This window comes from Salmo salar, chromosome ssa11 (assembly GCF_905237065.1).
Source record: "Salmo salar chromosome ssa11, Ssal_v3.1, whole genome shotgun sequence".
Classification (NCBI taxonomy): domain Eukaryota; kingdom Metazoa; phylum Chordata; class Actinopteri; order Salmoniformes; family Salmonidae; genus Salmo; species Salmo salar.
In genome coordinates, this window is record NC_059452.1 from 64,808,745 (window position 1) to 64,952,923 (window position 144,179).

At 42.8% G+C, this 144,179-nt stretch overlaps 5 protein-coding genes across 11 annotated transcripts in view; all 5 read right to left on the minus strand.

Annotated features, from left to right (window-relative positions):
* Positions 1–13,660: 13,660 nt before the first annotated feature.
* Positions 13,661–17,790, minus strand: LOC106562915 (interleukin-1 beta). The gene is made up of 7 exons (XM_014128008.2): positions 17,346–17,790; positions 17,196–17,231; positions 16,506–16,557; positions 16,039–16,261; positions 15,613–15,780; positions 15,328–15,467; positions 13,661–15,186 (listed from the first exon to the last, which is right to left on the minus strand). Exons 2-7 carry the CDS (start codon positions 17,225–17,227, stop codon positions 14,974–14,976), a joined length of 828 nt encoding a protein of 275 aa, XP_013983483.1. The 5' UTR covers positions 17,228–17,231; positions 17,346–17,790; the 3' UTR covers positions 13,661–14,973.
* Positions 17,791–51,315: 33,525 nt separating this feature from the next.
* LOC106562916 (metal transporter CNNM3) lies at positions 51,316–70,802 on the minus strand. Its single transcript, XM_014128009.2, has 12 exons — positions 70,063–70,802; positions 69,542–69,736; positions 68,775–68,914; positions 68,299–68,475; positions 67,677–67,834; positions 67,344–67,487; positions 66,897–67,055; positions 65,806–65,975; positions 65,546–65,642; positions 57,446–57,576; positions 57,229–57,358; positions 51,316–52,051 (listed from the first exon to the last, which is right to left on the minus strand). The coding sequence occupies exons 1-12, from the start codon at positions 70,774–70,776 to the stop codon at positions 52,002–52,004; spliced, it is 2,265 nt and encodes a 754-aa protein (XP_013983484.1). The 5' UTR covers positions 70,777–70,802; the 3' UTR covers positions 51,316–52,001.
* Positions 70,803–71,838: 1,036 nt separating this feature from the next.
* Positions 71,839–101,109, minus strand: LOC106562917 (metal transporter CNNM4). Of its 5 annotated transcripts, XM_045689846.1 has the most exons (9): positions 99,548–101,105; positions 94,766–94,909; positions 91,434–91,571; positions 90,952–91,121; positions 84,438–84,534; positions 80,715–80,804; positions 77,171–77,346; positions 76,841–76,931; positions 76,457–76,575 (listed from the first exon to the last, which is right to left on the minus strand). In XM_045689846.1, exons 1-8 carry the CDS (start codon positions 100,956–100,958, stop codon positions 76,890–76,892), a joined length of 2,268 nt encoding a protein of 755 aa, XP_045545802.1. In that variant the 5' UTR covers positions 100,959–101,105; the 3' UTR covers positions 76,457–76,575; positions 76,841–76,889. The 5 variants fall into 5 exon arrangements, with proteins under 5 accessions (XP_013983489.2, XP_045545801.1, XP_013983490.1 ...); XM_014128014.2 differs by lacking the exon at positions 76,841–76,931 and having other exon boundaries at positions 71,839–76,575; positions 99,548–101,109; XM_014128015.2 differs by having other exon boundaries at positions 76,440–76,931.
* Positions 101,110–106,938: 5,829 nt separating this feature from the next.
* Positions 106,939–108,423, minus strand: LOC106563008 (SEC14-like protein 3). Its single transcript, XM_014128181.2, has 2 exons — positions 107,663–108,423; positions 106,939–107,488 (listed from the first exon to the last, which is right to left on the minus strand). The coding sequence occupies exons 1-2, from the start codon at positions 107,871–107,873 to the stop codon at positions 107,358–107,360; spliced, it is 342 nt and encodes a 113-aa protein (XP_013983656.1). The 5' UTR covers positions 107,874–108,423; the 3' UTR covers positions 106,939–107,357.
* Positions 108,424–125,682: 17,259 nt separating this feature from the next.
* The window catches only part of LOC106562918 (zinc finger FYVE domain-containing protein 16), a 58,069-nt gene continuing 39,572 nt past the window's right edge, over positions 125,683–144,179 (minus strand). For 2 of the 3 annotated variants that reach the window (XM_014128019.2, XM_014128021.2), the window contains exons 5-16: positions 141,040–141,216; positions 140,258–140,397; positions 138,219–138,573; positions 137,779–137,934; positions 134,242–134,466; positions 132,857–132,939; positions 132,222–132,326; positions 128,797–128,947; positions 128,014–128,257; positions 127,799–127,904; positions 127,418–127,594; positions 125,683–127,122 (exon numbers count right to left, since the gene is read on the minus strand). In XM_014128019.2, the coding sequence (XP_013983494.2) occupies positions 126,964–127,122; positions 127,418–127,594; positions 127,799–127,904; positions 128,014–128,257; positions 128,797–128,947; positions 132,222–132,326; positions 132,857–132,939; positions 134,242–134,466; positions 137,779–137,934; positions 138,219–138,573; positions 140,258–140,397; positions 141,040–141,216 (2,078 nt within the window). In that variant the 3' untranslated portion in view covers positions 125,683–126,963. The remainder of the gene's footprint in view (positions 127,123–127,417; positions 127,595–127,798; positions 127,905–128,013; positions 128,258–128,796; positions 128,948–132,221; positions 132,327–132,856; positions 132,940–134,241; positions 134,467–137,778; positions 137,935–138,218; positions 138,574–140,257; positions 140,398–141,039; positions 141,217–144,179) is intronic. The other variant, XM_014128020.2, reaches the window with a different exon arrangement.

A 144,179-nucleotide genomic window follows, 5' to 3' on the forward strand; every position in this document is an offset into this window, starting at 1 on the left:
GAAAGCCCTTGGTTCTCTATGGTGTAGTGGGTCAGGGCGTGACTAGGGGGTGATCTTGTATGTTTATTTCTATGTTGGTGCTAATATGGTTCCCAATTAGAGGCAGCTGTTTATCGTTGCCTCTGATTGGGGATCATATTTAGGTAGTTATTTCCCCACCTGTGTTTTGTGGGATATTGATTGATTGTTGGTGTGTTTGGGCACTACGTCCTCATGGTCTTTGTAAGTTTTGTTATTTTGTTTTGTTAGTTTCACTTAAATCAATATGTGGAACTATACTCATGCTGCGCCTTGGTCCGCTCATTTCCAAGAACGTGACAACAGTTACATTCAGACGAGTCCAGTAACACTTGTGGGGGTCATAGAGAAAAACTGAGAACACCATCTTGCTTTAGAGAATCTCCCCTTTCCGCAGTGGGGTCACATTATCATTCAAACTGTTTGTAGCCCAAACGGTTCAGATGCTATATATCAACTATAGTCAACCCAAAATTCATGACAATCACTGGATTAGGTTGCACATCAAAATATCTTGAATCATGCATTCATTCCTACTTGGAGGTTAAATGAAACAACTTATTTCTTGAATACCTCAGCAGTCTATTTATTATACTGGGAATTAGGCTATTTTACAAAATGATTACTCATGCTTTGGATCTGACCAAATGATTGGATGGTGCCACCAATAGTTAGTGGCACCAGTGACACCTAGAGCTATGGCATCATGAAATTTGTCAGCAGGTGATTGTCATGCAAATAACTGCCGGTCTTATGGTAATTAAGAATTCATTAACATAAACATGTTTAGCTTCTCCTGACTTCCACCAATAGCCTACAAGCCACTCATGCAGACCTTTAGAACATCCACATTTTAAACATTCTAATAAATCAATTTAATACAGCCTACAAATCCAGTATAGCCTACTAATATATATGTGGCATTATTTTTCATTTAGAACGGCCCACAAAATAAAACGTAATCTGTAGCCTGCACTCAAATACCGAATGGAAGTTATGTGTGGTACGTCAATAAGGCTAGGGGAAGCTTTCCCTAAAGTAAATTTAATTAAATTGCCAAAATTATATAGCCAAATTAGCCTACTCCTGTCTATATAGAAATACCTAAAATCATTCAAAATAGTCTACTAAAGCATAATTTGGCCATAGAGGGTCATTAGCTTTTAAACACTTTTAAACACTTTTTTATATACATTGCCTACAGTGGAAGGAAATGCAAAACGTGCAATTTGGGCAGATTAATGTTGAGTTGCAACTGTCTATGAAAAGTAAATATGCCAAACCAGGCATATCACAATATTTCAAAATACAATAGCAGGAAAACATAGCTTTGAACGCAAATGGTTATTGCTGTAAAGAAAAGACAATGAAAAGACTAAACTGGATTTTTGTTATAAAAATTCTCAACTAAATTGAGTGCTCAACAGCATCTGCAATATCTCCATGCAATATCCCAGGTGAGTAAGCACTGCGCACATTCACTATTTATCATTGTTGGGTGAGTGCTACTAAAAAGTTTGTTATAATAGACAATCATTTCCTCGTCCAGTTTAGATGGAAGTCATATTCTATTTGTGTCTCCCCTTCTCATTATATGGAGAACATAGTTTTATTGATCTGTTTGTCAATGTCAGCAGAGTAGGCTACCCTGTAATTTGTCATATAAAAAAATATTCTGCCAATGTCTCCAGTCATATAAAGTGTAGTAGAATTGCATGAAATATGCTTATAAAAGGCCACATTTTTCCCAAGCAAAGAAAGAAGAAGCATATCTGATATAGTCTATAGCCTTTAAGCAGTGGTGGTTCTAGCTTGTATGGCTCCCTGGGCGAACCCCCTCTTGAGTTATATTATTGGCCTAAACTATGACTATCCTATCTACTCATCACATTACAAATAATAGGCTGTCTTACAAAAGTCTGCAAATGCGATGATGCATGGAACAATTCATTATAAAGGTGAAAATTAGCTTTCCCAAACTTGAATCTCATGCGCCGCCTAGGTATGCCAGGTAGGCTACTAAATATAGCAGCACGGGAAAGCTGGGATCCTCTTTTAAATAATGGCCAGTCAAAACTGTTTTCATATGCGATTGCGCAATAACTGGGCTTATAAGAACACGTGTTTCACTAGACTCTGTTGTCTATGTGCTCTCCAACCGTGTTCCAGGGGTGCTAGGCCTATATACCACTTTTTGAGTTATTTGGACACTTTAGTTGTGATACAAACCTTATCAAAACATATAAGCTTATGGGTTAGGCTACATGATGTTTGAGACTATAATTTGAAAAAGTCACACTACACATGCTGGGCATCATTCAAAAGTGATAATACATAATTCACAGGTGATAATATTGTCACCGATCAGACTATTCTACAATTTTATCTTGTCTTTACATACTGTATACTAAGTAGTATATGTATAAAATGCATTTTTATTTAGAATGGGCCATTATCATGCTCCTGTTGGAACAGGGGCAGGGGAAAAAATATGTAATCCATAGGCAATTAAATAGCGAATGGAGAACACTTTTCCTGTGGTTCATTTTCATGGCAGGTAGGCTACTCTGGTTGTAAAGTGAAGCAATGTGCTAAAGATTAGGAAAGTTGAGAAATAAATATAGTTGGCCTAGCCTGTAGAAAGCTGATGGGATCCTATTTTTAATAGAGGCCGTAAAAACTTTGTTGTATAGCCTATAGAAATGTTGCGCAACATGAGCTCTCATTGAGTGTTTAATTTGATTTTCGATTGCATTTGCATTGATGTCAGCATGATTAAATCAAATCAAATCAAATTGTATTGGTTACATACACGTGTTTAGCATATATTATTGCGGGTGTTGCGAAATGCTTGTGGTTCTAATTCCGACAGTGGAGCAATATCTAATAAGTAATATCTTACTTTCGCAACAAATACCCAATACAATCAAATCTAAGTAAGGAATGGAATTAAGAATATTATTGCGGGTATGGAGGAGCAATGTCAGAGTGGCATAGACTAAGATACAGTAGAATAGTATAGAATACAGTATATACATATGAGATGAGTAATGCAGGATATGTAAACATTATTAAAGTGACATTATTAAAGTGACTAGTGTTCCATTTATTAAAGTGACCAATGATTTCAAGTTTGTGTATATAGGCAGCAGCCTCTTTGTTCTAGTGATGGCTATTTAACAGTCCGATGGCTTTGAGATAGAAGCTGTTTTTCAGTTGTTCGGTCCCAGCTTTGATGCACATGTGCTGACCTCGCCTTCTGGATAATAGCGGTGTGAACAGGCAGTAGCTCGAGTGTTGTTGTCCTTGATGATCTTTTTGGCTTTCCTGTGACATCTGGTGCTGTAAGTATCCTGGGGGGCAGGTAGTTTGCTTTGCGATTGTGGGCAGTGCAGTTGTCATACCAGGAAGTGAAACAGCCCGACAGGATGCTCTCAATTGTGCATCTGTAAAAGTTTGTGAGGGTTTTAGGTGACAAGCCAAATTTATTTAGCCTCCTGAGGTTGAAGAGGCGCTGTTGCACCTTCTTCACCACGTAGTCTGTGTGGGTGGACATTTCAGTTTGTCAGTGATGGGTATGCCAAGGAACTTAAAACTTTTCACCTTCTCTACTGCTGTCCCATCTCCTTTGTTTTGTTGACGTTGAGTGAGAGGTTATTTTCCTGGCACCACACTCCCAGAGCCCTCACCTCCCTGTAGGCTCTCATCGTTGTTGGTAATCAAGCCTACTACTGTTGTGTTGTCTGAAAACTACATGATTGAGTTGGAGGCGTGCATGGCCACACAGTCATGGGTGAACAGGGAGTACAGGAGGGGGCGATTGCATCGTCTGTGGACCTATTGGGGCGGTAAGCAAATTGAATTGGGTCTAGGGTGACAGGTAAGATGAAGGTGATATGATCCTTGACTAGTCTCTCAAAGCACTTCATGATGACAGATGTGAGTGCTATGGGGCAATAGTCATTTAGTTCAGTTACCTTTGCATTCTTGGGTACATGAACAATGGAAGCCATCTTGAAGCAAGTGGGGACAGCAGACTGGGATAGGGAGAGATTGAATATGTCCGTAAACACACCAGCCAGCTGGTCTTGCATGCTCTGAGGACATCTAGGGATGCCGTCTGGGCCGGCAGCCTTGTGAGGGTTAACACGTTTAAATGTCTTACGTCGGCCACGGAGAAGGAGAGCCCATACTCCTTGGCCGCGTCGGTGGCACTGTGTTATCCTCAAAGCGGGCAAAGAAAGGTTTTTCTTTTGTAGTCTGTGATTGTCTGTAGACCCTACCACATACGTCTTGTGTCTGAGCCGTTGAATTGTGACTCCACTTTGTCTCTATACTGATGTTTTGCCTGTTTGATTGCCTTGCGGCGCCATCTTGATTAGATGAACAATAGAGCGGTACCATTAGTGACAGGCAGCTAGCAGGTTTTGTAGGCTACTAATGACCATCAGCAGCATCAGAACGCCGTTTTGGAGAAGCTAAATGGTCCCGTGGAATTTGATCATGACTCGTGACCGCTGGTGTAGCGGTAATACAGTCGCATAAGTGACACCAGGGGAAAATGTTAGTCTGGAGCAGTGGTGACCCGTCATTCAGGGAGACTTGTTTTGAGCCCCACCAGATTTGCATGTTATTTGGCATTAATATGTGTCACATATCAGTTTGCAAACAATGTAAAAAACAAACAAATCATTGCGTTAATAAAGCCGTATTTTTTGTTTTCTTGAGTAAGCTCCAAAATGCAGGTGTTTCAGCATAGCTCAGTGCTTTATGTGGTGGTGGCAAAATCTACTGGGAAAGCTCGAAAATTCAAGCCCCTTGAGTTCTGCCATAGAGTTACATTAGAAGTGCCCATTAAAGAAGGCTCAAGTTAATTGGCCACAGATAAAATGACTTCAAATCAAGTTATATCTACCATAGTTTTGATTGGAATGATCATGTCAACACCATACTATCAAAATCTTAGCTAGCAGTCATCATCATGAATCAAGTCAACAATCTACTGGCAAATCCTTTTCAATCTTTGTCATATGAAGAGAAATGATGAAGAAAAATTATAGATTAAACATTACACAACAAGTTATTTATTTATTTATCCCACAGTTCTGACTTGGTGTACAGAGAGAACACTGTAAGAACGGCCCATGTTCTAAATTCTGTCGCTGTACATTTCAAGTGCTGAACAAAATATTGACTACGTCTGTCCTAGCTCGCTCATCAATGTCTTAATCAAAATTACGGATTGTATCTTATCCGCTCGTTGTCCCCTTATACCATATTTTGTACATCTCAATTGTCAGTGGAAACCACATTTGTTTAAGGAAGTCAGCCATATCAGCTATGTTTTTTTAAAAGGCAGCAAATGAGGCTGAATGAACTGCTTCGCTGCCAGATAAGGCTCAAATGATAGCCAGGTGTAGCAGTGGTAAGGTGTTTGGGCTGCTGTCACAGTTATAGCGCAATTAATGTATTGTTTAGTGTTGTGTTATGTAGTGGCTTTGCTGGCATGCATCTACATTTAAATTATTTTTTTGCCCCACCAAGATTTCCATGCTAAAATTGCCACTGGTTTGGCGCCCTGTAATATAAACTAACACTTATAGTAGGTGTTGATTCAGGGGAACACATATGACAGGCACTCATTTGTAATATAGCCTAAGTTGTTAGCTTGGCTTTTATAAAGTGTAAGGCTTAAGTAGACAGGCAGACAAACAATAATAAGCACAATGTGACAGCAGAGAAGATACTGAGACAGATAGACAGCACAACAGAGAGGCAAACTAAATGTCTAGGGCAGAGTGCCACAGTTATAGTGATGAGTTGCATCTGCAGCGATGTTTTTACATATTGTATTCATTTAAACATGAGCTGGTTAAAAAACAGGAGGAGGACCATGTCTCGCCAGAAATGTACTGTACGTGTAATGTTAATAATGTCTGTGAAGTGATAAAAACAGCCGCCCATGAAGGGTCTGTGTGTGTGTGTGTGTGTGTGTGTGTGTGTGTGTGTGTGTGTGTGTGTGTGTGTGTGTGTGTGTGTGTGTGTGTGTGTGTGTGTGTGTGTGTGTGTGTGTGTGTGTGTGTGTGTGTTTTTGGTTTTACTAGAAGTCCTCACAAGGATAGTAAAAAGAGGAAAATTCCGACAAGTGGGGACATTTCTCCGGTCACCACAAGTAAAAAAGGCTAGTTTAGGTTTAGAGGTTAGTTTAGGGTTACGGTTAAAATTAGGGTTAGGGATAGGGATTATAGGTTAGGTTTACAGTTAAGGGTTAGGGGTTAGGGAAAATAGGATTTTGAATGGGAATCAATTGATTAGTCCCCACAAAGATTGTTAAACAAATGCATGTGTGTGTGTGTGTGTGTGTGTGTGTGTCAGCAACAGAATATAGCAGTCTATTTGCAACAAAAGAGAGACAGATGCACAAACAAACAGAGAGAGGGGGAGCGCAATACAACATATGCTGAAGCTACAGTGGCTTGCGAAAGTATTCACCCCCCTTGCCATTTTTCCTGTTTTGTTGCCTTACAACCTGGAATTAAACTAGATTTTTTGGGGGGTTTGTATCATTTGATTTAAGCAACATGACTACAACTTTGAAGATGAAAAATATTTTTTATTGTGAAACAAACAACAAATAAGACAAAAAAAGCATGCATAACTATTCAACCCCACCTTTTGTAGCAATTACAGCTGCAAGTCTCTTGGGGTATGTCTCTATAAGCTTGGCACATCTATCCACTGGGATTTTTGCCCATTCTTCAAGGCAAAACTTCTCCAGCTCCTTCAAGTTGGATGGGTTCCGCTGGTGTACAGCAATATTTAAGTCATACCACAGATTCTCAATTGGATTGAGGTCTGGGCTTTGACTAGGCCATTCCAAGACATTTAAATGTTTCCTCTTAAATCACTTGAGTGTTGCTTTAGCAGTATACTAAGGGTCATTGTCCTGCTGGAAGGTGAACCTCCGTCCAAGTCTCAAATCTCTGGAAGACTGAAACAGGTTTCCCAAAAGAATTTCCCTTTATTTAGCGCCATCCTTCAATTCTGACCAGTTTCCCAGTCCCTGCCGATGAAAAACATCCCCACAGCATGATGCTGCCAACACTATGATTCACTGTGGGGATGGTGTTCTCGGGGTGATGAGAGGTGTTGGGTTTGCGCCAGACATAGCATTTTCCTTGATGGCCAAAAAGCTCATTTTTGTCTCATCTGACCAGAGTGGCGTCAGAGTCTGACGCCACATTCTTCCATATGTTTGGGGAGTCTCCCACATGCCTTTTGGCGGACACCAAACGTGTTTGCTTATTTATTTCTTTAAGCAATGGCTTTTTTCAGGCCACTCTTCCATAAAGCCCAGCTCTGTGGAGTGTACAGCTTAAAGTGGTCCTATGGACAGATATTCCAATCTCCGCTGTGGAGCAGCTCCTTTGCAGCTCCTTCAGGGTTATCTTTGGTCTCTTTCTTGCTTCTCTGATTAATGCCCTCCTCGCCTGGTCCGTGAGTTTTGGTGGGCGGCCCTCTCTTGACAGGTTTGTTGTGGTGCCATATTCTTTCCATTTTTTAAGAATGGATTTAATGGTGCTCATGGGGATGTTCAAAGTTTCTGATATTTTTTTATAACCCAACCCTGATCTGTACTTCTCCACAACTTTGTCCCTGACCTGTTTGGAGAGCTCTTTGGTCTTCATGGTGCCGCTTGCTTGGTGGAGCCCCTTGCTTAGTGGTGTTGCAGACTCTGACGCCTTTCAGAACAGGTGTATATATATACTGAGATCATGTGACAGATCATGTGACACTTAGATTGCACACTAACTTTTAACTAATTATGTGACTTCTGAAGGTAATTGGTTGCACCAGATCTTATTTAAGGGCTTCATAGCAAAGGGGGTGAATACATATGCACACACCACTTTTCAGTTTTTTATTTTTTAGAATTTTTTTAAACAAGTTTTTTTTTTCATTTCACTTCACAGATTTGGACTATTTTGTGTATGTCCATTACATGAAATCCAAATAAAAATCTATTTAAATTACAGGTTGTAATGCAACAAAATAGGAAAAACGGCAAGAGGGATGAATACTTTTGCAAGGCATTGCGCTTGTCCATTTACCAACTGTACCGATTATACTGTACTTGATCATTCTACTACTGCTATGGGCAACCAGCTCTGCTTCTCTAGCGGCCCAGAGAGGAAACCCTCTGAGCATGCGCACAAACAGGGGGGCTTGAGAGGGGGGGAATGAGGGAGCGAGGGAGAGAGAGCGAGAGAAGGAAAGAGTTGCATGACAAATGAGAGCAAGAGAGAGGGTATATGTGAGAGAGGGAGAAGGTGGGAGTGAGGGAGTACCATGATGGACAGAGGGAGAGAGAGGGAGGGAGGGAGTAGCATGAGGAAGGGAGGGAGTAGCATGACGGTGGGATCCTGTGCTTGCAAGAGGAAGTGGTGATCCTGCTGTGATGCCGGGCTGCTGGCCTATATTTAGCTTGTTTTGCCATGTAACCGGAATCTGCATGGCAGAGGCATACACGCTCACGCATGAACACACAGACGCGCATGCACGCACGCACGCATCCACGCACGCACCCAAACACACACACATAGTCTTCACATAGTCTTGTACAGCTAACTTTGTGGGGACACACAATTCAGTCCCATTCAAAATCCTATTTTCCCTAACCCTAACCATAATCTTAACCCTAACCCTAACCTTAACCCTAACCTTGGACCAAAAACCTAACCTTAACCCTAACCCTAGCTCCAACCCTAACCCTTAACGTAATTCTAACCCTAACACTTATTCTAACCTTAACCCTAAACCCCCTAGAAATAGCATTTGACCTTGTGGGTACTCACAAAATACCCCCAGTTGGTCAAATTTGTGTTTGTTTTTTCACACACACACACACACACACACACACACACACACACACACACACACACACACACACACACACACACACACACACACACACACACACACACACACACACACACACACACACACACGCGCGCACGCACACACACAGAGAGAGCGAGATAGAGATTCATACACACACACACACAGAGAGAGAGATTCATACATACCCACACAAACACGACTTTGTGTGTGTCTGTGTGTATTCGTGCTAACATATTCACCCATACATCACCAGATGAGAGTATCATCAGATGAGAAGCCGTGTCCAGTGTCATGTTCAGTGTCTAATGGTAACACTGCATCTCTCTCTCTCTCTCTGTGTTCTGTCTAATTGTAACACAGCATCTCTCTCTCTCTCTCTCTCTCTCTCTCTCTCTCTGTTTTCAGTGTCTAATGGTAACTCAGCATCTCTCTCTCTCTCTCTCTCTCACTCTCTGTGTTCAGTATCTAATGGTAACACAGCATCTCTCTCTCTCTCTCTCTCTGTGTGTGTGTGTTCAGTGTCTAATTGTCTAATGGTAACACAGCATCTCACTCCCTCTCTGTCTCTCTCTTTCTCTCTCTCTCTCTCTCTCTCTCTCTCTCTCTCTCTCTCTCTCTCTCTGTGTTCAGTGTCTAATTGTAACACAGCATCTTTCTCTCTCACTGTGTGTTCAGTGTCTAATGGTAACACAGCATCTCTCTCTCTCTCTCTCTCTCTCTCTGTGTGTTCAGTGTCTAATAGTAACAAAGCATCGCTCTCGCTCTCTCTCTCTCTCTCTCTCTCTCTCTCTCTCTCTCTGTGTGTGTTCAGTGTCTAGTGCAGGGATAGGCAACGCTGGTCCTGGAATGCGCAGGTACTTCATGTTTTTGATTTAACTGACATGGAAGACCAGGTGTGTTGAATTTAGGCAATCACCAAAATGATAAATTAACTATGTTTCTCAGTGTGCTGCTGTAACAAGCCTCTTTCAAGGGGGGTGTGTGTGTGGAATCAGGAGCAGGAGAGCAGAAGGGTTCCAGGGAAACAAATGTATTTTAATACAGGCGGTCCCAAAGGCCCAGCACAAACACACAAGGTAACCGCACAAAATGAATCATCCATCCACAGGGATAGGAACACAGTTCACACAGAGGAGAAACCTCAACTCCGAAATCTAGAGAACACAAATGTCCACAGTAAAAACACATACCGCACAAAACGAAACAAAATCCCGTGGTGCAGGCACGCACCCCTTACCGTACTAATTAGTAACAATCCCGCACACAGCCTAACCTGCAGCGGGGAAAATTAAACCCACCGAATCAGACACAACAAGACACAGGTGTGACAAACGAGACGGTGCTAAACGAAAAAGGTAAATGGGATCGGTGGCAGCTAGTAGGCCGGCGACGACGACCGCCGAGCCTTGCCCGAACAGGGAGAGGAGCCACCTTTGGTGGAAGTCGTGACAGCTGCCTAGTTGGGACAAAATCCTGCAGTACCTGCGGCACTCCAGGAACAGGGTCACCTACCCCTGGTCTAGTGGTAACACAGCAGATTTTTGGGGTATGCAGACCTGAGAGCATAAAAAGTCCCAGTCTACATTCTAGCATTCCCTCTCTGCCCCTGATATGAATCTGTCCTATTTTTACTTCCTAGAGCCAAAACCGCACACCGCCTCACAACCTGCCTCTCTCTACTATTCCACATACATTATGTACAGCTACAACACAGCACCCAACATCGCCACACATTGCGGGAACCAATCGCATGGCCTACAGAGATATCCCCATGCAAACTAGCGTACCAACGACCAAATAATACATATTTTTGTTGTGGCCCTGGCCAAGCACAACAGATTCTATTTGTCAACTAATCATCAAGCCTTTGACAAGTTGAATGATGTGTTTTTGCAAAGGGATGGTCATTGTGCCTTCATACAGTGAGTATCTGTCCCTAATACATATTGTCAATCACTCCCTTGTGCCGGTGTGTACAGTCGTGGCCAAAAGTTTTGAGAATGACATAAATATTAATTTCCACAAAGTTTGCTGCTTCAGTGTCTTTAGATATTTTTGTCAGATGTTACTATGGAACACTGAAGTATAATTATAAGCATTTCATAAGTGTCAAAGGCTTTCATTGACAATTACATGAAGTTGATGCAAAGAGTCAATATTTGTAGTGTTGACCCTTCTTTTTCAAGACCTCTACAATCCGCCCTGGCATGCTGTCAATTAACTGCTGGGCCACATCTTGACTGATGGCAGCCCATTCTTGCATAATCAATGCTTGGAGTTTGTCAGAATTTGTGGGGTAAGTGGGGTAAGTTGAGCCAAAGGGGTAAGTTGAGCCACACTTGTTTCTAGGAAACCATATACAAAACAAATAATTTGACCAAATATTTAGGAAGAGGTCATCAATTCGTGGAGTATGTGAAGGAAGAAACCACATCGGAAAAAGTGTTAAGCAATGTAGGTCCAGAAAACTGATTTTCAGCAAGTCAAATGAATGTGTTAGAGGTTTCCCGATGCTTTTATCTAAACCAAAGTAGATCATTTAAAGATTGTTCTATACATCAGTTGGAGTCTTTTAGCTTCAATATGAGGTCCTAAACCTAGCATGAAAGTGCATCCTTGTAGTCAAAATATTTGCCAATGGCCATGGGGTAAGTTGATCCAATGGTTGAGCCAATGACAAGTTGAGCAAATTGAAGTGCTTTCTTCCCAGGTGTACTGCAAGGCTTATCGCAGGGCCTGGCATATGTTAAAAGCGTTTAAGTACAAAGTGTTTGTTAAGTGTTAAAAGATGCTTAAAGTGATTAAAAAGACAAAATAGCGATTGTGTTTAATTGTATTTGGGAAATAAAGAAAGATGTCGTTTTGAAAAGGTAGTGGTCAATTTTCATTCGGTACATACATTTGTAGGCCACTTAACTTACCCTGTCCCGTGGCTCAACTTATCCAATATACTACTTTTTTTGGACAAGCTATGTTTTAAAAACTGTAATATTTCCAAAATCTCTGATTATTTCCAGGGATACACAAGATCCTGAAATATAGTGTATTTGGAAAGTATTCAGATCCCTTGACTTTCTCCACATTTTGTTACATTACAGCCTTATTCTAAAATAGATTCAATTGTATTTTTCCCTCATCAATTTACACACAATACATCATAATGACAAAGCAAAAACAGGTTTATAGACATGTTTGCAAATGTATAAAAAAAATATAACATTTACATAAGCATTCAGACGCTTTACTCAGTACTTTGTTGAAGCACCTTTGGCAGCGATTACAGCCTCACGTCTTCTTGGGTATGACACTACAAGCTTAGCACACTTGTACTTGGGGAGTTTCTCCCATCTCCGTCTGCAGATCCTCTCAAGCTCTGTCAGGTTGGATGGGGAGCGTCGCTGCACATCTATCTTCAGGTCTCTCCAGAGATGTTAGATGGGGTTCAAGTCGAGGCTCTGGCTGGACAACTCAAGGACATTCAGAGACTTGTCCCAAAGCCACTGCTGCATTGTCTTGGCTTTGTGCTTAGGGTCATTGTCCTGTTGGAAGGTGAACCTTCGCCCCCAGTCTGAGGTCCTGAGCGCTCTGGAAAAGGTTTTCATCAAGGATCTCTCTGTACTTTGCTCTGTTCATCTTTCCCTCGATCCTGACTAGTCTCGCAGTCCCTGCCGCTGAAAAACATCCCCACAGCATGATGCTGCCACCACCATGCTTCACAGTAATGATGGTGCCAGGCTTCCTCCAGATGTGAAGCTTGGCATTCAGGTCAAAGAGTTCAATCTTGGTTTCATCAGACCAGAGAATCTTGTTTCTCAGGGTCTGAAACTCCTTTAGGTGCCTTTAGACAAACTCCAAGCAGACTGTCATGTGCCTTTTACTGAGGAGTGGCTTCCGTCTGGCCACTCTACCATAAAGGCCTAATTGGTGGACTGCTGCAGAGATGGTTATCATTCTGGAAGGTTCTCTCATCTCCACAGAGGAATTCTGGAGCTCTGCCAGAGTAACCAGTGGGTTCTTGTTCACCTCCCTGACCAAGGCCCTTCTCCCCCAATTGCTCAGTCTGGCCGGGCGGCAAGATCTAGTAAAGAGTCTTGGTGGTTCCAAACTTCATCCATTTATGTTGGAGACCACTGTGTTCTTGGGGACCTTCAATGCTGCAGACATTTTTTGATACCCTTCCCCAGATCTGTGCCTCAACACAAGCCTGACTCAGCGCTCTACGGACAATTCCTTCGACCTCACGGCTTGGGTTTTTCTCTGACATGCACTGTCAACTCTGGGACCTTATATAGACAGGTGTGTGGCTTTCCAAATCATGTCCAATCAATTGAATTTACCACAGGTGGACTCCAATCAAGTTGTAGGAACATCTCAAGGATGATCAATAGAAACAGGATGCACCTGAGCTCAATTTCGAGTCTCATAGCAAAGGGTCTGAATACTTATGTAATTTATTTGTTTTCGCTTTGTCATTATGGGGTATTGTGTGTAGATTGATGAGGGAAAAAAGAATTGAACCAATTTTAGAATAAGGCAGTAACATAACAAAATGTGGACAAAGTCAAGGGGTCTGAATACTTTCCAAATGCACTGTATGTAGATATCTTTATCAGAAAGAATACTATATTTCCCTTGATGGAGTGATGCTGAATGCAACAAAAATTCTCACTTTACCCCACTCTCCACTACCTTAGGTAGGTGTTGTGAGTTTCAGGTTGACCGTCCATCCTCAACTTCCAAATGCATTGAATAGATTCACTTTATTTCCAACATACAGTAAAATACATCATATTGAAATGTTAAAACATATACAGCACCAGTCGAAAGTTTGGACCCACCTACTAATTCCAGGGTTTTTCTTTATTTCTACAATGTAGAATAATAGTGAAGACATCAAAACTATGAAATAACACATGGAATCATGTAGTAACCAAAAAAAAGTGTTAAACAAATCAAATCCAAACTTTTGAATGGTACTGTACATTTTGAAGAATTGAAAAACAACAATATTTGCGCTAAAAGACAAAGAACATTGTGTGTTACATATTAGTTGATGTTAGCTGTTTATGTTCAATGTTAGCTTATGAGATAAAAACTAAGTTAATCGTAAAATTAGAAAAGTGATGATTGACTGGCATTCCTATAGAAAAAACTAAATAGCACTAAAAAGGCACAATTTCAATGTCGATAAATGCTTCAAATAAAAATGACATCTGCAATGTTAGACAATGAAAAGTAATGATTCACATCGTAATAGGAAATACAAAAATAAAATATCCTCTTCACTGATTTGAAGCAGATCATTCAGTACAAACAGAGACATTTTCAAAAATGACTTGTATCCAAGACAGTACAAAAAGTTGAAAAAATAAATTAACAATTCTAGTCTTTTCTACTCTAGTGTAATGTATGCATTTTATACTTAGCACTGTAGCCATAAGATAAAGAATTCAATATGAATTGACTTTTTTTTTTATGTAACACTTTGAACATTTACATCTGTGGCTATAACATTGCGAAGCTAGACCAATGTCTTCTTGATCCTGTGTAATGTATGCATGCTACAGAGCAATCAGTTCTAACTGGGCCTTCCCTGAAAGAGTAAAATAAAAACTCCACCAAATAATGATATTTTGGTATTTGTTTCATTAGTCTATTGTTGATATAGTCCCCAAAACAGTTTCATGTCAGCAATAAAGTGTATAACTTTCAAAATACTGAAATACTGCCGGTATCAACAATGGACTAATGAACAAAAAACACCAAAAGATAGCTTCTGAGGTAAAACACAATACTGCAGAAGAGAGAATAAACACAGCACCATCTGCTGGTCAAGCACCCTCACTACAACCACACCACTTTCAATAAACATTGGTGGTGGTTTAAGGAAGTAGTTAGTTACCACACAATGTAACGCTGTTTGAGTTTGAGAAAAGCAGAGCTCTATCAATTCAACATTCAACTCCTCTACAATATCAGTCGGTCTATCTTCTCAGATTCACCCTACACTCTCTCTCTGGTTGTACATACACTATGGGGACAGATTGTGTGTGTTTAGTTTTTGACCATGAAGTTGATGAGCTTTCTGGCATCCTGTTTCTGACACATCTCTATGGGCTGGCTTGGCTCCGGTGAGGTGCTGATGAACCAGCCGGGGTACATGGCCGACTCGAAGGTGGTCAGGGAGAAGCCAGTGGTATTCTTGTAGAAGAGGAAGCGAACTGTTTTTTCATGAGCCCTGATGGTTGTTAACTGGTCCTCACAGCACTGAGAGAAAGAGAAAGAGAGAAAGAGAGAAGGAAAGGATTAGGATGATGCGGTGAGGTAAGTGTGTGTGGGTTTGAGTGATAAATGTGAGTAAGTACCTGCATGTGACTGAGTAAGTGGGTGAGTAAGTGAGAGACTGACCTCCAACTGTACGACAGGAGTTGCGCTGTCTGTCTGCTTGGAGCAGGAGAGTTTCCATTTGTCTATCCCTAAGACAACTGGCAGGGCCTGATTGGTGGTGGTGGTGCTGGCATTACTATACTTGGAGAGGTTGAACCTCGCTGAGAATGAGAGAGAAAGAGTTAAAGGGCATCTTCACTATTTTTGTCATTTTTAACACTCATCTATGATGTTGCCGATTTTGGTAAAGGCTGCTAAAAACAAAGCTTACAGAATGCTTGCGATGTAGTTTGGCAGTTAGCCTACCTCTCCGGTTGTTGCCTCCCTGGATTGTGACGGCCTTCAGCTCCATGGTTCTGTGGCAGTACACCAGGCTCTTCTGGTGATGGTCACACAGGCTATACTGCTCGGGGCTGCCAATCTGCTCAAAGGTCCCCGCTCCCATTGGCTCCTGCATCGGGACCATCACACACTCTACACAGAGGAGGGAGGGGGCAGTGGAGGGGGAAAACAGAAGGGGGGGGAGAAAGGGTGGAGACACAGGACAAGGACCGTCAATCAATTGAATTGTTTAGGGAACTGGGCCTAAAATAACTGAAAAGCAGTACAGTATAATCAAAGAGTATAGAGTCCAGGGTTAGGGGTAAATTTCATTCATATTATGAGGAAAATGTGGAAAATGAATTTCAGTTTAGTTCCAGAATTGATGAAACGGCACGGCAGTCTAGGCACCTTCCACCAGGTTATCCATGATGATGCTGCAAAACTGCTCGTCGGTGCACTCCATGTCCATGGAAGTGTGTGTGGAGTCGGACTTCTGGAAGGGGTTTTTCATCCTATGCAGCGCAATCACCAGGTGAGCCACCTGTCTCATGCCTCCCCGATGCTGTAGGATAACCTCCAAGTCGAGGCTCAGGCCCGCGTGCAGCCCACAGCGCTCCATCTCTGGTCCACTCTACACACACGTAATCAGAATGAGAGTTCATGTAGAAGAAAAAAAAATCACAACGATTTTTTTCTGTTGAACATGCCACCACTTAAGGCAATTTAATATCAAAGAGTACCTTTTTTGGTCCTCTTTATGTAAAAACACACTCACCCTACATTTGTGATGCTCTGTCTAAAGTCTACAACTGGTGTATCCTAATCCTTGTGGCGCTTGCCATTCTTTTTTATGCAAGGTTAACAAAATGTCTTACCTTCGCATCAGGCAGGTGGTATTTGGTTTCAAACTCCATACTTGAACATGAGCTGCAGAGAAAAAAAACGAAAGATGTTAGCCTAAAACGCCATCTTCCTATTCAAGCTCAGATAAACAAGCTATTTTTGTATAGGAGGTGGGTCTACCATTTCTAAAAACGTACAAAAATAACTAGACAAACTAGGTTTGTGAAAACTGCATATACACCAGCAAATTGGAAATTGGCAATCTGCCGTTCAAGCAATAACAAAGCTGAGGGATGGGGCTGGAGAAATGTAACCACCCTCAAATTCATAGACAGAGCTATGGATGCATGGACTGACATGATATCAAAATTATATATTGAACCATACAGTGTTTGTTTACAATTACATTGTTTACAAACAAAGGCGTAAAACAAGCTATATTTTGGGTTCTGAAGAGGTTAGACAGTTGAACGAATCTCGCGAGGCAGTTATATTCTGCAAGAATCAATGGCTGTATATCATTCATTTAAAAGTCCAAAACATGTAGCACTCTCAAATTTCCCTTTTTAGGTAATGATTTATTTGTGTCATCTTCAATTAGGATATTTTACTGTAGGCTATATATATTTACCGGAAGGGTAATAAATAAATTCAAACAAAAAACACAGTGTAAGAACGGGGATTGATACAGTATTCCTCAGAAATCAATTTAGACAACCTACCTCGGGAGAGCGTCTGCTAAATCGAAGTCCATGATTCTGAGAGAAAATGAGAACAAAAATTATTTGAGATGACCATAAAATACTTTAAATGAATTGTATATTTCAAAAACGTATTTTAAAAAGTTAAGTACGTTTTTCTAAATAGCTCACCTTTAGAGAGAGTTTATATGCTGGAAGAGTTGTCTGTCGGACTTGAAGTGAGAAACTGGTGTACAACGTGCCAAGACACGCTTTAAATCGGCCGTTTACGAGAGCATCATAACGACCGCAAGCGACTGCCGAATGACTGATCTACAAATCACCTTGCATGATAAATAATGACTCGTTCTACTTTGTAGATCAGTCAGTCATTCAACATTTCACCCATGATACATTGCGGGTTCGATCCTCTTGAACACGGCCATAGACTACCCGCGTCTAGAACAGGAGAAACTCCCGCATTTCCGCTGAACGTGGTCGAAAAAGTAAACGCACTTTCAGAGTTTCATCCAAGGGGCCAGGGTTCCGGTCTCGAAGCACGATTTCGACTTGTCGTACAGTCTTACTTCCGTACTGCAGTTTAACTGACGATCTGCCCAGAAAGACAAATTCCACAGATTGCCACATAAAGATATCAGATTTGAAATCTCCTAAAAAAACACTTTAGTCATTACCTTTGTGCACAAAACATCCATTGAATTGTACAAATAATTGTCACTTACCACGTTTCCATCTACAGTTTTTATGTGAGTAAAATCATACTCTATAAAAATAAATAAATGCAGTCAGATCTTTTCGTGTGAGTAAAATTAATTATGCGAGAAATGCCTTTATGCTCAAATATTGATATAATAACCATCATATCTAAGTAATCTTGGAGTCCCGCGATGGTATGGTGTGTGGTCCTCCCACTATGACTTAGGAAACCATGCAGTTCATTAGGCTAGAGATTGACATTTACATTTTAGTCATTTAGTAAATGCTCTTATCCAGAGCAATTATGGTTAAGTGCCTTGGTTAAGGGCACATCAACATATTTTTCACCTCGTCAGCTAGGAGATTTGAACCAGTGACCTTTTGGTTACTGGCCCCATGCTTTTAACCGCTAGGCTACCTAGGCCAGTTATGAACAAGTTCTCATTTACAACGGTGACCTGGCCAAGACAAAGCAAAGCAGTGCGACAAAAACAACAACACAGAGTTACACATGAACAAACATACAGTCATTTACATTTTAGTCATTTAGCAAATGCTCTTATCCAGAGCAATTATGGTTAAGTGCCTTGGTAACACAATAGAAAAATCTATGTACAGTAGAAGTTGGAAATTTACATATTTGTACATTTGTTTTTCAACCACCACAAATTTCTTGTTAACAAACTATAGTTTTGGCAAGTCGGTTAGGACATCTACTTTGTGCATGACACAAGTCATTTTCCCAACAATTGTTTACAGACAGATATCTTCACTTATAATTCACTGTGTTACAATTCCAGTGGTCAAAGGTTTACATACACTAAGTTGACTGTGCCTTTAAACAGCTTGGAAAATTCCAGAAAATTATGTCATGGCTTTAGAAGCTTCTGATAGGCTAATTGACATAATTTGAGTCTATCGGAGGTGTACCTGTGGATGTATTTCAAGGCCTACCTTCAAACTCAGTGCCTCTTTGCTTGACATCATGGGAAAATCAAAAGAAATCAGCCAAGACCTCAGAAAAAAAAATTGTTGACCTCCACAAGTCTGGTTAGTCCTTGGGAGCAATTTCCAAATGCCTGGAGGTATCACGTTCATCTGTACAAACAATAGTACGCAAGTATAAACACCATGGGACCACGCAGCTGTCACACCGCTCAAGAAGGAGGCGCATTCTGTCTCCTAGAGATGAATGTACTTTGGTGCGAAAAGTGCATATCAATCCCAGAACAGCAAAGGACCTTGTGAAGATGCTGGAGGAAACCGGTATAAAAGTATCTATATCCACAGTAAAACGAGTCCTATATCGACATAACCTGAAAGGCCACTCAGCAAGGAAGAAGCCACTTCTCCAAAACCGCCATAAAAAAAGCCAGACTACGGTTTGCAACTGCACGTGGGGACAAAGATCGTACATCTCAAGACATCAGTCAGGAAGTTAAAGCTTGGTCGCAAAATGGGTCTTCCAAATGGACAGTGACCCCAAGCATATTTCCAAAGTTTTGGTGAAATGGCTTAAGGACAACAAAGTCAAGGTATTGAAGTGGCCATCACAAAGCCCTGACCTCAATCCTATAGAAAATGTGTAGGCAGAACTGAAAAAGCATGTGCGAGCAAGGAGGCCTACAAACCTGACTCAGTTACACCAGCTCTGTCAGGAGGAATGGGCCATAATTCACCAAACTTATTGTGGGAAGCTTGTGGATGGCTACCCGACACGTTTGACCCAAGTTAAACAATTTGAAGGCAATGCTACCAAATACTAATTGAGTGTTTGTCAACTTCTGACACACTCGGGATGTGATGAAAGAAATAAAAACGGACATAAATTACTCTCTACTATTATTCTGACATTTCACGTTATTAAAATAAAGTGGTGATCCTAACTGACCTAAGACAGGACATTCTTACAATAATTAAATGTCAGCAATTGTGAAAAAATGAGTTTAAATGTATTTGGCTAAGGTGTATGTAAACTTCCGACTTCAACTGTACAGTGTGTGCAAATGTAGAAGAGTAGGGAGGTAGGCAATAAATAGGCCATAGAGGTGAAATAATATGGGGATGAGGTAGTTGAGTGGGCTATTTACAGATTGGCTGTGTACAGGTACAGTGATCGGTAAGCTGCTCTGACAGCTGATGCTGAAAATTAGAGAGGGAGATATAAGACTTCAGTGATTTTTGCAATTCGTTCCAGTCATTGGCAGCAGAGAACTGGAAGGAATGTCGGCCAAAGGAAGTGTTGGCTTTGGGGATGACCAGTGAAATATACCTGCTGGAGCGTGCTACGGGTGTGTGTTGCTATGGTGACCAGTGAGCTCAGATAAGGCGGGGCTTACCTAGCAAAGACTTATAGATGACCTGGAGCCACTGGGTTTGGCGATGAATATGTAGTGAGGGCCAGCCAACGAGAGCATACAGGTCGCAGTGGTGGGTAGTATATGGGGCTTTGGTGACAAAATGGATGGCACTGTGATAGACTACATCCAGTTTGCTGAGTAGAGTGTTGGAGGCTATTTTGTAAATGACATCGCCGAAGTCAAGGATGGGTAGGAGAGTCAGTTTTACGAGGGTATGTTTGGCAGCATGAGTGAAGGAGGCTTTGTTGCGAAATAGGAAGCCGATTCTAGATTTAATTTTAGATTGGAGATGCTTGATGTGAGTCTGGAAGGAGAGTTTACAGTCTAACCAGACACCTAGGTATATGTAGTTGTCCACATATTCTAGGTCAGAACAGTCCAAAGTAGTGATGCTAGTCGTGTGGGCGGGTGAGGGCAGCAATCGGTTGAAGAGCATGCACTTCGTTTTACTAGCATTTAAAAGCAGTTGGAGGCCATGGAAGGACCGTTGTATGGCGTTGAAGCTCATTTGGAGGTCAGCACAGTGTCCAAAGAAGGGCCAGATGTATACAGAATGCTGTCGTCTGCGTAGAGGTGGATCAGAGAATCAATCACCAGCAGCAAGAGCAACATCATTGATATATACAGAGAAGAGTCGGACCGAGAATTGAACCCTGTGGCACCCCCATAGAGACTGCCAGAGGTCCGGACAACAGGCCCTCCAATTTGACACACTGAACTCTATCTGAGAAGTCGTTGGTGAACCAGGCGAGACAGTCATTTGAGAAGCCAAGGCTATTGAGTCTGCCGATAAGAATGCAGTGATTGACAGAGTCGAATGCCTTGGCCAGGTCGATGAAGATGGCGGTTATGATATCGTTTGGGACCTTGAGCGTCGCTGAGGTGCACCCATGACCTGCTCGGAAACCAGATTGCTTACTGATGAAGGTACGGTGGGATTCGAAATGGTCGGTGATCTGTTTGTTAACTTGTCTTTAGAAAATGTTTGAAAAGGCAGGGCAGGATGGATATAGGTCTATAACAGTTTGGGTCTAGAGTGTCTCCCCCTTTGAAGAGGGGGATGACCGTGGCAGCTTTCCAATTTTTGGAGATCTCAGATGATACGAAAGAGAGGTGTAATAGGCTAGTAATAGGGGTTGCAACAATGTTGGCAGATAATTTTAGAAAGAGAGGGTCCAGATTGTCTAGCCCAGCTGATTTGTAGGGATCCAGATTTTGTAGCTCTTTCAGAACATCAGCTATCTGGATTTGGGTGAAGGAGATGCGGGGGCGGCTTGAGAAAGTTTCTGCAGAGCTGTTGGCTGGGGTAGGGGTAGCCAGGTGGAAAGCATGGCCAGCCGTAGAAAAATGCTTATTGAAATTCTCGATTATCATAGATTTATCGGTAGTGACAGTGTTTCCTGGCCTCAGTGCAGTGGGCAGCTGGTTGGAGGTGCTCTCATTCTCCATGGACTTTACAGCGTCCCAAAACCTTTTGGAATTAATGCTACAGGAAACACATTTCTGTTTGAAAAAGCTAGCCTTAGCTGGCTTAACTGACTGAGTATATTGGTTCCTGACTTCCCCGAAAAGTTGCATATCGTGGCGGCTATTCAATGCTAATGCAGACCGCCACAGGATGTTTTTGTGCTGGTCAAGGGCAGTCAAGTCTGGGGTGAATCAAGGGCTATATCTGTTCTTAGTTCTACATTTTTTTACGGGGCATGCGCAACATGAGCTGATGGGCTCACATGAAGTGTTTGATTAGATTTTGTTTGACTTCCGGTTTCCGGTCACAACTTGCAGACTTGTTTACGTGCCTCTGTGCGTTTTGTTGCCGATCTTACTTTGCTACCTGACTACTTCACGGTTTTTACTTTTTGATTACCATATATTTTTTGTTTTTCCCTCACTCAACTTTTTCATCCCAGAGGTTTTATCTGGACATGGTTCGTCAGGACTTCAAACAGCCGAAGCTAAGTAACATTAACATGATGCCTTCTAATTGCAGTCGTTGTACTCATAATATACAGGAGAACGATCGCCTTACGGCGAGGATAGCTGTGCTGCAAGCCCAGCTTCAGACGCAATCATTAGGCAAGGGCAATTTCAGTGTAGGAAAGGATGAAACAGCGTCTGTGCCACCAGTAAGTACAGATAGTAACGTTAGTATAAACCCCCTCGCACGGTCCCCGCAGCCGGACAACTTTCTCATGGCTTCTGGAGGGAAACGCTGTAGGAATGCTCAACCGGTGTCGCTTATTCAGCCGACAGAAACTTTCAACCGGTTCTCCCCATTAAGCGAGTCGGAGTCGGAGGCCGAGACTTCTCTGGTCTCTGCTCCTCCCGTTATGGGGTCTGAGACACCGAAGCCTCCCACCATTAGCTCTGACAAATTGAAAACCCTAGTCATTGGTGACTCCATTACCCGCAGTATTAGACTTAAAACGAATCATCCAGCGATCATACACTGTTTACCAGGGGGCAGGGCTACCGACGTTAAGGCTAATCTAAAGATGGTGCTGGCTAAAGCTAAAACTGGCGAGTGTAGAGAGCATAGAGATATTGTTATCCACGTCGGCACCAATGATGTTAGGATGAAACAGTCAGAGGTCACCAAGCGCAACATAGCTTCAGCGTGTAAATCAGCTAGAAAGATGTGTCGGCATCGAGTAATTGTCTCTGGCCCCCTCCCAGTTAGGGGGAGTGATGAGCTCTACAGCAGAGTCTCACAACTCAATCGCTGGTTGAAAACTGTTTTCTGCCCCTCCCAAAAGATAGAATGTGTAGATAATTGGCCCTCTTTCTGGGACTCACCCACAAACAGGACCAAGCCTGGCCTGTTGAGGAGTGACGGACTCCATCCTAGCTGGAGGGGTGCTCTCATCTTATCTATGAACATAGACAGGGATCTAACTCCTCTAGTTCCACAATGAAATAAGGTGCAGGCCAGGCAGCAGGCTGTTGGCCAGCCTGCCAGCTAAGTGGAGTCTGCCACTAGCACAGTCAGTGTAGTCAGCTCAGCTATCTCCATTGAGACCGTGTCTGTGCCTCAACCTAGGTTGGGCAAAATTAAAGATGGCGGTGTTCGCCTTAGCAATCTCACTTGTATAAAGACCTCCTCCATCCCTGCCATTATTGACAGAGATTGTGATACCTCACATCTCAAAATAGGGCTACTTAATGTTAGATCCCTCACTTCAAAGGCAGTTATAGTCAATGAACTAATCACTGATCATAATCTTGATGTGATTGGCCTGACTGAAACATGGCTTAAGCCTGATGAATTTACTGTGTTAAATGATTCCTCACCCCCTGGTTACACTAGTGACCATATCCCCCGCGCATCCCGCAAAGGCGGAGGTGTTGCTAACATTTACGATAGCAAATTTCAATTTACAAAAAAACAAACAACAACGACATTTTCGTCTTTTGAGCTTCTAGTCATGAAATCTATGCAGCCTACTCAATCACTTTTTATAGCTACTGTTTACAGGCCTCCTGGGCCATATGCAGCGTTCCTCACTGAGTTCCCTGAATTCCTATCGGACCTTGTAGTCATCGCAGATAATATTCAAATTTTTGGTGACTTTAATATTCACATGGAAAAGTCCACAGACCCACTCCAAAAGGCTTTCGGAGCCATCATCGACTCATGGGTTTTGTCCAACATGTCTCTGGACCTACTCACTGCCACATCATACTCTGGACCTAGTTTTGTCCCATGGAATAAATGTTGTGGATCTTAATGTTTTTCCTCATAATCCTGACTATCGGACCACCTTTTCCGCAACAAATACTGCTCACGAAAGTCGTGCTATAAATTCTCAGACAACCCAAAGATTCCTTGATGCCCTTCCAGACTCCCTCTGCCTGCCCAAGGACGTCAGAGGACAACAATCAGTTAACCACCTAACTGAGGAACTCAATTTAACCTTGCGCAATACCCTAGATGCAGTTGCACCCCTAAAAACTAAAAACATTTGTCATAAGAAACTAGTTCCCTGGTATACAGAAAATACACGAGCTCTGAAGCAAGCTTCCAGAAAATTGGAATGGAAATGGCGCCACACCAAACTGGAAGTCTTCCGACTAGCTTGGAAAGACAGTACCGTGCAGTATCGAAGAGCCCTCACTGCTGCTCGATCATCCTATTTTTCCAACTTAATTGAGGAAAATAAGAACAATCCGAAATTTCTTTTTGATACTGTCGCAAAGCTAACTAAAAAGCAGCATTCCCCAAGAGAGGATGGCTTTCACTTCAGCAGTAATGAATTCATTAACGTCTTTGAGGAACAGATCATGATCATTAGAAAGCAAATTACAGACTCCTCTTTAAATCTGCGTATTCCTCCAAAGCTCCGTTGTCCTGAGTCTACACAATTCTGCCAGGGCCTAGGATCAAGGGAGACACTAAAGTGTTTTAGTACTATATCTCTTGACACAATGATGAAAATAATCATGGCCTCTAAACCTTCAAGCTGCATACTGGACCCTATTCCAACTAAACTACTGAAAGAGCTGCTTTCTGTGCTTGGCCCTCCTATCTTGAACATAATAAACGTCTCTCTATCCACCGGATGTGTACCAAACTCACTAAAAGTGGCAGTAACAAAGCCTCTCTTGAAAAGCCAAATCTTGACCCAGAAATTCTAAAAAACTATCGGCCTATATCGAATCGTCCATTCCTCTCAAAACTTTTAGAAAAAGCTGTTGCGCAGCAACTCACTGACTTCCTATAGACAAACAATCTATACGAAATGCTTCAGTCTGGTCTTAGACCCTATCATAGCACTGAGACTGCACTTGTGAAGGTGGTAAATTACCTTTTAATGACGTCAGACCGAGGCTCTGCATCTGTCCTCGTGCTCCTAGATCTTAGTGCTGCTTTTGATACCATCGATCACCACATACTTTTGGAGAGATTGGAAACCCAAATTGGTCTACATGGACAAGTTCTGGCCTGGTTTAGATCTTATCTGTCGGAAAGATATCAGTTTGTCTCTGTGAAGGGTTTGTCCTCTGACAAATCAACTGTAAATTTCGGTGTTCCTCAAGGTTTCGTTTTAGAACCACTATTGTTTTCACTATATATTTTACCTCTTGGGGATGTCATTCGAAAACATAATGTTAAATTTCACTGCTATGCGGATGACACACAGCTGTACATTTCAATGAAACATGGTGAAGCCCCAAAAATAGCCCTCGCTAGAAGCTTGTGTCTCAGACATAAGGAAGTGGATGGCTGCAAACGTTCTACTTTTAAACTCGGACAAAACAGAGATGCTTGTTCTAGGTCCCAAGAAACAAAGAGATCTTCTGTTGAATCTGACAATTAATCTGGATGGTTGTACAGTCGTCTCAAATGAAACTGCGAAGGACCTCAGCGTTACTCTGGACCCTGATCTCTCTTTTGAAGAACATATCAAGACTGTTTCAAGGACAGCTTTTTTCCATCTACATAACATTGCAAAAATCAGAAACTTTCTGTCCAATAATGACGCAGAAAAATGAATCCATGGCTTTGTTACTTCTAGGTTGGACTACTGCAATGCTCTACTTTCCGGCTACCCGGATAAAGCACTAAATAAACTTCAGTTAGTGCTAAATACGGCTGCTAGAATCCTGACTAGAACCAAAAAAATGTATCATATTACTCCAGTGCTAGCCTCCCTACACTGGCTTCCTGTTAAGGAAAGGGCTGATTTCAAGGTTTTACTGCTAACCTATAAAGCATTACATGGGCTTGCTCCTACCTATCTTTCCGATTTGGTCCTGCCGTACATACCTACACGTACGCTACGGTCACAAGACGCGGGCCTCCTAATTGTCCCTAGAATTTCTAAGCAAACAGCTGGAGGCAGGGCTTTCTCCTATAGAGCTCAATTTTTATGGAATAGTCTGCCTACCTATGTGAGAGACGCAGACTCAGTCTCAACCTTTAAGTCTTTACTGAAGACACATCTCTTCAGTAGGTCCTATGATTAAGTGTAGTCTGGCCCAGGGTGTGAAGGTGAACGGAAAGGCTGGAGCAACGAACCGCCCTTGCTGTCTCTGCCTGGCCGGTTACCCCTCTCTCCACTGGGATTCTCTGCCTCTAGCCCTATTACAGGGGCTGAGTCATTGGCTTACTGGTGTTCTTCCATGCCGTCACTGGGCGGGGTTCATCACTTGAGTGGGTTGAGTCACTGACGTGGTCTTCCTGTCTGGGTTGGCGCCCCCCCTTGTGTTGTGCCGTGGCGGAGATCTTTGTGGGCCTTGTCTCGGGATGGTAAGTTGGTGGTTGGAGATATCCCTCCAGTGGTGTGGGGGCTGTGCTTTGGCAAAGTGGGTGGGGTTATATCCTACCTGTTTGGCCCTGTCCGGGGGTTTCATCGGATGGGGCCACAGTGTCTCCTGACCCCTCCTGTCTCAGCCTCCAGTATTTATGCTGCAGTATTTTATGTGTCGGGGGGCTAGGGTCAGTCTGTCACATCTGGAGTATTTCTCGTCTTTTCCAGTGTCCTGTGTGAATTTAAATATGCTCTCTATAATTCTCTCTTTCTCTCTTTCTTTCTTTCTCTCTCTCGGAGGACCTGAGCCCTAGGACCATGCCTCAGGACTACCTGGCTTGATGACTCCTTGCTGTCCCCAGTCCACCTGGCCGTGCTGCTGCTCCAGTTCCAACTCTTCTGCCTGCGGCTATGGAACCCTGACCTGTTCACCGGACGTGCTATCTGTCCCAGACCTGCTGTCCCAGACCTGCTGGAACCCTGACCTGTTCACCGGACGTGCTACCTGTCCCAGACCTGCTGTTTTCAAGTCTCTAGAGACAGCAGGAGCGGTAGAGATACTCTCAAAGATCGGCTATGAAAAAGCCAACTGACACTTACTCTTGTGTTACTGACTTGTTGCACCCTCGACAACTACTATGATTATTATTATTTGACCATGCTGGTCATTTATGAACATTTGAACATCTTGGCCATGTGCTGTTATAATCTCCACCCAGCACAGCCAGAAGAGGACTGGCCACCCCTCATAGCCTGGTTCCTCTCTAGGTTTCTTCCTAGGTTTTGGCCTTTCTAGGGAGTTTTTCCTAGCCACCGTGCTTCTACACCTGCATTGCTTGCTGTTTGGGGTTTTAGGCTGGGTTTCTGTACAGCACCTTGAGATATCAGCTGATGTAAGAAGGGCTATATAAATACATTTGATTTGATTTGAATTTGATTTGATATTTAAGATGGTGAGGAAAGAACTTTTGAAGAGAAACCAAGCATCCTCTACTGATGGGATGAGGTCAATATCCTTCCAGGATACTCGGGCTGAGGTCAATATCCTTCCAGGATACTTGGGTATGGCTGTTTCAGCCATACCCATCGCTGACAGGTGTATAAATCGAGCCCACAGCCACGCAATCTCCATAGTCAAACCTTGGCAGTAGAATGGCCTTACTGAAGAGCTCAGTGCCTTTCAACATGGCACTGTTAGGATGTCACCTTTTCAACAAGTCAGTACGTACAATTTCTGCCCGCTAGAGCTGCTCCGGTCAACTGTAAGTGCTGTTATTGTGAAGTGGAAATGTCTAGGAGCAAAAATGACTCAGCCGCAAAGTGGTAGGCCACACAAGCTCACAGGACGGGACTGCCGAAGCACGTAGCGCATTAAAACCATCTGTCCTCAGTTGCAACACTCACTAACGAGTTCCAAACTGCCTCTGGAAGCAATGTCAGCAAAATAACTGTTAGTCGTGAGCTTCATGAAATGGGTTTCCATGGCTGAGCAGCCTCAATGCGAAGTGTCCACTGGAGTGGTGTAAAGCTTGCCGCCATTGGACTCTGGAGCAGTAGAAATGCATTCTCTGGAGTAATGAATCACGCTTCACCATCTGGCAGTTCGACAGATACATCCGGGTTTGGTGGATGCCAGGAGAACACTACCTGCCCTGATGTATAGTGCCAACTGTAAAGTTTGCTGGAGGAGGAATAATGGTCTAGGCTGATTTTCATGATTTGAGCTAGGCCCCTTAGTTCCAGTGAAGGGAAATCTTAACACTACAGCACAATGACATTCTAGACGATTCTGTGCTTCCAACTTTGTGGCAAGAGTTTGGGGAACGCCCTTTCCTGTTTCAGCATGACAATGCCCCCATGCACAAAGCGATATCTTTTCAGAAATGGTTTGTCGATGATCGGTGTGGAAGAACTTGACTGGCCTGCACAGTGCCCTGACTTCAACCCCATCGGACACCTTTGGGATGTATTAGAACGCAGACTGCGAGCCAGGCCTAATCGCTCAACATCAGTGCCCACCTCACTAATGCTCTTGTGGCTGAATGGAAGCAAATCCCCGCAGCAATGTTCCAACATCAGGTGAAAAGCCTTCCAAGAAGAGTGGAGGCTGTTATAGCAGCAAAGGGGGACCAACTCCATTTTAATCCCCATCATTTTGTAATGAGATGTTTGTCGAGCAGGTGTCCACACAAGTTCTTGAAGTGTTCCGGATTGACTGACATTCATGTCTTAAAGTAATGATGGACTGTCATTTCTCTTTGCTTATTTGAGCTATTCTTACCTTTTTGTCTTTTACCAAATAGGGATATCTTCTGTATAGCTTGTCACAACACAACTGACTGGCTCAAACGCATTAAGTAAAGAAATTCCACAAATGAACTTTTAACAAGGCACACCTGTTAATTGAAATGCATTCCAGGTGACTACCTCATGAAGCTGGTTGAGACAATGCCAAGAGTGTGCAAAGCTGTCATCAAGGCAAAGGGTGGCTACTGTGAAGAATCTCAATATAAAATATATTTTGATTTGTTTAACTTCTCAGGGCTACGTGGGACGCTACCATTCCACCTCCGGGACACACTATTCAACAGTCAGTGAAATAGCATGGCACAAAATACAAAACAGCAAAAATCTCATAATTTAATTTTCTCAAACAATCAACTATTTTACACCATTTTAAAGATAAGACTCTCGGTAATCTAACCACATTGTCTGATTTCAAAAAGGCTTTACGGCGAAAGCATAAAATTAGATTATGTTAGGACATAAACTTCACAAGAAAAACCACACAGCCATTTTCCAAGCAAGGACATGCATCACAACAAAACCAAAAGTACAGCTAAAATATTCACTAACCTTTGATGATCTTCATCAGATGGCACTCATAGGACTTCATGTTATACAATACATGTATGTTTTGCTCGATAAAGTTCATATTTATATCCAAAAACAGCATTTTACATTGACGCGTAATGTTCAGAAAATGTATTCCCACCAAAACCTCCGGTGAATGTGCACATCAATTTACAAAAATACTCATCATAAACGTTGATAAAATTTACAACAGTTATTGAAAGAATTATAGATACACTACTCCTTGATGCAACTGCTTTGTCAGATTTCAAAATAACTTTACGGAGAAAGCACATTGTTCAATATTCTGAGTACATAGCTCAGCCATCGAAGCAAGCTATACAGCTACCCGCCAAGTTCTGGCATCAACAAAACTCTGAATTAGTATTATAAATATTGTCTTACCTTTGCAGATCTTCGTCAGAATGCACTCCGAGGACTCCTACTTCCAAAATAAATGTTTCTTTGTTCGAAATAGTCCATATTTATGTCCAAATACCTCCATTTTGTTCGTGCGTTCAGATCACTATCCAAAGGCATAACGCGCGAGCGTAAATCAGGACACGAAAAGTCAAAATGTTCCATTACCGGTCGTAGAAACATGTCAAACATTGTTTACAATCAATCCTTAGGGTCTTTTTAAGAAAAAACATCGATAATATTCCAACCGGACAATAGCGTATTCATTCCAGGAGAAAAAGAAGGAACGGCACGGCCCAAGCCCTTTGTCCATAGGCAGTCCACTCATTGACTGAGCTACTATTCTCTGCCCAGTAACAGGAGAATGATGAAACATGTTTCTAAAGGCTGTTGACAGCCCATGGAAGCCTTAGGAAGTGCAACGTGACCCCACAGACACTGTAGTTTCGATAGGAATTCAAAAGAAGAATTACAATTCTCAGATTTCCCACTTCCTGGTTGGATTCTTCTCAGGTTTTTGCCTGCCATATGAGTTCTGTTATACTCACAGACATCATTCAAACAGTTTTAGAAACTTCAGAGTGTTTTCTATCCTAATTTACTAATAATATGCAAATATTTGACTCTGGGCCCGAGTATTAGGCAGTTTACTCTGGGCACGCTTTTCATCCGAAAATGAAAATACTGCCCTCTATACCTTAAAAAGTGAACACTTTTTTGGTTACTACATGATTCCATATGTGTTATTTCATAGTTTTGATGTCTTCACTATTGTTCCACAATGTAGAAAATAGTAAAAAGAAATAAAAACCCTGGAATGAGTAGGTGCATCCAAACTTTTGACTGGTACTGTACTTTTGGTCATCTAGTGTATGTGGCCTAAGAAACAAGGTTCATGAAATTATACTAGTAACAGATGACATTCATATTCTGACTATCTCCGAAACTCACTTAAATAATACCTTTGATGATACAATGGTAGCAATACATGGTTATAACATCTACAGAAAAGACAGAAATGCCAATGGGGGGTGGTGTTGCGGCCTATATACAGAGCCACATTCCTGTAAAGCTTAGAGAGGATCTCATGTCAAATACTGTTGTAGTAATATGGCTACAGGTTCACCTGCCTCACCTAAAGACCATTCTTGTGGGAAGCTGCTATAGACCACCAAAGTCTAACAGTCAGTATCTGGATAATATGTGAAATGCTTGATAATGTACAGTGGGGGAAAAAAGTATTCGATCCCCTGCTGATTTTGTATGTTTGCCCACTGACAAAGAAAGGGTCAGTCTATAATTTTAATGGTAGGTTTATTTGAACAGTGAGAGACAGAATAACAACAAAAATATCCAGAAAAACGCATGTCAGAAATGTTATAAATTGATTTGCATTTTAATGAGGGAAATAAGTATTTGACCCCCTCTCAATCAGAAAGATTTCTGGCTCCCAGGTGTCTTTTATACAGGTAACGAGCTGAGATTAGGAGCACACTCTTAAAGGGAGTGCTCCTAACCGCAGCTTGTTACCTGTAAAAAAGACACCTGTCCACAGAAGCAATCAATCAATCAGATTCCAAACTCTCCACCATGGCCAAGACCAAAGAGCTCTCCAAGGATGTCAGGGAAAAGATTGTAGGCCTACACAAGGCTGGAATGGGCTACAAGACCATCGCCAAGCAGCTTGGTGAGAAGGTGACAACATTTTTTGCGATTATTCGCAAATGGAAAAAACACAAAAGAACTGTCAATATCCCTTGGCCTGGGGCTCCATGCAATATCTCACCTTGTGAAGTTGCAATGATCATGAGAATGGTGAGGAATCAGCCCAGAACTACACGGGAGGATCTTGTCAATGATCTCAAGGCAGCTGGGACCATAGTCACCAACAAAACAATTGGTAACACACTACGCCGTGAAGGACTGAAATCCTGCAGCGCCCGCATGGTCCCCCTGCTCAAGAATACATATACATGCCCGTCTGAAGTTTGCCAATGAACATCTGAATGACTCAGAGGACAACTGGTGAAAGTGTTGTGGTCAGATGAGACCAAAATGCCGCTCTTTGACATCAACTCAACTCGCCGTGTTTGGAGGAGGAGGAATGCTGCCTATGACCCCAAGAACACCATCTCCACCGTCAAACATGGAGGTGGAAACATTATGCTTTGGGGGTGTTTTTCTGCTAAGGGGACAGGACAACTTCACCGCATCAAAGGGACGATGGACGGGGCCATGTACCGTCAAATCTTGGATGAGAACCTCCTTCCCTCAGCCAGGGCATTTAAAATGGGTCGTGGATGGGTATTCCAGCATGACAATGACCCAAAACACACGGCCAAGGCAACAAAGGAGTGGCTCAAGAAGAAGCACATTAAGGTCCTGGAGTGGCCTAGCCAGTTTCCAGATCTTAATCCCATAGAAAATCTGTGGAGGGAGCTGAAGGTTCGAGTTGCCAAACGTCAGCCTCGAAACCTTAATGACTTGGAGAAGATCTGCAAAGAGGAGTGGGACAAAATCCCTCCTGAGATGTGTGCAAACCTGGTGGCCAACTACAAGAAACGTCTGACATCTGTGATTGCCAACAAGGGTTTTGCCACCAAGTACTAAGTCATGTTTTGCAGAGGGGTCAAATACTTATTTCCCTCATTAAAATGCAAATGATTTTACAACATTTTTGACAGGAGTTTTTCTGGATTTTTTTGTTGTTATTCTGTCTCTCACTGTTCAAATAAACCTACTATTAAAATTATAGACTGATCATTTCTTTGTAAGTGGGCAAACGTACAAATTCAGCAGGGGATCAAATACTTTTTTCCCCCACTGTATGTGATATCAACAGAGGTATATTTTCTGGGAGATTTCATTATTGACTGGCTTTCATCAAGCTGCCCACTCAAGAAAAAGCTTCAAACTGTAACTAGTGCCTGCAACCTGGTTCAGCTTATCAGTCAACCTACCAGGGTAGTTACCAACAGCCCAGGAATGAAATCATCAACATGTATTGATCACATCTTTACTAATGCTGCAGAAATCTGCTTTAAAGCAGTATCTATATCCGCCGTATGCAGTGATCACAATATAGTAGTCATATCTAGGAAAACCAAAGTTCCAAAAGCTAGGCCTAATATAGTGTATTAGAGGTCACACAAAATGTTTTGTAGTGATTACTATGTTGACGATGTAAATAATATTTGCTGGTGTGTAATGAGGAGCAACCAGAAGCTGCACTTGACATATTTATGAAATTGCTTATTCGAGTTACTAATAAGCATGCACCCATTAAGAAAATTACTGTAAAAACTGTTAAATCCCCGTGGATTGATGAGGAATTTAATAATTGCATGGTTGAGAGGGATGAGGCAAAAGGAATGGCAAATAAGTCTTGCTGCACAACCAACTGGCAAACGTACTGTAAATTGAGAAATCATGTGACTAAACTGAATAAAAAGATTTAGAAAATATACTATGAAACAAATATAAATGATATAATTAATAATAGTAAAAAGCATTGGTGCACTTTGATCATGTAGTGTACTTTAATGCCTTGTTGCAAACAGGATGCAATATTTTCATTCTGTACAGGCTTCCTTCTTTTCACACTGTCAATTAGGTTAGTATTGTGGAGCAACTACAGTGTTGTTGATCCATCCTACGTTTTCTCCTATCACAGCCATTGAACTCTGTAACTCTTTTAAAGTCTCCATTGGCCTAATGGTGAAATCCCTGATTGATTTCCTTCCTCTCCGGCAACTGAGTTAGGAAGAACACCTGTATCTTAGTAGTGACTGGGTGTATTAATCCACCATCCAAAGTGTTATTAATACCTTCACCATGCTTAAATGCATGTTCAGTGTCTGCTTTTTTATTTTGACCCCTTTACCCGTAGGTGCCCTTCTTTGCAAAGCGTTGGAAAGTAAAAGTTGTCAAAAAAATAGTAAAGTACAGATACCCAATAAAACTACTTAAGTAGTACTTTAAATAATTTTTACTTAAGTACTGGCCATAACAAAGGGGTTGCATACTTATTGACCCAAGACATTTCAGCTTTCCATTTTTGATTAATTTGTAAAAATAAAAAATACAACTATTTCCACATTGCCATTATGGGGTATTTTGGATAGGCCAGTGACCAAACTTAAATCAATTCTAAATTCAGGTTGTAAACAACAAAATATGGAAAAAGTCAAAGGGTGTGAGTACTTTCTTAAGGCACTGTAGATGTTCCTTGTTTCTTTTGAGAAAAAAAAAGATTTATAAAGGAACAGTTTCACCATATTAAAATGAGAGTTCAGTCACGTGGCAGGGTTGACCTTAAAATGAGGGACAGACGTAAATGAATAGCTAATCAGAAAAAAATGATAATCTTCAGAAATCACTTTCAGTCCAGCGGATTGGTGAAATAATTGTTCCATTTTATGTTTGTAATGATTTTACCCCATTTTCTTCTAACAGGAAATCCAAATGAAATGACTGACATGCTTCCCAGACTGCCTGTAATCTTTAAAATGTTCCTTAAGGTATCTTGTAATATTGTACCAAGTTCGACACTTGTACCATAAAGTGGAATGATCTCAAGCATATTTGGTTCTTATCAGCTGGATTATTTGTCAAAGCAACAAAACAAGTAGGGCTTTTACAATGATGGTGAAAACTTGGGGTTAAAATGCATAGTAGAGATGTGAAGAGGAAGGTGGGGTGGGTGAGGTGAGGTGAGGTTGGAAATTCTGATGGCAAAAGAAAAGGGGAAATACGCACATCCAACCTGTTCAGCTGCTTTCTGACTCAATACTGAGAGAGACAGAGTACGTGTATGTGTGTGTGTGTGTGTGTGTGTGTGTGTGTGTGTGTGTGTGTGTGTGTGTGTGTGTGTGTGTGTGTGTGTGTGTGTATGTGAGTGCGTGCACATGCGTGCGCGTGCTTCTCACTAATGTCGCTGTATGGGTTACCGTTGGCAGGATGTTGAGGGGCTATTTGAGGAGCTCGGGGTGAGTAAAAACATTACACAGAAGATTGTGGTGAGAAGAGGGACACTAACTACAATTACCCACATCTAAACAGAGTAGAAGGATTCTCAATTGTGTAGTTTAGAAATCATACGATTGAGGTTTGGCCTAGATCAAGACTATCCAACCCTGTTGCTGTAGCGTTACCTTCCTGTAAATCTTTGCTGAAACCCCAATCTAGCGCACCTAATTCGAATAATTATCTGGTTGGTAAATTGAATCAGGTTAGTTAGAACTGAGGTTGGATCAAAACCTACAGTAGGGTAGATGTCCAGGAATAGGGTTAAAGCGCCCTGGCCTAAATAAAAACACACATGTATGCAAGTACAGTTGAAGTTGGAAGTATACATACACTAAGGTTGGAATCATTAAAACTCGTTTTTCAACCACTCCACAAATTTCTTGTTAACAAACTGTAGTTTTGGCAAGTCGGTTAGGACATCTACTTTGTGCATGACACAAGTCATTTTCCAACAATTGTTTACAGACAGATTATTTTACTTATAATTCACTGTATCACAATTCCAGTGGGTCATAAGTTTACATACACTAAGTTGACTGTACCTTTAAACAGCTTGGAAAATTCCAGAAAATGATGTCATGGCTTTAGAAGCTTCTGATAGGCTAATTGATATCATTTGAGTCAATTGGAAGTGTACCTGTGGATGTATTTCAAGGCCTACCTTCAAACTCAGTGCCTCTTTGCTTGACGTCATGGGAAAATCGAAATAAATCAGCCAAGACCTCAGAAAAAAAATTGTAGACCTCCACAAATCTGGTTCATCCTTGGGAGCAATTTCCAAATGCCTGAAGGTACCACATTCATCTGTACAAACAATAGTACGCTAGTATAAACACCATGGGACCACGCATAAGTCAACCCGCTCAGGAAGGAGACGCGTTCTGTCTCCTAGAGATGAACCTACTTTGGTGCAAAAAGTGCACATCAATCCCAGAACAACAGCAAAGGACCTTGTGAAGATGCTGGAGGAAACAGGTACAAAAGTATCTATATCCACAGTAAAATGAGTCCTATATCGACATAACCTGAAAAGCTGCTCAGCAAGGAAGAGGCCACTGCTCCAAAAACACCATCAAAAAAGCCAGACTACTGTTTGCAACTGCACATGGGGACAAAGATCATACTTTTTGGAGAAATGTCCTCTGGTCTGATGAAACAGAAATAGAACTGTTTGGCCATAATGACCATTGTTATGTTTGGAGGAAAAAGGGGGAGGCTTGCAAGCTGAAGAACACCATCCCAACCGCGAAGCACAGGGGGTGGCAGCATCATGTTGTGGGGGTGCTTTGCTGCAGGAGGGACTGGTGCACTTCACAAAATAGATGGCATCATGGGGCAGGAAAATTATGTGGATATATTGAAGCAACATCTCAAGACATCAGTCAGGAAGTTAAAACTTGGTCGCAAATGGGTCTTCCAAATGGAGAATGACCCCAAGCATACCTCCAAAGTTATGGTGAAATGGCTTAACGACAACAAAGTCAAGGTATTGAAGTGGCCATCACAAAGCCCTGACCTCAATCCTATAGAAAATGTGTGGGCAGAACTGAAAAAGTGTGTGCGAGCAAGGAGGCCTACAAACCTGACTCAGTTACACCAGCTCTGGCAGGACGAGTGGGCCAAAATTCACCCAACTTATTGTGGGAAGTTTGTGGAAGGCTACCCGAAACGTTTGACCCAAGTTAAACAATTTGAAGGCAATGCTACCAAATACTAATTGAGTGTATGTAAACTTCTGACCCACTGGGAATGTAATGAAAGAGATAAAAGCTGAAATAAATCATTCTCTACTATTATTCTGACATTTCACGTTCTTAAAATAAAGTGGTGATACTAACTGACCTAAAACAGGGAATTTTTACAAGGATTAAATATCAGGAATTGTATTTGGCTAAGGTGTAAGTAAACTTCCGACTTCAACTGTAGCTTTTAGAAAGTCCTTCATTTAGAAATAGGCTATCCACTATTGATCATAAAGAATTACTGTAGTGGATTATTTTTGTGACTCAAATTTGAATGATTTACGAGACAAAAAACTAAGGCCTAGATTCAATCAGATCAAGCGTTAGCAGACACCCACATAGCAGATGTTTTTTTTTGCAGAGGTGGAACTGCCCTCAAATCGGTGAGCAGCTGCTCTTGCAGTCATTGTCATGAAGCCACACCCCACAATAATTATGCTGAAATTGAAAAATCATTCAACGAAATGAGGATTTCTATTATCCTAATCGAGGTGTAGATTACATCTCACATTCCAGTGTTTGAACTTGGGATTTCTGTTAATGCGACTGTGCAGCCAATGGCAATGTCCGTGTCAGGTGTAATGCCAGGAGCCGCTTGTCGATTTGACAGCTCTAACGCAGTTCCACCCTCGACACCAACCGCTACGCGGATGTTGGCTAAAGCGGTCGGATTGAATAGATCATGGTTTACACTACATAGCACAAACACAAAGTCAAAATTGGCTATATCATAAAATTGTATAAAAACTAAAATTTGCTTTTTGGTCTTAATTTAAGGTTAGGGTTAAGCATATGGTTATCAGTGTGGTTAGGGTTAGGTTTAACATCATATTAAACACATAAATAGGAGGGGTTTATGACTTTGTGGCTGTGGTAACTAGTGACAAACCTAAATCATTCTAACAATGGTCTGCTGATTCAGTTGCCAGTCATTTTGCCATAGAGGAAGAGGATTTGGGAAAATGGCAGAACCCTGCACTTTATTCCCTATGGGCTCACAACAGTGGTTTTGTAATAATGAGAATTAGCCAGTAACTAGTCTCCCTAGGAAGACAGGTTGCCTCCCACATTCCCGCATGAACAATGTTGTGCTGTTGCCATAGGTCCTAGATTAGCCAGTAATGGTAAAAAGTATGGTTACAGTGTGTTCTATCAGACCAGAGGTTAGGGGAAAGTATGGCTGGTTGTGTAACGTGTGTTTCATCACCTCTGTGGAGCGTACTCTTACCACCCAGGGAATTCCACTGACAGGAAAAGTATAGTGCACAGTGTGTGTGTACATGCAGGCCACTATGACATTACACTCCCCCACACCTCTCTCTTATTCCTGTATCGAGGCCAAACCAATGTGGGACTTTCCTTTTCGTCACCAGAGACACGTGTTGTTCATTGTATCTTCAACAATATGGTCTGCTTTTTCCCTGAAAAATATTGAACTTATGGAGAACAGCCTATTGTTTTGGAACTAAAAAGTGAAAAATATTGAGATCATTTATAGAAGTGAAAAGTACAGTGAAAGTATTCTACAGTGTAGATGGAGTATCAGTTTCGTTGTCTCAAGTCTTGAAACCATGATTGCAGTTGGGCCTACACGCAAACATGTACACTGACACACAAACACAGAATCGGGGGCAACAAAATGTCCCATGCTCTAAGGGGAAGTTAAGCACTTGATCATGACTCTCAGTTCTGTCACATTACACATACAGTGCCTTCAGAAGGTATTCACACACCTTGATAGGAGAAAACTGAAGATGGATTAACAACATTGATCTACAATACTAACCTAATTGACAAGAAGAAAGCCTGTACAGAATAACAATATTCCAAAACATGCATCTTGTTTGCAACAAGGCACTAAGTAATACTGCAAAACATGTGGCAAAGCAATTCACCTTCTATCCTGAATATAAAGTGTTATGTTTGGGGCATCTACAATATTACTGAGAACCACTTTTCATATTTTCAAGCATAGCGGTGGCAGCATCATGTTATGGGTATGGTTGCAATCGTTAAGGAGTTTTTAATGATAAAAAATCAACAGAAGGGAACTAAGCACAGGCAAAATCCTAGAAGAAAACCTGGTTCCGTCTGCTTTCCACCAGACACTGGGAGATGAATTCACCTTTCAGCAGGACAATAACATAAAACACCAAATCTACACTGGAGTTGCTTACCAAGAAGACAGTGAATGTTCCTGAGTGGCCAAGCTACGGTTTTGACTTAAATATACTAAATCTATGGCAAGACCTGGAAATGGTTGTATAGCAATGATGAACAACCAATTTGGCAGAGCTTGAAGAATTTAGAAAATAACAAATCGGCAAATGTTGCACAATCCAGGTGTGGAAAGCTCTTAGAGACTTACCCAGAAAGACCCACAGCTGTAATCGGTGCCAAAGGTGCTTCAACAAAGTATTGAGTCAGGGATGTACATTTGTGTTTTCATGTTTTCACTTTGTCATTATGGGAAAATTGTGTGTAGATGCGTGAGAGATGTATTTAATCCATTTTAAATTCAGGCTGTAACACAACAACTGTGGAATAAATCAAGGGGTATGAATACTTTCTGAAGGCACTGTAAGAGTCATTGGACAAAGTTTTGTTAAGCGCTCCGATAATCAGCCTGAACTTTAACACGCATCGCTTGCGGTACGGTTTTGGAAGCATAAGGATCTTGTCTTTCATATCAGCGAGAAACAATAAAAAATAAAAAAAAAGTTTAATTGATACACACCTTTTATGGGGTTATAGTTAGTATTCCCACACGGTCACACGGCAGGTGGTAAGGGTAGGTAACAACACATCCGCCACGCTGTTCCTCAACACGGGGGCCCCTCAGGGGTGCGTGCTCAGTCCCCTCCTGTACTCCCTGTTCACTCGTGACGGCACGGCCAGGCACGACTTCAACACCATCATTAAGTTTGCCGATGACACAACAGTGGTAGGCCTGATCACTGACAATGATGAGACAGCCTATAGGGAGGAGGTCAGAGACCTGACCATGTGGTGCCAGGACAACAACCTCTCCCTCAACGTGATCAAGACAAAGGAGATGATTGTGGACTACAGGAAAAGGAGGACCGAGCATGCCCTAATTCTCATCGACGGGGTTGTAGTGGAGCAGGTTGAGAGCTTCAAGTTCCTTGGCGTCCACATCACCAACAAACAAACAAACAACAAGCACAACAAAACCTATTCCCTCTCAGGAGACTGAGAAGATTTGGCATGGGTCCTCAGATCCTCAAAAGGTTTTACAGCTGCACCATCGAGAACATACTGACGGGTTGCATCACTGCCTGGTATGGCAACTGCTCGGCCTCCGACCGCAAGGCACTAAAGAGGGTAGTGCGTACGGCTCAGTACATCACCGGGCCAAGCTTCCTGCCATCCAGGACCTCTATACCAGGCGGTGTCAGAGGAAGGCCATAAAAATGGCCAAAGACTCCAGCCACCTTAGTCATAGACTGTTCTCTCTGCTACCGCACGGCAAGCGGTATCGGAGCGCCAAGTCTAGGTCCAAGAGGCTTCTAAACAGCTATCTCCAAGCCATAAGACTCCTGAACAGCTAATCAAATGGCTACCCAGACTGTTTGCATTGCCCCCCTCCCCTCTTCTACGCTGCTGCTACTCTCTGTTATTATCTATGCATAGTCCCTTTAATAACTCTTCCTACATATACATATTACCTCGACATCGGTGCCCCCGCACATTGACTATTTACCGGTACCCCCTGTATAAAGCCCCGCTATTGTTATTTACTGCTGCTTTTAATTATTTGTATGCTTATCTCTTACTTTTTTTGTTGGTATTTTCCTTAAAACTGTATTGATGGTTAAGGGTTTGTAAGCACTTCACTGTAAGGTCTACAACTGTTGATTTGTAGCAAAATGCTTGTGCTTCTAGCTCCGACAGTGCAGTAATATCTAACAAGTAATATCTAACAAATTACACAACATATACCCAAAACACACAAATCTAAATAGGAATGAATTAAGACTACCGTAAATTCCGGACTATAAGCCGCAACTTTTTTCCCAGGCTTTGAACCTCGCGGCTTAAACAATGACGCGGCTAATATATGGATTTTTCCCGCTTTCAATAAAAAAAAAGAAAAGAAAACACATTCTGTGACGTGCTCAGTTTTTTGGCGGCATGAAGCTTTCATTAGACCAATGAAATTGCCGAACGGGTTAAGGTCAAACAACTTTTTTGTTTACTGTTTAGATTAAATCGAGCGCTCTCAAACTTCCCATCATTCTGATTACAGTAGTCATTTTGTCACCCTCATCATGGCAAAGACACGGAGAAATGCATATGATGCAGCTTTCAAGTTGAAGGCGATTGATCTGGCTGTTGGAAAAGGAAATAAAGTTGCTGCACGGGAACTTGGTCTTAATGAGTCGATGATAAGACGTTGGAAACAGCAGCGTGAGGAATTGACTCAGTGCAAAAAGACAACTAAAGCTTACTGCTAATTTTTAATTTTTGTTACAAGCCGGGTTTCGTTAAAGCCTATTTATTTTTGTTACAAGCCGTGTTTCGTTAAAGCCTGTGTAAAGTTAATTTGTTTCAATGTACCGGTAGGCACCTGCGGCTTATAGACATTTATGTTCAAAATATATATATTTTTTTTAATTCAGTGGGTGCAGCTTCAGGTGCGCTTAATAGTCCGGAAATTACGGTATATACACTGCTCAAAAAAATAAAGGGAACACTTAAACAGCAGTTCCTGCAAGAGGAAGGCATTGATGCTATGGACTGGCCCGCCCATTCCCCAGACCTGAATCCAATTGAGCACATCTGGGACATCATGTCTCGCTCCATCCACCAACGCCACGTTGCACCACAGACTGTCCAGGAGTTGGCGGATGCTTTAATCCAGGTCTGGGAGGAGATCCCTCAGGAGACCATCCGCCACCTCATCAGGAGCATGCCCAGGCATTGTAGGGAGGTCATACAGGCACGTGGAGGCCACACACACTACTGAGCCTCATTTTGACTTGTTTTAAGGACATTTCATCAAAGTTGGATCAGCCTGTAGTGTGGTTTTCCACTTTAATTTTGAGTGTGACTCCAAATCCAGACCTCCATGGGTTGATAAATTGGATTTCCATTGATTATTTTTGTGTGATTTTGTTGTCAGCACATTCAACTATGTAAAGAAAAAAGTATTTAATAAGATTATTTCTTTCATTCAGATCTAGAATGTTGTTTAAGTGTTCCCTTTATTTTTTTGAGCAGTATACATATGGAGGAGCGATGTCAGAGCGGAACGGACTAAGACACAGTAGAATAGTATAGAAAACAGGATATACATATGAGATGAGTAATGCAAGATATGTAAACATTAAGTGAATGAGATACAGTAGAATATTATAGAAAACAGTATATACATATGAGATGAGTAATTCCAGATATGTAAACATTATTCAAGTTGTTAGTGTTCCATTCCTTAAAGTGGCCAGTGATTTCTCGTCTATACCAATAGGCAGCAGCCTCTAATGTGCTAGTGATGGCTGTTTAACAGTCTGATGGCCTTGAGATAGAAGCTGTTTTTCAGTCTCTCTGTCCCAGCTTTGATGCACCTGTACAGACCTCGCTTCTGGATGGTAGCGGGGTGAACAGGCAGTGGCTCAGATGGTTGATGTCCTTGATGATCTTTTTGGCCTTCCTGTGACATCTGGTGCTGTAGGTGTCCTGGAGAGTGGGTAGTTTGTCCCCGGTAATGCGTTGGGCAGACCGCACCACCCTCTGGAGAGCCTTGCGGTTGCGGGCGGTGCAGTTGCCATACCAGGCGGTGATACAGCCCAACAGGATGAACTTAATTGTGCATCTGTAAAGGTTTAGGAGGGTTTTAGGTGACAAGGTGACAAGAGTTTGGCTCTGTTGCGGCTTCTTCACCACACTGTCTGTACAGGTGGTCCATTTCAGTTTGTCAGTGATGTGTACGCCAAGGAACTTGAAGCTTTCCACCTCCTCCACTACGGTCCCGTCGATGTAGATGGGGAGGTGTACCCTCGGCTGTTTCGTGAAGTCCACGATCATCACCTTTATTTTGTTGACGTTGAATGAGGTTGTTTTCCAGGCACAGCACTCTCAGAGCCCTCACCTCCTACCTGTAGGCTGTCTCGTCATCGTTGGTAATCAAACCTACTACTGTTGTGTCGTCTGCAACTTGATGATTGAGTTGGAGGCATGCTTGGCCACGGAGTAATGGGTGAACAGGGAGTACAGGAGGGGGCTGAGCACGCACCCTTGTGTTAAGGATCAGCGGAGTGCAGGTGTTGTTTCCTACCTTCAACACCTGGGGGCGGCCCGTCAGGAAGTCCAGGACCAAGTTGCACAGGGCGGGGTTCAGACCCAGGGCCTCAAGCTTAATGATGAGCTTGGAGGGTACCATGGTGTTGAATGCTGAGCTGTAGTCAATAAACAGCATTCTTACATAGGTATTCCTCTTGTCCAGATGGGATAGGGCAGTGTGCAGAGTGATGGCGATTGCATCATCTGTGGATCTATTGGGGCAGTAAGCAAATTGGAGTGGGTCTAAGGTGGAAGGCAAGGCAGAGGTGATATGATCATTGACTAGTCTCTCAATCCACTTCATGATGACAGAGGTGAGTGCTACTGTGGCAGAGGAATCAGAATTAGTTGGGTAACATAGATAATTAAGATGTTTTATTTGCATAATATGCTTATGTGAGATACTTGTCATTAGAATGTATCCCTTTGGATACATGAAGGTTGGCAGTTGCACTTTTCCCTCAGCTGGGGCTCAGTCACTTGGGGCCCAGAGAGGGGAGAGGTCAGACTTGTCTTTCACATGTCCCTGGTGCTATGCAGAATATCAGAACGGGAAGAGGACAGAATGGAACATTGTCTACATATGTGTGTGTGTCTTACTGAGGATGGGCCTCTATGAGATAGCACTGACAGACGAGATTTACGATGTCTTTGGGTAATAACGCCTAAAGAGCATTCCAGATAACATGGAGCTAATGGTTCTGTTCTATACCTTACCAGGGTGAGACGGTTCCAGTTTGGAGTAGGAGGACCAGACACTAGTCTATACAATGAAACTTGTTGACACAGCAGTTGCTGTCTGCTATGTTTTATAGATATCTTTCATACAAAACTTAACCTTGTGACCCATTCTATGTATCTGTGGTTCGTCATGTACGTTGAGAGGGGTGTATCTTGGCTATAAAAGATCTTTGTACTTTTGTGTAATCACTTTCAATGGTTCATTAGAGATAGCGCATCATTGAAAATCAAAGTGCTTTTGCAAAGCTCTTATTATTAAAGATGTAGTTTAAGTATAACTCTGACTGGTGTGTGAAGTGTGTAACTCTCCTCATTTGGTAATGCAGAAATTAGCCACCACACTACATGGCAATTGTCATTAAGTTCAATTACCTTTGCCTTCTTGGGTACAGGAACAATGGTGGCCATCTTGAAGCATGTGGGGACAGCAGACTGGGATAGGGAGTGACTGAATATGTCTGTAAACACACCAGACAGCTGATCTGCGCATGCTCTGAGGACGCGGCTAGGGATGCCGTCTGGGCTGGCAGCCTTACGAGGGTTAACACGTTTAAATGTTTTACTCACGTCGGCCACGGAGAAGGGGAGCCCACAGTCCTTGGTAGCAGGCCATGTCGGTGGCACTGTGTTATCCTCAAAGTGGGCGAAGAAAGTGTTTAGCCTGTCCGGATGCAAGGCGTTGGTCTCGGCAACATGGCTGATTTTCCTTTTGTAGTCCGTGATTGTCTGTAGTCCCTGCCACTTACGTCTCGCGTCTGAGCCGTTGAATTGAGACTCCACTTTATCTCTATACTGACGTTTAGCTTTTTGATTGCCTTGCAGAGTAAATAACTACACTGTTTATATTCTGCCATATTACCAGTCGCCTTGCCATGGTTAAATGAGGTGGTTTTCGCTTTCAGTTTCGCAGGTTACTTTTCCATTGTTCCTGTTATAGTGTGGACACTATATAAATAATGACATGGTTATTATTGGTATTGACCGTGACCTTTCCCTTTTGATGATGTCATCACTAAGAGTGAGTTCTGTGCAAGGTGATTCTACCACCGGTTGAGTGGGCTATATAGTTCTGCTATATTTGTACCGTTTGTACCTGGCAATACACCTTTAGGTTTGGGTTGAAAGTAAAGGAAAGTAATATCGAAATGTGTGTGGGCATTCCTTGTCAAGTTACCACAGTCCCTCAACTACAGTGTATGATAGAACATGTTATATCTTTGAGTCTATACTTTTATGCAATGTAAAAAACACATACTTGCTGAACAGGCAGTGAAGTTATGTCACACTCCAGGTTTTTCAATCTCTACTTCCTGTTGTCCAGCAATGTTGTAACTTCTTTTTTCAGACAACGGGGTGCTCAATCTGCACGAAAGATCAATCATGGTTTTCAGATTGATTTCCATACAGTGTTTCCCATGACATAAGTATTCACACCCCTTGACTTTTTCCACATTGTGTTGTGTTACAAAGTGCGATTAAAATGGATTTAATTGTAATTTTTGGTCAACGATCTGTAATGTCAAAGTGGAAGAAAAATTCTAACATTTATAAAAACAATTGGAAAAATAAAACACCAATATATCTTGATTAGATAGGTATTCAACCCCCTGAGACAATACATGTCAGAAACACAGCGATTACAGCTGTGAGTCTTTTTGGGTAAGTCTATAAAAGATTTGCACAGCTGGATTGTACAATATTTGCCCATTGTAAGTTTTTTTAATTCTTCAAGCTCTGTCAAGTTGGTTGTTGATCATTACTAGACAGCCATTTTCAAGTATTGCCATAGATTTTCAAGACGATTTAAGTCAAAAGTGTAACTAAGCCACTCAGGAACATTCAATGTTGTTTTGGTAAGCAACGCCAGTGTAGATTTGGTCTTGTGTTTTAAGTTATTGTCATGCTGAAAGGTTAATTAGTCTCCCAGTGTCTGTTGGAAAGAAGTCTGAACCAGGTTTTCCTTTAGGATTTTGCCTGTTGTCACACCCTGATCTGTTTCACCTGTCTTGTGCTTGTCTCCACCCCTCACCAGGTGTCTCCCATTTGTCCCCATTATCCCCTGTGTATTTATACCAGTGTTTTCTGTTTGTCTGTTGATGTTCGTCTGGTCAAGTCTTACCAGCCTGTTTTCCCGTTTATTCAAGTCTTTCTAGGCTTACCGGTTCTGACCATTCTGCCTGCCCTGAGCCTGCGTGCTGTTCTGTGCCTCATTGACACTGCCCTGGATTACTGACCTCTGCCTGCCCTCAACCTGCCCTGGCCTGTCTGCTTGTATAATAAATATTATGAGAACTGTGCTATGCGCCTCCTGAGTCGTGGTAGTACGAACTGGCCATGACTGACCCAGCAGACTCGGACCAGCTCTGCAACACTGACTCCTCACAAGAAGCGACCATTAGAAGACACGAGGAGTTGCTACAGAACCTTATGAAAGGATTCCACACCGTGGCAGTACACCTTGACCAAACCTTCCACACCTTTACTGGAGCAATTCTGGGAGCTACCTAACAGGCAGCAAGCCACAACAGTACCCGCCCAGACTCTCTGTAACCCCGCTACTAGTGGTGCTTATCCCCTTCCTACCCCAGCTCTCCGAGAACTCCACTTACCACCTCCGGAGCGCTACACTGGGGATTCTGAAACATGTCAGGCGTTTCTCTCCCAGTGTTCCCTCATCTTTGAGCTGCAGCCCTGTTCGTTTCCTTCGGATCGCTCGAAGATAGCGTATCTTATAACGCGTTTGTGGCGGTGGTAAGGAAGGTATTCGATTCTCCGATGTCCAGGAGAGAGGTGGCTCTTGGAACTTTGGAACTTTGGTTTTCTTAGATATGGCTGCTATATTATGATCACTACATCCGATGGATTTTGATACTTCTTTAGAGCAGATTTCTGCAGCATTTATAAACATTTAATCAATACATGTGGTTGTTTTCATTCCTGTGCCGTTTGTTAATACCCTGGCAGGTTGACTGATAAGCTGAACCAGGTTGCAGGCACTGGTTACAGTTTGATGCTTTTCTTGAGTGGGCAGCTTGATAAAAGTCAATATTTAAGTCACCCAGAAAATATACTTCCCTGTTGAGATCACATACATTATCAAGCATTCCACACATATTATCCAGATACTGGCTGATAGCACTTGGTCTATAGCAGCTTCCCACAAGAATGGTCTTTAGATGAGGCAGGTGAACCTGTAGCCATATTACTTCAGAAGTATTTGCACATGAGATCCTCTCTAAGCTTGACAGGAATATGACTGAACATACACGGCAATACATCCACCATTGGCATTCCTGTCTCTTCTGAAGATGTTGAAACCATGTATTGCTACCATAGCTTAGTGGTTAGAGCGTTGGACTTGTAATCAAAAGGTTGCAAGTTCAAATGCCCGTTCTGACAAGGTACAAATCTGTCGTTCTGCCCCTGAACCCACTGTTCCTAGGCTGTCATTGAAAATAAGAATTTGTTCTCGACTGACTTGCCTAGTTAAAAAAATTATGTAAGTGAATTTTAGAGATAGTAACAGATAACATTCATATACTGACTAAGACGTTAACAATTTCATGAACCTTGTTTCTTAGGCTACATACAGTGCCTTTGGAAAGTATTCAGACCCCTTGTTTTTTCCACACTTTGATACATTACAGTCTTATTCTAAAATTGATTAAATATATACAAATCCTCAGCAATCTACACACAATACCCCATAATAAAAGTGAAAACAGGTTTATATAATGTTTTGCAAATTCATAAAACTCATAAAACTGTAATACCTTATTTACATAAGTATTCAGACCCTTTGCTATTCAACTCGAAATTGAGATCAGGTACATCCTGTTTCCATTGTTCATCCTTGATTGGAGTACACCTGTGGTAAATTAAATTGATTGCAGATGATTTTGAAAGGCACACACCTTTCCAATGTCAGAGCAAGGTCCAGCAAGGTCCAGCTAGTCAAAATGTTCTAAACATCTGAGCAGAGTGAAGTAGCTAGGCTAGGGCAGGCCTAATCAACTCTGCTCAATCGTTTGCAACATTATATAGCCTATTGTAGTCTCGGTTAATGATATTTGAGGACGTTCATTGATTGTTTTGGATGGTTTGGATATGTGTACTAACCCTCTACTTTGATTTTTCAAGGCACAAACACCAGTGAATGGAAACAGCACCTGGTTTCGTTCTCTGCGCCCCAGCCCCAAGCACTACCAGGACTGACTGGTCATCAGGCCCTCAGCCCATCTCCCGCACTGAGCTGCAGGGAAGAAATAGAAACAATCTCCATGCAGGACCTGGGAAACTCTATCCTGGGCACACCAATATCTACTCCACTGGCTTGCTCTTCATTGATCCTACAGAGCAGCAGGGGTGTGAGAAGAGGGGAGAAAAGAGTTGCAGACTCAGCCCTTGACACGTCACTCGCAAAGACATGCAAATGATTGAAGAAATGTCAAGATCTGGTTAACGTCATGCACCGAGCCACCAGCTTGTACCAGAGGTAAATAAATACAAATCATTTCAGACTCTGTTACTCTGATCCTCTTTCCTGTTGTCATTTTTCCTCCTCTCCTCATGATGAACACTGCTCTCCAGACACTCCTAACTCCCCCCCACTTCTCGCCACCTAAACCCTAAATGAGGGAGAAAAGCTGCTTTCTAACTAAGAAACAAATCAGGTAGAGGCGGCTGATGAGAGGAGGACATTATCAAACATATGGAAACCACACATTTGACTCCGTTCCATTGATTCCCTTCCAGCAATTACAATGAGCCCATCCTCCTATAGCTCCTCCCACCAGCCTCTTCTGAAATCAGGGTAAAAAAAAAGACAAAGACAGATGTATACCAGGTCTGGGTTTATTACTAAGAAACAGCAGATATTGAAAGATTTCAATGCAATGTTCCCTGCAGCCACAACTCAGCATTCCAGAGAAAAATTGGGAAAGAATCTATACAAACAAAACCTGGAGAGAAAGTAGACCTGGTCTGGCCTTTATCATCATGGTAACAGTATTATACATATGTACCTGAAAACTGACAATAAAACTACAAGCTTAAAATCTACATCCTTGATTCATATTATTTCGATAAGTATGTATATAATATACAGTTCTCTACATCATCAACAAACAAAATAATTATCCAGATCAGTATAAGTAGCACAAGTAATGATTACCTTTTTTACAATATACATTCAGTCTTTGATACAATATGAATGGACTTGATACAACAAAATATTGTTAAAACAGCTTAACTTGTTGAATCAAATGGTGAATCACTTAATTAGCATATGTACGTAATTACAGTGCCTTAGGAAAGTATTCAGACCCCTTGATTTTTTACACGTTGTTACAGCCTTATTCTAAAATGTATTAAATAGTTTCTCCCCCCCCCCCAAATCTACACACAATACTCCATAATGACAAAGCAAAAACGGAGACATTTTTGCTAATTTATTAAAAATAAAAAAATATTTACATAAGTATTCAGACCCTTTACTCAGTACTTTGTTGAAGCACATTTGGCAGTGATTACATCGAGTCTTCTTGGGTATGACAATACAAGCTTGTATTTTGTTTTTCCCCATTCTTCTCTGAAGATCCTCTCAAGTTCTGTGTCAGGTTGGATGGGGAGCATTGCTGCACAGCTATTTTCAGGTCTTTCCAGAGATGTTTGAGCGGGTTCAAGTCCGGGCTCTGGCTTGGTCATTCAAGGACGTTGAGACTTGTCCCGAAGCCACTCCTGCGTTGTCTTGGCCGTGTGCTTAGGGCCATTGTCCTGTTGGAAGGTGAACCTTCGCCCCAGTCTGAGGTCCTGAGTGCTCTGGAGCAGGTTTTCATCAAGGAGCTCTCTGTACTTTGCTCTGTTCATCTTACCTCGATCCTGACTAGTCTTCCAGTCCCTGCCACTGAAAAACATCCCCACAACATGATGCTGCCACCACCATGCTTCACCGTAGGGATGGTGCCAGGTTTCCTCCAGATGTGAAGCTTGGCATTCAGGCTAAAGAGTTCAATCTTGGTTTCATCAGACCAGAGAATCTTGTTTCTCATGGTCTGAGAGTCTTTAGGTGCCTTTTGGCAAACTCCAAGCGGGCTGTCATGTGCCTTTTCCTGAGGAGTGGCTTCTGTCTGACCACTCTACCATAAAAGGCCTGATTGGTGGAGTGCTGCAAAGATGGTTGTCCTTCTGAAAGGTTCTGCCATCTCTACAGAGGAACTCTAGAGCGCTGTCAGAGTGACCAGCAGGTTCTTGGTCACCTCCCTGACCGTGGCCCTTCTCTCCTGATTGCTCAATTTGGCCTGACGGCCAGCTCTAGGAAGTCTTGGTGGTTCCAAACTTCTTCCATTTAAGAATGATGTCCACTGTGTTCTTGGGGACCGTCAATGCTGCAGAAATGTGTTGGTACCCTTCCCCAGATCTGTGCATCGACACAATCCTGTCTTGGAGCTCTACGGACAATTCCTTCAGCCTCATGGCATGGTTTTGCTCTGACATGCACTGTCAACTCTGGGACCTTATATTGACAGGTGTGTGCCTTTCCAAATCATGTCCAATCAATTGAATTTACCACAGGTGGACTCCAATCAAGTTGTAGAAACAGCTCAAGGATGATGAATGGAAACAGGATGCACCTGAGCTCAATTTCAAGTCTCATAGCAAAGGGTCTGAATACTTATGTAAATAAGGTACTGTTTTTTGTTACGACTAAATTAGCCCCAAAAAAAAAAAAACGGTTTGATTTGTCATTGTGTGTAGACTGCTGAGGACTTTTTTTATTGTTAAAGTAGATAAACAAAAACAAGTCCGTCCCTCAGAAGGGTGGGGAAGGACTGAGGCAAACAAGATGGCCGACCCCTCACAGGGCCGCTGGGAAACACTGTCATGTTCATTAGGCACCAAACAGAAGAACACGACTGAAACAGGATTGGACTACCCGAACTTGTCCAATTAGAAATGCTTGTTTTTAATATTCCATTGCAAAACATTTTGCTATGGTCTGCACTGTGCACTCTGATCCACTCCAAAGACTCCTACCCCCTCCCTCTTTGATATTTGCAGATCGGAATTAATCAGATAGGTGCACAAGTCATGATGAAAGGTCCCCTAGGCCTGACATAAAGGCTAGGTGGAGCCACCACCTTTTCTTTAGATCAACCAACATTAATTCAATAACTAGGGCCTTCAAGAAAAGGGTAGAAGGCTATGGGCCAGGGGAAGGCATTAGGGGAAGGCCCAAGGGGTTGATTCTGGACCAGGCCGTTCTCTAGGTTTCCAGTCTCTACCGTGGGTAACAGATGTGTTCCCTGCACACATGGGTAGGTACGCTGCAACATAGGAAATTGAGTTTCCTGAAGGAGTCTTTAAGACTGAATACTGACGGACAAGTGCTAAGAGTTACACACATGGTCAGTCGCACACACACGGCCAGCCAAACAGCAGACACACACTCCCACACCTGGACACAGAAGTGATGTGGAATGTTAATGGAACTCAACCTACTGGGCTATCAAGGATGAGAAAAATCAACAAGGTGCTTTAGATATGACACAAACACACATACTACGGAAACTTAATGAATCTTGTTGGCCACACAAAAGGAATGCATGAAAGCAGATTGGGTCAGGGTAATCTGCCTCTCTCATCACAGCTCAGACCTAAAGGAAACGTCTGACTGTGCAAAGGAATGGGCATCAAATCAGTTCTCTTAAAGGGATAGTTCCACCGAAAATGTTAAAAAACGAAAATGTTCAAATAGATATTTATTAAAATGTTCGGCGATCTATCACTTTAACTAAAGAAAACATACAGGCCTTCATTAGGCATCAATAAGTACTGCATTGAATGGTATAAAACAACAAAAACAAGCAATATTTGGCTCTACATACAAATATGTATGCATCTGAAATGTGGGAGTGTATAAAATTAAAAAAAATGGACGTATAATTGAACTACTAAAGCAAATCACCACACTTTTGTGCAAATCTATTTTTTTTTTTTACCACCCTCTGTCTAATGCTTGGATGGACGGATTTTGACAACTCACGCACACACACACGTACACCCACAGGAGGTTAAGGTGAGTCACTTTGGCACACAGATAATAAATGAAGGAACAGGCAATGTAACGTTTAGGAAAGGAGGCTGAATTACAACAGGGAGGAGAGGCACACACACACCGCATACACACACAGGTATGCATACACACGCACAATTGCCATGGCTGATTCAATACGAAACATATAATGAATGAGAAGTACAGCTGAGGATAATGCAGCAGCGCCACACACGCTCACACTAGCCAGGTTCAATCACTGCATTTCAGAGATAAGTGATTCACTGATAAACACATCAAGTCTACTCCTAAAAACAGTCTCATGTGACTGTCGGTTGGTCGTCTGAGTAACACACGTAGTTCTGAGGGAGAGAACTGCATTACCCATGAGCTTCCTCTTCTGTGGAACTCTCCTGGGATTTACTGCCACCTGTAGAACCCAGCCAATGAGAGAGAGGAGGAGGGCGTGAGTGGGGAGATGACATCACACAATGACATCACAATGCCACCCATTATGACTTCCACAATGGCACCGGTGAAACAAATCACAATGCAGCCCACTATGAAGTCACAAAGAATTTAGTCTTTACCTCCTGTGGGGGTACTGTATACACAGTAGATGAAGGTGAAGAGTGGGGAAATAGTGACATACATACCCAGTAGAGAGGGATGAGATAGGGCAGGCAGAAAAGGACAGAAATATGGGACGAGAGAGAATGAGGAAACAAATGGGCTTTCCAAGCACTCTCATTCACCCGGACCTGATTGTTTTTATTTTATTTCACCTTTATTTAACCAGGTAGGCCAGTTGAGAACAAGTTCTCATTTACAACTGCGACCTGGCCAAGATAAAGCAAAGCAGTGTGACAAAAAAACTGTTACACGTGGGATAAACAAAAGTACAGTCAATAACACAATAGAAAAATCTATATACAGTGTGTGCAAATGGAGTAAGGAGGTAAGGCAATAAATAGGCCATGGTAGTGAAGTAATTACAATTTACCAAATTAAACACTGGAGTGATAGATGTGCAGATGATGATGTGCAAGTAGAAATACTGGTGTACAAAAGTGCAAAACAAAGTAAATAAAAACAGTATGGGGATGAGGTAGTTGGATGGGTTATTTACAGATGGGCTGTGTACAGCTGCAGCGATCGGTAAGCTGCTCAGATAGCTGATTCTTGAAGTTAGTGAGGCGGAGCTTTACCTAGCAAAGACTTATAGATGACCTGGAGCCAGTGGATTTGGCGATGAATATGTAGCGAGGGCCAGCCGATGAGAGCGTACAGGTCGCAGTTGTGGGTGGTATATGGGGCTTTGGTGACAAAACGTATGGCACTGTGATAGCCTCCAACACTCAGCAAACTGGATGCAGTCTATTTTGTAAATGACATCACCGAAGTCGAGGATCGGTAGGAAAGTCAATTTTATGAGGGTATGTTTGGCAGCGTGAGTGAAGGTGGCTTTGTTGTGAAATAGGAAGCTGATTCTAGATTTCATTTTGGATTGTAGATGCTTAATATGAGTCTGGAAGGAGAGTTTACAGTCTAGCTAGACACCTAGGTATTTGTAGTTGTCCACAGACTAAAGTCAGAACTGTCCAGAGTAGTGATGCTAGTCGGGCAGGCGGGTGGGGGCAGCGATCGGTTGAAGAGCATGCATTTAGTTTTACTAGCATTTAAGAGCAGTCGGAGGCCACGGAAGGAGTGTTGTATGGCATTGAAGCTCGTTTTGAGGTTTGTTAACACAGTTTCCATAGAAGGGCCAGATGTATACAGAATGGTGTCGTCTGTGTAGAAGTGGATCAAGGAATCACCCGCAGCAAAAGCGACATCATTGATATATACAGAGAAAATAGTCGGCCCGAGAATTGAACCCTGTGGCACCCCCATAGAGACTGCCAGAGGTTCGGACAACAGGCCCTCCGATTTGACACACTGAACTCTATCTGAGAAGTAGTTGGTGAACCAGGCGAGGCAGTCATTTGAGAAACCAAGGCTTGTAATCTCATGATTATATCTCTATCTGTGTGACACAAATAAAGGGCACTAAGTATTGAGAGAAAATAGTCTAAGTCTAAAGAACCTCTTCCATCTGAGAAGGTTCCACTCAGCAAGCGTTATTCTAGTGTCTGAGAAGGATCTGCCAAAGTGACAAACCTTTCTTAAGGCCGTATTCAGACTTGAAATCGGCACGCTTAACTTTCCCATAAACCATTAATTGATGTCAATGGGAGACTTCCGTGAACATTCAGTGTAGTGTGAGGATCTCAGGTCTGAATAAAGCCCTTAATGACTCAGGTGGTTTGTGACTGACTGTAAAGAAATGACTAGACTGTTTTATTCATTCTCTCTCTCTCTCTCTCTCTCTCTCTCTCTCTCTCTCACCTTTCAGTATGTATGCATGTATGCGTGTGTGAGCGTTATTGATGTCATGCTACTGAGAAGACCATGGCTGTGTTCGAATACCTATACTAACATTCTGTATACTGCATCCTTAAGAATGACCAGATGTATACAGACATACTATATATTATTAGTTCATTTTAGTATACTGTAAATGAACGGTATCATTTGAGTTGAGCATACCCAGCGCTTCGCCTGTCTACCGGAAGTTGATGCTATTGCTATGCAACCTCTTGCTAGCATAACAAATGAATAGCTAGACATTTTATGATTTCGGGTGTGTTTGTGAATTCAATCTGGAGTGGCAGAGAGCGCTCAGTTCGTAAATTCAGAGCATTGTCAGATTGTCAGTTCGAAATTCAGAGCGTTTCGCTCTCGGAGAGTTCAGAGTACGCTCTGGCCGAGGAGTAGGGTTGATCCGAGCGTTCTGACCTTACAACGACAGTCAAGCACCCAAGCTAACTGGCTAACGTTGGCTAGCTACTTCCAGACACAAATGAGAGAACACCTCACTCTGACCATTTTACTCGCCCTAGCAGAGCTGGTTAGGCTGTTTTCATGTTATCCAGATCATTGGTGACGAACTGCGCTGCTGGCAATAATTGAACTACTCTTTTTTTGGCAACATTTACTGACACCGCCCATATTCAATAGGTGTTGAGCGTTTGTAAATTCACCAGTTATTCTGCACTCTGGCACACTCTGAAATCGGAGTCGATAGCCAGAATTAACAATGTCCACACACTTAGCTAAGAATGACGTGAATAATCAAATCAATAAACATTGGGCAGTTAGTTAGCATATAGTTATACTGCCTGGCAAGTTTGATGTATTAGCCAACTAACGTTAGGTAACTAGCTAACATACCGGTACATAATGCTGTAATGCTACGCGGTTCGTAAGGATAGCGTACCTAACAAATTGTCAGCCAACATAACTTGTAACGTTACTTATTTGAAAAGTAATTTCTTTATTACATTGCTTAACATTCGTCATAATTAGTTAAAGCAATGAATTTGTAACCACTCTCCGCCATTTTCTTCAAATCTGAAAACGTGAAGCCACGCCCATTTTCTGAAGAATTGCATTATGGGCCCTAAAAGCACAGAAATAGTGTCTACTGCATGTATCCTTTGTATTTTGGCAAATTTAGTACGACATCCAGGAACTTTTGGCATACTAACTATACTATGAGCAACAAGCATACTACATACTCAATTTCCATCACAAATAGTACGGTGAGTATGAGTATTCGAACACAGCTCATGACTCTTACCTCATGCACACAGAAAACACTAACAGTAGTTGTCAATGTTGTCAAAGAAAGAAAAGTTTACAGGGAACTCTGGAGTGGCCAGAAGAAAGGACAGGGGAGTGGCCAGAGGACAGGGGAGAAAAGGAAGAGAAAAAAGAAAGAGAGAAGTCTTAGTTCACCCAAAGAGAGTACACAGTAAAGGTTATACATGACATACGTAACAACAAATATTATCATACTTCAATTATGTCATCGTTCTAGCCCATGGTGTTCATATATGGGGGTCTGGGAAGGTGTGTGTGTGTGTGGTGTACAGTATGTGCCTATGTACAGTTGAAGTTGGAAGTTTACACACACTTAGGTTGGAGTCATTAAAACTCGTTTTTCAACCACTCCACAAATTTCTTGTTAACAAACTATAGTTTTGGCAACTTGGTTAGGACATCTACTTTGTGCATGACAAGTAATTTTTCCAACAATTGATTAAATACAGATTATTTCACTTATAATTCACTGTGTCACAACTGCAGTGGGTCAGAAGTTTATAACAACTAAATTGACTGTGCCTTTAAACAGCTTGGAAAATTCCAGAAAATGATGTCATGTCTTTAGAAGCTTCTGATAGGCTAATTGACATCATTTGAGTCAATTGGAGGTGTACCTGTGGATGTATTTCAAGGCCTACCTTCAGAATCAGTGCCTTTTTGCTTGACATCATGGGAAAATCAAAAGAAATCAGCCAAAACCTCAGAATTTTTTTTTGTAGACCTCCACAAATCTGGTTCATCCTTGGGAGCAATTTCCAAATGGCTGAAGGTACCACGTTCATCTGTACAAACAATAGTACGCAAGTATAAACACCATGGGACCACACAGCCGTCATACCGCTCAGGAAGGAGACGCGTTCTGTCTCCTAGTAATGAACGTACTTTTGTGCGAAAAGTGCCAATCAATCCCAGAACAACACCAAAGGACCTTGTGAAGATGCTGGAGGAAACAGGTACAAAAGTATCTATATCCACAGTAAAACGAGTCCTATATCGACATAACCTGAAAGGCCGCTCGGCAAGGAAAAAGCCACTGCTCCAAAACCGCCATAAAAAAGCCAGACTACGGTTTGCAACTGCATATGGGGACAAAGATCGTACTTTTTGAAGAAATGTCCTCTGGTCTGATAAAAGAAAAAGAAAACTGTTTTGTCATAATGACCATCATTATGTTTGGAGGAAAAAGGGGGAGGCTTGCAAGCTGAAGAACACCATCCCAACTGTGAAGCACGGGGGTGGCAGCATCATGTTGTGGGTGTGCTTTGCTGCAGGAGGGACTGGTGCACTTCACAAAATAGATGGCATCATGAGGCAGGAAAATAATGTGGATATATTGAAGCAACATCTCAAGACATCAGTCTTCCAAATAGACAAGGACCCCAAGCATACTTCCAAAGTTGTGGCAAAATGGCTTAAGGACAACAAAGTCAAGGTATTGGAGTGGCCATTACAAAGCCCGGACCTCAATCCTATAGAACATTTGTGGGCAGAACTGAAAAAGCGGGTGCGAGCAAGGAGGCCTAAAAACCTGACTCATTTACATCAGCTCTGTCAGGATTAATGGGCCAAAATTCACCAAACTTATTGAAGCTTGTGGAAGGCTACCCAAAACGTTTGACCCAATTTAAAGGCAATGCTACCAAATACTAATTGAGTGTATGTAAACTTCTGACACACTGGGAATGTGATGAAAGAAATAAAAAGCTGAAATAAATAATTCTCTCTACTATTATTCTGACATTTCACATTCTTAAAATAAAAGTGGTGATCCTAACAGACCTAAGAAAGGGAATTTTTTACTAGGATTAAAGGTCAGGAATTGTGAAAAACTGAGTTTAAATGTATTTGGCTAAGGTGTATGTAAACTTCCGACTTCAATTGTATGTGTATGTGACCTACCTTGCGTGGTGATGTTCCTCTCGTTGAGCAGCTTGGTCTGACTGTTGGGCAGGATCTTGATTTCAGAAGGGTCTGGGCTCTGGCCAACACGTGACGCCATCAGAGCATTCAGGTACTGCATGCGAGTCACCTGGCAGAGGGAGGGCACTGTGAGTCTGACACACACACACACACACACGACACTCACACACAGATTCTAACACAGACACACCCTCACCCGTATGAGCTGCAGGTCGGTGAGGGCACGGACGGTGTAGTCAGGACAGTAGCTGGACGAGCTGGTGGCATCTCCCAACTCAAACGGATCCTTGGGAGAACGACGCTGGGTCGACACTGGAGACTGGTGCACTGGACACACATACAAGTGCATCAAACAAACGCGCACGCGTGCACACACACACACACGACAGTGTTGCACTGAAGTTCACAGGAATCTCAAGGGACACAACACCTGTGTCAGCTCATTTTGTGCTTCCCTGTCAAACTGTGCCACCACATTGAAATAAATACAGCATCAAATTATGACACTAACTTTGCATTATGTAATCAAATAACAAAAACAACAGAATACAACATGTAAATGACACTGGTAGCCTGGAACTCAAGATAAAAGCACTAGCTAGCGAATGTTGTGGTGTGATATACCAGAGGGCTGTGTTCATTAGGCATGAAACGGAAGAAAATGTACACCCCCCCCCAAAACAAACACTCATTATTGTTTTCCATTGTGAAACGTTTATTATTATTTTTATTCCATCCAGACCCCTAATGAAATATGTGACATTACAGAATGTGGATTGTCGTTCAAGTGCTGTCTGTAAATCCAAATGTTGTAACCCCCGAGCTAGACTTGCCATTATCTTGCTGCCTCTACTGTCTGGAAATGCGCAATCTAACCCAGGTCCTAACATTTTTACCCCTGCCAAATTAAGTAGTCAGAGTGGCCTGAAGTTTCTGCATGTGTGTGTACAGGTATTCTGCCGAAGCTTGATTTTGTGAATATATGGATTAAAACTGCCTTCACTGATGTGTCTATGCTTTCTGAAAATATATATTTACAGACATAAATATTGGCATAAATGGTTACAATGTTTTTCATGCAGATGGTAAATCTAAGGGTGGTGGTGTCGCTGTATACGTAAAAGACAAGTTCTCAGCGGTCGTTCTGACTTCTGTTATTAAAACTAAGCAATTTGAATATTTGTCCATGAACCTAAACCTCGACTCAACTTTAAATATTGTTGTATCTTGTTGTTATAGACCTCCATCTGCTACTGCTGGCTCTCTGGATAGTATTTTCGAATTGTCATCACAGCATGTCAACTCCGAGTTTGTCTTGATGGGTGATCCTGAATCAGGATTGGTTAACCAGCCATGACTACGCATTTTTGGGTCTCCTTGATAAGATCTGTTTTTTCATTAAAAGGTTAAGCTGTCGGCAACACACACTACGGAATGTGTGGTCGACCAGCTTCATTATTGCAATAATTAAATCCGATGCTAAATAAAGATTGATTGTTTGAAGAAATGACAAAGTCTCTCTCAGTATACATGAATTTCCACTACATTTCTGGCAACGAGGAGAAGATCTGCAACTTCACCTGTTGACCGCTCCTGAAGATCTGTGTAAACTGTGCACCGGGAAACCGCACTTATGATAGATCTTAGGCGGGTCCAGCTGCTCTGAGAGGAAGTGGACGCGGGTGGATGCCAGATACCAAAATGAGTACTGAGAGAGCTAGGCTTAGACAATCTATCAATAAGTGATGAAAATATAAAATATAAAAAAATATTAAAATAATAGCCCCTGTTGAGGGTATGCTCAGAGCGAGGTCTTCCTTAAGAGGGCCACAGCTGAGGTAACTAGCAGGACTGAGTTGAGTTGATGAGAGTGTTCTTAAGTGAGTTATCCTTGGACATGATTGTTAAATTAGCCAGTAGCGGGTAACCAAAAGTCCAGATCCGTGGTACTGGGTTGATCACAGTAGGACTGGTGAGGTTAATGTGTAGAGCGAGGAACTAGAGCGCGAGTGGACTTGCGAGAGAACTCGGCTTGGTGAAAGCTCATTGAACGAGGGACTAGAGTGCAGGTGACGCCTCACGAGGGCATCTGGCTTGGTGAAGTTCAAACTATAACACGGAATGTTTTGATAAAATGTTTTGATAAATGAGGTAAACAGGTATGCCCTTACTATTGTTAGATGTTATTGTTTTGATATTCCTGGTACTTGGATTGGATTTTTGGGACCGTGTTACATTGTTAGATAGGAGACATGGGTACTCTGTTGGTAGATCTGCAGATTTGGATAGACATAAGAGAATCTACTCCACAGTAATCGCAGTAGGCAATATCCCAGTGTGGATACAACACCCCATTTTGGGACCACTAATTAGGCAATATTTTGATAATAGTATGGGTTTCCCTGTTCATACAGACAGGGTTTGAAATCTAAAAACAGCGCTAACCGGTTTTTCCTCGTCTGTCTCATTCCCCTGTGTGTCCTATGTTCGTGAGTGTGATATGAGAGTTGTGTGAGTGTGGAAATAAGTGATAATTTGAAGTTTGGATAATAAGATATAGAAATGTGTATAATAAGCTGATTTAAAATTTGGATAATAAGTTTCGATATGTAGCATTATCTTGGGGTTCCGTCCATCACTGCCCATCATAGAATATCACGGGGTGGTATTGAGCACGGAATGTTATTTTAGAACAGTAGCGGCAAGTGTATAATTTCCGGAAGTCTAGAGAACCGTTGATGATACGTGTGGAGCATTATTCCCATGACCGGCCAGGCAACGTCCAGGAAACTAAAGTTCTTGGGTTCCGCTGGGATTATGGCGATGGAGTCGTTGAAAACGCACATGGAATGGTTAACGTGAGTACCTAAGATTTCCTATGTTATACATGGATTCTGTACCCTAACCAATGAAACCATAAACGCTTATGGGATTTTCTCCGTCCTGGTAATACATTTAAATAAAATAGGCCATACGGCTTGAACATATATATTTTTTTCAGCAGTAAGAGAGGGGCATTTAACATGGAATGTAGACTTTTGATTTTTAATTTGATGGAAAGCCTAATTTAAAAAAAAAAAATATGTTGATACAAATTAGGTTTTCCATCAAATTAAAAATCATTACGGTGCAAAGGTGATGTAATAAAGGAATTTCATTATGTCGCACAAGAAAAGCTAATCCGTTATTATTAAACTCGTCAGATCTGTTTCCAAATCAATGAATGTCGATTCAGCTCATTGACTGCTAATTTATTTCCCTGTGCGCATGTGAAATATTTGCAAAGAAACAGTTGGATGAACTTTAAGGCTATTTTCTGGTAATTGTGTCGTTTTTGTGCGCCAGATGTTAAGACTACACAGCGTTATAAATGGGTTATTTGTGGGATTTACTTGTCATTTCAATAGGCATAGGTTCTATCTTACTGACTCAAATCGGGGTTTCTGATTGCAATTCAACTATTGCCATGCTTTTCTTAGATATAGCAGCCAGTGTTCGTTTTAAGATAGCGCAGTGATCATGATAAAACAAGGCTACAACAGCAATGGATCGAAGTTGTGGGTAGTAAGAGGCAATAGTATTGTGCCCATCGAAATGTGTCTTTTCCTTAAGAATTGGCTGATGTATTTTATACATTTGGCGCATTACAGGTTCATCTTAAAATCATAGACGTTTAATAAGTGTGAAGCAGAGGTTGGTATTACAAATATAGAGTAATATTGTTGGGATAGACCACAACGTAAACACTGCCTTCTAGTAAGGAGAGAATAATCATGTTTTGGTTTATTTTATTTTATAAACCTTACGATGGGTGACAGTGACAAAGACATTGATAATGAGTGTTGACAGGATGTGAGTGGTATATGTTAGTGTGTTTTTGGGGGGGATAGCACTAATAATGCCATATTTGAGTAATTTGAAGAAGCTGAGGTTTCAATACTAGGTTAAATGATTGAGCCTTGCGATTGAAAAATAGATAAGCTGCAGTTGAAAGCGAGCGGGCTGTAAGGGAAGCGTTGGGACATTTGGAGCAGAGGTATGAGAAATTCTCTTTGACAGTTTCTGATTATTGTTGCTCGGTTTTATAGTTTGGATAACAGCAGTGAATTGGAGCAGGAAGGTAATGTCATTTTAAACGATCATCTGTTTCCATTACGTGGAACAGTGTCAAGTATTTCAAGCGAATGTTTTAATATTGAGCTGCTGACAGCGCCAACTTTTTGTAGGTCCTAGATTTGTTAAGAGGTTTTTATATTTTTACTAAACTAATTCAACAGGTTAAAATGATAAGATTACCAGAAAGGGGCTCTCTGATTGTTTACCATAGGTGTCTATTCCACTTAATGGAACACTATTATCTGATGTGTTTTGAGTAGGATTGTTTTCTTCCAGGACTGAAGGAAGTCCACTACAATATGTATGTTATGGGAGCTCCCACATTAAATAAATCCTGGCAAATTGTTTGTTTTTACCTTACATTATGAATATTTGTTAGTGTTTTTAATGCTTTGTCTGATTTATTGTGAGTGGTCTATTTCATTTGTTTTTTTCCACAGGTTAGAGCCAAGTTATCTTAAAGGTGCACACAAAGTTTATTTTCTGAGTTAATCGAACACGTGAATTCTTTGATAAGAAATGTACTGCATAAACTTACTGTAATCTGGGATATGAAATGTTTGACTGTTTTTAAATAATTGATCGAATAGAGAAAGAAACACTTATTTGAAGGGTTTGAATGAGATTTGACCTCTGTCCTGACTTTCTAGTGTGGTTTAACCACCCTCACTGGAAAGCCCGAGAGATGTTGGGTGATGATTTAAAGGTCATATGTAATACTGATTTGAAGGTAATTTGTAATACTGATAATTATGTAGTTTATAATGAATGAATGTGTAATTCGGACCACGAGAAGGATAGACCTGTCTCTAGTCTATTTTACTATGAGCTTATGGGTACATTTTTTCTTTCTTTATGGAGTTAAAGGTAGTAATTATAATTTGATTTGCAGTGTTGTTTTTATTACACATTAACCACGTTGGGAGTATTGTGCGTAAACGTCAATCCAAAAACCCTCAGAGGACTGGTAATTCCCCCATTTTGACATATCGAGTGATATGTAAAAGTGTTGCTTGTATACTGGTTGGCAAATGGACAAGACATAATAGGCATTAGTGGTGGGGCTCAGGTGAGACAGTCTGTCTGGGAAAATGTGATGATTCCTTAGACATTATCATGGGCCATCCACTTTGAACTGTGAAGCTATCTGAAGAAGACAACGAAGAAACGACAGAAGATTGAGTGCCGGGGAAAGGGCTGTGGTTGGTCAACAGTGCCCGTAATTGATTTAGACTTGTCTAAAATTGTTTATTTTGGGGTATCAGGGTTGATTGAGGTCAACACACTGCTAAATTTATAGAAATTTAGGCTAAGAATGCATTGAGATACTGATCTGTGATGAGAAAGTTAATGCGACACACACACACAAAGGTACAGACACATGCATACATTGTGATATTGTTGTATGGTGGTATTAAACATTTTGTATTGTAGATATGTAGTGGTGTAATAATGTTATATGATGTACCGTTTTATATGTAAGTGCTTTAATATGTTTGGACCCCAGGAAGAGTAGTTGCTGCCTTGGCAGCAGCTAATGGGGATCCCTAATAAATACAAAATCAAAATTCTATGCAATACCTACAATCTCACTCAGATTGTCAGCACTGTAACTAGGTTGAATATAAAGTATCCTCTGAAATCCTCTTTCATTGATTTGAGCTTAACCAATACTCCTCATCGTTTTAATGCTTCTGGTATTTTTGCAAATGACATTAGTGATCACTGTGCTATTGCCTGTGTGAAAGATGGTACAATTCCTAAGTGATCTCCACGTGTCATTATGAAAAGAAACTGGAAGTGGTTTGATATTCAAGGTTTTTTTTTTTTTACACCATGTATTTAGCATTGAATGGAATAGAATTGAATTAATCCCCGATGTTGAATTAGCCTTTTCTTACTTCCAAAACGCATTCCAGGATGTATGCAATAGGGGTGCCCATTTAAAAAAAAAATCAGGATTAAGGGCAGAGAGAACCCTTGGTTTACTGATGAACTTACTAAAATCATAAGGGAATGAAATGCTATGTGGGCTAGAGCAAAAGGGTCTGATTCGGCGGACGATTGGGTGGCTTTTAAAGGTCTTTGAAATCTGGGTGTGGCTATGACCTGAAAACTGAAAGCAGACCACTACCTTAAATCTACATCGGATAATTTAAATAATCCCTCCAAATTTTTGCAAGTAGTGAAAGGTTTGGAGTGCATAAAAGATACACAGCTTCCCAAACAATTGTTGGTAGACACAGATTGTAACTGAGAGAACCTCTATTCGGAAAGCGTTAAATCAACATTTTCTAGATGCAGGCAGTTCATTTGAAAAGGTTACAGGTCTAAATGAGCCCCCTGTGAATTTACCCGACACCCCTGTGCACTCCTTCGCCATGTTTTCCTTCTCATCCATCTCTGTTTCAGAAGTACGCAAAGCCCTGAAAGAAATTAATAGAAAGAAATCCCCTATCCCTGATGATCTAGATTCCCGCCTCCTACACCTAGCTGCAGACATCATTGCTCCCCACTTAACACATATTTTTAACCTCACGCTTGATGTTAAGGAAATCCTGAAGTTACTGAAATCTGCTTTTGTACTGCCTCGCCTGTAAGGTGGAGATCCTTCGCTACTTGACAACTATCGACCCATATCAAAATTGTATGTACTTTCTAAGGTACTGGAGTCATCAGTTAGTAGGCAGCTGAAGGCTTACCTCCATGAAAACAACATCTTAAATAGAATGCAATCAGATTTTAGGTCTGGCCACAGCACTGTTTCAGCAACATTGAAGGTTTTAAATGACATCCACTGTGACCTTGACAAGAAGTTACAGTGTGTGTCTGTCTTTATTGATTTGTCAAAGGCATTTGACACCGTGGACCATGCTGTGTTGGTGCAAAAGTTAAGATGTTGTGGAATTACTGGTCATGCTCTAGATTGGTTTATAAACTACCTATCAAATTGTACACAATGTGTAATGGTGGATGGTTGTAAATCTGAGTTGTTCCGCAAGGTTCTATTTTGGGCCCACTGTTGTTCATTTTGTATATCAACAACATTGGGGATCATATTGAAACAGTGGATGTTCATTTTTATGCAGATGATACTCTTCTTTATTCAAGTTGTATCAATTCATCTTTAGCTTTTGAAAATGCCCAAAGAGCATTTAACGCCATACAACAGAATCTGTATGATTTGAAGCTGGTTATGAATTTGGATAAAACAAAATGCATGGTATTTTCAAATGCCAGGCATGCTACTAATCATGTCATTGCTACATTGTATGGACATACTATAGAGCAAGTTAAAGTGTACAAATATTTAGGAGTGTGGGTGGATGACAAGCTGAGCTTCACTGTTCACGTGGAGAACTTGGTAAGGAAGCTCAAGCTGAGAATAGGTTTTTATTACCGGCATAAGGATTGTTTTTTCTCTGGAGGCCAGGAAGGAGCTGGTACAATGTACGTTACTGGCGGTTTTAGATTTTAGTGATGTTATATATATATATATATATATATATATATATATATATATATGCCTCAACCACTACCCTGAGAGCACTTGATTCAGTATATCATGCGGCCCTCAGGTTCATTACCAATCAAAAATGTCTAACATTGTGAGCTCTACAACGTCTTTGGCTGGTCGTCATTGACCTTGCGTAGGCTTAAACAATGGTCTACACTGATTTAGGAGGCCATACTGGGTAAAATGCCACTTTCACTCTTTTTTAATCAGGTCAGTAAATAAATATATTTTTTTTAACAGTACCAAGAACAGCTTTTAACAGTACCAAGAATTAGAGCAGGTCATGGTAGAAATAGTTAGTTACTCAGCTCCGTGGTCCTGGAATTCTCTCCTGAACATTTAAAAAATGTGATCTAGTCACGTTGGTCGATTTAAATATCATTGAAGTGTGTAATTGTCTTTAGGACAGCTGTTTCTTTACATAATAGTTGTACTGTACGTGTGTCTATAGTTTTGTTCCAATGTTGCGGTAGTGTACGTAACTTGTTTTTTTCGGAAACTTTGTTCCCACTGCTGCTGTTGGACCAGGTCTCGCTTGAAAAATAGATTTTATCTCAATGAGAAAAACCTGTCTAAATAAAGGTTCAATAAAAACAATAATAATGAGCTCGACCCAGGTAATGGTAGTGAGGTATTTGTGTGTCCTGCAGTTCTGTGGCTTACCTGAGGTTGGCGCTGTGAGTGCAGACACACCGTAGTATGTGAATGCTCCGTTCTCAAACTTCAAGCCTTCTTTACCGATCTCCACCTCCACGCGGCCCTACAGAGTTAGTCAGTTAAAGTAAAACAGATGCATGTGCCAACGCACAAAACACACATACACAGACCTGTAGTAGCAGTATGAAGGACTATAAGGGGTGGTTGCGTGTTTAGAAGTAACGATCACATACACACAGACAGACCAAACACACACACACACCGACCTGTAGTAGCAGTATGAAGTAGTCTACAGGGTGGTTGCGTGTGTAAAGGTAGTGGTCCGGGCTCAGGCGGTTGGAAGGGTCAAAGTGGACTTCCTGGTTGACACTGGGGTGACGCAGCAGGTGGAACAACACCTTCTCTGACACACGGGCTGGACTGAAGTGTTCTACCTCTGTAAGGAGACACACACAGTTACAGGAGAGGACACACACAAACTGGAACAGCATCTTCTTAGGACCTTTCCAAGAAACACTCATGGTCATTGCTTTGCACAAGCGTGTTGCCAAATACACAGGTCTGTGTTGCTTTCGTTATCCAATACATTTGTGTAGGGCTGGGGCAAAAGCCTGTACACCTCGCAACCAGGAGCGGGTTTGGCGATCCCTGGCCTATGGTTTCATCACTGATCAAAAGTACACTTAATTGTAATTAGAAAAGACAAGCTATGTAACTAGCTAGTCTATTCTATTGTATTCTAAATTCTGTTCTGTTTTAAGTCCAAACCTGATGGGCTTAAGATGGCTCCATGTTAAGCAGCTGAAGAGGACAGAAATGTCAAACAACAGAGACCCACATCCAAAGTCTACATCCTACAACACACACAGATTAACTATGCCTCTTGAATATCCATTCCTGCATATTTTCCACTGTATTTAGCTTGCGTTTCCATTGACTTCTATTTCAGTGATATAATCATTACTAGTGGTGTTTAACAGGGGCACAACTTTGGTTTTAGAAGTGGGGGGGACATTATTTAATAATTTTTTATATAGTCAGATAAACACTCCAAACACCCTACCCGACCATTTGGAGGTGTCCGCATGGTCCTAAAGCACACAGTTGCCTTGTTTTGTATCACATTCCAATGATAAAACTGAGTAGGACTAAACTGAGGGGGACTAAACCCGTCCCCAGTGAAACTTTAACGCCCAGTGGTGCAACTGTCACTGTCCTGGTAAACCACTGACTGAGTGGGAAGGTTAGGGTCATAACAGGCCAGATACATGAGAAGTGTGGGTGTCTCTGTGCATTTAATTTACTCATTTTAAGGAGTCTTTCTAACGCATGGACACACACGTACTCCGACCCTCACCTCTGGACAGGAAGCGGTGTGTGGCCAGCAGTAGCTGGGGCGAGGTGCGGATCTTGGGTTCGCCCTCGGGAAGTTTGAAGAGAGAGAATTCTTCGTGGACGCTGCGAGGCTCCAGGGAAATCTCCAGAGGGGCCAGAGGACGCTTCACCTTCATGTCGACTACAGAGAGACAGGGTGGAGGGAGAGGGGTTAGGGGACAGGAGGAAGGGAGAGGGGTTAGGGGACAGGAGGAAGGGAGAGGGGTTAGAACAAGAGGACAGAGAGGGCAGGAGAGGAGGGATATAAATTGTAGGCAGACAGAAGAAAATTCTAGCAATCACACTAAATACAAAATGCTGTCCTCTTACCCAGTAACCCATTACACATACGCTCTCTGTATCTCATTCATTCCCATACACACACTCTTACATTCTCTTAATTCTCACACACAAAATCTATTTGTCTTACTGTATCCGTCAGACTCATCTAGGATCTCTGATTTGATGATCTCCTCGATGACGTCCTCCAAGGTGACCAATCCCAGAACCTCATAAAAGGGGTCTCCCTCCCCCTCGTTGTTCACCTTTTGAACGATGGCCAGGGCTGAGTTCCCTGGAGAGAGGGGTAAAAGGTCAGGAGAGCTGGGCCCATCAAAGGTGAATTCATAAGCGGATCACAACTTTGGCTGTCCACAAGGCAGGACTACGTAGGTGACATTAAAGAAATGACTTGACTTTATTGGCTATCTTTCTAAAACTAATCACCACACGTGCGCGTGCACGCCAGCATGCACAGTCTCACCTTTCTTGAACTCCTCCAGCATGGCGTCCAGTTTGGTGTCGTTGAAGACAAAGTGCAGAGGGTGGTTGTAGAACTTGGTGATAGTTGTCATGGGGGTACAGTCATCAGGGTCGACCAGAGCCAGGTCCTTCACGTACAGTATCTCCACGATGTTGGACCTGGGTAAATTACATTAGATACCTGTTAGTGTGTGTATGCATGCGTGCGTGTGTCAGGGGAGAATGACTGCCCCCCCGCCCCCCATTGAAAACACGGAAGTTCAAGGCCGTCCGCGTTTAAGCAGTAAACGGGATCCCCCATTATAGTGAATGGGAAAATGGCAATCTTGGTGGTCAATCTGTGTAAATATATATTTATTTTTTTAACCAATGGCACCAATTATTGCTTATGATAGACCAGATGTAAGACCTTGAGCTGATTATTTTTAAAATGCACACAGAAGTAGTTATAAACTGCATATTATGTCTCCATGAGACTCCATCTTAACCGACTTCGTTTGGCTTCAATGCGCTCTTGAGTCTTCACATAAGAAGGAATGGTGTCACGTGATCGATAGCTTTGTCCATTCATAGAACCAGTCATTGGTGTGTGGCCCCTTTAAGTGTGTGTCAGATCTTCCCACCTCTCCTCTTCGTAGATTGGGACACGCGTGTATCCACTCTGCATGATCTCTGACATGGTGGAGAAGTCCAGCACAGCGGTGGAAGACAGCATGAAACAGTCCTTGAGCGGAGTCAGGATGTCCTCCACTGTCTTACTGCGCAGCGCACCACGGCTGAACTCCTCCTTCACAAATTCACTGCAATGGAATCACAACCATGAGAACGGATGGATCACATGTATATCATATAGAGTGCCTTCAAAGAACTTTACAAACGCTCAAAAACCCTAGGCAGAGGTAGGATAACTACAGTGCTAGAGAGCTATGAGAGTAAAAGCTTTTGTTACAGCCCAGCACTCACCAACCTGATCAGGTTAATGCTAGGCTGGAACAAAAGCCTGCACCCGTTGGCCACCCCATTCATAGAGCAGTGTGTGCCACCCATGAACACAACACACATACACGGTCATCTGAATGTGTGTGTGTGTGTCAGGTACCTGTAGGGGTCGTTGACGTTGGTGCGGATCATCTCCATGGCCCTCTCCCTCACGCCGCAGGTGCTGATGTCACGCCTCAGTGCCAGATCCAGCACCAGGCCCAGTGGGCATGACAGTGGGCACGTCAGCACCATACACACCTGGTAGTTAGAGAAGGAGGAGCCTGTTCAATTCTATTGTATTAAGGAAAAGTATGATAAAGGGTCCTAGAAGCCACCTGTCCCACTAGACGCTAAAGGAAACTTAGGTTGTGTTCATTAGGGCAGTGGTTCTCACACCTCTCCTCAGGGATCCCCGGACATTTCACAATTTTGTTGTAGCCCTGAAGTAGCTCACCCGTCACCTAGTCAAGAGACGTGTTCCCCTGCGCAGATATTGCACGCATGAACCAATGGTTGAGTGCCACGTCACCAACTGTGCCGTCGGGCACTAGATTGCTATAACACATGGTGTTTAGCTGATACGTAAAATACCTATCCAGGAGTTGTAAAATCCGGCATGTGTCAGCCACGTCTGAGCGGAGGAACACGACCAAAGGCTTGGTTGAGTTGACAAGTTGAATCAGGTGTGCTAAGTCTGGAACTGATCAAATACATGTAACGGCTAGGGGTCCCCAAGGAAATGTAGGAGAACCACTGCATTAGGGCATGCAACAGAAAAGGTCTTCAAACGGAAAACAAAAAGGTAGTCCCTCCCTGTCCCTGTTTCCTTCTGGTTGTTGCCTAATGAACACAACCCTGGCTTTTTAAAAACTTCTCCATACAGACCTGTGCCAGCCAGGTGAGGCCTGGGGCCAGCTGGAAGCCGTAGCCGGAACACACTATATGTGGAATCAGCTCTGACACCAGGAAGATGAGGAACCCGCTGGTGAAGACGGCGGGTGCTATGGAACCCAGGGCCCGGTAGAGCAGCACACCTAGAACCGAATGGCCCAGAGCGCACAGGAAAAGCAGGGAACACACCTAGAACCGAGAGTGGAGAGGTGTGGAGTTAGATAGTGTGGAGCCAGAGAGATGTCATACATCTGAATATTCTCGAGGGTAGTGCAGGGGTCTCCGGTCCTGGAGAGCTACTGGGTGGGTGTGCAGGCTGAGCTACTGGGTGGGTGTGCAGGCTGTTGTTCCAATCTAGACACGAGCTGATTATCTGAAACATGTGCGTTAGTGCTGGGATGGAACAAAAGCCTGCATGCATACCCAGAATCCTGGCTCTACAGGACTGGTGTAAGTTGGAGACCCCCCAAATCCTGGTGTTTAATTGTGTGTGTGTGTGTATACTAGGGACCCACCAGGAAGTTGCCCCTTCTCCGGATGGGCTCGAGGCGCTTGGCGGCCCGTTTGTCTTCCTCAGAGCCGCAGCTGTGCAGGACATAGAGTTCCAGAGGGTCCAGCCACAGCAGGCTGAGGTTCACGGTCCTCAGCACCCCACACACCAGGATCAGCAGCAATATCAGCACCACCACACCCCATGGAGGGATGTAGTCCGCTGGGAGACCATTTTCGTTGTTGATCCGCAGCCTGTCCAATCCCACTGACACCCAACTCCCGCTCTTCAACACACACAGGTGGTAGGTCGGGTTGGCATCATCCCCTGCAGCGAGAGACATAATGCTCTTGTCCCGCACCTTTACCTCTATCAGCCCGCTGTACTCCTCGTCCGCCGTGACCTCCCCGATGACCTGGAAGGCGGAGGTGTCACGGCGGGTCTCCTGTCCACACGGGTCGGCTGCATCCCCCACCGCCCCGGCCTCCCCCAGTCTAGCCCCAGCGAACGCCACCCACGGCCAGGTACCATTCAGATCCGAGCCGAACAGTCGGAGCTTAAAACTGGCCCCTTGCGGCGCAGAGATGATCCTCTCCTTCATATACACCCGGCCTTCTGGGTCCTCCAGTCGCAACCCCAGAACCCGCGGGGCTTGCTGACTGCAGGCGCCGTCCCCGATCCTCCCGCAGAGCAACAATATCATCAACAAGAACCGTAGGTCTGCCAAGCTGGCCACCATATTGGAATTGGGCAGCTGGGATCTGCGCGAATCATGTGACTGCCTGCCCCTCGCAGCTGCCCGCCCACGGAGGCTCTGCGAGCCACACAGCGCTCAGAGAAAAACTGGTTCCCTTTTGACGCCATTTTGGGGAGAAAGTGCATTGGTTTAGTGTCATCCGCTGCTCTTGTTCAGAGCCACAATGGACGCACTTTCCTCGTAAACTAAACCCACCTTCTCAGAAATTAACCAATGAGAGTCCATGGCTGATGACATCCAATGGGTGCGGGGAAAATGAGTATCGTGCCACGCCCATCTTTGTTTGAGAGTCTTGAAAACAAGTCAAATTTAAAGGGGCTTCGTCAATATTCCTTGACGCATAATAGATATTACTTAGGCAGCCTAATGACTATGTAACTAACCATTTGCCGGTTTTGTTTTGTTTTCCTTCGTTTGATGGATATTGTTATCATCAGCTTTGTTCTGTGCAATGAAAACATAGATCTAGGATCAGTTTACCCTCCCTCCCTAAATCCTAACATCAACGATTCTGGGGAGGGCGCACAAAATATACGCAGACCAGCACCTAATAGGGACAAAGTCATCATACTCTGTGCACAGACAGCTCCCTCTGATACATAGCCATGTACTTTGGGATACATTCACAAGAGAATCCCAAACAGTCTGGGTCAGTTAAAACATGGTTACTGATTAAGGATTCCTGTGAAGCATCTGTCACTGAACCAAACTCTGTAGTTACCATGTAACCCAGATGAAAACACAGTATGGACATGCAGTGGAAGACTTCTACTGCACCTGCATACTTTGTACCTAACAAAGTGAACTAGATGACTTTGTGCTGTTGTGAAGTTATGCACCACAGAGCATTTTTGTTTACCTTTTGTTACTTAGCCTACTTTGTCACATAGCTCTACTGTTTGCCAACAGTCACTAATCTTTGTGACCTACTGTTGACATTGCAATTGTGGGAAATTCTTCATCTGTTTTTGTACATTTGACTCAACTAAGTGAGAAAAACAGTAAACGCGGACAGTCAAATAAAAAGAGCACAGGAGACAGTAGTTTACGTAGAGAAATATAATCAGGTTTATTAACCCCATGTTGACTTCTTCACAGCTCCCTCCAAAGTCATTATAAAACAGTATGTACACTTTGCTTTAAGTTAAACAACCCAGGGGTAAGATGAAGTTACAGGCATTTACTCTTCAATCAACATCCCCCTCCAAAAAAGAAAATAACAGAGAGGAAAAACATCAGTCTCTACCACAGAACTTACCGCTGATCAGTCATTAAACATGAAAGTCATAGTTGTTGAAAACAAGCACTCCAAACCCGAACTTTAAGTAATAAATAAATCTAACCTTCAGAACTTCATCACTGACCAGCTTCTTGTGGAAGACTCAAGCAGAGATAAAGAGATTAGTGTGTGTACCTGGAGGCCAGACCCCTAGTCTGTCAGACTGTTCAGTGTGTGTTTTTACATATGGGGCTGACACTGGACTACTGGTCTTATCTCTGTCTGAGTAACCTGTATTAGACTAGTGTTTATAATCATTGAACTCATTCTAATTCCATGCACACACAAAAAAAAACATCCTTCGTGGAGGACAGTGTTCTATTCTACTCCATTGTAGGGTTCTGGTTCCCAAGCTAGCAGTATGGCACCAGCTTGAACCCAGATCTGTTTGTGCCATCTCCTATATGGTCAAATAGTAGTTGGCCGAGAGCCCAAACAGATCTGGGACCAGGCTAGTATGGCATCCCTTTGTCTACACAGTGGAAAAGCTGTCCCTGGTTGAGAATACAGCACCAGAAATCTTAAACCCTCCTTGTTTAGGTCGAATAATCACACTGGGGCACTGAGCTAACAACACGGCAGAGCAGAGCCTGGCTGCCAGTTAAGCCTCGCCCTCCCGCCAGGAACCACCCACCAGCTAGAAGGATCTGGACATTAAAAAGAGCTTATAAGACTGTTCAGACCAGCAGTCAAGGAATTTCAATATAACATGACCGGCAGGAGAGGAGAAGAAGTGGGGGTGTGAGGGGAGAGGAGCTGGGGGAGAGGGTAAGGAAAGTAGCAGAGTAGGGAGGAAGAGGAGAGGAAGGAAGAATGGAAAAGGAAAGGAGATGAGGGAAAGGAGGAGTGCTAGTGAAGAGCAAGGTAGTTCAGTCTAGCCAGACATAACATAAGCTAACAGCTACATTAGCACATAACATAAGCTAACAGCTACATTAGCACAGTGCTGCAATAAATCATGGTCAGAATGCTACTACATGCTACTTCAATGGGGGAAAAATGAATTTGAGAGAAAGGTAGAAATGTTCTTTGAGGTCAAAACAGAGCAATGTTTTTATTGCTAATTCAATATCTTCCAAGTAAAATGTCTTAGTCGAAGGAGATAAAAGTTCTTATATCCAGTAAGTATTCTCACAGAGCCTACTTTATACGTGTTCCATATAGGCATCCCCCTCTCACTCCCATCACAGATAATATAGTAGACAAATGCCAATTTCTTCACAATATACAGTAGTATTCACAGTAACATAGTACAAGCAGGAAATATATAACAAATCTCTTCCTCCGTCCCAGTAACCCGTTGACAGACATGATTGTCTGTCACAAATGAAAGCATGTTTCACATGAGAGAACACAGCACAAAAATGACAAGTAATAATATTCTTTCAAATAAATACAACATTTCTAAGTAGTCGAACAACGCTTTCATAATCTGACCGTTCTCAGTACAGACTAGGAGCCTCGCAGCCAACCAGTGGCTAGACTGAGAACTAGACCAGTGGTGTAACGGAACCAGTAAGGACCAATGCTATGAAGTGACCTATGTGAACCAGCAGTCAGGTCTAGGGTTTTTGTGTAGTAGTAGTGTGTTAAGGCTGCACCAACCATAGACTTAGAAATCCTAGAATGGCCGACCCCATTCAATACCCTGTACTGAGGGGTGTGTGTCCGTTCTATTCATTCCAATTCTAAGGAGGGGATATACTCTTAAAATTCAGGTAGGAACTTTTCCCTGTGGAACAGATCTTACAGAAATTCTTTGGAATAAATACTCAGTTCTACCTCGTTGTTCTAAAGTGATTTTCTTACCAGTGGTAAGTATTTACTTAGAAATACATTTGTATGTGTACATTTTCTTTCTTCATGTCGACCGTTGCTTGAGTTACTTCATAATATATTTCTAGGGATCAAGATAGGTAGATGCTAGCAGCATTATATGTCTGGTCTGCCCTCCATCCAGAGAGAATGCATGGTGAGGGAAACACGTAGTAATCTCTAAGACAGCACGGCAGGGCACAGTGCGTGTAACAGTTTCATTTATACACACAATAAATCCTACATCAGATTGAATCTGAAGGGTCAATTGTGGATCTCCTGTTTTGGAATGTCTTTTTGGAGTACCTACAATGTAAATGGTAAGGGAACATTGTGGTGGTGGTGGCGTGCCTTTTTTCCATGTCGTGTCATTAGCAGTGGCAACAACCCCTCACTGATTGTATCATCAAACAGTACAACTCAATTCTAAACTCCACTGTGACGTCACACAAACTCTGAACTCAACTCCATTGTGGCATCACAAAGTGGAATTTTTAACTCCATAGTGACATCACCCCTGAAAACAGTGACTTCTAGATTCCATTGTGACATCACACAATAACACTCGTGACATCACTCCAAAGCAACCAATCATGTTAAACCACAGTGTCTCAGCCACCCAAATGCTAGTCCACTGCTTATTATGTGAAATTATACAAACAGGAAAAGTAGCTAGTACTGTAGTTGAATTGAGCCATGTTCACAAATAGGAAGCTGAGCTAATATCATAGGGAAATTATACAATAATACAAAAAGAAAGAGGAGCTAGTATCATAGTTGAATTGAGCTCTGTTCAGTTAGGTGTGTTTGAGAGTTTGTAGGTTCTGGGGGAGTTGGTTGCAGTACAGTAGCAAAGTCTCTGTTCAGGAGTGTCAGTGTCATCAGTCACAGTACATGGAGTTTTGAAAGTCTTCAACAAAAGAAAAACAAAATCGATAGAATATAAAACATTGACATCAAATAAATCTCAAAATACATACAAAAGTAATCTGTAATGCAAAATAAATATATTCATATTTAAATAATTAATCATATAATATACTTCACATCTCTGGTTAGGAGGTGGGTTCATGGTAAACAAACCCACCCGTCAGTCAATTAGCCAGCCAACTCCTCCCCTCCAGCAACCCCGCCCTCCACCCCAGCTTGGTAGGCCTGTGATCAACCACTTGTATGGCTGTTTCATTTCATAAACTTTCCGAAATGAGAGACAGCTCAGGAGGTACACACACAAACCGCTACACTCCTGTCGAGCCCGTGTCAACAGGCTCCAAACTCAACAATCCCCTAATACTAAAGTTTTTTTGGAAATTGCCATATTTGCAAGAAATAAAGAACAGACACCAAAAATAAACAAAAAAATAAACCAAGATTCTAGAAATCCCTCCTGAGAATGTTCCATTTGTGTTCGGGGGGGGTTGAATGTCATTTCCATGGAAACGGAGCATGTGGGAGGGGAGTGGTACAGGAAGTCAGGAAGTGTTTTAGAGAACCCAGGTGCGTGTAGGTGAGAATTCACAGTGAACACTAAGCTAAAAATGCATGAATCTCTAAATATCACTACATTTCTCTTTAAAAACATATTTTGCTGTCACTACAGGTCATATTTCTATATTTATTTATACCGACAACCGAAGTGCAGAGAATCAACACATATTATAAACATGCTATACGTGGTGGTCTATCTCCCCCTCCTCAACCCTCCTCCCCCGTCCTCCCCACCAACAAAGCTGATCCCAGACTGTGCCTGCAGCCACCGTAAAACTGGCAAACACACATTGCATACACACGCACTGAACCGTATGACTGAGACGAGATACATCACACACAAGGACCTCTGCACAAGTGTGTAATGCACCAGTGTTCCCCGTCTCTCTCTCTCTCTCTTCACCCCATCTTGAGAGGTAGGTGGGCGGATAGGAGGACAGAGACATGAGGATTCCCACAATGCACCTTAGAATCTTCCAGTGCTCCAGGGGTAGTCAGTCCACGGCCAACAAAACTTGTGTGTGCATTCATTTTTTACAAATCTTAACAACCCCCCCATCCCCCCACAGGGGTTGTTGTCAGATGGTGCTCTCTGTGTGTGCGTGACTGATGGTGTGCACATGTGTGTGTAGGTGTTGGTGTGTGTGAGGGTGTTGTGTGTGTGTTTGTGGGTAGCTGGGCCTGCGTGTGCCGCTTACGCAGTTTTGCGGCTGCTCAGAGAGCAGAGAGGTCTTCTCACCCGGCCCGTTCTCCCCCCCTGGCCTCGCGGAAGAGGGGGATTTGGGGGGGAGAGAGGTGCAGGGAAGAGGTGGGTGGGGGAGAGAGGAGGTGGAGGGCGGAGGCGGGTGAGTGGTGCGTGCACCCGAGGAGGGAGGAGGAGGTGTTTGAGGAAGAGGGGTGCCTTTGGTGGGAGGAGGGGTGGATAGGGGCAGGGCCGGGCGGGGGTTGACTTGAGTGGGAGTGGTGGTTTGGGGTAAGGGGGTACGGTTGGTGGGAGGGGGGGTGGGTTGGGGGAGAGCAAGGGGGCGCTTGAAAGGTGTGGTGGCCAGGGGGAGGGGGGTACGGGGAGGGGCTGGTGGGGTGATGGGGAGCGGGAGAGCAGAGGTGCTGTCCAGACGGGGGTGGCTGCCCTCGGGGGACTGGGGGGTGCTGTCCAGCCTCGACGCCAGCAGACCATTCTGGTACTGAGAACGAGTGATCTGAGGAGAGGAAAGAGAGTGTTAGGAAGAGGGAGGAGAGGAAGAACAAGTATATGAGAGAGACTGCAAAGCGTGCTTTGAGAGAGTATGGCGTCATGGTATAGGAGGTATTGAACAGCCAATCATCATCACAGGGACAACCCAGGGTGCACTGGCCCTCAGAGATGTAACGCTCCCTATACTTTGAATGCATTTTTCTGCAAAAGGTGGGTAAACGCTCCTGCAAAATAAAAAAGCTGCATAAACAGCGTTTACGTGTGCTTACCCTCCACTACACCACTGCTGGCCATTCAGTTGGGCTGGTAAAACGTTTCTCAGCAGAGCTGAATAGTGGGCTGAAATGTCTGGGCTAATTTCTGAAATATTTCAGGTCACCGTTTCATTACATGGGTTAGTCTTAGATAATTGTAAACAAAATTTGGAGACGTCACTGCGAGAGAGTTTGTCACATTAACGACTTTCTTTTCAAATGCCTGTGCTGCAGAAATTGTAACTTTTAAACCAGCACAACTGTAGAAATAGGGCCTTTTCCCATTGTAGTTTTTCCATTTCCATGGCACTGGCAGGGGTTAGAGGTTAAAGGTGAGAGAGTTACCTTGACATATTGCAGGTCAGTGAGAGCCCGTACGTAGAAGTCTGGTGTGTACTGGCAGGCGGTGAGCTGCGTGTTGCTAGCAGTTACTGAGCCGCATTCTCCGGAAGCGCCACGCTCAGTGCAGCTTAGCGACGCCGAGCGGTTCAGACCACTCGCGTGAGTAGGAGAACGGAACTCTGAGATACGGTGAGGGAGAGAGCGGGTGAGCTGGGGATAACCCACACACACAAAGTACACAAACACGCACATTCCCACGGGCTCACACATCCACATTTGCAATAATGCACACAAGCACGCACACAGTACATAAAACACACACATGCACATTCAGGCACACACAGAACAGTGAATTAGAGAAATCAACATGAAAAGAGAATGAGATTGTCTATTGATGGGATAGAGACAGTAGGAGGATATGATTGTAGTGAGAGTAGCCAGAGCAATATAAACAGTATTTGGCACGGCTGACAGCAACGACAGAGACATTAAGTTAATGACAAACACTACAGTATGGTTTCGATCACCAGACGGATACTGGAGGTTAGTGAACACACAACACGTGCTGTCACACCTACAGTGCCATGAAAAAGTGAACAAATAACATTTTGATACTTTTATTTTATTTCATAAACCAAGTTACGCAACACCCAATGCCCCTGTGTGAAAAAGCAATTGCTCCCTTACAGAGAACTCTAAAAAGGAGAATGTCAGGCACTAGGTCCATGATTTGACGCGAAAGGGCAGCGGGGTCATGCAGCAAGACAATGATCGAAATCACACGAGCAAGTCTGCATCAGAATGGCTGAAAAGCAATATTTGTTTGTTGTTGTTTTGGAATGAACTAGTCAAAGTCCAGACCTAGCCATCCTTTGCACACTCTTGGCATTCTCTCAACTAGCTTCATGAGGTAGACACCTGGAATGCATGTGTCCAAACTTTTGACTGGTACTATAGGTGTGAGACTGATCAGCAACTACAGGAAGCGTTTGGTTGCAGCCATTGTAGATCAAGATGGCGCAACCAGTTCAACGAGTGTAAGGGTGCAATTAGTTTTCACATAGCGGCATTGGGTGTCGCATAAGTTTGTTTATTAAAGAAATTAAATAAGTATCACCATTTAGTGTTATTTGTTCACTCAGGTTCCCTTTATCTAATATTAGGTTTTGGTTGAAGATCTGGTAAAAATCATAGTCAAAAATATGCTAAAATCGAGAATGTTTGAAAGGGGGCAAATATCTTTTCACAGCATTGTACACACAGCAATGCAAATGTATACACACAGCATCACAGAGAGCAACAGGTATATATGCACAACACAGCAACACAAACATATGCACACCCAAAGATGAAGGTTGAGTATGATTGGTGATTACAGGGGAGGATGGGGTTAAATTATGACTATATGCTGGGAGGGAGGGAGGGATTATATCAGGTGTTAGGCTTCCCCATATCACATCAAGTATAGGGGGTGATGGGGACCAATCAACAGCCAGGATCAGGAGAAATGGCATTATGGCAACTAATCAACGATGGTTCTGTGCTTAACCAAGTCACCTGTGGGCGTTTTGGTGTTCCTGAGCGTTCACCGTGGCTCAGAGATCGGCTCGCCAGGCATGCCATGCAAATGAGGCTCTGATTGGCATGGGGGGGTGGGGGTCGTAACTGTGTACGAGTGTTCGTGGTTGGGTAAGTTGGGGTTAAGGAGTGTGTAGTGAGTGATGCATGCCCTGTTCCAATTTTGACCCCTAGCTCGTTCCTTCTAGGCACACATCTAAAAACATTGGATAGGTATTGACAAAATGGTAATAGTATCACCGTGTCTTTTGGTAGGCTGGGTTGAACTGTCATCCTATTGATGTATATGCTCTTTTCAGATCTAGTGCCTAGGGGAAGGGGTTAGGGAACTATATGGTATAGGAAGTAGTAAGTGGGTCAGAAGTAGTTTGGTGATTTCTTTGAAGTGAGTGAGTAGTGACCATAGAACTCTAATTCTATGCTAGTGACAGGATCAGGTAATCGCACAAGATACAGTAGAAGATGCCTTTAACCACAGACCTAGTATCAGATTACCCAAAATGTAACCAATGCGGTAATAAGGAAACATCTGACCCTGGACCAGTGGTTAGGGCAACTAGTAGGGGTTAGAGGTCAGATATGAGAGGTAGTGCCGTGGAGCAGAGTGGCTCCACCTAGAGCCCCATCCAGCAAGTTTCTTCCTTCCTCCTCTATTCCTCCTCTTCCTCAGTCGGTACTGTGTAGTCCAGCTCTGACACAGGTCTGAAGAAATTGGAATCACCCATGTCAAGTCCCTGACACTGCTCCAATATGACGATAATGCTTCCTTCCTTCTTTCTTTCCCTCCATCCTTCCTTCCTTCCTTCCACGTCACTGGTGAAAGCAGTACTGAGGAAACCAGATCAGTGAGTATTCCAAGGAAGAGACCAAGGAAGGAAGGAAAGGAAGGAAGGAAAGACGCATAATATGCATGTAACTTCAACTTAACCCTTACCTTATTGGAACAGGGCCTGTCAACTGAGTGACGTTGTCCCAGGCTGCTCTGCTCTGCCCTGCTGACTGAGGACAAACCCACTGATGTGACCTGACGTGGCATACAATCTGTCAAAAGCACATAGGGCTCAGCTGCCATCATCAGCAGTCATCGGCCGAGTAAGAACTGCAAGTAGAACCTCACCACATCACTCAGTCACTAAGAGAGAGAGACCACTGCAGAGCACCGACTTGTCCACCAACCTATTAATTCAATACCATCCTACTCCACCAGATGGTATAGTGGAGCATAAATCGGCATTAAATAGTATTAGACGCAAATATTATGCTAACAATACACTATTAGCTAGGATTAGCGCAGCTGACTCATCTCGAGCGGCATTCAACGTTTAACCATTACGGCTCCTGTGAGTCGTTAAACCAGTGACATTAAGTGAAACAATAACGAGCGCAGTGTTCAGTCTGGTTTCACCAGGCTACTGTGAGTCGGCTATCGAGTGCTGGAGGAGAGCGTTAGAGCAGGGTTTCCCAAGCTGATTCAAAATCAAAGCTTGATGATGAGTTGGTTATTTGAATCAGCTGTGTAGTGCCAGGGCATAAACCAAAACGTGCATCCAGAGGGGGCCCCAGAACCGAGTATGGGAAACCCTGCTCTAACTAATGCTCTCGATAGCTGACTCACAGTAAGGCCTGATTAGATTACTAAGGCTTTGCACCCTTTGGTTTTCAGAGGGAATAAAACAAACACAGAATGAGAGAAGAATAACATCTTGGGAGGTAAGAGCAGAACGTTTTCCTATTTTATTCTACTTCAAAGAAAAGCAGGTAAGGCAAACACTTGGTATAACTGACCCTAAATGTAAAGTATTGATATTCTAGTGGATCTCTAGGCTGTCTGTCTATCAGGTTGTACTTGCTGGAGCAGGGCTCTGAAGAAGAGGATGATGGGAGGGAAACAAAAAAGGTGATCTTGGGATAAAAAGTGGCCCCTCCCTCCCTCATGTTACCCCTCCCCTCGGGGCGGTTGGTTCTTTACCTGGGAAGCGAGAGAACAGAGAGAATCTCTTTAAAGAGAGACGTCGTGGAGGAGGGGACGCCACTGATGGGGAGAGAGGGGGAGTTACGGCTGAGCGAAGAGTGGGAGAAGGGGGGAGAGAGAAAGACGCTCTCGTTTAATCAGCGATAGGCAGTAACAGCACTGTAGTGGTTAACAGCACTGTAGGGTGCCCTGAAGAGAGAAACCTTTCTCCTTCACAGAGCACATTGACATTTTCACCTCAATACATCATTTAGTGAACCATTCACTGAGGCTGTGTCCAAAATGGCACTCCATTCCCTATTATAGTGCACTACTTTTGGCCAGGATTAGCCACATAAGGCTATGGCATAAAGTAGTGCACTACATAGGGGATAGGATGCAATTTCAGATTCGCCCCGGGTGACTCGTCATTTTCACAGGTCAACGAAGGCCTGCTGTCGGATTGGAGGGGGCAGATTGCCCAATGGGAGGGGCGTAACTGAGTGACATCAGACGCTGACATGAGTTGGACACAGTTTGACACATGTAGGCAGTAGTACAGTGCACATCATATAGCGCATGCACACACACATTACATAGATGCTGCGCACACAAAGCACAGAGAAGGCTATCACAGAGAGAGAGAAAGATGATTTAACATTTAACAGGCTTTTGACAACCAGAACCTACTCTGCTCATGCTTGCATGTGTAACACCATCTACAGAGGTACTACACTACTGGCTACATTGAAAGCTCATCTCCATCCATTTATATGACTTACAGCATCTCTACATTGATTATGTAGATGCTTCCGAGTATGCTTCCGAGTGCTGCAGCGGTCTAAGGCACTGCATGTCAGTGCTCGAGGAGTCACTACAGACACCCTGGTTGATTCCACGCTGTATCACAACCGGCCGTGATTGGGAGTCCCATAGGGCAGCATACAATTGGCCCAGCGTCGTCCGAGTTTTGCCGTCATTGTAAATAAGAATTTGTTCTTACCTGACTTGCCTAGTTAGATAATATATTTCAGAGCAGCTATGTCTGCTAGTCATACTGGTATCTGACCACTAGGTGTCATCAGCGTTTCTAAAGTATCTGGACTAAGCAATACATTTCTCTCCTCCAGCACTGTGGCGTCATCACCCTTCAGCCAACTATGCTCTCTCAGATATGCACACACCCCCATCATTGGCGCGCGCACACACACACACCCCTTGTCCTTTATAGGTGACACTAGGGCTGTGGCGGTCACGAAATTGCATCAGCCGGTGATTGTCAAGCAAATAACTGTTGGTCTCACAGCAATTGACCATTAATTAACATAAACAAATTTAGCATCTACTGGCTTACACACATAGCCTACAAGCCACTGATGCAGAACTTTGGAACATATACATTAAAAAAATTATAATAAATCCATGTAATATAGCCTACACCTTCACAATAAATTCCATATTTATTTTAGACAGGTCTAAAGGAACATGATATGAAGAAAATGTAGTATTATTCAGAAGAACTGAATAGCATACTGAGTTTTGCTTATGTTAGGTCCTGATCTGGCTATGCCAAATGGCTGTGGGCTACACTAGTTCATTTAGCAGACGTGGCATTATTTTATATTATTTTATAGTATGAAGAAAACAATTGAACAAAGCCGAATAAAATATAAAAATTATATTTTCTCCAAACGATTTGAGTGTGCACATGCGGTTATTCTGCGTTGAGCGGTTAACAAAGAAATAGGTACTCCTATATGCTTAATTTAGAGTTATTAATGTAACTTCAGTTGTTCAACAAACGTTGGGCTATATGTTTTGATTTTTAATACATTGTAAGGCTGCATGATGCGACTAATGATGATCTGAACAAAGTTGCGTGAAAGGCATGAGCTCTGCTTTGGTTCTTGCGCAGGCTGTACACACTACATCAGTCTCTCATTCACAATGTGACTAGCATTTGATAATGCCTCGAATTTCCTGTCGGCATCCCCTTTGTGTGGCCGCAACGCATCCTAAAAAAATCCATGCCTTTTGCGGCCAGTGACCATTGTGTCGGAGTGCTGCGATGTGCCCTTCTCCCCGAGTGCTGCATGCTCCAAAGCACTTCTCACTCACATGGCTCTCCATCACGTGATTGTTTTTTTTTCACAGGCTACAAGTGAAGACATAAACATCAGGGACGCAACTGTGCGCGTCCTTATCCAATTCCGAGGCGCATATTGAAGATATTGGAAGAACTGTCCACATTTACTTTCGTCAGCCAATAAGATGAGTAGGCCTAACGAACAGCAAAAGTACTAGCCTATGTCAATCTACTATCCCCCATAGTACAAAAACCGACCTATTCTATTCTGTGTGAGAAATATTCCAAACATAGTCTGGGACAGTTGTGGGATGCGATAGATCCCAAATTAATACAACCACTAGCGTCAAAAAAACTTTTTAAAAGTAATGAGGCAAACGCAACAGATCAGAATGTTTATCTTAAAATGTTGATAGCCTAATAGTTTATTTCTTCACATTATAAGCGCAGCAATGCGCTCACACAGCAGTAGGCTATAAGTGAGAATGTTCCATTAGCTGGAAAACGCTATTATCAAAAGTGACCGCAAATGCAATAAAGCATGTCATGCTTTTATCATAAATGTGCATTTTTATGGTGAAAGCTATCTTCCCCAAACTCGAAAACTCACACGCTGCTTATGTATGCCCTTGTAAAGCAGATTAATTAGCTTAATATTGAGAAGTTATTTGGCCACTTCAGTTGTGATACAAACCTTAACAAAACATACAGGCCTATGGGCTACGCTACATGAGGTGTGCGACTACGATTCAAAAAAAGTCGCAAAAATATAGGCGAATACTGTCACCCATCAGATTATTCTTGATTTAATCTTGTCTTTACATATACTAAATAATATATGTGAGAAATTTGGCCTCCCACCCTTTAATAAAGGCCATCACTCTGTTTTCTCAGGCAATTGCATAGCCTATAGAAATGTTGTACAACATGAGCTCATGGGCTCTCTCAGTGTTCGATTAGATTTTTGATTACATTTGCACTGATGTCAGAGTGATTAGAGGACAATAGAGTGCTGAATACCAGGCAGTTATCAAGTTTGGTAGGCTGCTAATGACCATCAGCAGCATCAGAGCCTGGAGAAGCCTAATTGCCATGACTAAATGGTCACGTGGAATTTGACTGCCTTCATGATTCTCGACCGCCGGTGTGGTGGTAATACGGTCACCGCAACAGCCCTAGGTAACAGTGGTGTACGTTTCTTTCTACCTGTTTATTACATCAGCTGTGGATCACATTTCTGTCTGTTGGATCTCCTAAAACCCAAGTGATTACACACACTCACCTACTTGTGAGCTTTGCTAACACACACACCTCATTGTGAGCTGTGCACAGTGCTAGTTGGATCGTTTCCCCTGTCCCTTCTGGCGTGTGGGTGTTTGAGTTGAGCATTTCTGGATGTTGGTCAGCGAAGCTGGTGTTTCAGGAATAAAAATTTAAGGCCGAAATGCTGAAGACTAGAAACACTATCTGACTGAAACAAGTTTAGACAGAGGCAAGCGCACAGAGAGTTATCACATTGTTTGTGTATGTGAGAGGAAGGGGGAAAAAGAGAGAGTCTAGGTGTGTATCTCTGTGCCGTGTGTATCTCTGTGGCATGTGCATTGCTTGTGTCTGTGGTCTGATCATATATACATTACGTGTGTGTGTGTGCTCACCCAGTGATGGTGAGCTAAGAGCCATGACTCCATAGTAGGAGAAGGGTCCTGTCTCAAACTTCATGTTCTCGTTTCCAGCCTCCACCTCCACACGCCCCTGAGGAACACACACACACAGAGTTTCAAAGCAACATACACTGACTTGCAGGCGCTGTGAACAAAAAGTAAACCAATTAAATAAAGATAGATACCCACACACTGATGAGTAGTTTGCACAATAAAACCGCAAGAGCATTCATCAGCGTGCAGGGATTTACCTTTATTTCATATACATTAACACACACAGATCTGTCGGACAAAGTGAACATGCAGAGATGCAGCGTTTCTACTGCTTCAGTGGTGTTGTCTCTTCCATCTACTATGTTTCTACATTGACATCAATGCACGATTTATGCAGTCGTCAAGTTAAGCCTGAGCATCTGACCAGGATTATTATAACATGATAATTATGGATTATTATGATTCTATTTCTACTGCTAATGTTGTCTGATCTATCTGCTACGTTTCTATGACTGAGCCTTCCTACCAAGGTAAGAGAGAACCCTGGCGGTCTCATCAATATTATATCACAGTGCAGGTGTGCATGCTGAGGTTCCAGTGTCTCTCTCTCTCACTCACACACACACACACACACACACCCCCCAATGACCCCCAACAGATGACACATACACACACAACCGTGCACACACACCTTCCTGAATAGTGAAACCAGAGCAACTGTGCTCATGTTGCTGTACCTGTATCTACAGTGTCACCTTGGGTGTCATCAATAAAACAACACACACAGAAATGTTTTATTTTTTTCCCCACACGGTCGGGCTTCGTCCCCTGGTATCATAAACACACACAAGACATGGAAGAATGTGTAGAACTGCAGAAAATTTGCTTTAAAACAGCAACAACAAAAAATCTCTGCTGCATGCTAAATGTGAAAAATTGCGGGAAATTAGCTTTAAAAGTACAAAATGTTCACACCCCTCTTGTTGGCTGAGAGAACAGTTTGGGGTTTGTTACTACACCGATAAATTACATTATCCATCCAGACCTTTGCCACCAAGGAAGTGTGTGACTGGACCTTCTCAAATACTTCAGATTCAGGTCAACTTTATTATCCCATCTGCTTAAAAAGACGGTACATAAAACATGAAAACACAGAAACCACACAACAAAATTAATTAAAAGTGCCATAGCTACACATTTAAAAGTGAAAGTGCAATACGCTGTATACTCGAGGGACCAACAGACAGACATACAAATCATTAAAATCCAGACAGAAAATATTTACACAAGAAGCAACCTAATACCACACAGCCTAATGGCTGTTGGAATAAAAAGTCCCCATATCTATCTGTTTTGATTTTCTTTTTAAGAAGGCTCTTTCCCCTTGTCCGGCTGCTGCCATGACTGAGTTTTCAGTGAAGGGGATCTGTCCTGTAAAATCAAGTTTTAGGAGGTTTGTGTACAGGTTGATGGCTGATTCTTGATCTATACCAATTATCCTTCCCGCTGTCTTAAGCGCTGAAGCTTGACTTGGTCTTGTTTCCAAACATGCATATCAGACCAAAGGACAGCACACTCTGGAGGACAGATTTACAGAACATTTGTAAGATTTGGCGGTTCGACATTAAAACGGTTCAGTTTGCGTAGAAAAACATTATCTGTTGTAATTTCTTCATCTTTGCAAAGGCACAGATCTTGCATTTCAGTTTGTCTATTTGGATTCCCAGGTATTTATATGTGGTCACTCTATCGACTGATTCCCCATTGATCTTCGTAGGTGGTGGTGGAGTTTTGTTCCTTCTGAAATCAATTTCCAACTCTTTCGTTTTCTTAACGTTTATTTCAAGAAAACTATTCAAGAAACATTTTTATCCACTTGATCAGTAGAGAGCTGACACCCAAATTCACCAGCTTATCCACCAGTAGGTGGTGTTGGATGGTGTTAAACGCGCTACTGAAGTCAATGAACACAATTTCACTAGACTATTTTCCTTTTCTAAAATGTTCGTAGATATTGTTCAGCTTGACCAGTAACTCATCATCAACAGCCATAGAGGCACGGTAGGCAAATTGGTTTGGTTCTAATTTGGGATGGGAGACTAGAGAGAATTTCTTTTTCAATTTCTTTTTCCAAAACATTTCATAGGTACAGATCTTTTCGTTCTTTTCAGGTATTGGGACAATCAGTAGACTTTTTCCATAAGACTGGAATTATCCCACAGTTCAGTGACAGCTGGAACAGCTTCTGGAACGGTAATGCGAGCTCGTCTGCGCATGCCTGAACTGCCTTGCTGCTGATGCCTTTTGGACCATATGATTTTCGTTTGCTTGACACGTTGAAAATATTGCTTGACGTCATTCAGAGAAATCTGTACATCAACAGCTGGTATGCTGTCTCTACTGTCCAAGGCCACTTTCTGCTGCGAAGTAAAATCACACGTCAAACCTACAATAGAAACTGTTCAAATCATTTGCTAAAGCAAGGTCATTTCAATGGTCATACAATGTCTCATTGGTTTGTAGCCTGTGATGGTTTGTAGCCCTTGCCAGCCTTTCCTACTGTCCTCGAAAAGGTTTTCTAATTTGTCTTCGTATGCTGCCTTGCACTGATTTAAAACACTTGTTTTTTCTGGTTGAGGAGCTCTTTTAATTCCTGAGTTACCCACGGTTTATTATTGGGGAAGATGTTGACTATCTTTTTTAGAAATAACGAGATCCTCACAGAAACGGATGCCCTCTGAGACAATACGCGCTGCCTCTTCCAGGTCATTGGTTCTGTCCGTCAGGACCGCCCAGTCAGTGGACTCAAAACAGTCCTGGAGGGCTTCAGTAGATGGGATGAGCTGAACCATGTTATGATCTGAACCCCCAAGATTGGGTAGCGCCTTGGAAAAATACGCACCTGGGATGCTACCATAACAGAGGTCCAGACAGGCTTAATTTCAGGTAGGACAAGTAACATATTGCTGATATGATGGTTAAAGTTCCCCATGATTAGCTTTACTGCTTCAGGTGACTCTGTCTCAGCCTGGGATACAAGGTCATGAATAACGTCGGCAGCTATATGAGTGTCAGTGGAGGGTTATGTAAACAATAAATAGCACTTGAGTACCCCTGGTCTATGTGTTGTGTTGATGTATCGTCTGTGTGTATTGTGGTATGCTATGGTATGTACACTTGTAGTGCCTTGCCCTTTCTTAGAAGAGATTAAAACCTTGCACAATTACACACACTGACAGCCATGCTGAAATGACTGATAACCCAGGGCCGTTTAAGACTCATCGCCCCGATCTCTTCCCCAGGGTGATCTGGGTAATCCCCCCAGTGAATCAGCATGGGGTAGGGTGTGTGTGTGTGTGTGGGGAGGGTTAACCTTTGCCCGACCGCCATTAAGGGAGCGGAACTCCAGGCTATGATTTAATGATGTGCTCTGTGAGGCAGTGTGTCTGTGGGCTAGGCAAACACACTAGTCTAAACACTGCAGGCTTTTACGGTCTGCAGTCAGAGTGGACTGATGTGTGTGTGCCTGATGCAGCATAGTGCTGACTTAAAAAGGGATGTGATTCTTGTCTGAATGAGAATGATGTTAAAGAGTCACTCACTCACTCAACATTCTACAGTTGAAGTCAGAAGTTTACATACACCTTAGCCAAATACATTTAAACTCAGTTTTTCACAATTCCTGACATTTAATCCAAGTAAAAATTCCCTGTTTAAGGTCAGGTAGGATCACCACTTTATTTTAAGAATGTAAAATGTCAGAATAATAGTAGAGAGAATGATTTATTTCAGCTTTTATTTCTTTCATCACATTCCCAGTGGGTCAGAAGTTCACATACACTCAATTAGTATTTGGTAGCATTGCCTTTAAATTGTTTAACTTGGGTCAAACGTTTCAGGTAGCCTTCCACAAGCTTCCCACAATAAGTTGGGTGAATTTTGGCCCATTCCTCCTGACAGAGCTGGTGTAACTGAGTCAGGTTTGTAGGCCTCTTTGCTCACACAAGCTTTTTCAGTTCTGCCCACAAATTTTCTATTGGATTGAGGTCAGGGCTTTGTGATGGCCACTCCAATACCTTGACTTTGTTGTCCTTAAGCCATTTTGCCACAACTTTGGAAGTATGCTTAGGGTCATTGTCCATTTGGAAGACCCATTTGCGACCAAGCTTTAACTTCCTGACTGATGTCTGGAGATGTTGCTTCAGTATATCCAGATAATTTTCCTACCTCATGATGCCATCTATTTTGTGAAGTGCACCAGTCCCTCCTGCAGCAAAGCACCTCCACAACATGATGCTGCCACCCCCGTGCTTCACGGTTGGGATGGTGTTCTTCGGCTTGCAAGCCTCCCCCTTTTTCCTCCAAACATAACAATGATCATTATGGCCAAACAGTTCAATTTTTTGTTTCATCAGACCAGAGGACATTTATCCAAAAACTATGATCTTTGTCCCCATGTGCAGTTGCAAACCGTAGTCTGGCATTTTATGGCGGTTTTGGAGCAGTGGCTTCTTCCTTGCTGAGCAGCCTTTCAGGTTATGTCGATATTGGACTCGTTTTACTGTGGCTATAGATACTTTTGTACCCGTTTCCTCCAGCATCTTCACAAGGTCCTTTGTTATTGATCTGGGATTGATTTGCACTTTTCGCACCAAACTACGTTCATCTCTAGGAGACAGAACGCATCTCCTTCCTGAGCGGTATGACGGCTGCGTGGTCCCATGGTGTTTAAACTTGCGTACTATTGTTTGTACAGATGAACGTGGTACCTTTAGGCATTTGGAAATTGCTCCCAAGGATCAACCAGACTTGTGGAGGTCTCCAATTTTTTTTCTGGGGTCTTGGCTGATTTCTTTTGATTTTCCCATGATGTCAAGCAAAGAGGCACTGAGTGTGAAGGTAGGCCTTGAAATACATCCACAGGTACACCTCCAATTGACTCAAATTATGTCAATTAGCCTATCAGAAGCTTTTAAAGACATGACATAATTTTCTGGAATTTTCCAAGCTGTTTAAAGGTACAGTCAACTTAGTGCATGTAAACTTCTGACCCACTGGAATTGTGATACCGTGAATTATAAGGGAAATAATCTGTCTGTAAACAATTGTTGGAAAAATGACTTGTGTCATGCACAAAGTAGATGTCCTAACCGACTTGCCAAAACTATAGTTTGTTAACAAGAAATTTGTGGAGTGGTTGAAAAACGAGTTTTAATGACTCCAACATAAGTGTATATAAACTTCCGACTTTAACTGTATTTTCCTCCCCTTTCCAATCCTCCCTCTCTCTCTCCTCCTCTTCCCTCTTTCGGTTTCTCCTTACATTAAAGGGATCAATTAGTGAAGGGCAGGTCTGCCCCACAGCTAAGCGTCACACAAGGTCACTTGACTGACACACACACACACACACACACACACACACACACACCTGTAAGCACTTAAATCTGCTTAAAAAAAATGACTGAGCTTGGGCAATTTTGTCAAAAACTAATGACATAGGTTGCCTTAAGAGTTAATAGACAGCTAAAGGTGCTTCTACCAAATATTAACTCTGGGGTGTGAAGACATACGCAATCAAGACATCTTCGTTACTTTATTTTTAATTGATTCATTTCTCTAACTTTCTTTCACTTTGAAATATGTGGAGTAGATCAGTACAAAAAAATAAATCTAAATGAATCCCTAAATCTGAACATTGTACAACAAGGGGTGTGTAGACTTTCACTAGGCTCTGTACATTGTGCTGTACACTTAAACAGCTAAAGCCAGTTGGCTGAGTCACAGCAAAGGAACCACACAGTTGAGCCTAATTCACAGTCAAGAAGTCTGTGGCTGTGTCTGAATACCTGTACTTGCGTTGTAAATAGTAGAGATTTTGGGTATGCAAAAATAGAACGTACTTTACAGTACGTGAAATTTCAAAAATGTTTTATGCTTTAAATACAAGGATTTCATACATTTCGGCTTGTCATCTAGTAGAATTTGCAGCACACTGTTGAGGAAGAGAATCGTCTTGAGACCCACGTGCTTGACAACAGCTGATAATCAGATATGGTGACGAGTTTACCAGAATGAACGAATGGCAGGAATCAATGCAATTACGCATTAAATTATGAATTCTCAGTATGGCTTAGTATGTTGATATTTGTTACTTAGTGCTTCGATTTTACTAAACAGTACATTCTAAATAGTACGTAGTACGATTAGTCAACAGTATGCAGTTTTATTAAGTAGTAGGCAAGTCAGATTTCAGACAGATTGCGTGTGTGTGTTTAAAGCTGTTAGTGAGCAGTCTACCTGTCTACCATGCCTAGTTAAATAAAGGTTAAATAAATAAAACCTGTAAAACTAGGACAGATGCCACAATGTGGTATTGCAGTTTAAGTGCGTGTGTGTTTTGCACATGTGTGAGTGTACCTGCAGTATGAGTACAAAGTAGTCGATATACGTTTGCCTCTATGCCAGATGTAGAGGTGTGTGAGAGAGCGAGCGAGAGCGAGAGAGTACTGGGTACCTGCAGTATGAGTATGAAGTAGTCGACAGGTTTGCCTCTCTGGTAGATGTAGTGTAGAGCGGATCGCTTGTCGCTGTCATTGAATTTGATCTCCTGGATGACATCAGGGTGCCTCAGGATCCTCAGTAACACCTTCTCAGTGACCTGACAGGGACTGAACAGACTCACCTCTGTTGGAAAGGAGAGAGGGGGTGAGGGTTGAATGGGGAGAGAGACACACCCGGAAATCAGACTTACAGATAGCGCCTTCAATTCAGACAGATCAGTAACACTTAAAGGGCGTATAATGCATTAAGACGCGGTTATAATGCATCATAAGACTTGTGATGAGAATTATGTCTAATCCCATAATCATCCAGACTAAATACCAGCTGTTCCGTTGATACAAATAGATATTTTCATTGATTTAGAGAGACCATTTATTCCAAAACGTATTATAAGACATTAGGAAGGCTCATACGTGCTTATGACAGTCCACTCACCTGTAGCCAGGAAGCGATGCGCAGCCAGCATCAACTGGGGAGAGATCTTCACCTTGCACTCGTTCTCCGTGTGTTTAAAAGCAGAGAAGTCACGCGTTCTCTTGTTAGGGTCCACCTTCTTTCTGTTCCTATTGTCAGCTGGAGAGAGGAGAGGGAAACCGGCAACTAACATGTTTAGCACTGACCCGTGTTGTGACAGCCCTGAATTTGTCTGAACCGTCTCAGTGCTTCTCCTCCCAATGGGGCGCTTACCTATTCATTTCCTATTAAATAGCCAGCATTTTTCTCAATGAGGATGATGCAACAGATCAGAACATTTAGCTTAAAATGTGATAAACTATAAGCCTATTTCTCCACATTATTAGCATAGGATGGTGGAAAACACCATTATCAAAAGTGACCGCAAATACGATTATTCATGTATTGTTCTTATTATAAATGTGCATTTTTATGGTGAAAATCATCTTCCCCAAACTTGAAATTCACACACTGCTTATGTAGCCCAGTTAGGCTCTACATGCCTTGTAAAGCAGATTAATGTGCTTAATTTTAAGAAGTAATTTGGCCACTTTAGTTGTGATAAAAACCTTATCAAAACATATAGGCCTATGGGCTAGGCAACATGAGGTGTGCGACTATGATTCGAACAAGTCACAAAAAAAGGTATTGTTTCTTATGCTGGGCATCATTCACAAGTGATAATATAAGCTCAGCAAAAAAAGAAATGTCCCTTTTTCAGGACCCTGTCTTTCAAAGATAATTCGTAAAAATCCAAATAACTTCACAGATCTTCACTGTAAAGGGTTTAAACACTGTTTCCCATGCTTGTTCAATGAACCATAATCAATTAATGAACATGTACCTGTGGAACGGTCATTAAGACACTGACACTTTAGGCAATTAAGGTCACAGTTATGAAAACTTGGGACACTAAAGAGGCCTTTCTACAGACACCAAAAGAAAGATGGCCAGGGTCCCTGCTCATCTGTGTGAACGTGCCTTAGGCATGCTACAAGGAAGCATGAGGACTTCAGATGTGGCCAGGGCAATAAATTGCAATGTCCTTACTGTGAGACGCCTAAGACAGTGCTACAGGGAGACAGGACGGACAGCTGATTGTCCTTGCAGTGGCAGACCACGTGTAACAACACCTGCACAGGATCGGTACATCCTAACATCACACCTGCGGGACGGGTACAAGATGGCAACAACAACTGCCTGAGTTACACAAGGAACAATCCCTCCATCAGTGCTCAGACTGTCCGCAATAGGCTGAGAGAGGCTGGACAGAGCTTGTAGGCCTGTTGTAAGGCAGGTCCTCACTAGACATCACCGGCAACAACGTCGCTGATGGGCACAAACCCACTGTCGCTGGACAAGACAGGACTGGCAAAAAGTGCTCTTCACTGACGAGTCATGTTCTTGTCTCACCAGGTGTGATGGTCGGATTCGCGTTTATTGTCGAAGAAATGAGCGTTACACCGAGGCCTGTACTCTGGAACAGGATCGATTTGGAAGTGGAGGGTCCGTCATGGTCTGGGGCGGTGTGTCACAGCATCATCGGACTGAGCTTGTTGTCATTGCAGGCAATCTCAACGCTGTGTGTCACAGGGAAGACATCCTCCTCCCTCATGTGGTACCCTTCCTGCAGGCTCATCCTGACATGACCCCTCCAGCATGGCAATGCCACCAGCCATACTGCTCGTTCTGTGCGTGATTTCCTGCAAGACAGGAATGTCAGTGTTCTGCCATGGCCAGCGAAGAGCCGGGATCTCAATCCCATTGAGCACGTCTGAGACCTGTTGGATCTGGGACCCCCCAGAAATGTCCGGAAACTTGCAGGTGCCTTGGTGGAAGAGTGGGGTAACATCTCACAGCAAGAACTGGCAAATCTGGTGCAGTCCATGAGGAGGAGATGCACTGCAGTACTTAATGCAGCTGGTGGCCACACCAGTTATTTTTTATTTTGACCCCCCCTTTGTTCAGGGACACATTATTCCATTTCTGTTAGTCACATGTCTGTGGAACTTGTTCAGTTTATGCCTCAGTTGTTGAATCTTGTTATGTTCATACAAATATTTACACATGTTAAGTTTTCTGAAAATAAACGCAGTTGACAGTGAGAGGACGTTTATTTTCTTGCTGATTTTATAATTCACAAGTGATAGGCTAATACTGTAACCCATCAGACAGTTCTTGATTTAATCTTGTCTTTACATATAATATTTAGTATATGTATGAAATTTGTTTTGATTTAGAATGGACCATTATCATGCACCAGACTCGAAACAGGGGCAGGGGAAAAAATACATCTATGCACTTTCCTGTGGTTCATTTTCATGCCAGCCAGGTAGGCTATACTCCTGTTGTAAAGAGAAGCAATGTGCTTAATATTAGGAAAGTTTAGAAATAAATATAGTAGGCCTAGCCTATAGAAAGCTGATGGGATCCTCTTTTTAATAGAGGCCATCACTGTTTTCTCATGCAATTGCATAGCCTATAGAAATGTTGTGCAACATGAGCTCATGGGCTCTCATGAAGTGTTTGATTAGATTTTTGATTACATTTAAATTGATGTCAGAATGATTAGAGCGACAATAGAGTGCTGAGTACCAGACAGTTAACAAGTTTAGTAAGCTACTAATGACCATCAGCAGCATCAGAGCTAATTGTTTTTAAATTATTTCTAATGTTTTTAATGGTTAATGAAAAGTTGACTTTCCAGTCCTTTGCATTGGTATAGATTTGACGGACCAGACGGGACTCATTCCCTCACAAACAAAAAGGAAAAATCATACAATTTATCTGGCAGGCCGACCTACCTGGCACCTATAAACAATAACCCCAAGTCAAAAACGTTACAGCACGTGCACATGACACTAGTGAATTCACTATCGTCAAACATTTTCAATGAAAAACAAATCTTTAGTAGGAGAGACCAACGCTCCCCTGGGAAGCTAATAGGTAGACTTTTGCTCTAGCCCTACACATATTATTTATTTTATCCTTTATTTAACTATTTAGTTCATTTTGAATGGGAACATGTATTCAAAATACATTTAAATAAAAACATACCATGCCCAAATGCCACCAAGTACAACCCTGCAGTTACACACTTCATTCAGCTAATCAAGGTCCTGAGGAGAAGCTGATTAGTAGAATCAGATGTGTTAGAATAGGATTGGAACCAAATCCTGCAGGAGGGTAGTTCTCCAAGAGTAGGGTTTACTAATGGCCGTGCCCAATTTAACTCATTACACTCCACACAGTTCACTACAGTTTAAGTAAATGGACTCTGGATTGATCCATTGTCGACGTGCAGTTTGACTCACTATAAAGGTCGGACTCATCCAGGATCTCTGATTTGATGATCTCCTCGATTACGTCCTCCAAGGTGACCAATCCCAGCACCTCGTAGAAGGGATCCCCCTCCCCCTCGTTGTTCACCTTCTGAACGATGGCCAGGTGGGATTTACCTAGAAGAGGAACACACCAGAGTTCGAGTCAAGACTAAAACCCACAAGACCTAGTGTATACCAATGAGACAGTGACAAGACCAAGATCAGTCAGTACTGGACTGGAGTCAGTCCTGTGGTCTGTCAGGCAGTTCTGTGATCAATCAATCAAGCAGTCAGTCAGTCAGTACTGCGGTCAGTCAGTCAGTACCGCGGTCAGTCAGTCAGTACCGCGGTCAGTCAGTCAGTACCGCGGTCAGTCAGTCAGTACCGCGGTCAGTCAGTCAGTACCGCGGTCAGTCAGTCAGTACTGCGGTCAGTCAGTCAGTACCGCGGTCAGTCAGTCAGTACTGCGGTCAGTCAGTCAGTACTGCGGTCAGTCAGTCAGTACTGCGGTCAGTCAGTCAGTACTGTCGGGGGAATTTCTGAAGGTTGAAAGGAGAGACTGTGCCTGGTCCCTGGACGTACTTAAGTGCACTGTATAGTAAGTCATCTCATCTCCCTCCGGCAGTTCCCCCAGTTTTCCTCTATTTAAGCTCTAAGTCCGTAACAAGAAAGGGGGATGGGGATAGAAAGACAGAAGGGGTAATCGACTCACTCTCTTGGCTTACTATTCCCCTTCTCCTCTCAAAGTGTTAGAGAGTTGGGAACACACTGTGCTGTGTATTTCACCATTTCTGTCACATAATGTATAATATTCAGCCTATTGTATTGTCAGTCTCCAGTTAAAGGGGAGGTGAACACGAAGCGGGAAGTGATTGGCTGTCAAGTCAACCTAACAAACAAACATCACAGAGTTAAGAAAACAAATGCCCATTCCACTGACATCTCAAAGAACTGCTGTCACCTTCCAGCCAATAAAGAGAAGAGTAGAGACACCACTGGCTCAGAAAAATGAGGTCACAGCGATTATATAGCCGTGACGGTTGTTTGGTTCGGTCAGTGTCGGGCCATCTTCGATCTCGGTTTGTGTGATGTCCCTCCACTATCTCACCATGCTGTCTAACAACAAAAACTAGGCTACTTCAACCCCTAACTCTACTTTTAACCCTCACCCCATACTTTACCCCCAACCTTACAGCACCAGGGTGAGGTACTTTGCTGTCTTGGCACTTTGTTACCAGCAGCTTGCTTTATAGCGGAGCGCTACATTGCCTGACTGTACAGCTGGTTTCTGTTTCTCGCATGTTCCCAACTGATCCATTCAATTCTCTGATCGCCCAGAGAGTACACACACCCGGTTTCCCAAGTCTGAATCAATCTCTGATTAAACTTTGAGGATGTAAACCAGCGGACACTGCAACCAGCAGACAATGTGGCTCTCCAGGACCAGAGCTGTCCATCCCTTGCCTGAAATACAAATTGATAAGCTCAGTTTGCAGTACATAACAGTTTGGATTGCAGGCAAGTAGGCTACAACCCTGCTTTAAGCACAGTGAAGAGACTTTTGAAGGTACAGTGAGTATGTTCTGCTCTCTGTGCTGCATTCTGGTGTTGCTGGATAACAACAGCAGTGATGCTTTACTAAGAATCTCTTTGCCATAAGGCCTAGGCTATATATAACTCTGCCACAAACATTTATGACCGCTGGTGACAACTGTCTTTCTTTACCCACTCATGATGACAGAAACTGTTGTTTAGGTCAGCTAACCGGCTAGGCATAGGACTAGTTTGCCACACAACATTTAGTGTTCTATGAACGTGCAATGTCAAATGCCTTGATGTTGGTAGCACGTTACATCAGTAGCCCTTTACACTTGTACCTGTATATAGGTTAAAAATGGCAGATTTGGGCACAAATAAGGGCCTAAATTGGAATGGACAGGCTGTACAGTAACATGCTGTAAATTGTGTTACAGCTCAGGCTGTGGGTTTTGACTGACAACCATTCTGAACTTGAGCACTGCACGTGACAAGAAGCTGCCCCCATCCCTCCCGCTAATTGGGCAACGTTTGATATACAGTTACAAGATGACATGGCATCATACCCAGGGCTGTCCTGAACAGAATAAGCCTGTTTGTCTATTAAGAAGAACATTTGCACAAGCTTTCAAATATTGCCCACCTGACCCAGATTGCAATTTATAATAGGCCGTTTTTGTATTGCGAAAACAACAGAAATTATGAGATGGCAAGGGGATGCGGAGCTGTGTTCCAAACAAAACAACTACAAGTCTGCTTGCTCTAGTTCCTTAACGACAGAGCTAGGAGAGTTCTAAAAAGCACCTTATAGTTCAAGACACTTCTTTTAGTCATAAAAGTGCATTGCAATTACTACGGTGCACACTTTGGAGAGGTGTGTGGCCACTTGGGAGAGAGCAGTTAGTCCTCTCACTCCAACCCTTGTCATTGTTTTGTCTTATGATGCACCTACCCCACGTTTTCCAGGAATATTCTTATCATGATACTGAATGTATCCAGACATGTATCCATAACAAATAAGGTTTTGTTATTAACAAATGAGGAAAAGTACAGTAAATATCTGTAAGAAACATTTCAATTTAGCCCTGTCCATATAGGCCAATTCCCAAGAGTGTAGAGTTAATATACACTGACTATACAAAACATTAAGAACACCTGCTCTTTCCACGACATAGACTGACCAGGTGAAAACTATGATTCCTTTTTGATGTCACTTAGTAAATACACTTCAATCAGTGTAGATGAAGGGGAGGAGACAAGTTAAAGAAGGATTTTAAAGCCTTGCGACAATTGAGACATGATTTGTGTGTGCCATTCAGATGGTGTATGGACAAGACAAATATTTAAGTGCCTTTGAACGAGGTATGGTAGTAGGTGCCAGGCGCACCAGTTTGTGTCAAGAACTGCAACGCTACTGGGTTTTTCACGCTCAACAGTTTCCGTGTGTATCAAGAATGGTCCACCACCCAAAGGACATCCAGCCAACTTGGCGCAACTGTGGGAAGCATTGGAGTCAACATGGGCCAGCATCCCTGTTGAACACTTTTGACACCTTGTACGTCCATGCCCCGAAGAATTGAGGCTGTTCTGAGGGCAAAAGTGTGGGGGGGTGCAACTCAATATTAGGAAGATGTTCTTAATGTTTTGTGTTTCAACAACAGCCTAGACCCTTGTATAGACCTAAGGCTGAGTGATGATAGCAGCACTAGCCCAATGAATGCTCTCTCCTGCATGGCCCTTCTACTCTTAAGAGCTAAACGACAGAATGGACTTTTTTTGTTGTTGACATCACCCCTTTTGGTTTGAATGAAACCTTCCATACATATTTGCCCATTGTAAAAGTGCTTAGGAAGTGACTTTTTGAACCAAGGCCAAAACATATAGGTGCTCAAAGTTAACCAATTTTCCATACCATGAGACATCCATGTCTTCATCACTGGAAAAGATAAACGGTTGAGAGATTGGTTTCTTAACTTTTTTTTTAAGTATTTTTTTATACCTTTGATGTCAATTACCTGAAAACGCATGAACTCAAACTTATTTTAATATTTGCATATGTTGTAGCTTAGACCCTATTTTGCTACATCATCTGAGTCGTGTTGTGTCCGCCATCTGTTGAGACGCAACATGCTCTTGAATACAGGGTGGGTGTCATGTTTTGGCTGACAAATGTACTAAAACGGGAACCGAATTGAAATTTCGACTTTCAAAATGGTACCACAATGATCGTTGGAGACCCACACATCAGAGAACGTTGACTTCAATGGGAATATCTGTTGTTTTAAATTATACTGTCACTACTCCATAGGAAACCTATTGAAATCATAGAAATATAGGTAATAGAATAGTCATGAGCATTTAAGTTGACATTTAACGGCGCATGGACCGGAAGCCATCTTTGGGGCAGTAATTCAATTTCAATGGTTAACAAGCTAAATTGCAGTGGTCTAAAGGGATAGGCACAATCTATGATTTCTATGATGAAAATTACTTCCACCCTGTATTCAATAGCAGGTTGTGTCTCAACTGATGGCGGGCACAACACAAAAACTTCAGATGGATGTAAAGTAGGGTCTAACCTACAACATATGGGAATATGAAGAAATTAGTTTGACAACCGTGTTCGTAAGCTTTTAAATTATATCAAACTCAACCGTTTATATTTTCCAGTGATGAACACATGGATGTCTTATGGTATGGTATGCAAAAAATTGGTTAACTTTGAGCACTTTTATCTCTTGATTGTTTTGGCATTCAGGTCCCAAAAGTCACTTTCTGACTACTTCTTGCATGGGTAAACATGTATGGAAAGTTTTGGATTTACTCAGAACTAATTATGGGAGGGGTAACTGGAGAACTAGGCCACCTATACAGGCTTTAATTCCAGCCCAGCACAAACACACCTGATTCAACTCAAATCTTCACACCGTGTCTATGTAGCGCTCCAGGGTCAGAGTTGCTGACCCCTAGATTCTGGTGTGTATCACATTTGTTCCCTGCCGGGACAACTGCGTCGAGATATTCCACTCGTCGATACCCACGTCAATACAGCCAAGGGGTGTGTCCACACCATATGGCAGGCACATCGCTGTGTGTGTGTGTCAAAGTGTGTGTGCGTGTACCATGTAGCCTATTGATTATGTGGAGAGATTAATGCATTTGAAATACATCAACCATGTATGTAAGCATGATGATGTATGACACATGCACAAACAACTATCCTCCAGATACACACACCTTTCTTGAACTCCTCCAGCATGGAGTCCAGTCGAGTGTCGTGGAACACAAAGTGGACCGGGTGGTTGTAGAACTTTGTGATGGTCTTCAGCGTGGTGCAATCGTCTGGGTCCACGAACGCCAGGTCCTTCACGTACAGGATGTCCACGATGTTGGAGCGCTCGTCGTCGAACACGGGGATGCGCGTGTAGCCGCTCTCCATGATCTCTGACATGGTGTTGAAGTCGAGGACCGCGTCATTCTGGATCATGAAACAGTGTGCCAACGGAGTCATCACGCTCTCAACCGTCTTACTCCGGAGTTCCAGAGCTCCTTGGATCATGTTGAGCTCCTCTTTGACCAGGTCGTTGTACGGTTCTGTCACCCTGAGCATCTCCACCAGCTTCTCGCGGTTATACACAGTGCCGATCTCCTGGCCTAGGAGCACGTCTAGGAGCTTGCTGACAGGGAAGGAGAGGGGGAAGGTGAGCAACATGAAGAACTTGGTCACCTGGATGGTGTTGGCGCCCACCGCAAGACCGTGGCGAGAGCACAGCGCCTGAGGGACAATCTCGCCGAAAATCACGATACCCACTGTGGAGGCGACCACAGCGCCCAGCCCAGAGCCTATTAAGTCGTCCAGGAGGATGGTGAGTGTGGTGTTGACCAGGACATTGCCAAGCAGCAGCGAGCAGAGAAGGTAGTTCCCCTTACTGCGAATGGGCTCAATTTTGCGGGCATATTTCTTTTCCTTCTCTGAACCACAGCTCTGGACTATACGGAGCTCCATGGGGTCCAGAGCCATGAGCCCCAGGTTCAGCCCGCTGAACATACCAGACAGCACCAACAGACAACAGATAAGGATGATCTGGAACCACAGGGGGAGGAGAGTTTTCTCCCCCTCTACCACCCGGAGTCTCCCGTCGCTATCACCGAGCAGAGCCCACCTGCCATTGGCCAAACTCTTGATGCACAACCCATACTCCTTGTGCGGCTCACTCTTACGAAGGGGTTTAATGTTTATGCTGAGTACCCCTGTGGTCCCCCGGCTACTGATGTTCATGTAGGTCGCGATGCTGAAGTCTTTGGTGAAATCAACACAAGTCCTGTTAGGTGTGTCATCAATGTTATTGTCCCCCCCCTCATCGCTCCCATCCCCTCGTTCCGTGAAGCGGATCTGCGCCCAGGTGCCCGAGTTGAGCTGCACACCGTAGAACCGGAGCTGCACTGTGCTCTCCTCCGTTACCTGTATGACCCCGTCGTCAGTGGTTGTAGCCGGTTTGTCGCTCCTCTCCAGCCGCATACCGAGCACCTGGGTCCCGCTGTTGCTGACACTCGACGTGGCTGTTTCGGTGCGTCCCCCGACTGCACTCCAAAGGAAAACGATAAGAGTTAGAACGTAGCCTTGCTGCCCGCTCCATTCTGTCGCCATGTTTGTTTCACTCTGTTGCTGGCGAACTGGGAGCTGACGTCACGTACTCATGTCCCTCCGGCCCCGCCCCTCTACTACCATAATAACCCTAAAGCACCGCCTATCGGACACGGCAAGTAACAGCCCCACACACAAACACACGCCATCCTGAACACTTTACTATGCACGATTTGTTTTATAGGCTACTTTTGGGTTTGATATTGGGCTACTGTCGGACAATATTCAGAGCTGCACGTTCACGAGGGACCGCGCAGCAGTTTTTCCTCATGTCGCATGGTCGTGCGCGTGCATGGGAGACGAAGGCAAGCATAATGCCGTGTAGAACTAACCATAGAAATGTAATGAATCATTCTGTTAATATGTAACTAACCTACTGTGTCTTACACACACTTTAGGTTGAGCAATTTGAGTGTTAGCTAATTGCATTCTGTAGTTTATCTGTCATTTATTAGGCTCACCATTATGATTGTGTTTATAGCCTGTAGACTTTATAGCCACATACAATTGTGCATTATAAAGCCTATCAATGAACATAATAAATTATTAATCTCTTGCATCTTTATTTCAGCCCGAGGTATATTATCCACAATTAACTGGCATCCTCACATTTTGCTATAAAGGCCCAAGGCAATGCAGCAAAGTGAATACTGTGGTGCCCAGCGGTTTGTATTCAGTCAGAGACAAAGCTGTTATATAAAGTGCCGCACACTGCATCTGTATGTCTCACCAGCATCTCTCTGGCTCTGTACCCGCTCCTAATGTATGATGCAGAGGAGGCTTATGAGAGGAGCTATAGGAGGACGGCTCATTGTAATGCCTTGAATGGAGTTAATGGAACGGAGTCAAACGTGGTTTCCCTTTTTTATTTTTATTTTATTTTAGCAAGGAGTCACCAGTGTCTCTGTTTAAAGGAAGCCCTGCTTTTAGAATTTCATAGAACAAAAAAATGTAATACAATATAAAACAAGTCAAATAGAGCACGACACAAATTGCACAGACAAAACATAAATATACACAAAACACGATCAACTAAAGCAAACACATTCTTCATTATAAAATTCCTCTGTCCACTCTCTAAACTCCACCAGAGACACTAAGGCTGTACAGTGTACTGTTTTTTGGAAATTATTCCAAATATATGGAGCAGAAAAACTAAAGGCCGGTTTACACCAAAGGAGTCTTCAGAGTTAACTACCTGTGAACGGATTTGATAACTTGCCATTTTAAATCTTTATAGCGAAGTTAGGTAAGTCATAAGCTTGTGGAGCATGGCTTTGTAAACAAAAATAGTGTAATGATGCGTAATAGTATCACCATAATAAAGAACAAGTAGAAAGGTTGACTGCAAAATCTGCTTCTTGCTGACTAGAGACGAGAGACAAGACCTGTTCCTCTGAAAAAAGCCCACTTGAAATCTTAGTTTCTTAACTAATTTGTATGTTTTTTAAACGATAAATCATTGTCAATCCAAAAACCAATGTATTTGTATGCAGAGACTCACTGGATTCAAGTCAGTTAAGAACAAATTCTTATTTACAATGACGGCCTAGGAACAGTGGGTTAACTGCCTTCCTTGTTCAGGGTGCAGAACGACATATTTTTACCTTGTCAGCTCGGGGATTCGATCTAGCAACCTTTCGGTTACTGGCCCAATGCTCTAACCATGAAAGGGGGCATTTGGAGGGGGCATGATTATCTCCAATAGTATTGAAGACATTTGCAATAAAGCTTAAAGCTAAATCAGGTTCAGGGATCGCTGAGATACAATCAAGGTCAATAAAATAAAGATAATGTAAAAAAGCTTGTTCACTAAAGTTTTCAAAGTTCCTCTTAGCGATGACACGAGGCTTAGGTTAATGCATTTTCACATCTCTGACACAGACAATTGGGCAATGGTCACTAAAATCCAGCGGGAAAACCCAACTAGTAACCTATTTATCTAAGATCAATCAAAGTAGATGTCCATGTAGTATCCAGTTATCAGCTGAGACAGGTTTAGCTCAGAGCAAATATCTTTCAGTGTATTTGACACTGACATCCTCCAATCAATATTCCAATTACCCATAATGAATAGTTCAGATTTACCATAGAAATTCAGATAAATTGTTAAGAGCAAACGAGGGAGCCGAGGGAGTACGATTACACTCCTCCTACTAGTGTCAGCCGGTTATAATGACCAAGGCCCACATTAAGAATGACACAATCAAACTGCATAGGGACAGAGGTAGCAAACATTTAAATTGTAAATATAGCACCTCTGCCAATTCTGTCTGATCTGTAAACATTATAACCAGACAGAGACGCATCACAGGCCAGCACAGAATTATTCATCCAAGTTTCAGAAATGACCAGAATGTCCACGTTGGACTGAGGAGTCCGAATTTGAATCAAATCCATCATTGAAATCAAACTTCGGGAATTTACATGAACAAATCTAAAACCGCAGCAGCAGTTCTCAGGTCAGGTGGAGTCTCTAATACAAGCATGCAATGATCAGTAGGTAAGCCCTTATTAGAAAATACCATAGGATTGGTTTGAATTGGTATAGGATTGTCTAGAACTGAACCACCGGGCCTATGCCTCAAGCGAGGACGTGGGTTAAAACAAGAGTCAATGAGGTTTACCTGTTGCGGGCCTGCATTATGATGACAATGCTGATTTATGGATGTGATTACCTGAGCGGGACTTTGGCAACATTTTCACACTGAAGAATCTTGGTTTCATGGGTAACACCTGAGCGGGGCTAGTTCTGTCTCTGAGTCAATATCTTAAAGCGGCCTTGAAATGTGAAGAGAGGCTCCAGGCTCCTAGATGGTTTCGGTGGAGTCCATCATCTCTGTAGAGCGTTTTTTCTTTCCAAAAAGTGTTCGAAATTGTCAATAAAAGTTATGCCAACAGAGTGGCAGTAGTCTTTAAGCCGGATGTGAAGTGCTAAGAGCCTGCTGAACCTTGGAGCCAGAGATAATTAGCTGCTTTTCAGAGCCTTTCAGGGTGTTGATCAGCTCAATAAAATCCTGTTTCATTAGCACTGATTTACCCTTTTGATATCATTTGATCCCACATGCACTACGACAGCAGCAGCCCTTGACTGTTGATGTAGGACGGATGGAAAATATGCTGTGATATCCTTCACCTAGCACAGGGTTTTTGCTCCAGCAACCGAGATGTGACTCACCATGGAGCTACCAACAATGATGTGCTGGTGGAAGGTGAGTGACCGTGGACGTCCGGATTTGCTGTGCCTCCTTGAGAACTGACGGGAGATGGGTGATGAAGGACCCCCATCATCAATAGAAGCCCGAGCCAGGGGCTGTGAGGTGTGATGTGAGAGGAAGCCCATGGGCCTGTGGTAGTGCCCCTGAGCTGGACCCTCAGGAGACAGGGTAAAGGATAAAGGAGCAGGAATCTCTGGAAGCAGGTGGGTGAAACTGTTGGTCAGAAGGATGGGCCACCCAAAGTCATTTCAACCATCCATATGATGGATGTGTTTGACATTGTTCCGTTCATTCTATTCCAGCCATTACAATGAGCCTGTACTCCTAGACGTCCTCCCACCAGCCTCCTTTGGTGGGATGCAGAGGGAAGGAAACCCCTTGAGAAACCAGAGGCTCTTGATAAAAAAGGGCTGAATCAACTTATTGTTTGTTAATTGTTATTTCAGTTAGGCTTACTTAATTAGTTAACTTAAATGCCTCAACGTGACTATTTGGTTGAATTTGTAAAAGGTCATCAATGTCAATGTGGGAAACACAGTTTTGGTCTCAGTTCAATATGTTTCAACAATACAGTAGCTAAAAGTTGTTTTCAGATTGAACTCAGCCAAACCGAAGGCAGATCTGGATAATGCTGTGATGTCTGTGCCAAGTGGGGGTGCAGATGGATAGTCGATGGTCATTCGTGTCACTGAGACAGCTGTGGTCGCTGTCAGTGATGTAACCAATGATTTATATATACACTAAATGACTGACAGGGGGCGCTGTTTTGAAGCCACCGGCACCTCCATCTTGGTACTCCCCACCATTGTAAAAACCATTTAGGAAACTATAGAGAGGCATTTATTAATGTCTACATTTGTTTTTGCCACGTTTATTCTATTACAGACACTTTAATGCATACTTTTAAATGATATGTGAGCTAAACATAATATATTTATATACACACACACACATATATATATAATATATAATATGACTCGGTACTGGTGCCCCCTGTATATAGCCTCGTTATTGTTATTCTTATTGTGTTACTTTTTATTACTTTTTATTTTAGCCTGCTTTGTAAATATTTTCTTCTTCTTGAACTGCACTGTTGGTTAAGGGCTTGTAAGTAAGCATTTCACGGTAAAGTTTACACTTGTTGTATTCGGCGCATGTGGCAAATAAAGTTTGATTTGATTTATATATATATATATATATATATATATATATATATATATATATATATATATATATATAAAAATGTCTTTAAAGTTTAATTATTATTTTTTGCTCTTACTGTCCCCACTACAACAAACAAATTCTTAAATATATGCAATTTAGTCCTTGAAGTTTTTTTTTATTGAAATACTGTAGAATTCCACTCATTCTTATGGGAGACTGCTCCTTTTGGTGAGTGGCAAGTGTCCGACCGCGCAATAAGGGTTTATGCCGTATTCAAAACAACTGGGAACTCGGAACTTGAAATGCTCCGATTACATTGCGTTCAAAACAACTGGGAACTGGGGAAAAATAGTTTTGAACGGTCATCCAACTCGAAATTCCAACTCGGGAACTCGGGCCTCTTTCCAGAGCTCCGACTTTCCGACCTAAAGATCTCTGAGGTCATGATTTGACCTCGTGTTTTTCTGAGTTTGCAGTTATTTGAACGTGGCATTATATCTCAAAGCCTCGAGGTCACTGGATGTTACTTTTGGTGCTTTCAAGAAAACTGGGAACTCGGAAAAACACTAGGTCAATCATGACGTCAGTGATCTTCAGTTGTAAAGGTCGAGTTCAAGAAAGATGCCGGAGTTCGCGACTTGGACTTCCGTGTTGGATGACTGTTCAAAACCATTTTTTCCAGTCTGAGATATTTTTTCCCTGAGTTTCAAATTGTCTTGAATGCACTGAATTTGGATATTTCTGAGTTCGGAATTCCCAGGTGTTTTGTACATGGCATTTGAGCTGAGGGATCCAACAGAGGGTGGACAACAACAAAACGTGTTTCAGTCCCCGCTCCATATGTATTTTAAACAGTCTTTAATATAGCCTAGAATAGACTAGATCATGTCAAAATGTAGGCTGATAGACAGACTAGTGTAGTGATTGAAATAATCAAATCTCTTATTAAATACTTTAGATCATTCAATTTGTGTGCATAAGTTTTAAATATGTCATTGAGGGAGGCCTAGATGTGATTTAATTATCTTTTGATCTGTGATTTTTGTTTTAATCCTCTGACTTTGCGGTGACCTAGAGTTACGTAATAATAGCGCTTCATCTCATACAGTAGAAATCCAATCCATGACTGTGGTTTTTATCTCACATCGCCATCTAGTGAACAAAAACGGAATATCCCTGATTGTGCAGCGTTCCTGGAATTGTTGGGTGGAGTCGAGGATGAGCTTCATTGTAAAGACACGAATGCCTTTTCAAATTATGATTTAAAAAAAAAAAAGAACATGATACAAGAACATTTAAAAGTCGAGATAATACAAAATTAGTATATGTACAAAATTCAGTTTTCGGACCATCTGAAATTCCTGATTTTCAGGACTTTACAACTATGACATTATAGCCTTTCTAGAATTACTGCTATATTAAAACTCTTCAATTTGTTTTTATCCATTGACAATAAGTGCATCTTAACATTGGGTAAAAAACTACCTATAAAGATATCTAGCCTGTCCATCAGCTGCCATTAATGAAAATGTTAATTAAACAGTTAATGAGAGATATCATCAGTGAAAACACAAAACGATAGCGAGGATATTTATCTCCCACTTAATAATCATTCCTTTATTATATCCCTATTAGCACAATTTGTATTTTTACATTGGTCTAATGAAGCCTAAAATACACAGAAGTCACAACAGACACTAGAAAGTAGTGTCTGTAAATAAATGATATTACATTCACACAATAGGCTCCAATAAAACAAAGCCATATAGTCCTAACTCAAATAAATTCTGACTCTTGTATGAAATGCTTATACGAATGATTATTTGTGTCAACAGAAAATAGGAAAAGTTATAACTGTGGGTTGGTTACTTGTCATATCAATGCCCATAACTGAGAACAGTGGTGTTTAAACAGCACTGTATACTGTACATTGCTATCTTCACAATCCAGATCTCATGTGTGTGTGTGTGTGTGTGTGTGTGTGTGTGTGTGTGTGTGTGTGTGTGTGTGTGTGTCTGTGTTACTCCAGCCGTCCATCCCCTCTGTTACTCCTAGGACCCTGGACATGTCCGTCTGGCAGTAGAACATCCACAGTATAGCTGATGGTTTTAAACTGCAGTAAGCTGTAGGTGTTGTCAAAATGCAGCCTGTCTACACACAGGACACAATACAGAATTAGTCCTGTGTATCTGTTCAGCTGTATCTTTGTATGTATGAGAGTATGTGCTATTTGTATGTGCTGGTGTGTGTGTGTTTGTATGTACGTGTGTATCTGTGAATCGTGTGTGAGTGTGTGTGTGTGTATATGTGTGTGCGTGTACTCACAGGTTCCAGGCTCGGGGCAGGTGAGGGAGCGGTCCTCTGGGACCATGTGTGCATTGTAGCGTTCACTAGGCAGCACCTGCAGCATATCCCCCACCTTCTGATGCCCGCCCCCCTCCTGGGTCCGCGTGAACACCCCAAAGCAAATGACTGCCCCATCACTGGCAAACCTAGAGAGGAGAGGGAGGAGGAAAGGGAGGGAGAGGGGAGACATTGGGAAAAAGTTGGGGAGATAAAGGGAGGGAGGAAGGAAGATGGAGAAGAACGAAGGGGGGAGTTTGTAAAGTGGCTTCTTCTCCTCTCCTTCATCTGCACTGATCTGGAATCATCACTTGGTAGGCGAAGTCAATATGGAAAGCACCCAATCCAGGGTTAGGGGCCAGGGGTAGCACTAGAGTGTTCGGTCAGACTTAAAGTTACAATATGTCATTTTTTGGTCGGGATCCGTACTTGGTGAAACTGCCACGTCCGTTTGAGATATTACAAAAACAAAGAAGTTACTTCGAACAACCTACACCGTTGTTTTCCCTTGGACATCATTGCACGTACGATAGGACACCAGAATATGTACCGCAGATTTTTTTTAACATGCTGCTGGATGCTCCACTCCTCCGTTTCATCAACAAAACAAATGCAGTAACAAAGGCACTGGGCGAACAGTGGTGTTGTTTCACCTTATGCGTATTTCAGCTTTAAGGTTGGGAAGTACAGTTGAAGTCGGAAGTTTACGTACACCTTAGCCAAATACATTTAAACTCAGTTTTTCACATTTCCTGACATTTAATCCTAGTAGAAATTCCCTGTCTTAGGTCAGTGAGGATCACCACTTTATTTTAAGAATGTCAAATGTCAGAATAATAGTCTCAGCCTGGCCAGTTCCCCTCTCTCCACTGGGATTCTCTGCCTCTAACCCTATTACAGGGGCTGAGTCACTGGCTTACTGGTGCTCTTCCATGCCGTCCCTATGAGGGGTGCGTCACTTGAGTGGGTTGAGTCACTGACGTGATCTTCCTGTCCGGGTTGGCGCCCCCCCTTGGGTTGTGCCGTGGCGGAGATCTTCGTGGGCTATACTCGGCCTTGTCTCAGGATGGTAAGTTGGTGGTTGAAGATCCCTCTAGTGGTTTGGGGGCTGTGCTTTGGCAAAGTGGGTGGGGTTATATCCTGCCTGTTTGGCCCTGTCCGGGGGTATCGTCGGACGGGGACACAGTGTCTCTTGACCCCTCCTGTCTCAGCCTCCAGTATTTATGCTGCAGTAGTTTATGTGTCGGGGGCTAGGGTCAGTCTGTTATATCTGGATTATTTCTCCTGTCTTATCCGGTGTCCTGTGTGAATTTAAGTATGCTCTCTAATTCTCTCTGTTTCTCTCTGTTTCTCTCTCTCTCTCTCTCTCAGAGGACCTGAGCCCTAGGACCATGCCTCAGGACTACCTGGCCTGATGACTCCTTGCTGTCCCCAGTCCACCTGGCCATGCTGCTGCTCCAGTTTCAAATGTTTTGCCTGCGGCTATGGAACCCTGACCTGTTCACCGGACGTGCTACCTGTCCCAGACCTGCTGTTTTCAACTCTCTAGAGACAGCAGGAGAGGTATAGATACTCTAAATGATCGGCTATGAAAAGCCAACTGACATTTACTCCTGAGGTGCTGACCTGTTCCACCCCACCCCCCCACCGCTAGTGTACATACACTCAATTAGTATTTGGTAGCATTGCCTTTGAATTGCTTAACTTGGATCAAACGTTTTGAGTAGCCTTCCACAAGCTTCCCACAATAAGGGGTGAATTTTGTCCCATTCCTCCTGACAGAGCTGGTGTGACCGAGTCAGGTTTGTAGGCCTCCTTGCTCGCACACGGTTTTTCAGTTCGGCCCACAACTTTCCAATGGGATTGAGGTCAGAGCTTTGTGATGGCCACTCCAATACCTTGACTTTGTTGTCCTTAAGGCATTTTGCCACAACTTTGGAAGTATGCTTGGACTCATTGTCCATTTCGAAGACCCATTTGCGACCAAGCTTTAACTTCCTGACTGATGTCTTGAGATGTTGCTTTAATATATCCACATAATTTTCCTCCTCATGATACCATCTATTTTGTGAAGGGCACCAGTCCCTCCTGCAGCAAAGCACCAGCCACAACACGATGCTGCCACCCCCGTGCTTCACGGTTGGGATGGTGTTCTTCAGCTTGCAAGCCTCCCCCTTTTTCCTCCGAACATAACGATGGTCATAATGGCCAAACAGTTCTATTTTTGTTTCATCAGACCAGAGGACATTTCTCCAAAAAGTACGATCTTTGTCCCCATGTGCAGTTGCAAACCGTAGTCTGTCTTTTTTATGGCGGTTTTGAGCGGTGGCTTCTTCCTTGCTGAGCGGCCTTTCAGGTTATCTAGATATAGGACTCGTTTTACTGTGGATATAGATACTTTTGTACCTGTTTCCTCCAGCATCTTCACAAGGTCCTTTGCTTTTGTTCTGGGATTGATTTGCACTTTTCGCACCAAAGTGCGTTCATCTCTAGGAGACAGAAAGCGTCTCCTTCCTGAGCGGTATAACGGCTGCGTGGTCCCATGGTGTTTATACTTGCTTACTATTGTTTGAAAATTGCTCCCAAGCAAAGAGGCACTGAGTTTGAAGGTAGGCCTTGAAATACATCCACAGGTACACCTCCAATTGACTCAAATTATGTCAATTAGCCTATCAGAAGCTTCTAAAGCCAAGACATCATTTTCTGGAATTTTCCAAGCTGTTGAAAGGCACAGTCAACTTAGTGTATGTAAACTTCTGACCCACTGAAATTGTGATACCGTGAATTATAAGTGAAATAATCTGTCTGTAAACAATTGTTGGAAAGATTACTTGTGTCATGCACAAAGTAGATGTGCCTATCGTTGGCAATGAGAAATGGTAGGACTGCGACTTCTGAGTAGAAATATGCGAGCTCAATCATATTATTTTCTGCACCAGGGCGCTTTGGGTTGAGCACCGAGAATACTCGTGCCATATCTCTAAAGTCGGTAAATCGATTCTCAAACTGCCCCATAAAAACATGAAGTATGTAATGGTATACATCAACTTTAAGTGCCTTCTGCTTTCCTGAATTGGCTCGTCCTCTGCTCCCTCCTCATGAAACCTTTCCCTCTTGGCGCCCTCTCCTCTGCAAACTCAGTTGTTGCATTGTTTTGTTGGGCCATCGAGTTCGCACTGTTCTCCATCTTGTCATAGGGCTAATCTGTGCGCATCTGTCAGATCTCAGCCAGATGTCAATTAGATCCACGGCATCTCTCAAATTATTTTCAAGGTAGTTAGAAAGGGTGTACGTCTTCTTTAAACTGTTCCAAAAAAACAACATCATTTTAAACTCAAATGTGCTCATTTTTTTAGAGCAGGCCATTTGTTTCAGAGGCCGTTTTTGGTGTAGTATGGTGATGGTGCTTTATTCCGTGCAGGGCTTCAAGGATCGCGGGCAGGCTCTGTATAACCGCTTCTGTGGCCTGTTTCCTGGAGGACCACCTTGTGGCTGATAGGCTTTTCAGCCTGAGAACGGCTCTCTCCAGCTGCATGCTTTCCTGTTCCTCCTCAAATATTTGAATTCTTGGGAGGCTAGAAGTCAAAAAGCAGTGTACCCCAAAAATCTTTTGCGCTATTCAAGGAACATGCAGCGTCCATTAGAACGAATTTGATATTGTGTGCACAGAAATGCACGTAGAACTCATCATCAAGCTTTGATTATTTGAAACAGCTGTGTAGTACTAAGGGAAAAAACTAAACGTGCACCACTTGAGTTTCCCAGGACCAAGTCTGGGAAATGCTGCCATAACTTAAATGAATGAGTGATTTTTCTTTTTGAAAGTTTTAAAATAAAGATCTCCAATATTTTACTGTCAATAATGCTTGTTTCTAAATGGGTATAGTGTGATGACAGGGAAAAAATGAATAATCTTGTGATATCTAGCTATATAATATAGTAGGCTAATTAGCGGAGAGGCAGGTAAAACTGCATACAGGCTGCATACAAGCTCCTCTATAAAACAAAGTGGGATATCACAAGCCCGGATTCAACACAAAAGGCGGGGGCATAGGCATGGGTGGGCCTGGGTGGACACAGGGCCACCCAATCAGACTGATCAAAAAACAACAACAAAAATACATAATTATTTTTAAAATACTCCTCAGAAGGCATATCCACTAACGAATTTCTGTCTACACCCCTGCAAAAATGTTGATCAAAGTGTAATGAAGGAAAGCTCTGCATTGATATCCTGATTCCACGATGTTCAAGCTTATTTGCTGCTAGTCTGTGAATCCGGTTATGCAGTAGACTGTTAGAGTTTGAGAATGCGCAGATTGAGAATGCGCCAGCCGGTATACGCAGGATGCGCTGGTCCCAATTGTCTAATGAGGGTTACAGTCATGACAATCCTGGAAAAGTCATGGAATTTTAATATTGTGTTTTCCTTTTTAAATATATTATCAATCACTTAAAAATCTACATATCAGCCATGATCAGAATTAGGCCTACCCTTCAGCGGGTCTCTGTGTGTGTGCTGTGCATCGTCTGCTTGTGTTCCAGTGCGAGTGGCTGTTGCCTGAGGAGAGAGGGTCATTTCTGCAGCTGGAAGCCTATAAAATAATGATAGACTAACTATATAGCCAATTCAAAACATAACTTGCCATGCTACAAGCTATCTCGCTAGTTAACTATTTAGTTATTTAGCATTAGTTTTGTTGACTGTTGAGAAATAAATCTGACACCATTATTTGAAAGCTGGGATTTCCCTCTATTAAACAGTCGGCTAGCCATGTAATTCCGACGACGAAGTTATAAATGTTAGAGGAATAGCCTAATTGACAAATAACTTCCATGCTGTGCATAGATATCCCCTAAAACATGACTATTTTAGCCTCATAAGGTTATAGATAAACATGTCTTAGTTAGTGTCACGTCCTGACCAGTATAAAGGTTATTTGTTATTGTAGTTTGGTCAGGACGTGGCAGAGGGTATTTGTTTTATGTGGTTCGGGGTGGTGTTTTATGTAGTAGGGCGTTTGATTTATTATTTCCGGGGTTTTGGTCTATGTTCTATGTTTTGGTATTTCTATGTTCTTTCGGGTTTGTTGTATTTCTATGTTTAGGTTAATGGGGGGTTGGACTCTCAATTGGAGGCAGGTGCTTTCTCGTTGCCTCTGATTGAGAGTCCTATATATTGGTATGTGTTTGGTTTAGTGTTTGTGGGAGATTGTTTCTTGTTTGGCGTGTGTGAGCGTTACAAGACTGTTTAGTTGATCGTTTGTTCGTTCTTTGTTTGTTATTTTGGTGTTCTCTTTGAGTTAAAATAAACATCAAGATGAGCATCCACATTCCTGCTGCGTTTTGGTCCTCCATTCCAGACGACAACTGTGACAGTTAGCTACCTTGCTTTGAAGTAACCTACCTGATCCATTTTATCCCTGATTCATTGAATGAGTGAATAAATGTATAAAGACATAAAAGTATTTGTTTGCATTGTTGATAAGCAGACTGTGTGTTTCGGGGCCTACACACCCAGTATCTCTCCAGATGGGGGGTTGACCACATGTGTTTTATACAGTGTAGTTATTCTACTTTGTAGGGGGGTATGTGCCTTGATCAAGGGTGCAATTTAAAAAAAAATGTATTTCACCTTTATTTAACCAGGTAGGCAAGTTGAGAACAAGTTCTCATTTACAACTGCGACCTGGCCAAGATAAAGCAAAGCAGTTCGACACATATAACAACACAGAGTTCCACATGGAGTAAAACAAACATATCAGTCAATAATACAGTAGAAAAATAAGTCTATATACAATGTGAGCAAATGAGGTGAGAACAGGTAGGTAAAGGCAATAAATAGGCCATGGTGGCAAAGTAAATACAATATAGCAATTAAAACACTGGAATGGTAGATTTGACAGTAAATGAGTGTGCAAAGTAGAAATACTGGGGTGCAAAGGAGCAAAATAAATAAATACAGTAGGGGAAGCGGTAGTTGTTTGGGCTATTTATAGATGGGCTATGTACAGGTGCAGTGATCTGTGAGCTGCTCTGACAGCTGGTGCTTAAAGCTAGTGAGGGAGATAAGTGTTTCCAGTTTCAGAGATTTTTGTAGTTCGTTCCAGTCATTGGCAGCAGAGAACTGGAAGGAGAGGCGGCCAAAGGAGGAATTGGCTTTGGGGGTGACAAGTGAGATATACTTGCGGGAACCCGTGCTACGGGTGGGTGCAGCTATGGTGACCAGCGAGCAGAGATAAGGCGGGACTTTACCTAGCAGAGACTTGTAGATGACCTGGAGCCAGTGGGTTTGGCGACGAGTATGAAGCGAGGGCCAGCCAACAAGAGCGTACAGGTCGCAGTGGTGGGTAGTATATGGGGCTTTGGTGACAAAACGGATGGCACTGTGATAGACTGCATCCAATTTGTTGAGTAGGGTGTTGGAGGCTATTTTGTAAATGACATCGCCAAAGTCGAGGATTGGTAAGATGGTCAGTTTTACGAGGGTATGTTTGGCAGCATGAGTGAAGGATGCTTTGTTGCGAAATAGGAAGCCAATTCTAGATTTAATTTTGGATTGGAGATGCTTAATGTGAGTCTGGAAGGAGAGTTTACAGTCTAACCAGACACCTAGGTATTTGCAGTTGTCCACATATTCTAAGTCAGAACCGTCCAGAGTAGTGATGCTGGACGGGCGGGCAGGTGCAGGCAGCGATCGGTTGAAGAGCATGCATTTAGTTTTACTTGTATTTAAGTTTAAGCAATGGCAGGAGATAGTAGGCCTACATGGAATCAGAGACCAGCAGCCTTCTAGTGTCAATACTACATTTACTGTATGCTGACTTTTTCATGTAGGCTACATAGAAACGCCACCCATTATTGGTAATGGACATTTGGTTAAAAGTCATGAAATTCCATCTGTCAAAATGTGTATGAACCCTTCACAGTGAATAACCAGAGGTCTCTATAGCATAATGTCATTTGGGAATTTCTGTGAACATGGACCAACTTGAAAAAAGACAGCTCCTGCACCTCTTTCATCCCAAGTCAAACGCAGGGAGCCATTACGTCATCTTCTGCCGTATCACCCACTCACCTCACATGGTAACTGAGGTGCTCACTACCATCTGCTGGATCACTAGAGGATTGCACCTTATATTACGCTATTCCACAATTTAAGGTGTTTTACCAAGGCTTCATACAGCAGAACTATGTCGCCTTTAGAACGTGATCCATTAACATGCCCAGATTTTTTTTAATTACGTGCACTGACCCGCAAATGACCCGTAAAATCGTTCTCTTGTCCCGTATTTGGGCTTTTTAGATGTGATCACCCTAACCCAGAAGTTGGTCGTGGAATTATTGTAATCAAAAGAAGAGACCTTTAAATTTCTTCAAAACAAGTCAACTGTATTATTTAATTACTGCAGTAATGGAGCTTGTCAATGAGCCCCCCCCGTAGGTGATTCACTGAGAGCCTAACCAGCAGGACTTAACCACAGCATTTTATAGCAAAGTCCATCCTCCTGGATGTTCATGACAAATCACAGATGAGAGAATTTATACAAAGGCACATTTTGCTCTCATGCAACAGACATGAAGATTTACATGGCGCCAAATATCTGTCTCTAGTTCATTAACTGCTTGCTTGTACAAGAATACTAATGCAACCTAGAATTCTAAATCCTTTCTTTAAAGAAACTGGAGATTGGTTCTCCCTGTTTACCAACAGACACACAGACACTAATCATGGAACTGAATGTTGTTTAATCACCAATCCATCGTAAATCTACTGTCAGTGTTAAATCTCTCAGAGGCCCACTTTCAGTTCACACACACAGATTAGTGTGTTCTAAAAAAACGATTATGTTGCATAAAACAACCATTTGATGCAAAAACAGTATTCCAAAACGTTTTTGGCCTGCAACCCCATTTTTTTTATGACCACACCATGTAAAAAAGAAAGTTATGTAATCAACAGGCAATGTTTACTTTATTAATTTGATCTATGAAGGTCTATTACAAATCAGTCTGACAGTATTTAAAAAAAAATGTTTACCCCCTTTTCTACCCAATTTCGTGATATCCAATTGATAGGTACAGTCTCGTCCCATTGCTGCAACTCCCGTATGGACTCGGGAGAGGCGATGGTTGAGAGCCATGCCTCCTCTGAAACACGTCTGGCTGTATTTTTGACAGTATTTCATTTTGAAGACAGTTTGGTTTGATGTGACTGAAATGTATTAGAAAGGTATTGGGAGTTCAGAAGATCATCAGGCAATAATGTTGTATGGTTTTCTCCCCCCCCCAGTCTAATTTAGTGCCTGGTCTTGTCCAGTTGTTTCTAACAGCTTGTGGGCATAGTAAAAAGAAAGGAAAGGGGATCTACCCTTAAGAAAAAAGATTGCAGTCAGAGTGCAGTATAATTGCATTACGCTACAAATCCTTCGTCCATAATAACACTGTTTTTTTACTGCAGTACTTTTGCAGTGTAACTGCAGTTACAGTGCTGTATAAAGGCAGTTATTCTGCAATTACTGCCTCCAAAATACCATACACTGCGTGCACAATTATTAGGCTAATTGTATACCTCGGGATTAATTTTATTGTTGAACAAACACAATGCTCTCAGTCAATCCAAAATGTTAGTGAACCTCAAACCTGAATGTTTAACAAAGGAAAAGTGAGTTTTGTCTTTCTCAGGGAAATATATAAGTGTGCACAATTATTAGCCAACCAAATTACAAAAATAATTTCTCTCAACTCACTTGTTTATTCTCAATTTTTAGAGTAAGTGTAACAGATAAGTAACACAAAATGACAATTATATAACATTTTTGGCCTTTCAAAAATATTCAGTGACCAATATAGCCACCCTTATTTTCAATAACTGCCATGAGCCTTCCATCCATGGAGTCTGTCAGTTTCTTGATCTGTTCATGATCAATTTTCTCTGAAGCAGCAACCACAGCCTCCCAAATGCTGTTCAAAAAGGTGTATTGTCTTCCATCACTGTAAATCTCACGTTTGAGAAGGGCCCACAAGTTCTCAATAGGATTTAAGTCAGGTGAGGAAGGGGGCCAGGTCATTATTCAGGCATCTTTGAGGCCCTTGCTGGCTAGCCAAGCAGTGCAGTACTTGGATGCATGTGATGGAGCATTGTCCTGCATAAAGATCATGGCCTTCTAGAATGCTGAGGACTTCTTCCTGTACCACTGTTTGACGAAACAATCTTCCAGAAACTGGCAGTAGGTTTGGGAGTTGAGTTTCAGTCCATCTTCAACCCAAAAAGGTCCAATTACCTCATCCTCAATGATAGCAGCCCATACCAGTACACCTCCTTCACCTTGCTGGCACCTGACTCAAAGTGGTGCCCTGTGTCCATTACTGATCCAGCCACGGGCCCATCCATTTGGTCCATCAAGAGTCACTTTCATTTCATCTGTCCATAAAACCTTTGAAAAATCTGTCTTCAGGTATTTGTTGGCCCAATCTTGACGCTTCAACTTGTGACTCTTATTCAGTGGTGGTCTTGTTTCAGTCTTCTTGACCTTGGCCATGTCTCTGAGCACTTGACACCTTGTACTTCTAAACACTCCAGGTAGGTTGCAGTTCTGGAATACGGTGGCACTGTAGGATAATGGGTTCCTGGTAGTTTGACGTTTAATTCTTCTCAAGTCTTTTGCAGTTAATTTGCGCCTTTTCTTCCCCATGCGTTTTTTGCGCCCCAGTTGACTATTCGCAACAAAACATTTGAATGTCCGGTGGTCACACCTCAATAGTTTAGCTATTTAAAGAGTGTTGCATCCGTCTGAAAGGCATTGTACATTTTTGGCTTTTCAGTGTCAGTTCAATTTATTTTTTGGCCCATTTTACCTGAGGTAATGAGGCTGCCTAATAATTATGCACACCTTATGTTATTCACTTTCGCCACACCCTCCCTCATTACACAAATACGTATCACCTGCAAATGATTAAATCCAATAAGCATTCAAGTTTATATGGTTTGGAGTTGGAAAATGTGAATAGAAACAATGATAAGATCAGAATACTCACTTGCCTAATAATTGTGCACGCAGTGTAGTCGACTGCAGTTACTGCACGGTTATTGCAGTATCAAAAGTGCAATCTTTTTTTGTAAGGGTAGTCAGTTGCACAACTGAATGCATTAAACAGAAATGTGTCTTCCACATTTAACTCAACCCCTCTGAATCAGAGAGGTGCGGGGGGCTGCCTTAATCGACGTCATCGGCGCCCGGGGAGCAGTTGTTGTTGGGTGTTAACTGCCTTGCTCAAGGGCAGAACGTAGAGGGAAACAATATGTAAGGCCCTCCTTGGTTGGGGACAGAAGCACCAGATCATCTGCAAACAGTAGATATTTGACTTTCGGTGAGGCCGGTGCTGCAGACTGTTCAAGTGCCCTCGCCAATTCATTGATACACTATATATACAAAACATTTACATTTCCATTTTAGTCATTTAGCAGACACTCTTATCCAGAGCGACTTACAGTAGTGAATGCATACATTTCATTTCACGCATTTTTTTGTTGTTGTACTGGCTCCCCGTGGGATTCGAACCCACAACCCTAGCGTTGCACACACCATGCTGGCGTTGCAAACACCATGCTCTACCAACTGAGCCACAGGGAAGACCAAAAGTATGTAGACACCTCTTCAAATTAGTGTATTCGGCTATTTCAGCCACACCCGCTGCTGACAGGTGTATAAAATCGAGCACACCGCCATGCAATCATAGACAAACATTGGCAGTAGAATGGCCGGTATTGAAGAGCTCAGTGACTTTCAACGTGGCACCATCATAGGATGCCACCTTTCCAGCAAGTCAGTTAGTCAAATGTCTGCCCTGCTAAAGCTGCCCCGGTCAACTGTAAGTGCTCTTATTGTGAAGTGGAAATGTCTAGGAGCAACAACGGCTCAGCATCAAAGTGATAGGCCACACAAGCTCACAGAACGGGACTGCCGAGTGCTGAAGCGAGTAGCACAAAAATCGTCTTTCCTCGGTTGCATGTTCCAAAAATACCTCTGGAAGCAACGTCAGCACAAGAACTGTTAGTCGGGAGCTTCATGAAATGGGTTTCCATGTCTGAGCAGCTGCACACAATCCTAAGATTACCATGCGCAATGCCAAGCGTTGGCTGGAGTCGTGTAAAGCTCGCCGCCATTGGACTCTTGAGCAGTGGAAACGCGTTCTCTGGAGTGATGAATCACGCTTTACCATTTGGCAGTCCGACGGACAAATCTGGGTTTGGCGGATGCCAGGAGCACGCTACCTGCCCCCAGTGACAACTGTAAAGTTTGGTGGAGGAGGAATAATGATCTGGGGTTGTTTTCCATGGTTCGGGCTAGGCCCCTTAGTTCCAGTGAAGGGAAATCTTAACGCTACAGCATACAATGACATTCTAGACGATTTTGTGCTTCCAATTTTGTGGCAACAGTTTGGGGAAGGTCCTTTCCTGTTTCAGCAGGAAAATGCCCCTGTGCACAAAATGAGGTCCATACAGAAATCGTTTGTCAAGATCGGTGTGGAAGAACTTGACTGGCCTGCACATAGCCGTGACCACAACCCCATCGAACACCTTTGGGATGAATTGGAACAAAGACTGCGAGCCAGGCCTAATCGCCCCAACAGCAGTGCCCTAGCTCACAAATACTCATGGCTGAATGGAAGCAAGTCCCCGCAGCAATGTTCCAACATCTAGTGGAAAGCCTTCCCAGAAGAGTGGAGGCTGTTATAGCAGCAAAGGGGGACCAACCTCATATTAATGCCCATGATTTTGGAATGAGATGTTCAACGAGCAAGTGTCCACATATTTTTGGCCATTTATCACTGAGCTGTGACAATGCACCTTGATATGGCCTATAATAGAACATATTGACTGTACTGACAAACAAAGCTGCCAGGTCTGAGTACAGGGTGTTAAACTTCCTGTGGAATGGTTGAGGCTGCCAGGTGACGATGGTAGAGGTCTGCTGCTTCCAAAGATCCTGGCAGTAGCTCTTCAGAGATGATCTTCTTGCTCGCACCTTGGGCCAGCAGAGTTGGAATTCCTTTGTCTTTTAAATAAGTGGTATGAATGAGTAATATGTAACAAACATAAAACGTCAAATATATCAAACATCAAAACAAGTACAAATGAACCATTATAAGTTACATTCCAGAAGATACAGATCCTCTGAAGTTCTTGTGAAGTCATACTTAACTGCAACAATCCACATGGTTTTATTAGTGAGTTAACTAAGTGAACTAACAAAGCTTTCAGTCAGGTTTTAATCCAGCAAGTCTAATGATTCAAGTTTGGAGTTCAATACATACATTGACCCTAATTCTTTGCTGCTCAGGATGTGTGAGAAAATATTTGTCCTTTATTTTTAGACCAAGGTTTAAATCCCAGAGGAGTTTGAAAAGGAAACATTTGTCTGGATCAATAATGTAATTGGTCTCTAAGGTCTATAGTGTAGTTGGTCTACAATCTGGTTGGTCTAGAAAGGTTGGAGGGGTGGGTGGAAGTAGGAATAGTAGGAGATCGGCGGTAGTATGGTAGAAAAGCCTTTAGTGGATAGAATGTGTTAAGTCATTGTTGATCTAACAGTGGGAGGTTTAGAATATTGAAGAAATACCCTGAGCTCTGACAGGTGGGCAGGTGCTGAATTTTATACAGCTTTGCGCATGAGGAGCAGGCCTTAAATGTCAATCCTCACTTTCATGGTGAGTTAGTGTAAGTCGCGGAGTACAGGGATGATGGGGTAACAGGTGGGTGTTGTTGAGAATCAGCTTTTTGTACATGTTGGAGTCAGTTGATTATGTGAGGGGAGACCACTGAGTAGGGCATTGCAGTAATATATGTGGGCGAACATTGAATTTATGCATCTTTAGATGATTCAAGTATTACAACCAACGAAACAAATGTTAATAGACATTTTCTATTAGGGCATAGTGCTGATCAACATGCTTTGTGAATATATGTTTTCAGAAATAATCCAGGAGCCCACACTCTCCACCTGATGCCAGAGCCTCCTGGAACCAGGCCTATGTGAGTGGGCACATAACTCATCACAGTGCCTAAAGTGCCAGGTAGAGGGTCCACCAGAAAACCAGTGGGTGAAATTTTGAAATCTGACCTTTCTGCAGCAGGTAGCTCTGGCCAGGCAGCTTCATTTTGGAGCAGGTTGAGGGGCTAATTTACTTCCACTAGCTACTACTAGCTCGCATGACTACAGCCAGTAACCAGGTAGTGCTAGCTAGGCAGCTAGTGCAAGCCAACTTTATTCAGTTGTTGAGTTTGCTCTATTGGCATGCTAACTTTATAATAAGTTCTGCATCTTAGCTAACATTAGTATTTTTATCTTCCGGTCACATTCACAGCCAATCTAGCCTGTAAACACACGCCCTAAACCAGGTGAATATGCTATGGAGGGGGCGTGTACTTTCAGGTATGATCAAAACAAAAATTAGTTTTTATAAATGTTACTTGTTGTGTTATTCCATGTCCAATTGACAAATGAAAGCGCATTTCTGATTTTCAAATTCAGAAATGAAAACTAGCCATTTTCCACTCTTCGTTTTGACTTGGAAATCAAAATAACAAAACGTACATGGACCCACACAAAATTAACGTAATATCTAATATATTGAAATGTAGTGTATAAAACATTAGGTAGACCTGCTCTTCTCATGACATAGCTTTCACCTGGTCAGTCTATGATCCCTTATTGATGTCACTTGTTAAATCCACTTCAATCTGAAGGTGAAGAGGAGGAGACATGTTAATTAAGGATTTTTAAGCATTGGAGCAATTGAGACATGGATTGTGTATGTGGCCATTCAGAAGGTGAATGTGCAAGACAACAGATTGAAGTGCCTTTGAACAGAACTGCAACGCTGCTGGGTTTTTCATGCTCAACAGTTTCCTGTGTGTATCAAGAATGGGTGGTGAACCAAAGGACATCCTGTGAATTTGACACAACTGCGGGAAACATTGAAGTCAACATGGGCCAGCATCCCTGTAGAATGCTTTCGAGACCTTGTAGAGTCCATGCCCTGACGAATTGGGGCTGTTATGAGGGCAAAAGGGGGTGCAACTCAATATTAGGAAGGTGTTCCTAATGTTTTGTACTCTGTATAAATACTGAATATGCAATTACATTTCAATTGAATTTTAAAACTTAATGCAGTATTCATTAAATTCCGTTTCAAATCATGAAATACAAGTTACATTTATGAATTCAATGATTCAATTTGTGGAAGGAAAAAACATCTAATTCAATATCCTAAAACACATTTAAAAAATGACGGAATTCAAATTCAATTTCTTTTGGCTCTGAAATCACTCCATAACACTAGGCCTACCTTGTCCATTGACTGTAGAATGGAAATGAGCCAGTGTAGTTGCACACAGTTACACCACCAGAGAAATCCTCATATCTCCATGAGGGACAGAAGAAACTTGACAGAACCTAAATCAAATACTAAAAGATCGCCAGATGTTCCTTCTGGGTAAACTAATTGCAACAAAAGTAAATAAAAAGTACTACAAAATATGACGGGTCCGTTCGGTTTCAGCAGAATTCTCATGTGCACCCAGCTCTAGACTACTCAAATCAAATGTTATTTGTCACATGCGGCGAATACAATTACCGTGAAATGTCAACTTACTGCCTGTACTGCACCCTTGCACTGGAGAACATTTCACTTTCTATCACTAGTGCCACTAGGGAGGGCCTACACAAACTAACAATAGTCTTCATCTATGATCCAATCAGATTTGACAAATACATATACATTTAAAAATAAATTAGAAAAATGTTTCAACTACATTTACATTATAAACTCATATGTCAGCGTTTTCTTAACTAAGGGTCGCCTGATTTGGAAATGGGGTCGCAAGAGAAACTCTGGAGAGAAAAAAAATGTGCCGTTTGGTTCATAGAACCGTTGTTACGTGAGTAACCTCCGATATCCGCTAAATGCGGTCGTGAAGGAGCGGTTTGTGTTTTCTTACAAATGTGTATCTAATTTTTGAACGGTTTCCCTGCTCACGAGTCTTGTTAGAACAGAGAGGATAGCACCAGGCACCAAATCAAACTTGGGGAAAAAAGAAAGCAATGACTATATTTTCTACACAGACGATCATGCACAATTATTGCCTTTTGACCTTTCTGATGCATTTTAGTCACTCCAAACCATACTTCCTTCAAATTGAAATACTTTGAATGTACTGTCAGACTGATTTGTAACAGACTGTCAGGGACACAAAAAAATAAAAATAAAATGGCTGTTGATTACATCGTTTTTTTTACATGGTGTGGTCGCAATTTTTTTGTTGTTGATCTAAATGGGTTCACGGGTCAAAAAAGGGTTGGGAACCCGTCATAAGTATTATCAGAACTTCATAGATGTATGAGGATGCTGTAGTACTAACAACATTACTACTATCTCTGATGGCTGTAGCCTACTGCACCGCGAACTTGATTGGCTGTTTCTTCTACTTCATTCACCCACCAAACAGGTACCTGGGGAAAAGACAATCAAGCAATCAACCATCAGTCAATAAAACTAAATCAGAAATACAAAAGCAAGTTACATAAAGCTATGATTTTATTTAGTAAAGTTGAAATATATATAAATGAATATTGTTTGAATAGCTCAATGAGACCCAGATACCAGGTTTACCAAATAAAGCTGGTGTTAATGAATAAATACGGGTGCATTACATAAAGCAAAAATATACTTTTGAATTTGATTATTTTTTTAACTGGAAAGTTTTCAAATTGGAAAGTTCTCTTAAATCACGAATAGTGAGAAGAACACATTTACCACGAAAACAAAATGTACTCCTGATACAAATGACAGAAAATCTATCATTATGTACATTTCTTGAAAACTATTCTCACGCTCTCCATCTCTCATGTGGATATTCACATAAATGGAGCGTTTACTTTAGCTAACAGTTGGAGCTCCTAACAAGAACTTAAAGACCTCAGTTGTTGAATAGAAAATCAAAATGTGTTGACTAGTCCCCGATTCACAGTCAGCTTGTAGCACATACATGAGTCACGGCAGCAGTTACCCTTAACCACAGATCATATTACCTAACCCAAACCCAAACCTTAACCACTAGAAGATTAAACATTACCTTAACCTGGTGGTTAATGGCAACGTTTTCTTATGAAATCACTCTCTTAGGCGAACTAACCATTTCTCCCAGGTCTGGGGCCTAAATACTGTACATAAGATTCTGTAAGTGACTGACATTTCAACAAGACAGGGCACAGTCCTCACAATAGAAAATGTAGAATCACAGAAGACAGAAACTATCAGGTAAGCTAAGCAATGTGCTAGTGAGGATACAGCAGCCACCTTTAAATCAGTCATTTATGCAGTACATCCTGTTACTGTTGGACAGGACATGAGAACTAGAACGTATAACACTACCATATATGGAAGCATTGAGTTGACGCAATGTGTGTATGTGTGGGGGGGAGGTGTGCAGATTCTCTCAAGCTCTCAGGTTGGATGGGGAGCGTTGCTGCACAGCTATTTTTCAGGTCTCTCCAGAGATGTTAGATCGGGTTCAAGTCCGGGCTCTGGCTGGGCCACTCAAGGACATTCAGAGACTTGTCCCAAAGCCACTCCTGTGTTGTTTTGGCTGTGTGCTTAGGGTAATTGTCCTGTTGGAAGGTGAACCTTCGTCCCAGTCCGAGGTCCTGAACACTCTGGAGCAGGTTTTCATCAAGAATCTTTCTGTACTTTGATCCGTTCATCTTTCCCTCGATCCGGACTAGTTTCCCAGTCCCTGCTGCTAAAAAACATCCCCACAGCATGATGCTGCCACCACCATGCTTCACCGTAGGGGTGGTGCCAGGTTTCCTCAGACGTGACCCTTGGCATTCAGGCCAAAGTGTTCAATCTCGGTTTCATCAGACCAGAGAATCTTGTTTCTCATGGTCTGAGAGTCTTTAGGTGCCTTTTGGCAAACTCCAAGTGGGCTGTCATGTGCCTTTTACTGAGGAGTGGCTTCCGTCTGGCCACTCTACCATAAAGGCCTGATTGGTGGAGTGCTGCAGAGATGGTTGTCCTTCTGGAAGGTTCTCCCATCTCCACAGATAACTCTAGAGCTCTGTCAGAGTGAGCATCGGGCTCTCGGTCACCTCCCTGACCAAGGCCCTTCTCCCCCGATTGATCAGTTTGGTGAGGCGGCCAGGTCTAGGAAAAGTCTTGGTGGTTCCAAACTTCTTCCATTTAAGAATGATGGAAGCCACTGTGTGTTTGGGGACCTTCAATGCTGCAGAAATGTTTTGGCACCCTGCCCCAGGTCTGTGCCTCAACACAATCCTGTCTCGGAGCTCTACAGACAATTCCTTTGACCTCATGGCTTGGTTTTGCTCTGACATGCACTGTCAACTGTGGGTCCTTATATAGACAGGTGTGTGCCTTTCCAAATCATGTCCAATCAATTGAATTTAACACAGGTGGACTCCAATCAAGTTGTAGAAACATCTCAAAGATGACCAATGGAAACAGGATGCACCTGAGCTCAATTTCGAGCCTCATAGCAAAGGGTCTGAATACTTATGTAAATAAGGTATCTGTTTATTTCTAAAAACCTGTTTTCGCTTTGTCATTATGAGGTGTTGTGTAGATTGATGAGGAACAATTTTTATTTAATCAATTTCAGAATAAGACTGTAACCAAAGAAAATGTGGGAAAAGTCAAGGGGTCTGAATACAATTTTTTGGACTGGTACTGGGTACCTTCAGACGAGTCTTGTGAGGCCTGTGGACGTCCTAGAGGAAAACAACTGACATGTGCGTGGTCGTGAGTCTCACCTTTACACATAGGGGTCATATTAGTGTGTAGCCCAAACTGTTCGGACGCTACAGACAGAAGTTGGCAGTTCGTCTGTACCGACTTCAGACAAGTCCTAAGACGCTTGTGGGGGACGTAGAGCAAAATGGAGAACACCATCGTGTTCGTGAGAGTCTCATCTTTCCAAAGAGGAAAGTTAATCAATGCCTTTTTATTTATATTTTTGCAAATGTTCATGTTTTGCAGCAGTATTTGGTTCAACTTGGTGGACTAATCCCACTGGTATGTTACATTTCAGTTGACATCAAGGGGACTAAAGGAAACTCTTCACATATTTTTCTCTGTGCTCCTCTGAATTTATCGGTACTACACCTGCGAAAGTGACTCAGCTAGCCAACATCCTATCAAAAATATCCATTTAAGGAACTGTTCCAAAAATAGTACTTTAAGCTTAAAAAAAAATCGAAATATAATTTGTATATGCGACATATACCTCCTATACATTTGGACAAGACGGGACAGTGAGTTGTGTCAGGGAACTTCCCACATAACATCCATAGATACCACTGGTCTGCCACATGGAAGACGCGGCTGCACACTCCGCTGTTGAACTGAGAGGAAGTTTGAAACTTCATTCTAAAATGGCAGGCTTACGAGAAGCTACTTCAGAATTGCCACATAAGGCCATTTCCTCATTCTAAAATAGCATTCACATCCTCAAATGTCGATTAACGTTTCACATCGACAGAGTCCCGTGCTGCTCTTCTCAAGCGTGTTATACAGCTGTCAATCAAGTAACATACTTCATTATAATTCATAATTTCTTACCATGTGGTCATTCTAAATATACAGTGAATACATCTTTGTTTGTTGGAAACATTCATCAAGGTGCTCCTTGACTGGCTGACAGACAGATACCAGCAAGGAGCCAAGAAGGCAGAACAGGAAGAGGTGAGAATAGTCAGTGTCAGGATAGTTTGGGTTGTTTTTTTGGTTGTTGTTGTTGTTGTTATGTGTTTAGTGTTTGGCCTTGTGTGTTAAAGCAGCGTTGGTGACGTTTCTCAGACAGAAAGTCGCGTCACGTGTTCCAGTTTCCCCACTGTCCATCCAGGAACAAAGGCCTACACCTCTGGCCTCCAGTGGGAGATTATGTGGGAATGTCCTGCCATTGGTGGCGTGTGTCTTTAGTTCAGTCGTTAGCTACGCCTGATTGGCTGTGCATGTCTCCTCAGCCCGGTCACAAGCCATGTCTTAATGGCTGTTTGTGTCCTCAGGCCCTGCCAGCTTGTCCATGGTCCTCTGAGCTCTAGCGTTTCTCTCTGTGCAAAGACATCCAGGCTGCGTGTTTCTAAAAGTTTGCATGTGTGCAACTGAACTTGCGTGTTTATGTGCGTGTTTGTATTTGCACGTACTGTGTGTGTTTAAAAGTTTGTGTGTTTCCATGTGTCAGACTGTGTTTGTGTGTGTGTGTGTTAAATGGTGTGTGTGATGTAGAAGATAAACTCCATGTCCATGGCTGTCTGTGGTACGCTGGCCAAGCCTCCGTGGATGACAGGGATCAGAGCACTGTCCAGCTCGTTCATATAGCGCTGGGGTAGGAGCCTGCCTCCCGAACCCGCCTGGTACTCCACCTGAGACGCACACAAACACAGACAGAGTTATAGTATGACCGGAAGGTCACTATGTTTCAGAGATGGAACAGTAACACTGACTAGTACAATATTTTATTTATACAGCAATAAAATGATAGATATTTTCATAAACACATTTATCCGCAAGTACCGGGTAAGAAGAAGGGCAATACCCAGTCCCTTTCATAGTGTATTGATCTTTCATAGTGTATTGATCTTTCATAGTGTATTGATCTTTCATAGTGTATTGATCTTTCATAGTGTATTGCTTGACCCTTTATAATATGTTATTTACCATGTCTGTTTGTGTGGAGACTCGGAGGGCGAGGGAGTTGATGCCGCTGGCTGACAGGACAGAGAGGTGAGGGGTTAGAGCACTACAGCTGGCCACAGCCATCTCCCTCTGGAACACACAGCAGGACGGCAGCACCGCAGACAGGATCTCGTCTGGATTCTTCAACACGTAGAACACCTGGAGGGAGGGACAGGCAGAGTCAGACAGACCAGTGTAAGTGAGAATGAATGTTTCAGAGAGTTGTGATGGTGCGAGAAGGTGAACAGAACTTGGACTTTACATGTAGGTCAATTGTTATTGTAATACATTGTTGACCCCAAATGAATGTCCATGCAAACGGACAATAAAAGTAGCGTATCGCATGAACTGTGTGTTTCCTACCTCAGTACACCTGATGGTGCGTCCGTCCGACTCAAACTCTGTGTCTTGCTGCATCCTCACACTGTGGACCCCCTCCAGAGGTTTCCCGTCCACACCACTGGTCACACTGTAAGGACACAAACGAATGAACCAATCATGCACAAGGGAGAAGATCACCAGTGTGTGTGTGTGTGTGTGTGTAAATGCACGTGCATGCATGCGTGTATTACCCTTACCCAGTGTTGACGGGAGCACTCCAGTCAACCCAGCGCACGGTGATGTTGTCCCGGAGCTCCCCTCCGTCGGCCTTGCCACAGGGGATGTGGAAGTCCGTCTGTACCCTCAGGGCGGCGCGCAGGGCCTCCATGGTCTCTGGGGGGATCTGCACCATCAGACCGTCCTCCACAATGCTCGACTTGGCGATGAAGCCCGACGAAGCCTTCAGAGCACCGTTGAATACCACGAAGCTGGCCCCCGTCACTAGACAATAAGGTCACAGACTGAGTAACACAGCAGGTATATAAACAGGTCAGGTTACATGGAGGCACTGGCTCGTGTCACTGGCCTGTGACCTATAGGATCTAAGGTCATGACACACCTGCTTCTTATCGGAGTCGTATTCATTACACACCAAAAGGAAGAAAATGGACTAAAACAGGAAGGAACTACCCGAACTTGCCCACAACTAAACATTTTGCGCCCTCTTGAATTCGGGCTCCAGAGTGGCGCAGCGGTCTAAGGCACTGCATCTCAGTGCAAGAGGGGTCACCACAGTCCCTGGATCGAATCCAGGCTGTAACACATCCGGCCGTGATTGGTAGTCCCATAGGGCAGTGCACAATTGGCCCAGCATATTCCGGGTTTGGCCGGGGTAGGCCGTCATTGTAAATAAGAATTTGTTCTTAACTGACTTGCCTAGTTAAATAAAGGCTAAACAAATTTTAAAAAATATGACCCTGTTCTTTGAAAACAAAAAACAGTCTTCTGACCTCTAGTGGGCAATCTGGTTTAGTACTGACCTGTGCGTGTCTTGCCAGGCTGGCTGTTGGCCTGGCTCTGGTAGTTGCCCTCGTCGTTCTGGAAACAGACCAGGTGGGAATCAGCCTCCGAGCTGAAGCCAGCGCCCACACTGATCACATGCTCGTTAGATGCGTTCACCACCTTCAGCATCTAGAAAACACACAAAAAGTTATACTCGCATCAAAACACAAATAACTCCAGCTCTTTATAACACCTGCAGAAGGCACTCTTCCCCTACTAATGGCAAGTTGGTGAGGTTTTATACACCCAACCCCAAATTCAGGTAGTGAATTTATAATCCAAAGCAAACTGCATGTAGCAACCTGGCTTAGCATATTAGCATAGCCAAGCCTTAGCATAACCATGCTAGTTAGCTCTAATGCTACTGGCCCTGAAGTTTGCAGACGACTAATAGTCAGTCTCCTGCATGCTGATGAAAGTGCCCATGACCCTGTTGTTAATGATTTTGTTCATTTTGGTGTGACAGTGAATTCTTACAAATGAATATGACAAAAACCAAAGATATGTTGTCTATGGATTTCAGGCGTCAAACCCTTACCCCTCAAAACACTATCGTCAAGGGCCAGGTGGTAGACACTGTAGACAACTACAAGTATCTTGGCACAACGACTGATAATAAATTGAACTTTTAGTAACACTGACATGTTGTGAAAGAAGGGCCATCAATGCCTTTTTGGTCTCAACTAAACAAGTTTCCTGACTTGTCCAGGTAGATAAGTCGTACATAGTCTATCTTAACGTTTTCTTTGTTTTGCTGGTACTGCAACCTTGGTGTAAAAGCTAAAAATACACTAACTAGAATAGTGAAAGTGGGCGGTAGGATCACAGGAGTCCAGCAGACAAGTGGTGAGGAAGGCAGAATCCATCCTGTCTGACTGTGCCCTCTCTACACCATGACTTCCAGGTTTCCCGGTTTAGATTAACCAATTGTTAAGACTAACAGGTACAAGCACTCCTTCACCCCAATGGCCATTGCCCTTTTGAATACAGGGAAGAGGTGGTGGTAGCCTAGGGATGATGACGTTGAGGATGACGATGGTAATATGTTGTTGATGATTAAGGGGATGTTGATGTTTTCGTCAACACATTGTTGATATGTTGTTGATGAGATGAACTAAGAATGCACACAGCACTTTAGTTATTAGGAAACTTTGGCTTGCTATACTTGTGCTGCTGCTGCTGTCGTCGATCATAGGCCTTCAGAAAGTATTCACACCCATTGACTTTTTCGACATTTTGTTGTTACAGCCTGAATTTAAAGTGGATTACATTGAGATTTATTTTGTCACTGGCCTACATACAATAATGTCAAAGTGGAATTATGTTTTTCGATGTATTTTTTAAAATTATTAAAGTGAATAAATATTCAACCCCTTTGTTATGGCAAGCCTAAATAAGTTCAGGAGTAACAATTTGAGTAACAAGTCACATAATAAATTGCATGGACTCACACTGTGTGCAACCTCTTCTCTGTACCCACACAGAATTATCTGTAAAGGTCCCTCAGTCGAGCAGTACATTTTAAACACACATTCAACCACAAAGACCAGGGAGGGTTTCAAATGCCTCACAAAGAATGACACCTATTGCTAGATTGGTCAAAATAAAAAAAATCGGACATTGAATATCCCTTTGAGCATGGTGAAGCTATTAAAAACTTTGGATGGTGTATCAATACACACAGTCACTACAAAGATACAGGCGTTGCCAGAGAGGAAGGATCCTGTAGGTTCATGCTCTACAACATTCGCAGAGTACGACCCTGCCTCACACAGGAAGCGGCGCAGGTCCTAATCCAGGCACTTGTCATCTCCCGTCTGGATTACTGCAACTCGCTGTTGGCTGGGCTCCCTGCCTGTGCCATTAAACCCCTACAACTCATCCAGAACGCCGCAGCCCGTCTGGTGTTCAACCTTCCCAAGTTCTCTCACGTCACCCCGCTCCTCCGCTCTCTCCACTGGCTTCCAGTTGAAGCTCGCATCCGCTACAAGACCATGGTGATTGCCTACGGAGCTGTGAAGGGAACGGCATACCTTCAGGCTCTGATCAGGCCCTACACCCAAACAAGGGCACTGCGTTCATCCACCTCTGGCCTGCTGGCCCCCCTACCTCTGAGGAAGCACAGTTCCCGCTCAGCCCAGTCAAAACTGTTCGCTGCTCTGGCACCCCAATGGTGGAACAAGCTCCCTCACGACACCAGGACAGCGGAGTCAATCACCACCTTCCGGAGACACCTGAAACCCCACCTCTTTAAGGAATACCTAGGATAGGATAAAGTAATCCTTCTAACCCCCCCCCTTAAAAGATTTAGATGCACTATTGTAAAGTGGTTGTTCCACTGGATATCATAAGGTGAATGCACCAATTTGTAAGTCGCTCTGGATAAGAGCGTCTGCTAAATGACTTAAATGTAAATGTAATGAAACCACTCAGGGATTTCACCATGAGGCCAATGGTGACTTTAAAACAGTTACAGAGTTGAATGGCTGTGATAGGAGAAAACTGAGGATGTATCAACAACATTGTAGTTACTCCACAATACTAACCTAATTGACAGAGTGAAAAGGAAGCCTGTAACAGAATAAAAAAAATATTCCAAAAATCCTGTTTGCAACAAGGTATTAAAGTAGTACTGTACAAAATGTGTCCTGAGTACAAAGTGTTATGTTGGGGGCAAATCCAATGCGTACCACACTCCATATTTTCACGCATAGTGGTGGCTGCATCATGTTATGGGTATGCTTGTACCTTTCAGCAGGACAATAACCTAAAATACAAAGCCAAATCTACACTGGAGTTGCTTACCAAGAAGACCATGAATGTTCCTGAGTGGCCGAGTTACAGTTTTGACTTACATCTGCTTGAAAATCTATGGCAACACCTGAAAATGGTTGTCTAGCAATGATCAACAACCAATTGACAGCGCTTGAAGAATTTTGAAAATAATAAAATGGGCAAATGTTGCACAATCCAGGTGTGGAAAGCTCTTAGAGACTTGGCAGCTGTAATCGCTGCCAAAGGTGCTTCTACAAAGTATTGACTCAGGGGTGTAGATGCTTATGTAAATCAGATATTTCAGTATTTCATTTTCCAAAAATGTGCAAACATTTCTAAAAATAGGTTTTAATTTTGTCATTAAGAGGAATTGTGTGTAGATGGGTGAGAAAAATATATGCATTTAATCCATTTTGAATTCAGGCTGTAACATCAAAATGTGGAATAAATCAAGGGGTATGAATACTTTATGAAGGCACTGCACATTTGTATTGATGGCTGTCAGCCCTATGACTTGACGTACCCTCTGGGACAATAAAGTTGAAACTTTAACTTGTCCTTCAAACCAGATAGAAAGAAAATAGACACATACCAACAAACTCAAAAGTCCTGTAACGCCGTGTCTTACCTCAGTAAAGCTACTCTTGGGAATGTCTATGTAGCTGTGGCCCATCTCCATGTGGATCCTCAGGCCCTCCACGGCAGGCAGACTGTACTGGTAGTTCCTCAGGTCCTGGAAACAAAAACGCAACACAGAACATACTTGAAGGCATTAATAGCGTGTGACCTACTACATTCTCTCAGACATATGACATGCCTCGTAGACAATCATTTTTGCAAAGACTAAAACACACAGTATCTTAGAGGTTTCAGAGCTGTAACAGACAGTGTATGATAACCCAGTCAGACCTGCCCTCACAGGCTCCTCTCTCCCAGCAGTGAACAGTTGGCAGGGAACCAAACTACTGCAGTGTCTCTCCCACAGGAGTCCTGATCTAGCTCTGTGTGTGTCATCTCGGTCCTCTGTCGGCTGGCCCTCAGCTGAACTCAGCAGCACTGCACAGCATATGCTGGCTCAGTGATCATCACAGAGGATCAGGGAGATATCTCTTAACTCTGCTTTAAATCAGGGCTGGAGACCTACTTTTACTGCTTAGCTTCGGTTTGATGTGAATTGTTATATTCAAAGTTTTGATTGATCAAATTGCAAAAAGAAAAAGATACTCTGAAATGTACAATAAAATAATTTGTGTGTGTACTTACAGCCAGCAAGTTCATGATGGTGTGTCCGGTCTCTCTGAACACAGTCTCTCTGAAGCGGACGCTAACCAGCGTACTGGGGTACACTGCAACACAACCCACATAGGGTCAAAGGTCACTAGAATCAGGCTCGACATCCATCTAAACACTTGTTGCAATCCTTTCATTATTATTTCATTGGGTCATTACTGTAAACTATGGCCATGTTTGTAAAGTAGAATCAAAGTAAGAGGATCTCAATGGCCTACAGGCTAAAGCACATATCTAGGTCTTGGCCAAGTTCAAAAGTTTGAAACGTCTATCAGAAAAACTGATTTAAAAGGGTAGGAAGTGTACGTTTTTACTCAAAGTAACAATATTGTCAAAGGCTTAGTAACTTAATTGTAGATTCCCCACACGTGGGGGCCGCATGATCTCTGTGAAGTGGGCTACCAGAGTTTTTCAACCTGGGCATAGTACTAGGGTGCTACAGTAGCTGACTGACTGTCCTGTTGTGATCATTTCCATCTGCCTGGAGCCTTCCTCCAATCGCCATCTTATTGTTGACTCTTCCCCTCGTCTCCTGTGCCCAACGCCGCCTCTGGATTATCTACTTTGGATTTACCTCACTATATCACAATTGGATTAGCGGACTCTCCCTCGGCTAGTGAAACGGCCTCTCCCTCTGAAGCACCTCTCTCCTTGGCTCTTCTTTGGTAGCTAACTCAGCCGTCAATCAGTAAGTCTCCGCTCTCTCTACTTTAGATAACTGCATATACCGGTAACATTATTTGATACCTGGTTAGATAGCAATATGTATTTCCAAAACTTTGGTTTACTTTAATGTAGCTGTAAGTTTGGTGTTGATAGCAACTGGCTGACTCATGCAGTGCTAACGTAACATTAGCCGGCTGGTAGGGCTAATGTTAGCAGGCTACTACGGCTAACGTTAGCAGGCTAGTTGGCTAGCAAACGTGCAAGCTGATTTGTAACAATAAATTCATAGAGTATTTGTTTGTCAATTGGCAAAAAATTACATTGAAACCTGTAGTCATGAGCGCAAATTGATTTGGTTTAATTTGAAGTTCTACATTTGAAGTTATTTCTGTTGGAGTTTACATTATATGGAATAGGCTGGCTTGCCGGGTCATCCATATAATGTCACACCCTGCAAAAACATTTTCCGGCATGACTTTGGCATTGTAATTGGTTTTATGGAATAACTCGAAAAATAGAAAAGGGTTGTAATTTTGCATTGGGACTTCTGATGCAGATATTGATGCAAATCCATATGTTTATGCTACCTACCGTCTTTGAAAACCAGTCAAAGTGTAAAGCCTTCTGAAACGATTCACCATGCATTTATTACCACTGAACCTAGACAAGGCTAGTAACTGTTGGGTTCTCACCACTGTGTTCTGCTCCCAGCCGTAGCAGCAGTCTAAGGGGGAAGACCTTGGCCCAGGGCACCTCCAGCCTCTGGATGAGCAGGCCACAGAGGAAGGGCTGTGGAGGCAGACAGAGGCCCTCCAGGGCCTGAAAGGTAGGGGAGAAGAACAGCACCCCGCCGTGCTCCTTACTACCCAGGAAACTACCTGTGAACGCCACGTTGCCCAGCTCCTCCACAAACTTTCCTAAGGGAGGGGGAGAGACAGAGGTCAGTGTGTGCAGAGTACCACTTCTGCGCGGTGGCAGCACCCCCGGCCCCCATGACGACACGTTATGCAACACCCACACTGCTCAAATCCTAGGCAAATGCACATTTTTTTTTGCCTAATAATGATGTTGGCAGAAGACTGCCTCAGTAGAAATGGTAGGCTATAGACTGTTATGGGTACTTAACTGGTTGCTATTTAGTAGATAACTAGAAATATGTTTAAATGTACAATCAGGGCTCCCCCTAGGATTTTCTGATAAGATGGTTGAGGAGGCCTTAGGTTGGGTTGGGGGGGGGGGCCCAAGGGGGTCAGTCAACTTCCACCATCAGGAAGCTGGAGCATTTTTGTATTTTTGAGGAACCAGTAACTGCGATTTCCTGAAAGCTAGGGCTCTATTTTTGGCTGGCGTTAAGGCGGTGATAGTGTCAAACCCACGTTAGTTAGCAATTTCATCATGTAAAAACCAGCGCACTGGCATTTTCCAGCCCTAACGCCAGGTTCGGCAATTTACCCGTCTTATACCCACTCGCTTGCGCTTAGATGGGCGGGGTGGAAATATTTTAAGTGTGTCCTTAAAAACAAGATAAAAATTCAGGCACCGCTGATAAGGATATTTAAGACCAACCAAAAGCTGGTTTTAGCGGTAACGCAGTTAGTTATGGCATGAATTTTGACAAACGGAACGCAGCCTATCCAGCCATGACGACTCACACTGCCCAAATGCGCATGGAACAAGAGTAGCGTAATGGGCTTTTGGTGCCTGTATCCATCGTATTTAGAAACATTAAAAAAACTTCCCATTGCGTTTTATTTTCTTTAAAACCAAGCATAGCCTCCCCTCCTCTCAATGGCGGCTTTTTCTTTTGTCTGCCAATGCAATCCCGAAGTAGTCAAGACTGTCGATAGAGGGTTTTGGCTCCTGAATCCAATTGGAAATAAATCTTAAATCCCCAAAGCTTTATTAAAGTATCACGTTTGAGAGGAGTAAAATAGCGAGCTGATATTCCCTTTTTATCTATGCATTGTAGGCAGGCACACAATAGTTTAGCCATGCAGGTCACGTTCTGGACCTGCGTAAAATAACTTCCGTGATGTAGGCTATGTCCATGCCCATCACGAAACGAGCGATGAGAACCTCGGTGAATACGGTGAACCTCGTATTTAGAAGTGATCTTTAACCTGTGTTTGTTTTCCGTTTCATCAAAACCCAAGCCCTCCCTTAGGCCTACTATAACGAAGGCTGGTTCAACAGCAATGATTGTCTTTATTATCCTGGTGATTTTATGATATCATTACATTGGACATTTATTTATTGTTGTCGCAAAAAAATAAAATAAAGTGATAGCTTGTTTTTCCATTTTAATTTTATTACAACCACATGTATTAGAATGATTCACCTTCCTGGTAATATTGGGACAACGCTCCGTTGCGTGCTTGCAATGCAACTTCTGGAGATGTGTGAATGTGATCTGTAAAATGGTTCCAATTATGTTAATAAAATATAGGTCTATTTGGGAGCAGTATAACGGTGAGTGGACATTCTCCCTCTCTTTATATTGAATTTTGTCCAGCTACTGTGAAAAGTTTGGATATGTGTAAAACCCTCCATAGTCTGAGAGGTTTTAATATTATATGCCCACGTGGAGAAATGATGGTGCCTGTTAGTTTGACATAGCCTATTTAAAACAAGTTGTTTCGTTTTGTTTAGAATTTGAATCAAATGATTTGTTCTCTTTTAAGTCCTCATCAATATTGAATTGAATATTGCTTATTGACAATGTTTGGCATGTCCATGCTCAACCATAATGCAAATGACAGTAGGCCTAGACCCTATATCAGTGTGAATGCTATTGAAGCCACGCCTTTACTTAGAACAAAACGTGGACTGCAAATGGGTTCAAGTTAACATATTTAGCAAGGATAGGTCTACATTTTGTTATTTCATTTCTGTAAGCCCTTTATACAAACTATAACAGACTAACATTGGAATTGGAGTTGATTCCAAGGCACTACATAAAATATTGTAAACACACAACTTGAAGCAGCCATATTATTTCTCCATGGAGGACGTTTTGATTGGCCAGTGAGGGGCCAAGCCTTGACACACCCGCAGTTTGTTTACTCATCAAAACCCAGCCCTTTCTCGGCAACGTCAGCGAGCGCGGCGATAATTGTGATAGTGAAAATATCCAAAATATTTCAGACACACCCCTGAACCTATAGCTCTACCGCCTGCGCTTAGATTTACCATTTCGTTAGGTTTGTTAAAATAGAGCCCCTAGATTTACCACTTCGTTAGGTTTGTTAAAATAGAGCCCCTAGATTTACCACTTCGTTAGGTTTGTTAAAATAGAGCCCCTAGATTTACCACTTCGTTAGGTTTGTTAAAATAGAGCCCCTAGATTTACCACTTCGTTAGGTTTGTTAAAATAGAGCCCCTAGATTTACCACTTCGTTAGGTTTGTTAAAATAGAGCCCCTAGATTTACCACTTCGTTAGGTTTGTTAAAATAGAGCCCCTAGATTTACCACTTCGTTAGGTTTGTTAAAATAGAGCCCCTAGATTTACCACTTCGTTAGGTTTGTTAAAATAGAGCCCCTAGATTTACCACTTCGTTAGGTTTGTTAAAATAGAGCCCCTAGATTTACCACTTCGTTAGGTTTGTTAAAATAGAGCCCCTAGAGTCTTAAATGATTACAAACAATGTAGTCATACACAGAAGTCTTATGTTTGATCCTAAAGGATATTGCTGGTGGCCTCAATGACACTTTCACATAAAATGTAGGGGTAAATGTAACCCAATCATAGACTAATGGAGCCTAACGTTACTCCTTACAGTCCAAGGACATTACATGTTCTGTTAAAAGGTGCATTCGCTCTGGAAACCAAAACAGACAAATACTCCATCTAAACGTGAATCGATTCTCAATCGCGGTACAGTTCTAGAAACATACAGCCCCTCTGCTTTCATATCACATCAACATCAATATCAATTGGGGGCTGGTCGGAGCAGAGAGCTAGAGAATTCTTCTCCTCAGCCAAGTCCTCAGAATGGCTCAGTTCCAATTTCAGACGGCTGAGTCAGAAACCACAGGGTCGTCTTTCGTACCAGCGTACATTGACCTAAAATTGCGTGAATGCTATGCAAAATGCGTGCAGGTCTGTGTGTGTGTGTGTGTTTCCGCCTACCTCTGTGAGTCCTGATAGATGGAGAGGAACGAACAGAATGTGTGTGTGTGTGTGTGTGTGCGTGTGTGTGTGTGTGCGTGCGTGCGCGTGTGCATCTACCCCTCTGTGCATCCTGGTAGATGGAGAGGTACAGTGTGAACAGGTCTTTGGGCAGAGATCTCTCCTCAGGCAGACACTCCAGGATGAACACTACCTCCCTCTGCCCTACTGTCTGTAGACCACTGGAGCCCAGACACCAGCACTTCCTACTGCAGTCTACAGGAGAGTAGAGAGACACACAATGAGGAAACACATTAGTTTGGGACTGGGACTAGGAATAAGGAGGTTTGAGTTCGATCTCAAAACTCAAAAGGTAACACCCTCTCTTTTTCACCATCCCATCATCTGAACTGATTTGAAGAAAGTGGACAGGGAATGTACTCAGTAGGAATCCACCATATTGCTTTCAACAGTCCCATCTTTTCAGATCAGTGCAGACGAAGGAAGGGAGAGGTGAGGAAGCCACTTTACAGGAGGGTAGAGATGGGTGTTCTACTTACAGCTGACTAGTTTGACATTGACCAGCAGGTTGGCGTTGAGGACAAAGGTTAAAGGTCGCGGGCCTCCCTCCTCCAATAGGAGCAGGATCTGGCAGGGGGCGGGTCGCTCCTCCACCAATAGATCTCCTCCCCCCTCCTCTTCTCCGGTGGTGATGAGTAGAGGTGGCAGGCCCTCGTCATCCTCTGGCAGCAGACTGGGGCTCCTCTCTACGCAGCTCCCTAGCCCACACAGCAGGCTGTAGTCCCAGGGCCCCGACACTGGGGGGCGCACAACCTCCACCTTTGCTGGGACCTCAGGGGCCGACATACCACCCTCAGACACCGCTGCAAAGCCAGGGGATACTCTGCTGCCAGCCTGGAGGAGACGGAGGGATGAGAAATTGGATGAAAGAGAAAATAAATAAACGAGTGCGTCTAGGGGTTTACAATGTGTGTGTGTGTGTGTACAGTACCAGTCAAAAGTTTGGACACACCTACTCATTCCAGGGTTTTTCATAATTTTTGTAGAATAATAGTGAAGACATCAAATCTATGAAATAACACATATGGTATCATGTAGTAACCAAAAAAAGTGTTAAACAAATCAAAATACATTTTATATTTGAGATTCTTCAAAGTAGCCACCCTTTGCCTTGATGACAGCTTTGTACACCCTTGACATTCTCACAACCAGCTTCATGAGGTAGTCACCTGGAATGCATTTCAATTAACAGGAGTGCCTTGTTAAAAAGTTAATTTGTGGAATTTCTTTCTTTCTTAATGCGTTTGAGCCAATCAGTTGTGTTGTGACAAGGTAGGGGTGGTATACAGAAGATAGCCCTATTTGGTAAAAGACCAAGTCTATATTATGGCAAGAACAGCTCAAATAAGCAAAGAGAAATGACAGTCCATCATTACTTTAAGACATGAAGGTCAGTCTCAATCCGGAAAATTGTAAGAACTTTTTAGTTTCTTCAAGTGCATTCGCAAAAACCATCAAGCACTATGATGAAACTGGCTCTCATGAGGACCGCCACAGGAAAGGAAGATCCAGAGTTACCTCTGCTGCACAGGATAAGTTCATTAGTTACCAGCCTCAGAAATTGCAGCCCAAATAAATGTGTCAGAGCTCAAGTAAAAGACATCTCAACATCAACTGTTGAGAGGAGACTGCGTGAATCAGGCCTTCGTGGTCGATTGATGCAAAGAAACCACTACTAAAGGACACCAATAAGAATAAGAGAATTGCTTGGACCAAGAAACAGGAGCAATGAACATTAGACCAGGTGGAAATCAGTCCTTTGGTCTGATAAGTACAAAAAAATGTTGGTTCCAAACGCAGTTCCTTTGTGAGACTCAGAGTAGGTGAACGAATGATCTCTGCATGTGTGGTTCCCACCATGAAGCATGGAGGTGGAGATGTGGGGGGGTGTTGCTGCTGACACTGTCGGTGATTTATTTAGAATTCAAGGCACACTTAACCAGCATGGCTACCACAGCATTCTACAGCGATGCGCCATCCCATCAAGTTTGCGCTTCGTGGGACTATCATTTGTTTTTCAACAGGACAATGACCCAACACACCTCCAGGATGTGTAAGGGCTATTTGACCAAGAAGGAGAGTGATGGAGTGCTGCATCAGATGACCTGGCCTTCACAATCAACCGACCTCAACCCAACTGAGATGGTTTGGGATGAGTTGGACCGCAGAGTGAAGGAAAAGCAGCCAACAAGTGCTCAGCATATGTGGGAACTCCTTCAAGCCTGTAGGGAAATCATTCCGGGTGAAGCTGGTTGAGATGCCAAGAGTGTGCAAAGCTGTCATCAAGGCAAAGGGTGGCTACTTTGAAGAATCTCAAATATGTTTGGATTTGTTTAACACTTTTTTGGTTACTACATGATTCTATATGTGTTATTTCATAGTTTTGATGTCTTCACTACTATTCTACAATGTAGAAAATAATAAAAATAAAGAAAAACCCTTGAAAGAGTAGGTGCCTCTTACCGTGTGTGTGTGTGTGTGTGTGTGTGTGTATATATATATAGAGTTCCTTCCTCACCGTAGGGGGGTCTGGTGTGACAGGGCTGGACTCCTGGGAACTCCTCCTGCCGGTCACAGATAGCCTAGTGGTGTCGGCCACCTCTCCGTTGGGCAAGATGCCATCTGCAAACCACACACGCTTCTGCTCACGAGGACAACCTGACACATCCACCACACAGGGACAGGGACTTCTGTCATTTTCCCCACTTCCCTATTTTAAGTGTTGTTTAGAGTGCTAAATTTATACCAGTGTTTCCCTATATTAAATTAGCTGCCGCTGCTAAAATCACTGCCGCCACTCCCCAAAACGATGATAAAAAAATATATATGATACGATTTTTGGGGGAAATCATTTTAGGGATGGTAAAACGTTGTCAGTGTTAAATTAAACCAAATATAAAGTATGTCGAAAAGATAATGGAGCTATTATTTTTAAATAAGATCTTTGAGAACAAACAATCAACAAAATAAAAAGACTTGAGTCAGGGAGAATCTAAAATTCCAAAAATGTCATGACATGGGACATTGAATTTGTTAGAATTTTTGAGTCACTCAGATAGCATAAGACAGTGTTAAGCCATGGCAAAATGCTAGGGGAAACACTGAATACAAATGAGAAACAAGGGAAAATAAAACAGGAAATCTGGGAAAAATGGAAATGATAACAAAAATCTAAATCTTTCATTATAGCCAAACGGTGGCTGGCTAAGCTATCCAATGGAGAGCAAGAGGATGTTTATCACTTTTGGGAACACCATTAAACAGCAACCCTTGATACTCGTTCAAGGGGTGCATAAGTACCGTCGCTGCCGGGGGTTTTGAGCACGGAGACGGGCACCATGACGGTGGGCGGAGGGGAGTTGAGGGTGCCTGCAGCTCGGGCCTGCTGCAGAGGGGGGATTGTGCTGCAGTACTCTGACGGGACGTTGGGGTTGGGGCTCGGACCTGTCGGACTCATCATACGCTCCAGCGCCTGGGCTAGAGGGGGAGGAGAGAGAGATAGAGGGAGAGGTGAGGCAGGTAAAGAGTGAGTGAGAGATGGAGAGTTGGCATACAAACATGGGTATTTTACAAATGTTCCACTCTTAGAATAAAAGCACTTTTTTCCCGGGTATCCCGGTATTTCTTTAAAGTGTCATTTTTAAGCAATAAGGCCCGAGGGGGTGTGGTATATGGCCAATATACAATGGCTAAGGGCTGTTCTTAAGCACATCACAACCCAGAGTGCCTAGATACAGCCCTTAGCTGTGGTATATTGGCAATACACCACAAACCCCCGAGATGCCTTATTGCTATTATAAACTGGTTACCAAAGTAATTAATCAGAGCAGTAAAAATACATGTTGTCATACCTGTGGTATACGGTCTGATATACCATGGCTTTCAGCCAATCAGCATTCAGGGCTCGAACCACCCAGTTTATAATAATGCATATAAAACCATAGGACAGAATTATGTGCCTTTCGAAGGTGTATTATACATGACATTTAATATTTACTTACTACATACATTCTCATTAAAAAAATATAATAACACTAAAGCAATATAAAGTCATTGATAATCTCGCAAGGTCTCGTTTTAAAATGTGTATTTGTGTCGTTGGAAACAGCCTGAAACACCGAGGCAAAAATAGAACCGGTTCAACTGAACAAACCACTTTATTTAGGGTACAGTGCCTTCGGAAAGTATTCAGACCCCTTGACTTTTTCCACACTTTGTTCGGTTACAGGCGTATTCTAAAATTGATTCAATTGTTTTTTTCCTCATCAAGCTACACACAATACCCCAATGACAAAGCAAAAACTGGTTTTTAGAAATGTTTGCTAATCTATATTTTACATTTACATAAATATTCAGACCCTTTACTCAGTACTTTGTTGAAGCACCTTTCGCAGCAATTACTGCCTCCAGTTGTATTGGGTATGACGCTACAAACTTGGAACCACCTGTATTTGAGGAGTTTCTCCCATTCTTCTCTACAGATCCTCTCAAGCTCTGTCAGGTTGGATGGGGAGTGTTGCTGCACAGCTATTTTCAGGTCTCTCCAGAGATGTTTAATCGAGTTCAAGTACAGGCTATGGCTGGGCCACTCAAGGGCCCAGCCACTCCTGGGTTGTCTTGGCTGTGTGCTTAGTGTCGTTGTCCTGTTGGAAGGTGAACCTTCACCCCAGTCGGAGGTCCTGAGCAGGTTTTTAATCAAGGATCTGTGTACTTTGCTCCGTTCATCTTTGCCTTGATCCAGACTAGTCTCCCAGTCCCTGAAAAACACCCCCAAAGCATGATGCTGCCACCACCATGCTCCACCTTAGGGATGGTTCCAGATTTCCTCCAGACGTGACGCTTGGCATTCAGGCCAAAGAGTTCACTCAGACCAGAGAATCTTGTTTCTCATGGTCTGAGAGTCTTTAGGTGTCTTTTGGCAAACGCCAAGCAGGCTGTCATGTGCCTTTTACTGAGGAGTGGCTTCCACTCTACCATAAAGGCCTGATTGGTGGAGTGCTGCATCTACACAGAGGAACTCTGAAGCTCTGTCAGAGTGACCATCGGGTTCTTGGTCACCTCCCTGACCAAGGCCCTTCTCCCCAGTTGCTCAGATTGGCCGATGTGGCCAGCTGTAGGAAAAGTCTTGGTGGTTCCAAACTTCTTCCATCTAAGAATGATGGAGACCATTGTGTTCTTGGGACCCTCAATGCTACAGACATTTTTTTGGTAGCCTTCCCCAGATCTGTGCCGACACAGTCCTGTCTCGGAGCTCTACGGACAATTCATTCGACCTCATGGCTTGGTTTTTGCTCTAAAATGCACTGTCAACTATGGGACCTTATATAGACAGGTATGTGCCTTTCCAAATCATGTCCGATCAATTTAATTTACCACAGGTGGACTCAATCAAGTTGTAGAAACATCAAAGATGATCAATGGAAACAGGATGCACCTTATGTAAATAAGTTATTTTATACATTTGCTAAAAATACTGTTAACGCTTTTTCATTATGGGGTATTGTGCGTAGATTGCTGAGGATTTTGTTTTATTTAATCAATTTTAGAATAAGGCTGTAACATAACAAAATGTGGAAAAAGTCAAAGGGTAAGGAATACTTTCCAAATGCACTGTACAATCTAGGCCTTCTTTGTTAACATAGGAATGTTATGATAATGAAATAAATAAATAAAATAAACAGCCAACATACAGTAGGACAATAAAAATCAGGCTTTTCCCAAAATAAATTGCTGGTTAAATAGCCTACATTGTATCCAAATATAGCCACAGCATAATATAAATGAAACCACAGCGTCATTGCATTTTGGTACACCAGAAGTACAGTCCTTTCCAATGGAACGCTGCGTTTGCCTTGCAGCGTTGTGTTGGAGAGGCAGTTGTAGTGCATACGTTGGATTTATCTAACCTATACGTCAAACTGTATGCGTAGACAGCTTGACAGAAATGGTAGCAGAAGGTGAATTTTTTACATTTGCTGAAGCCCCCTCCCTTGGTGGCGCACAATTAGCCCAGCGTCGTCCGGGTTAGGGGAGGGTTTGGCCGGCACGGATGTCCTTGTCCCATCGCGCACTAGGGACTCCTGTGGCGCACAATTAGCCCAGCGTCGTCCGGGTTGGGGGAGGGTTTGGCCGGCACGGATGTCCTTGTCCCATCGCGCACTAGGGACTCCTGTGGCGGGCCGGGCGCAGTGCACGCTGACACAGTCGCCAGGTGTATGGCGTTTCCTCAGGCACATTGGCGCGGCTGGCTTCCGGGTTAAGCGGGCATTGTGTCAAGAAGCAGTGTGGCTTGGCTGGGTTGTTTCGGAGGACGCATGGCTCTCGACCTTCGCCTCTCCCAAGTCCGTACGGGAGTTGCAGCAATGGGACAAGACTAACTACCAATTGGATACCACGAAATTGGGGAGATTTTTTTATGTTTTTTTATGTAAAAACAACAA

Excerpts from the sequence above, each read along its gene's own strand:
- LOC106562915 (XM_014128008.2), bottom strand. The coding sequence starts at position 17,227 with ATGGACTTCGATTTAGCAGACGCTCTCCCGAG. Across the intron at positions 15,781-16,038 it reads CATGGATAACCTGGTGGAAG|AGTGTGTGATGGTCCCGATG; the intron begins GTGCCTAGACTG and ends TCCTCTGTGTAG. Across the intron at positions 15,187-15,327 it reads CTCCTGTCGTACAGTTGGAG|TGCTGTGAGGACCAGTTAAC; the intron begins GTCAGTCTCTCA and ends TCTTTCTCTCAG.
- LOC106562916 (XM_014128009.2), bottom strand. The coding sequence starts at position 70,776 with ATGGTGGCCAGCTTGGCAGACCTACGGTTCTTGTTGATGATATTGTTG. Across the intron at positions 67,488-67,676 it reads GCTGGAGGAGTTCAAGAAAG|GGAACTCAGCCCTGGCCATC; the intron begins GTGAGACTGTGC and ends CCCTCTCTCCAG. Across the intron at positions 57,577-65,545 it reads ACTCACAGCGCCAACCTCAG|TGCACCAGTCTCCAGTGTCG; the intron begins GTAAGCCACAGA and ends ATGTGTGTCCAG.
- LOC106562917 (XM_014128014.2), bottom strand. The coding sequence starts at position 100,958 with ATGGCGACAGAATGGAGCGGGCAGCAAGGCTACGTTCTAACTCTTATC. Across the intron at positions 77,347-80,714 it reads TCTGTTCTCTCGCTTCCCAG|AGTTCCGTTCTCCTACTCAC; the intron begins GTAAAGAACCAA and ends ACCGTATCTCAG. Across the intron at positions 76,576-77,170 it reads CTGACCTGCAATATGTCAAG|ATCACTCGTTCTCAGTACCA; the intron begins GTAACTCTCTCA and ends TCCTCTCCTCAG.
- LOC106563008 (XM_014128181.2), bottom strand. The coding sequence starts at position 107,873 with ATGTCTCCCCTCTCCCTCCCTTTCCTCCTCCCTCTCCTCTCTAGGTTT. Across the intron at positions 107,489-107,662 it reads CTGCCCCGAGCCTGGAACCT|ACAGGCTGCATTTTGACAAC; the intron begins GTGAGTACACGC and ends TCCTGTGTGTAG.